The sequence below is a fragment of the Passer montanus genome, unplaced genomic scaffold, assembly GCF_014805655.1.
Source record: "Passer montanus isolate IOZ18808 unplaced genomic scaffold, ASM1480565v1 scaffold2, whole genome shotgun sequence".
Taxonomy (NCBI): domain Eukaryota; kingdom Metazoa; phylum Chordata; class Aves; order Passeriformes; family Passeridae; genus Passer; species Passer montanus.
In genome coordinates, this window is record NW_024366591.1 from 3,991,454 (window position 1) to 4,103,482 (window position 112,029).

At 42.6% G+C, this 112,029-nt stretch overlaps 5 protein-coding genes across 13 annotated transcripts; 1 reads left to right on the plus strand and 4 right to left on the minus strand.

Annotated features, from left to right (window-relative positions):
* Positions 1–15,057: 15,057 nt before the first annotated feature.
* On the minus strand, positions 15,058–20,775 carry LOC120501245. Its single transcript, XM_039707205.1, has 5 exons — positions 19,935–20,775; positions 17,871–17,922; positions 16,308–16,485; positions 15,793–15,963; positions 15,058–15,663 (listed from the first exon to the last, which is right to left on the minus strand). Exons 1-5 carry the CDS (start codon positions 20,146–20,148, stop codon positions 15,631–15,633), a joined length of 648 nt encoding a protein of 215 aa, XP_039563139.1. The 5' UTR covers positions 20,149–20,775; the 3' UTR covers positions 15,058–15,630.
* LOC120501243 (L-lactate dehydrogenase A chain) lies at positions 18,813–26,070 on the plus strand. Of its 2 annotated transcripts, none has more exons than XM_039707201.1 (8): positions 18,813–19,256; positions 20,782–20,913; positions 21,658–21,775; positions 22,503–22,676; positions 23,450–23,623; positions 24,417–24,534; positions 24,953–25,076; positions 25,251–26,070. In XM_039707201.1, the coding sequence occupies exons 1-8, from the start codon at positions 18,828–18,830 to the stop codon at positions 25,413–25,415; spliced, it is 1,434 nt and encodes a 477-aa protein (XP_039563135.1). In that variant the 5' UTR covers positions 18,813–18,827; the 3' UTR covers positions 25,416–26,070. The 2 variants fall into 2 exon arrangements, with proteins under 2 accessions (XP_039563135.1, XP_039563136.1); XM_039707202.1 differs by having other exon boundaries at positions 19,238–19,260.
* Positions 26,071–26,475: 405 nt separating this feature from the next.
* Positions 26,476–45,680, minus strand: TSG101 (tumor susceptibility 101). 2 transcript variants are annotated; one of them, XM_039707204.1, is made up of 10 exons: positions 45,557–45,680; positions 42,204–42,288; positions 39,721–39,786; positions 38,981–39,144; positions 37,514–37,640; positions 35,137–35,203; positions 33,427–33,518; positions 28,574–28,776; positions 27,403–27,642; positions 26,476–26,808 (listed from the first exon to the last, which is right to left on the minus strand). In XM_039707204.1, exons 1-10 carry the CDS (start codon positions 45,596–45,598, stop codon positions 26,719–26,721), a joined length of 1,176 nt encoding a protein of 391 aa, XP_039563138.1. In that variant the 5' UTR covers positions 45,599–45,680; the 3' UTR covers positions 26,476–26,718. The 2 variants fall into 2 exon arrangements, with proteins under 2 accessions (XP_039563138.1, XP_039563137.1); XM_039707203.1 differs by having other exon boundaries at positions 33,427–33,521.
* A 265-nt stretch (positions 45,681–45,945) lies between these two features.
* UEVLD (UEV and lactate/malate dehyrogenase domains) lies at positions 45,946–58,520 on the minus strand. 6 transcript variants are annotated; one of them, XM_039707197.1, is made up of 12 exons: positions 58,383–58,520; positions 56,667–56,751; positions 55,972–56,034; positions 55,089–55,252; positions 54,107–54,242; positions 53,555–53,676; positions 52,805–52,910; positions 50,944–51,114; positions 50,023–50,196; positions 49,651–49,735; positions 48,899–49,022; positions 45,946–47,592 (listed from the first exon to the last, which is right to left on the minus strand). In XM_039707197.1, exons 1-12 carry the CDS (start codon positions 58,422–58,424, stop codon positions 47,428–47,430), a joined length of 1,437 nt encoding a protein of 478 aa, XP_039563131.1. In that variant the 5' UTR covers positions 58,425–58,520; the 3' UTR covers positions 45,946–47,427. The 6 variants fall into 6 exon arrangements, with proteins under 6 accessions (XP_039563131.1, XP_039563130.1, XP_039563129.1 ...); XM_039707196.1 differs by having other exon boundaries at positions 55,089–55,255; XM_039707195.1 differs by lacking the exon at positions 58,383–58,520 and adding an exon at positions 58,085–58,366.
* On the minus strand, positions 55,999–81,386 carry SPTY2D1 (SPT2 chromatin protein domain containing 1). 2 transcript variants are annotated; one of them, XR_005627245.1, is made up of 8 exons: positions 81,238–81,386; positions 72,470–72,584; positions 69,406–71,034; positions 68,462–68,621; positions 68,256–68,333; positions 66,959–67,065; positions 56,667–56,751; positions 55,999–56,034 (listed from the first exon to the last, which is right to left on the minus strand). XR_005627245.1 is itself a non-coding variant. In XM_039707193.1 (6 exons), the coding sequence occupies exons 1-6, from the start codon at positions 81,295–81,297 to the stop codon at positions 66,969–66,971; spliced, it is 2,139 nt and encodes a 712-aa protein (XP_039563127.1). In that variant the 5' UTR covers positions 81,298–81,386; the 3' UTR covers positions 63,481–66,968. The 2 variants fall into 2 exon arrangements, 1 of the variants encoding a protein (XP_039563127.1); XM_039707193.1 differs by lacking the exons at positions 55,999–56,034; positions 56,667–56,751 and having other exon boundaries at positions 63,481–67,065.
* Positions 81,387–112,029: the final 30,643 nt, after the last annotated feature.

Sequence of the window (112,029 nt, forward strand, 5' to 3'; positions counted from 1 at the left end):
TCACAGGCTAGCCCTCAAGGCTGTCATCTGCAGCTTCCTAATGTGGCAAATATCTCACCAGGGCCCTGTTGTGCCTTCCCAGATGGCTGAGTTTCTCTACCACTCTGCTTAAGATGCTTTTTTTAAAGCTACAACTATTTTCCCTTACTTTTGTTGAAAGTACATCCTTAAAACTGCTAGGAGGTGATATGAGCTAGAAAGCTTTCGTTATCCTTACCCATACTCCTAAGGAACAGCTGCTTTTATCCAGAAAATCACTTTAATAAACAGGGAAGGTAACAATGAGAAAAGCTTAAGATCCAGTTTTCCATTATCCATCCGGTTTCCCTTTCTTAAGGGCTTGCTGCCCAACCACCCCTGTGGCTTATGAGCCTTTGTATTGGAAGAGTTTTAGTATGAGCCATGATATTCTCTACTTGTTTCCGTGCTCTGTGTTGCCCTGCAGCAAGCACTGGAGCTCAGTCCAAATGGGACACAGCAAGTTTTTGAATAGCAATCAGACATCACTGGTGGTCTAACAGTGATCCTCAATAAACCCAGTGATACATGTTCCCACAGCAGAGCTCAAAAGCCTGGGGAGCCATGAAATTACCTAAGCCAATCTCACACATGTTTTTCAGGCTACTGCATTTTCTCTCAGCACATCATCTCCCCAAAAGATAGCCAAGCCCTTGTCTGTCTGCTGACAGCAAGGGAGTTTGTTAACATCCTAGATGGAAAGTGCTGTGTGGGGCTTTTTTGGGGTGGAAGAGACCAGACCCAGAGGTGCAAGATGCAGCCAGCACAGCTGACCTGGCTGAAGGAACCAGAGGCCACAAATGAGAGCCCAGCCCTGGGCAGTGAGCACCCCACAGACCCCAGGTACCCTCAGTGAGGGAGCTCTGTACACTTGCACCCTGCCCCCCCCCAGCCCACACTCTGCCAGTTCTCCTTTGTGCTGCTCTCCAGGCAGCTTTGGGCTCGCAGCCGGGTGGCAGAGTGCCACCACAGTGATGGGAAAAGTGCCTTCAGGAATGCAGCTGAGGCTGGGGCTCCTTGCTGGCACTTACGCATGCTCTCAGCTGCTGTGTTTTCCCCCACGAACATTTCCATCCCCTCCAAAACCTGACAGCCCTCTGGTCTTCCTCTCCCACATACCTTTCTTTGTGGAAAAGCAAACTACTGCAGTAGTTCAGGTGTCAGTGTATCTCCAAGGAAAAAAATGTCCTGGACTTAGAACCTATCCTTCATGCTTGCTAAGATCTTGTTGCTTTATTATCTCACTTATAGCCCTCACAAACCATAAGTTAAACATGAATCTGCTGAAGGCAGTTTCCCCCCAGATACCCATAAACCTGAACAGTTTTGCTTTCTAGAGCATCACCTTCCACACAAGCCCTACTCCATCCTCTTCCACTCTACACAGGCACATGCTGACACACCATCACTTTATCAGAATTTCTGCACCCAGGAGAAGCAGCCCCAAGCACTGCTGACATCCCCACTTCCCTGCACCACCCTCCTCAAGTGAGCTCCTGCCATGTGTGCTCACCCAGACCCCATCACCTCTTTGGCACATGCTGTCTCCACACTTGGACACCATAGCGAAAGCACCTCACAGCCTGGGAATCCCAAATCCCTTCTGTGTAACCTCCCCAGGACTTGGCTTCCAACACAATCTGTGTGCACCCACAGCTCTGCACTTCATTCCCTAAACCCTAAGCTTTGTCTGCATCGTCTCAACAGGACCCTGACTGCAAGTTACAGAGAAAAGAGGGAAGCATTGGAGCATACCCAAGCTAAAACTTCTGCTAAAAAGACAAGACACAAGAATTTTGGGAATTGGTCAGAGTGACCAGACTTTCTGGGCAGAGTCTGCCTCTCTCCAGGTGCTGCACATGGGAGTGTTGGCCTCAGGAGGGACGTCCAGCCTGTTACATGAACCACAGCGGCATGCTGGCATCCTCCCTGACCTCACCTGCAGCCTCTCCACCTGCAGCTGATGGGCTGATCCAGATAAAACAGCATTGACAGGAACTCTGACATACAGCATGTCCCATGATCGGAACTGACAACTCCATCAGCCCCACAACAGCCACTTCCCTGTAAGCACTCCCCCCATTTCTACCTTTGCCCAAGTGCAGATAGTATGTTAAGGAAATAAACGCAGAGTTGTAAAGCCACGTGGTTCCTAAGTGACAATCCCGGAGCCTGGGCACGGCTCTGGTCACGAGCTGATCACGAAGGGAACCAGCAGCAGCGAGGGACTCGAGCAAGGCTGGCATCAACGCTCTGCCAGGTGTGACTCAGCAGGACAAAGACTGCTGGGCCACAAGCAGGCAGCAGGGATCTCTGCTGGGAAGCACCAGCCACCCTGTTCTGCAAAACCAGGCCACACGAAGCACATCACTGTGCAAAATGCTTCAGCGTGGCATGGCACCAGGGGAGACATCTCTCTGTGCAGAGAAGTTATGTCACCAGAACCAGAATGTTTCCTTCCACCCTGCGGCCCTGCAGAGCTCAGGAAATTGCACACTCACAGTCCTTCTGCCTCCCTCACCCTTCAGGCAAAGTTCCCAAACTGGTTTGTGCTCTTTTACAGCAGGCAGTGGAATGTTTCTTTAGGGATCTCAGTCTTGGATGAGGATCCTGGGTGCTGCAGCAATGGAGCAGCCTTTCTCCATGGCTTGTCACTCCCCTGGGCACAGCTCCTCACCTTGCCTTAACAAAAGCAAACACACAACAGCTCAAAGACAAACACAGGGGTTACCATTAGGTTTTGTGATTACCATTCTCAGGTGATAACCACTCCTTTACGTTGAGCAAGCACCAACACTCCACTGTGGCAAACCAGAACCAGTGTCAGAGCTGTGACCCAGTCCTTAAGTGTGGTCCTATTCAGCTAAAGTATTCAGGATCTCTAACCAGGGATTTAAGATTAATTTTTCCCCAGGGAGGCAGGAAATCCCTCCTCATCATACTCCCTCCCAGGAGTATGCCACAAATTCTAGACTTCACAAGACTGGCAACCCTTTTAGTTCTAAAAAAGGGGATGATCCCAGATCTCAGCCAGGCCCAGGCATTCCCATCTGGAAAGCAGAGATTGCCAGCAGTTTCATCGGTGCTGATCACTCTGTGATGAGAGAAGACTGATGAGGGCAGCTTTGAGCCTCATTCTCCAGCCCTACCACTGACAAGCTGACTCTGTGCCACACACCTTCATATCGAAGCACATGAGGGGGCAGTAAAGAAATCAACCCCCAAAAAGCAGTGTTCATTCCCTTACCAGCTCCAAATTCAGTGGTGCCAGCCATTGTCAGCCCTTGCTCAGATAAGTATCGTGTCCCCTGGGTGGGGACATCTCATTCTCACTCCCAGGGAAACGGCTGCTTTGTATCCTCTCTGCTCCCCTCCTCACCCATGGCACATGGCTGGCAGAGCCTGGCCTTGATCCCTAAACCCCCACACCTGCAGCCTGGTTTCTGAGGCCACAGACATGTTCTGAACCCCTCCCTGAGAGCTCCCTGTCATGCCCAAGCTGGATGAGAGCTGGGACAAAGCATTGCTAACTCCAGACTCCATATCTGGAGACACAGAAGAAAGAGCAAGTGTTCCTGGCACCTGAGATGAAAGCAGAGGTGCCCTAAAGGCACAGCCCAGTCTCTATGGGGGGCAGTGACTGTTTCAGTACCCTTGGAGACCAGCTAGAAGAAATCTCTCCGTGTGGAGAGCTGCTTCTGGGGAAGTAACACCCCACCACAGCATCCTAGTGCAAATCAGCCCTTGTGCCCTGCAGCTTTGCCCTGTACCCACACAGAGAATGCCACAGGCCTGTGGAGCTCTGTCCTACATTCAGAAATAGCAGATTCCTAGGGAGACAGCAGGGAAGGGTGAGCAATGCTGACCTGGCACCCAGTCCCTGCCTGGGTGCAGCTGGAGCTGTCGCAGACACTCACAACCACAGCCCCCACTCCTGGGGGTGTGTGTGCAGTGGGACACAGAAAAGCACCTTCTGCAGCCTCTTATCACTTTGGATTTGGCTCAGTGCTCTCCTCCAGACACAGCTGGCATCAGGCAGCCAGAACCAGGTATCTGCCAGCAGGCATGAGGACTCTACCTCGTCCTTTTGCTCCAAGAGATCTTTGTCCACAGAAGGGTTCAATGTGTCAGTGTCAACAGCCGTAAACTGTGCCCAGGAGACCCTGTGCTGGAAGAAATGTCAGACAGAGAATGGCTGGTTTTCTGCCAGCTTGGTTCACTCCATGGCTAATCTGCATCTCCTGAGAAAGGAGCAGTATCATGATTCATGTCTAGAATGGCCCAGTGCTTTTTCCACCAGAGGAAAACCCACAGACATGAGTGAGAAAAAGCTCAGAAAGACAAGCAGAAAGCAGTTTTGTTTCTCCCTAGTCAGACTCCTGGTTAATCCTACAGGGCACAGCACAGCCCTGCCCAGAACCCCTCCATTCCAACGCTGACATTTCATTCCCTGTGAGAACGCCTCTCCCTCGCAGCCCTGACTCACAGCCGTGCCTTCCCTTTATGCAACACAGCTCCATTTCCTGCACAGCCGGCGATGCCCGGTGCCAGCAGGAGCCACGGGTGCCAGCTACAGCCAGCCTGCGAGGGAGGCACCCCTCCTGCCCCGGCACCTGCGCTGCTGCCTCAGCTCACTGCATTATTTCAGTATTACTGCCCCCCACACATCACCCCCATCTCCTTTTAAGTGATAAATATCGAGCTCTCCACAATCAGAATCTGATGCTATAATTAGACAGCCCTACAGCACACATTGCTGTGTTACACAACACAGCTCGGAGCTCCTGGGCACCGACTGCATTTGCATTTTAGTCACATCACAGACAAACTCTTAAAGGAAAATCTCCCGAGTGGCTGTGGTTACTGAGCTTTGGTTCAGATGACAAGGCAATCTGAGAGCAGACTTCCCTGGTCTAAAACTAAACCAGAGGTGAACTCCAGTCAGCAGCGGGTGTCAGTCCACAGGACAAGACTGGAATTTGCCAGAAGTAAAACCTCCAGCACACATACAAAGAGGATGTCAGGTCCTTACTATCAACTGTTTGCTCAATATCCAGCCCCCTTTATGGCACACAGGTTGTTAATGCAGACAGAGCTGCTCTCAGTTCCATGCAAATCTCACTGCTGCTTGACCAACAAATAGCTTTGATTCACTTAAAGGTTAATCTCAAAAGCCAGGCTCCAAACTCCAAGGCTTCACAGCTCTATCACATTTCTGTTTTCCCCGCAGCAGCAGGGCAAATTCCTGCCCAAACTTTTTCCTACAGCTGCACCAGGAAGCACTGGTCTAGCTGCACTAACTCACACTAATAAATCAGATAAGTAGTGAATGTTACTCACTTTCAGCTGACTGACACGGTGATAGCTCTGTCATTTTAAAGGGCTGGGTGAGCTGCCCTGCTGCAGCAGTGTGTGCCTTGCAGGAGCAACACACATCCTGGTGCAGCATGAGCCATATGGCATCTCCAGAGAGCAGTGCTGTGAGCCAGAGCCCCAGGCTCTGTCTGCAGCTTCCCCACCTATCTGCTACAATTTATAAGCAAGTACTTGTGCATCTAACTCAGATGCAGCAGGATTAAAATTCTTCCTGGAACTTTAAAAATCCAACCCTGTGCCATCCCTGCTGACACTGCCTGGCAGGAGGGGAGCTGGGCAGCACAGGGCCCAAACCTTGGCAGCTGCACACACAGCCTGTACAGCTGCTTTGGAGTCTGCATCTGCCAAACAACTGCATGAGGGAAACAACTGATCAGGGACAACATTTAGGATCTGTCATTTCCCAAGGTCACCATCAGCTGTTAAGAATGTTTATGTAATCAAAAAGTCAGTAGCAGTGGTGAAAGCCCTTCAGCTGACCCTAGTCAGCATCAAACTTTCTAAAGAAAAGACCATTACCTAATTCAACCTAAAAGACCATTCTCCCAAACCCAAGTTTCCTGCATCATCTGCAAGATGCGATCTAAATAATTCAAAATTTCACTGGATCTAGGTCACAGATGGAGGTTTGTTTTTCAGCAAGATGTCCCAGAGGAATTGGCTATTTTGTTTAAATTGTTCCTGACTTCCAACACTATATGTAAGGACACTTAGAAGCAGACTGAGTGGATGAGAAGTAGAGAGGATACTGACAAGGGCTAATTTCAGCTCATGAAAGCTGGGCTTTTCTCACTCTAAAGGAAGATAAAACCATGGATTGCATCAGAGTTGTGCCCGTGGCTGCTGAGGGTCCACAGGTTAATTGCAAGAGATGTGCAAACATTCTCAGGTCAAACAAACTTGTCTTCTGTGTGCAAGGGTCCACACACACATCTCCAAGAGTCTCCAAATGACAGTGGTTGAAAACCCATCTAAGGAGAAGAGAAACCAATTTCAGCTCTTCCCGAGGAAGTATCCATGGAATGACTTTTCTGGCTGATTGTGGAAGGAGCCCTGGTGGAAGTGCCACAACTACATGACCAAAAAGCATCACCCAGGCCAGCCCTCAGGCTCTTTTTAGTGCATACAGTTTACAGAAGGATTGCAAAGGCAAATCTTCAACCCTGGAGTACTTTTTCCATCTGTGGAAACACTACATCAAGCAGTCCAGAGTCCAGTGGCTGACCTTAGTTTTGGGTATGTTGGTTTTTTCCTCCCCATTACTCGCACGTAATAATAGCGAGTTACATAAAGTCAGGAAATGGGACCAGCACAAAGTTCAAACTAATTTTCATATTAAAGGCCTTGCACAACTATTTTTACAGCAGGTCTTTAATGACATCTTTAGTCCAGTTACAAGGTTGAGATTACAGGCATTTGCAGGTAACTTGGGCAGGCTAGCAATACTTTCTTGGAAACATGTTTTATTTTTTATATTCCTTTGTCAGAAGGAGATAGCAGTGATTAATTTCACAGAAACTAGATGTTATATCCTCCCTCAAAAGGGCAGAAATCACAGGAAAAGAAACTTGTTTCCACTTGACACAGAGTTTTTCAAATCTGCTGTATCCCAGGCAAGCTTTAGAAGTACAATTATAAATACTAGAAATACAACAAACTAATACATTGGCCAATATTAAGCATCTACCAACTTGATCACACACCCACATTCAAAATTTTATATGAAATAAAGAGCTTATCGCTCTGCTTGAGGTTTCCAGACAGATTAATTCAATCTGGGGACAATAAACTTCAGAGAAACTGTGCCACAGCTTAAAAAGGCTGTATTTAAAGGAAGTACTGTCCAGACATGAAGCATCCCATTTCCAAGAACCTGATCTCTGCAGGATACATGAAACTGCACATAAGAACTGAGATGTTAATATAGGTTACATTTTAAAATCCTAACATTCTATTCCACACTCTCCAAATCCCATGTGATGTGTTCAGCAGAACAGCATGACAATGATGAGAAATTTTAGATTAAAATAATTCTATTTTTATTGGCTGAGAAGCTCCAGCCCTATGGATCTTGTGAAGAACTCCGTGGATCACATTGATCCCCTGCTATTGTATCAATGTTCCTAAAGATTTATATCTATTTTTTTAGTGCCCTGACTTTAATAGATGTTTTGCACCTGTACTTTCTGCAAAATCAGACCTTCAATGCATTAGATACCTAGAGTTTTAAGTGGTTAAAAACTTCACCGTTTGGAAACAGAAATGAGTATAGCCACAGCCCCTATCAAACTCACCATCAGCAAGATAATGCTTTCTTCATCTCTAAACTTCCTATTTCTTTCTCTCCTAAAACCAGATCATACGAGCAGAGCTTTGAACTTTGGAGAGTTGATTTTTCTTTTTGTTAAACCTATTTCACAACCTCCACTACTTGCACAGCTCTCTTAAGCAATTACCTTGTGATTTGATTGGTGTGCACACCACGAACTATGTATTTGTAATACACTGCTCCCTGGGACGTGCCGCCACATCCATGGGCTGCAGCAGAAATCAGACAATGGGGCCACTGTTCCAGCCCTGCCTCCTGGCTCACCCTCTCAGTGCAGGTTTTTTCCTCTCTGCTTCCTTGCAGGGCCACCAGGGCTGAGCCACTGCTGCAGCTTCCCCTACAGCTCTGCTTTCTGGAGTCCTGGGACTTGGTGAACAAACAAACAGTTTTTCACTTATAAAAAAGATTACTGGAAACAGAAATTCAGGTTTTAGAAGACAGAAAGGCAATTAGAAGCACACCAGATGGTAAATTCTGATTGTTTTAAGGAAGTAAAGTAATTCTGGGAGCCCAGTGGGGGAGGTAGGGGAGAAAAGGAGATTTAGGTACATATTTGTGCAACTGACAGCCTTTTACCTGACAGTATCAAAGAGGAGTAGAAAAAGCCTACAACATTACAGCTCTTGGGATCATGCTGTACTCAGCCAGTTCCAGCACAGCCTCCCGGTGTTTGGGTGAGCCTGCAGCCTGCCACGCCTCGCCCATCCTCCCCCTGCCTGCGCAGCTCCCGGAGCCGGCCAGCCCCGCAGCCCTGGCAATGCCAACCATCTGCTCCAGACCCTCCCACGCCCAGGCTGCCCAGGCAGGCTCCTGCCCGCTGCCGATCCACCCAAAGCCGCTCACGCCGGATCGGCACTTTCCCCTCGCTGCTCCTGCGGGCCGGGGATGCCGCGGGCCCGGGGCGGTGAGACCTGCAGCACCGAGCCCCAAATTCCCCACAGGGCTGGAAAAGGATGCACAGAGGATGCCGAAGCACAGCAAAACCATCAGAGCTGGCTGCTCCCGCAGCAATGTGCGACCAGCCCACGGCCATTGAGGCACCAAGACAGCCCAGCACAGCTTCCAGAGGCACTGCCCCACGGCAACAAGGCTGCTGGGATCCCCACACGGCTTGAAGGCACCTGTGTCCCTGGCACAGCTCAGGGCTGCTCTGCCTTCCCTTCAGCACAGCCCTCTGCTGCCAGGGAATGGTTTCTGGAGGTTCAATTCCTGCCTGTCTTCATTCTTGCAGTCTGTGGCTACCCAGCTGGCGCTGCTCTGTGCTGGGGAACATGTGGAATCATGAGAACATGTTACAGCTCCAGGATTTATTGGCTCAGGTTTGCATCTGCCAATGTTTATGCTTTGGGAAGAACAAAGGTGTTTGTTTTCACCTGGTTTAGAGCTACAGAAACGTTTCTGATACATGCTGTGAACAAGGAGAGGTGCTAAAATCCTCCTCTAATAATCCATGTCTCTCAAAGAAACAATGCACCGTGATCCAAGCAAAGAAGCCAGCACACAAAACTGAGGAAAAATCATGCTATGAAAAGTGAGTGTCCATAAAGGAGACAGAGGAGTCCTATAACTTCATCCCAAGGAAGGGATAACTCCACTGGGGCACATTCTTGTGGGGTTTCTCTCACAAGGTTTTGGAGGACACAGCCTCCTTTTATCCTGGACTCCCAGCTGCCTATTGCCCTCTTTCTTCCCCCACTGGCTCAGGCACTAGGAAGGCATGGCCTTCCCAAACTGCCTGCCACATATCCCACCTTGAACCTGCCATTTTCCCTCAAAAATCAGAAACTCAGGCTGGTGCAGACTTATTTGTCTATTTCAGGAGTCTGTCTGTAACAAAGGCTTCGAGTTGGTAGAGACAATAAACCTCATTTCAAAGACATTAACACCCATACCCTCACCCATTGAACTGTTTGTAAAGACATTAGCACACGTTTTCTTATCAAAATTGAATTAGGCAATGTTTGTGTGCCTTGGCACTTCCTGGCACAAGTGAAATGCAGACATGGTCTGACACTCAGTTGATCCTGAGCCAGGACCAGAGGGTTACATATAAACTCCCTGAAGCTTTGACATTTGGTCTAGAAAGGCTTGGCTTTGAGCTTTTGGATAAATTCACATCAAGACACAGAATGCACATACAGGCCTGCAGCTCTACCTCCTTCTGAATTATCTGCTACAATCCCAAAATCACTCAAGTCACTGCATGTAATTCTTCCATCAGGATTTACCTGGTTCTCCTAAGGCTAACCAGACCCAGGCTTCAGAATAAGCAATTTTGCACATTCTTGGAACAGTTTCAGCTGCAAGCTTTGGGTTTTGACACTGGGCACAGAAGAGCTTTGGATCACAGTCTCCCAGTCAGGAGAGCAGATAAGAGCATTTCTGAGACACAAACCCATATAGAGAACCGCCATCATCATAGCACACTCACAGCTAAACTCCAGGACTCCCAGACCAAGAGGAAACTTAGATTCACTAAGAGAGGTCAGCAGTGCCCACTGTGTCCATGCTGCCTCCCAGCTTATCACAGCTGCTTTTTACTTTGGTGGGTCCATCTGTGCTATTTTCTTGTGGCTTGCAGCCACATGCCCGAGGGGATGAGTGCAGCCAGAATGAGAGGCTGTGTGACAGCCCAGAAGCATGCAGCACACTCTGCCTCCCCAGGATTAACCACCTGCACTTCAGGCTAAGGGCAGGCAGCCCGAGCTCCACAGGAACATCAGCTACTCCCCCCAGGGGCATCAGCTCCCCCCTCCCAGCTGAAACAGTGGGTGGGTGCTGGGGAAGGGAGCTGTTGGCCACAGAGACCACCAGTGCCTCCAGGTTGAACATGGGCAGACAGGTTCCCCTTTGCTGTCCTTTGGCACATGGCCTGGGGGATGAGACCATGCATGTCAGCAAGTGTGACAGGGCACACAGACATGCCACAGCCTGAAGGCATCCTGCTGGGAGCTTGGGAACCCTGTCAGAGTGAGGCTTCCATTTCTGAAGCATTCTCTACCCACTCTTGCTTCCTACAAGCCCTTCTCCTCCTTCCCTTCCTCCATTTGTAGCAGCACTGCATTCTGCATGGTCCCCAGGAGAAATAGGGCAAACATAACCTGATTAACCAGGAGGATTTGGGCAGGAAGGAGGGGGAGGAGATTAACACACAGAGCACGACAGAGCCTTTCCCTCTCACATTAGCCCTTGCCTATTCAATAATTAATGCGCTCTGCGGTGACTCCGACTTTAGGATTTGCTATGAAAGCTTCTCGTAAACTCTGTCTCAGCATGCAGACATCAGACCAAAGAGAACACTCAGCCTGACAAGCTGAAATTTCTTCCAGGCTCAGGCAGAAGCTTAAAACCACTTGGATGTGAGCCTATGGCTCAATTTTAAAACATAAGGATCCCTCTTGCTGCTGTTTACCCATGGAAGAAACCGAACCCAACCTTTATTTGGCCACTCTGTCCCTGAAACATGGTTTAGAAGTTAATGCAGGCTTTCTCCATCTCATGTACAAAAACTCCAAGGCTGGCAGTGCTCCATGAACATAGAACATCAGAATAGGCTTGGAGGGCAGCCAGAGCCTGTGTGATATATTCCTATCTTCTTTCCATACCTTCTTTCTTGCTTGCTTTCCTTAAGGCATATAGATGTTTCAGGATGGAAAAGTAAAGCCACCCACACGGAGAAAAGATGCCTTCCCTGACCTTCCAAGGAGCTATTTTTGGCTGCTCTTATATGCCTAAGAACTCTTAGAGGCGTCATGCACCGAACTAACTGCCCCTCAGTAACTTCTGCCTAGGAGATATGAAACATTGCAGAGATTATTTTTAAAAAATTTAATTCTCTCCATAATCTAACACTCTAATGACTCCAAATCTCCAGATGCTGTTTGCAAACGAGCACATTTTAAAAGGAACTGCAAGTCTAAGCTTATTACCCAAAGAACACACGCTGAACATCACACCTAAACATACAAACAGAACACTAAAGACATATCCTTAATCCAGAATTTTCCAAAATTTACTGAGTACCACAGCCTTTAACTGACTTCACGTTTTAAGTCCAAACCTCGAAAAGAAGCTCCAAAAGTTTCAGATTGAAACAGATTTCTTTTCAAAATATGTACCCCTCAAAGAATTAATGAGATTCAAAATGGAGGAACACTGGGTTAGCAGCCAAAGACACACACAGAATGATACTCCATATAATGAAAGCAACAGTCCTGGCTCCATGTGCCAGAGCACATGAATACACCACATCACACCCCAGCAGTCAGAAACCTGGCCTCTGGTCTGCCCTGTGTCTCTCAAATTCTAATGCTGATATTTTTGCAAACTGGCACTGCCCAGACTGCAAACATTTCAGTCCAGAGGCCAAGAGGGAAGCGATGGGTGAGCCCCACTGGGAAGCAGCTGCCCAAGGCTCCTCATGAGGCAGGGAGGTAATGCTGACCCAGGGGACTGCACAGCCCTGCTGCCACTCCAGACACTGTTTGCCCTCACAGAGAGAGCAAAAGATAAAGCATGCAGGTATCTTTTCCATTCTGAACACAGCATTAAATATCACACAAACACACAGGATGCATAAAGCAGAAATGCTGTACAACTAGCAAAAAGGATGTGGAGAACATACGGGAAGACAACTGTTCAGGAGACCCAGCCTCCAGAAATCCAGCTCTGTGCACACACACAAAAGAACACATAGTACTGTCTCCCAGATCTCACATTTTCATCACATGGCACCTTTTAAAGGGCTCCTGAACTGAGATACTGCCTCCTAAGACCAGAACTGCATAAGGTTTAGTGATACAACTAATTTTGCATAGAGCCATGAGAAAAACAACACAGGGTTGAGGTAGTCAGTGAGAAATGCTTGTAACTTGCACTTAAGACACAAGCATATTGCTCCTCTTACTATAGGGCCCAACTTAGAGAACTACAAGGCTCTGTAAGTACCAGGATTTCCCCCCACAGGAGATAAAAGTCATGCTTCCTCTCTCCCCCACTTTGGTAATATTCTCCTCCTTAAACAAGGCTCACCACAGTTTGCAAAACAATGAGGTCGTGCCCTGCAAATGTTTGCTAAACATTTGTGCAATTTCATCCAAATACAGGCACAGAGGGAACACAAGTCAGAAATGCCACACTTAGCACAGCATTGTGAAAACTATTCATTGGCAGTCCATAGGCAAGCAGCAATCTTTCATTTTCTATTTAAAACTTGAGTATAAATAAAACCCCTGAATTAATCAATGGAGATAAGGGTTGGGGTATTTGTGTAATATTCTTGGAAAACACAGCATGCCAAGTCAAGAGCCATATTTGGCAATTGTTCTGCTTTACTTTCACTCCCCTGGTTCATTCTGCCTCTTTGGCTGATGAGCTCTTTCTGCTGTGTGCCTTTCCAGTGCCTGTGCTGCAAACCTGTGCTCCCAACAGAGATGTTCAGCTTGGTGCCTGCTTGAAGGGTATTAATGACCTCACTACAGCTGCATAATCAAGCTGGGTCAAAAGACCATTGCCCTATAGCAATTGAGGCTGCACCTCTCTCTCCCCAACTTCATTTTTCCTTGGAATCACTGCCATAGTTCAGACCTTTGATACTGAATACATGGTACAACATACCATGTTTCAATTAAGAAACACAGGCACTTAAAATTAAAAAGGTGTGGAAGGAAATTTGGACTACAAAGCAACTCCTTCCTGGAAAGGATAAAAAAATCACTCTTCCCTTCCTGAGCAGCCACACTTTGAACATATATATGACAACAGGGCTCTGCTGGCAGCACACAGGATATAAATGGCATTTAAAACTCTGCCTGGTAACCTCTCAGGACAGTACCCTTGTGTCACAGTCATGTCTTTTGCCAAGGGCTCTGTATTCACCTATAGAGCTGCAAACAGCCACCAACATCACCAAACCAAATACTTAAAAGAATACCTTGTACAGAGACAGTGAAGCCATTTTTCCCCTCCAAGAAGAGCAGAAGAGTTGAGGTCTGCAACACAAGCCAACATCATCCCTCAGGCCTGCTACCCTTGGGCTCAGCCAGCCCAGCTGCAGCTCTTTAAGGAGCCTTAGGGGTGGCCCAAGTGTGAAAATGAAATCACCTGGCTGCCTATCTCCATTCTATTGCTGCATCTGTTGAACTGCAAGTTAAACTTCATCTTCCTCCTCCAAAGGAGGGATAATCATTTATTATATAGTCATCTGTAGGTCCCTCTGGGTGTCTGTAATGTTGAGAAGTGCTCTCAGCTTCCTGCAGTGGTTGGTATGGCCCAGCAATTTCTTCCCCATAGGATGCTGACTTTCCAGCAATGTAACTTGGAATTCTGATTCACAGAAAGGAAAGTTTGGACACAGTGATTTTTGGCTGGGAGAGAATGCACAATCTGCTATTACACAGAGAATCAACCAGATATATAAAGTCTGAAATGCTGGAAAAGTGTCTCCATCCAAAAGGGAGATAGCATTGTGTAGTTAAGTGCATGTCACTTATCAGAGCATCCCATTTCCTGCAGTTCCTAAGTAAATGAGTAAGATTCCAGAGTTGCATCAAGGGAATGGGTTTGGCTTGGAATCCTGCACTGTGACTCATGCTTTCATGAATAAATTCATTTCCTTAGAGAAACAAGACAAAATCACGTGTTCCACTTAGTCCAGCTACCTAGAGTGTTGATTTAGGAAGACATTGGGAAAAAATACAGTTTTGTCTAGCTTTATATTGAATGCATAATCCACTGCAGCTGTACTTGCAAACATAACAACCTTTTAAGGGGGAGAGAAAAACTGGTGTAACTTGGAAGTTCTGGGTATTGAAAGATGTCAGCTAGCAAGTAGTTTGCAATCAAACCAGACAACTGACAAAAAAACATTGTGGAAGTCTGGGTGTTCCAGAAATTGACTCTTACTTACACAGCTCTCCATATTTATTCCCCTCCTGCACATTTAAAAATAGGTTGCAGACACACAGACCCGTAAACACCAGGAAATGAGAATTGCATCAGCTAGGCCCTCCCCTTCCCCACAATGACAGTGCAAAGAAAAGGGGCGTGAAGCAGCAAAAGCCCTGGATCTCTGTAACACCAGCATCCTCAGACGTGCATGGAAGCAGCCAAGGAGAGGCACCCAGAGGTGTATGGATCGTGGCTAATCAGTTCTGTGCAGAGATACTTGTTAGTGCAAGCCAGGATGAAACTCATATTTCAGGATGAAACTCATCTTTCAGCTTTTAGTTTTCTTAGGAGATCAATTCAAACGGTTTGATGTGGCTATACCAACCAAACTGGAGCAACACAAAACGTGGATTTTTATGGAGCATGAACCAGCTCCCTGTATCTTACCCTGGTAAGTATTTCAAAAGAATAATGAAAGAAATCTGGCTGTTAAAACTTTTGGTGTCAAGTTCCACTTTGGAGTCTGGACATGTCTGGTTCAGGAAAATACCATCCATCAATTTCATGCTGCTTTATAAAGCTGAAATGTTTCATAATTAACAAATCTCTGCAGTACCACCATCAGGTTGGTAGATAAAACACATTTTACAAAGGAGAAATGAAGCCATTAAAGCTGGAGGAAATTGTTCAGGTCTCAGAATAAATCAAAGGGAAAGACAGGACAGGAACATGATGTAGCTATGGGTAGTGCCAGGTTCCCTCACACACTGACACCATGTGAAAGCAGAGCCCTTGATGATGTCAGAGCAAAGGCAGGACTGATCATAAATGGAATAGACCCTGGGATTTTTAAGGGCAAATTAAACCTCATGTCTTAGGTAGAAATGCCACTGACCTTTGCAGGGCTGGTCAGCATCCCCAGGAGCTTTGGGTTGCTGATAACCTCCCAGCTGAGCTGTAGGTCACTCAGCAAACCTGCAGGTCCTGGCTTGGTGTCCCTGTTCAGCCCTGCAGCACCATCAGATTTGACTCAGTCTGTCATGAGCCAGGACCTGGGCAAATAGAGAGAGCCAAAATTAAATGTCACCATGTAAAACTTCTTGTATACTAGCAAAATTGAGAGAAATTTATTAACATTTTGTGTTTTACTGAAAATTGCAAAATGTACACATCAGACCCACCTTGTATAACTGTCTCTGGACTTTATTTTTGTGACAATAGTCTAATGGTATCTCATAGTTTGAAGGCATATATGTTGTTGAATAAGAATGTGATATTTGTTTCCATCTGTTATCACTCAGCTCCTGATCAAATGCCACCTGGGGCCAGTGGAAAGACTCTGCTTCTAAGTCCTAAAATAAAAATATTAGTGTTTCTACATTCAGCAACTTCTATTGCTTTATTATTCATGTTTAATCTGTGAAAACTAATAGGAAAAGGAGGGCAAGCAAGCTGAGGAAGGGTCAAGCTTCCCTGGAGAATCTGTCACATTTCTGGCATTCCCATCACTCTATCAACACCACCTCCTGCTACCACAATAAAAAGCAGCAGTGGAGAAAGAACAGGAAGAACAAAACTACTTATGCACACATGTAAGATAAGTCAACCCATCCCTACAATCAACCACTTACAGGAAATCAAAACAGAGCTGGCCTCCATCTTCCAAGTGCAAGAAAAATGCCTGTAAGTTGCTCACCCCATTCTGTTTGTGCAGTTCTGAGCCTTCTCTCATTGAAGCTCTCTGAGGCAGAAAATCAGTGTCAATCATGCCAGATGACTGCTTTCCTCCTGAGCATCTACTGCTGATAATAAGATCACAAAGGCCACATAAAAGGAAAAATTTGTCCATCGCAGCTGCCCTCTCAGTTCTGTAACTGAGATAAGTTAAAAGGTGAATGAGCACTGGCATATTAAAAGCTGACTCTATTTTTTAATTAAAAAAGGGTTCTAATCTGCTTATCATCATCACTGAGGACACACTGGGACCAGGATGGTCTTGAAACATCCCAGCTGGTTTTCTCTGGCCTGCTCTACTAAAAGTAGGACCCCTGGTATCTGAATAGGCACCAGAGAGATAAGAACAACCTGATGCCCTATAGAAAACAGCACTTCATTGTTGGTTCTGTTCTCAGTAACAAGCAGCACAAACACAAGTGAAGGCAAGTGAAGATGTTACAGGAACTTACACCCTGAAAACCACGTCCAAGTTCATTTTGTCTGAGCCACAGGCTAAGAAGATTCTTACAATACCAATAGTGTTCTCTTACGAGCTTTGGTCTCACTGTGAGTAGTAGAATACCACCTACTTTACATTAGTTACCAATTTTAAAATGCTTATTAATCTTTTCAGCCAGTATTGTCATAGAAGCTTCCTAATCTTGCATTTAACCTCTTTAAAAGTAAAAGTTTTTATAGGCCAAAATATTTCTTATTGGTCAAAATTCCTGTCAAATGTTCATTTTCTGTCCTGCCAGATGTCTGTAACTCAAACCTGGATGAGATGTTCAGTCCCATTCATATAGAGCCACTATAAATACAGATTCCTGGGATGCAGAATTAAACTTCCTAATCCATCCTTGAGGCTTCTGACAGAACAAGATGCTCAGTGAACCCAGAATAATGCAGAATGACAGAACAATGTCTCCTTTTCACCCTGCATTCATGTGGCTTTGGGCAAGCTCAGCATCTACCCACACTTCCCTTCATTAGTGACCAGCTTTCTCTGGCATGGCTCATCCCACAGGCACTGCTCCTTCCTCCAGCAGCAGCAAGAACAAAGGTATATTTAACCTCCCTTGCTGGAAGTGCTGGTCTTTATAATAAGCAGAATTTTGTATTTTTCTGTCTTGTTTCATGCAAGAAACGACAGAAAAATATGCCAATTCTATGTTTCAAGATGTTTTCTCCCCAGTATTTTTTGTTTCTGTTATTTGCCAATGGGCTGTCAGATAATGGTGAGGCTTTGGGTTTCCATTGCTGTCAGATCACCCCAGCAGAAGGGAATTGTCACTGGGATGGTGTGTGACCAGGCATGCCACAGCAAGATAAGGACCTCAAAAGGAACTCAAGCACATCCTAGGAGCTGAGGACAGATATGGCCAAAAATCAGTTAGAGTCAGAAACCCAAAAGGAAAGCACAGTCAAAGATTGTAAAGGTACCACAACTACAATAAATAATAAAAAAAAATATTACAGTAAAAACAAGAATGAGAAAATAAAGGTAACACAGCTACTCACACAAGATTAAATTAATACTTACCTGATTTTTAGTAAAGATGAACATGATAATCCATGGGGTAAAGACAGGATGTCTGAGAGAAGAAGGAGAAAGCAGAAGTGGGTAAAAGATACTAAATGAACACGACTCACAGATGGTGAGCAAAAGTCACTGAGTTTGCTGTTTTCCAGCTGGAGGAGCCAGGCATTCTCAATTCCAGAGCCCTGACGTGCACAAATCCAAAAGATTTTAAGTAAATTTGCCTACTTGAAGGCATTACCAGAGGACCAGAGAACAGCAAGTTCTAAGAAGTAAGCCACGGTGGAAGCAGTTTGGGCCTGTGATTTTGATGTCTGTGAAGTTCTTCAGAAAAACTTACAAAGGAGAATCTAACTAAAACCATCTTAGTCAATGAATAACAAAGGGATAAAAGGCAGCGTGGATTTACTAAAATCCAGTTTTGTAGGATGACCCACAAAATAGTATAGTATAAAATTGAAACTTCAGGCATTCAGGAAATAAACTTTTAAAAATTTGGTTTTGCTTTTTGTTGGGAGTCTGAGCAAGAAATAAGTGAATGGAAGGAGGACTTGGCTTTCCTAAGCAGCCGCAGGGTGACAGCATGGTGTGACTGAAACGGACCAGTGTGAGTCCAGTCATGGAATTTCCACTGGCTTCAGGAAAACATTAGTGTTGTGTTTGAGGCATTGCTGTCGGACACTCCATGCAGCAGCCCCTTTCAGGAAAAAAAGCATTTAAAAAGCATTTAAATTGAGAGTGTGCCGCAGAACACACATCCCAATGACCAGGGAACCGCTTGCAGGACCGTGAAGGGCTCAAAAGGTTTGGTTTATATAACCTAGCACAACAAATGAGTGGGAATTGGATACGTAACTACACGGAAAGGGGAAGTAAACAAAAACCCACAAATATCTATTGATTTAAATGGAAATTAGAAACTGGTTTTCTGCCACCCGAGAAGAGGCCCCATCCGGAACCATGGCCATAAACCCCGGAGGAGGAGGCCGGGGCCGGGACTGCCCGGGCGGGAAACAAAGGCAGGAATGCCTTGAATTCCCACAAACCCTGCAGAGCCGGAGCGTTTGCTTTCACTCATCGCGGCTAACAGCGGAGAGAGTGAGATGTCCCCGGACGAGGGCCCTCAGACGAGCCCTGAGGGCACGCATAGCTGAGCTCCTCAGCCCCGCCCCAGCTCCCTGCGCTCGCCGCCCTCCGCCCTCCGCTCCATCTCCTTCCCGCTGCTCCTTCCCCCTCCTCCCTCTCCGTCTCTCCACCCCGACGTGTCGGCGGGCACGTCCCCGCGGCCGCAGCCCGCCCGCCTCACGTCAGCCGCCCGGGCCGTATTTAAGGCCGCGGCCGCCGCCTCCCCCGCCCGCCGTCACAGCCGCGCTCGGAGGAGGACGCTCGGTAGGTGCGATCGCCGCGGCGGGCGGGATGGCTGCGGGGGCCGGGGCTGCAGGGACAGGGGGATGCGAGAAGGGGGATCGCAGGCGGTGCTGGTCCCGCAGGCGGTGCTGGTCCCGCAGACCTCCGGGGGCACGCGGTGGAGCAGGCGGGACAGATGGACAAAGTCCGCTCCTGCTCCGCTGAGTCCCCCCGGCCGTGGTGGAATCTGCGCAGCGCTGGGCTCGAGTCCAGCCGCGGTGATTTCCACTCACAACCCCCCCATCGTCCCCTCTCTCCTGCCCTTGAGCCTCCATGGATTAACTTCCTTCCCGTAATCGCTGCGTGCGGCCCCGGGGAGTGATCCTGCAGAGAGACTTGAGGATGGGCTTAAGGCTGCATTTCAAATGTAGATCGGTGGACCACCTACCACTCCCCCAACTTGTTTCTTTGAGGGGTATAGCACTCTTAAAGGGTAAAAAAAAATTAAGTGTAACAGACGTGCTTGAGTGGGTGGCTGTGATCAGCCTCGAAATGACTGTAGTGCAAAGGGAGGACTTGGCACGTGGAGAGTGCTCTGCATGGCCACGCTTCAGGAGCCTCCTGCGCGGCAAGACTGACGTAGCTGGGTTGATTTTCCCTAAATATGGGCCCTGCTGGCTTCCTGGCCCTCCCCTCAGCCCCAATATTTGCAGTCCTTACCTGCTGCTCTGCTTGGCTTCTCGTGCTCTGAACGAGTCGCTGCGTGTTCAGAGTCGTGCGGTGTCTGTACTTGCATCCGTCTGTGCTGCTGCTCCTGCCCTGGGCTCTGCAGGCTGCTCCCAGTGCAGCTGCCAGAGCAGCACCATTTCCTGGGAAAGCGTGGTGGTGGTGGCTTCCACGCGGACATGGGGATGAAGGCACAATCCTTTGTCATCGTAGTGCCATTTCGGCACCCCCTTGGCTCTCAGAGCCCAACTAACCAGGATGCTCTGCAGCTGAAATGTGCGGGTGGGAGAGACGGTAACACCAGACTCCAGCCATCTTAATTCAAAACTCTGCAGTTTCACTTCAGAACAAATTCAAGAAGTTGACGTGGAGGCTCATGCTGTGCTAAAAAAGGGTTTGCCTAAGTGTTGCACAGCTTGAGCTCTGGAAAGGCTTCAGGGCACAGAATACCAGTTTTTCAGGGTGAGAGAACAGAGACTGCCAGACTGTGCTGTGCTTAGAAGTACTAAAATGGCTTCCTGTACCCAAGTGTAATATGGATGGTCATTTAGAACGTTCTGCTGCTGCTGCTGGAGTGCCACCAGCTATGTAATATAATCAATGGCTTTCAGGCTGTATTTGAAGCAAAGCTAGGTTGAGCTTGAACAGAGGATTGTCATCAGCAATTCAGTTTTGCAATAATTTTTTGGCATACAGACAGTATTGCCAGACATTTTATTCATGTGTTTTGTATCCATTTTCTTATCATCCTGGAAGAAAGTCTATCTTGCTGGATACAATTATTCTGGTGTCAGTAAAAGCTCCAAAGCTTGGAGAAATGATCTGTTTTCTTTCCTTTCAGCACTGCACCATGTCTCTCAAGGATCAGCTCATCCACACTGTCCACAAACAGGAAAGCCATGCCGAAAATAAGATCAGCGTGGTTGGAGTGGGTGCAGTGGGAATGGCCTGTGCCATCAGCATCCTCATGAAGGTAAGTGGAAGGGAGGGAGCAGCAGAAGAAACTGAGACCTAAAAGAGGGGCAAAAAAAATTAAGTCACCCTTATTAGATGAACTTTTGGTTATACAATCCTTTTTTGGGCCTGAAATGAAGCAACAGTCTTCAAGCTATTGACAGAGAACAAATAGCTGCAGTTCTTGTAAATGAACTTTGTCTCAAGATCAGGCAGAATGTCCTTTATGTATCTTTTTAAGAACTGCATTTACCTTTGTGGGACTTGCAGACTCGCTTCTAAGTGGGAATTCTCTTAACACTTCACTTCTTCACAAAAAGATTGTGAACTGAGGATTTATTTTGTCTTGAGCAATCAAATGGAATAATTCTTTGCAGTATGGTCTGGAAAAAATTAGTCCTTGACACTCTGAATGACTTGTCTTCTGCCTTCAGTTATACTGAAAATGCTATGGTTAACATCAGGCTTGCTTTTCTTGACTGTCAAATAGGTTGCATATGAATCACTATTAAATTATTCTTTGTTAGTGTCCTGTTTAATTGTACTACTATTTCATGCAGAATGTGGTTGTGAAAAGTATAAAGAGAGCTCAATGAAGTGGATATCCCAGGGGACTAATTTAAGGACTTTGGGAAGACTTGAAGTGTTAGAGATGAGCAAAATTATTTAAGTAGCCTTTGAAATAATTGCAACTTCATGTTTGAAAACCGGGGTCTTTGCTGAAAGAGGCAGCAAACTCACCATTACTCTTGGTCTCTTGTAGGACTTGGCTGATGAACTCGCCCTTGTTGATGTCGTGGAGGACAAGCTCAGAGGAGAGATGCTGGATCTCCAGCATGGCAGCCTCTTCCTTAAAACTCCAAAGATTGTCTCTGGCAAAGGCAAGTAGCTGTCTCTCATGTGCTCATGATTTCCAAATAGAGGTAGCCACTTCAGGTCTCACACTGGACAGCCAAGTCTAGCACTTAGCCTGACACCCTAATTGTTGGAGGGGAGAGCTCATGGATATAGTTCTCAGCTGACATTTTTAAATATGCCTTCTCCTGGCCAGTCCAGCTAGGAATTTTCTCTTAGGGTTCACTACTCAGTACAGAAAGATGGATTTCTTAAGTACTTGTGCATCTTAGAGAACTTTTATTTCACAACCGATTAACCCCTGAACTCATTACTGCTTAATTCTGATAACTTTTAGTGGCAGCCTTGAGTAGGGCAAAGGCTTAACCAGCTCATACCTTAATTGCAGCTCCTACAGGTAGTAGGTTATGAGGGCAGCGCCTTTTTCCTCTTCTACACAGCACTTACCCTGAATGCTATCCCAGCAGCTATCCCTAGTCCCATTTGTGCCTGAGAAGCAGGGAATATCACTGCCTGCAGCTGGGTGTTACGATATCAACATGCCTCCATGTTGTCACAATGCTGTGGCAAGAGCCACTGTCTTAAAATGAAATTCCATTTTCTAAAGAGGCAAAGTCTAGGGTAATAATTACCAGGAAATTGCTACACCCTCCAACTTGAGAATTTGAGATCCCAGTACAGAAAGGAAGCGAGAACTCCTGTTCTGAACCGTGTGTAGTAGAGATTATGTTTGACACAGCCTTTTGTCTGCAGATTACAGTGTGACTGCACACTCCAAGCTGGTCATTGTCACTGCTGGTGCCCGGCAGCAGGAAGGAGAGAGCCGCCTTAACTTGGTCCAGCGCAACGTGAATATCTTCAAATTCATCATTCCCAACGTCGTTAAATACAGCCCTGACTGCAAGCTGCTTATTGTCTCAAACCCAGGTTTGTCTTGTGTTGCCATAAGAGGATTTGGCTTAGAGAATAGTCTTTCTTCAGTAAGGTGGCATTAGTGCACAGGCTTTTAGAAAATACTTGTGCTGGGGAAGAGAAGGCTCCAGGGAGACCCTGGAGAACCTTCCGGTACCTAAAGGGGCCTAAAAGAGAGGTGGACTTTTTACAAGGGCATGTAGTGATAGGCCATGGGGCAACTGCTTTAACTGAAAGAGGTAGATGAAGCTTAGCTCTAAGGAAGAAATTATTATGAAGGTGGTGAGACACTGCAGCAGGTGGCCCAGGGAAGTTCTGGATGCCACATTCCTGGAAAGGGTCATGGCCACGTTGGATGGAGCTTTGAGCAACCTGGTGTAGTGGAAGGTGTCCCTGCCCATGGCAGCGGGTTGGAATGAAATGATCCTTAAGGTTCCTTTCAACCCAAACCATTCTATGGTATCTGTATAGCAATAAATGTAATCTTCCCTTTCCAGGCTCTGCAATTTGGTCTTCTGAGAAATAAACTGGGGTTTTCAGACTGAGTGATCTTGAGCACACTAGGGTCACTGATTATTGCATGCATAGCATAAAGGCAAAGCTCAGAGACTGTTCAAAATAGTCATTATGTTCTATACAACAGTCACTATGTTAGCCCACTGCAGTGTCTGGCCATGGGCACTGCTTTGTGCTCTGTTCCATGCAGCTAGCACGATAAATGTAAGGTACCATCTTCATTATCAGTCTGCTCATGAGTGGCATTTGTTATGCCCCTGTTCTCTTCACAGTGGATATTTTGACCTACGTGGCCTGGAAGATCAGTGGCTTCCCCAAAAACCGTGTCATTGGGAGCGGCTGCAATCTGGACTCTGCCCGTTTCCGGCACCTCATGGGAGAAAGGCTGGGCATCCACCCACTGAGCTGCCACGGATGGATCGTGGGAGAGCACGGAGACTCCAGTGGTAAGGGAGAAATCAGGCTGACTGCTACACAGCTTTGTCTGCCAGGAACACCCTGAAAAGTTACAGCAAAACATTGCTGCAAAACCTTTGCACTGCAGCACTTTAAAAATGCAAGTTCTGATTTAAGTCATTTACTGCACAGAGTAACCCTAGATGATCTATATTTGACCGGAATGACTGTGCTTGGAAAAGGTCATTACTGTAACCTGAGCTGGCTAAACATTTCTAGGCTAGATTGTTCACGTAACTCCCAAAAAAACCCAAACTGAAGCAGCAGGAGGATAAAGTTCTCTGCAAGGCCCTTGCAAAGATCTGCACCAGACCTACTGGCAGCCACTCAGTTGCCATTCCTGGCATCTCTCAATCACTGTATATAGGAATTGCAGAGGCAAGTCTGGAGGACAGGAGAAAGCACTTTTTCCTTATTTAACCTGTACTTTTCCAGCCAGCACCAGAGCAGTGCTGTCTGCTTCCTGACACCCACCAGAATGCACCTGGAATTAATTCTTACTTGGGAAAACTTTGCAAAATGACTGTCATTTTAGTTCATGTTGCTCAGGTATTTCATGTTAACAAAGGTGTATTCAAACCTTTTGACATTGTGTATAAATGTTGATGTGCTCCTAGGTTCTCGGGCTTCAATTTAGGCTGGCCTTATAGGTCATACTATATTTAAAATCATAAGTAAATTGTAAGTGATGTGTTGCAGATTAATCCAGTTAGATCTCATGTTAACTATTAATTGGAGAAGGACTGAGTATTGTGAGATAATTAATCTATGTGCAACTCTCAGTGCCTGTCTGGAGCGGAGTGAACGTTGCTGGCGTCTCTCTGAAGGCTCTTCATCCAGACTTGGGAAGTGACGCAGACAAGGAACACTGGAAGGATGTCCATAAGCAGGTCGTGGACAGGTAAATACTGGCTTGGCTTTTTTCTAAATTTCAACACAAGAACAAATCATGAGGAGCTGAAAAATCTCTGTTCTGCAGTACCCAGATCTAGAGTACCTCAGTAGCCCCAAATGTTAGGATGCAAACATAATGGAACACGAAATAATATTTTAACAAGTAATGTAGTTAAGTTTTTATGATTAGTAAACTGTATATTGGGGAAGAGCTTAAACTTCTAGGCTTCCAGTATAATTGTGGGGACTAGTGTAAAATGCAAATAGAATTATTCACTGCTGAGTTCATTTTGGTCCTGCCAGAAAATCATTCAAGCTTCTGATGCCTCCAAATTGATCCAGAGACCTCCAAAAGCCTTTCTGATAAACTTGAAGCAGTTCAGCTGATGGCACTTGTTCTTTAATGAGTGTCTGTGTCTCTGCAGTGCCTATGAGGTGATCAAACTGAAGGGGTACACGTCCTGGGCTATTGGCCTTTCTGTGGGAGACCTGGCTGAAAGTATTATGAAGAATTTGAGAAGAGTGCACCCCATCTCTACCATTGTTAAGGTGAGCAGCCCCTTCTCCCTAATTTTTGTCCTACTGAGAATTAAGTATGTCTGGAATTCTGAAAAAACAGCAACTGCTTTCCAGTTTAATTTCAATTAAATTTGGTTTCCTGATAGGATAGTCTATGAAATATACAGCCTAATTCCAGCCTAACAATCCTTCTGTACCTTTCAGGGCTTGCATGGAATAAAAGAAGACGTCTTCCTAAGTGTTCCTTGTGTACTGGGCAGTAATGGCATCACTGATGTAGTAAAGATGATCCTAAAACCTGAGGAAGAGGACAAATTAAGGAAGAGTGCAGACACACTGTGGGCAATCCAGAAGGAACTACAGTTTTAAACCTGCCCAAGCAGTTTTCGGGTCTTAGCAGTTTAACGGGTTTAGTGGTTTGTCTTACGTTGCACTTTCCAAGTAAGTCAAATCTTGCAATGTATTATCTCAACTAGAACACACAAAAAGCTCAAATCTGAACAATGGAGTTTCCTGAAGATAGCATTAGGAAACTAATCTAGGGTTTTCCCGTTCACAGACACCCCTGTTCTTAGCCAGAGCTAGATTACCTAGTCAGTCTTGTTCAGTGAAGTGGTATGACAAATCCAGCATTCAAAGCAGCACTGCCTAAAAAAACCTTTGCCTTTTCCTCATCTTGTTTCATGTTGGTTCAAGGAATAAGGAGTAATTGCTACACAATGTGAAACCAAAGACATTTCTTGAAGTTAAAGGATTGTCAAGCCAATTGACCAACCTTCTCTGCCAGCTGAATCGCTTAAATATTTCACTGTTGATAGGTCCAAGTGTATTTTCCTAACACTGCTTTGGAATTTTTGTGGGTATTTTTTTCTTAGAGAACCTTATTTTTGTGTACTATATCAGTCTAGTTGTAAGTTCTGTCTCCAGAGCATGTTTAAAAAATGTTAAGGTTTCTATGTGCAACAAGACAGTGACTGTCCAACTGTAGTACCAACTACAACACCAAATAAACCACAAACTGTTATTTCTGTCTCTTTGTTTTTCTTAATAGGCCTTTGTCTCCACATGCAGTGGAGACTACTACTTCCAACTTTCACCCACCTAAATCAATTCTATTCTTCAAGTCACACTAACTCAAACATCACCTGTGTAATCATGTTATGTGTGTGGAAGTCCCACCCAGGTTTTTAAAATGAACTCCAACCTCTTCAGAGCCAGCAGGACCATGAAAAGCCTCAAGGCAAAGGCTCAGTCTTAAGCTACGCTGGTTATGGTGCTGAGACCAAGAACCTTTTGAGTTTTCAGTTTTCACTGGTCATAATAAATGTGATTTTCTCCAGCGTGGCATAACATCTTCCAAATCTCACAAGTAAAAGCATGGTTAAGCTGACACTGCATATTTGAAAAGAAGGCACATCATACACAGCTCTGTAGAGGAAGAAAATATGCAACGAGTTTTATTCAGCGTTAAGTCCACCAGCACAAAGATTACAGGAGATAGAAAGTGCATTAATAAAAGCTAGTTTTTACCAAAAAGAAAATATATTATTGATTCAAAATATCTTACACTTGGATGATGTAATAACTTACTCTGGGCACCTACTGATTAAGAGAAAGATCAAGAGAATGGCTGCTTCACAAGGAAACCTAACTTCCCAACTAGTCTGGGAATTCAGTAGAGATCACTGAGTCCAGCAGTCTTCCTTGCTTTCTGCATCAATGCCCTCAGCTGGAACTGCTTGCGAGACAGGAGACGTACATGCTGCAGAAACAAAAACAGCAGCTGGCTATTGTAAAGTTCTGATAAAAACTGAAAATTGCCATACAAATGTACTCTGTGACCCAAATGGGATGTCAGTTTTTCGGAAACACTAAATTCATTATTCAACTAAATGGCATTTTCTTGCCTTAAAATGACTGGCAGGTGGTTACCAAATGCAATCACTACAGTCTATTTGTTTCTATTTTTAATGATTAACTAATTTATTGATTTATAATATTAATAATTAATTATTAACTCCACACGTATTTTTATCAAAGTAATAATACAAACTCCATAAGGTGCAATCAGACTAATGCACTTCCCATGGGGCAGAGAATGGTTCTTCTAACAGCAGATAAACAGAACAAGGTCTACACAAGAAGAAAACAACGTGACTTTGTATCTATAATATTTTCAGAATTGGTCTTTAAATTCTGAAATCACTTTCTAAAACTTATGCTTGAATGTATAAATATTCCTGTTCCTACAGGATCCTCTTCTGTGAGGAGATCATGAACATGAGTAAGCCAAACCAAAGAGTCCAAAGTAAACACATTTAAAATGCACATTTTAAAAATATCCCAAGAAACCTACCTTTAAAAAGACATCTAAATCTATCACTCCACGTCTCAGTGCTTCCCCAAGGTAGAAGATAGTGTCTTCAATTGCATTTTCCTCTGCATATAAGTTCAGGATCTGCTTGTAAAGTGGTGCTGTAGGAATTATAACTTCATCTATGTCATTATTTTCTGACTGACTTTCCATTTTCTCTAAGGCAGAACTGAGCTCCTCATCCTTCTTTTTGAGAAGTTCAATGTTCTTGTCAACTTCAGCCTAAAAACAATTAAGATGTTTGTTTATCTTCTTGTGATACAGTTGTCTAGATGAAAGATTTTTAGACATACCAGTTCATTCTGTACTTCTCTGCTTATCTTTACTATGATTTTTACAGAACAAAGAATTACCAATCTGTAGATTTCAGATTATTTTAAAGAAGTCACATCTGCTTTAGATAATCCATTACCCATCTATAACTGTAGAGAAAGCATGCCAACACTCCAAGTATTTCTGAGTTGCCACATTAGGAAAAATAACCATTTACACTAGCTAAAGATAGCAAAAGGAAAGCCAAAGTAATTATTTTCTTTAGAATGCAGTATTCCCCAGTTCTCTAGTCCAATTAGTAACTTCTAATAATTTTTTAAACCACATCTGAACACTGAGCTGGTTTCAGAAACTGTTCATCAATCCCAAAATCTTACTCCTGAACAGCAGTGCAAGGAGCAGATGGACTAAGCAGAAGATGCCTTAATGAAAAACTGCAGGAATTTCTGAGCATACTCTGAGTAGGAGAGACTACTGGGAAAGAAGTTACACAAGGCGGCTGTACCAAAATCAGGGTTTTCTGAGACACTGACATGTTCTCCAGTACTGGTGTTGCACATTATTATCTAGAAACTGAGATGCAAATATGAAATAATCTCACACCACTAACATCTTTCACAGGAAGAATGGGGGAAAATAACACTGTTCCTCTACTACTGAGCAATGACATTTGTAAGACACATGCAGGACACTGCATCTCATGGTCACTGCTATTTCTGACTTGCTTCAGTCTGAGCACAAGCCCCCAGCTGCAAAAGAGAGAAAGCACAATGCGCTGGAAGATTTGTTATTTCTATCACACTTAATAATTAATGAATTACAAGCTTCTGTTCACTACTAGGAATACTCAGGTGGGGAGCAGTGGCTCCTCTCAGCTTACCACTTCCTGATCCAGGCGAGTCACCATCTCTTCCAGTTTCTGGTGCCCCTTCTTCAGGTCCTCCTCTGTGCGTTTCAAGGCGTTGAGCTCGGCCTGTGCGCGATCCATCTCCTCCTTCATCCGCCACCTCAGCTTGTCACTGACGGCCGAGATGAGGGAAGCGCGGATGGTGTCCTCGCTGATGGTGCCATCTCTGCTGGGTCCTGCACAGGACGTTTCACAAGCTTAACATTAATGCTGGGCTGCACTACAAAGCCAGCTGGAATAGCAAGTGGCCAAGCTGCTCTATGTACTTCAGCAGTGTGGGACATTAAAATAAGCTGCTCTCCATAATAATTTCCAGAAGCAGCAAAGAGACCACTGTGAGATGACATACACTAGGATGGACACAAGTGAATTTAAGAGCATGCATCCATTCATCCACTTCACCATTCCCATATCCACAATCCTTTTTTATTTTAAAAATGAGGTGGCCATTTCCTCTGAAGTCCATAAGTGTTACTAGTGCAAGACCTTTTAATGAAAAACAAGAGTTACGGGCAGGATGTATTCAACCACAATTAATGTAACAGCTGGCTTGAGACAAGGCATTTACCTACTGCAGGTATTAGTTTGGGGTTTGTTGGTTTGGTTTTTTGGGGTTTTTTTGAATTGCCTAGCCTGGTAAGAAAATTTTGAACTAGGAAAGACAAAGGGAGAGTTATAGACACCACCCATGCAGCTCAAGTGGGGATACTCCCAGGAAGGGCATGCAGCCCAGGTTCTCATGGGGAACCACCCTGACACCTGCTGGAGGGACAACACAGCCAGGAACACACAATCCAGGAGACTCCTGGAAAGCACTGACAATAACTTTCTGATACAGATGCAGCCAATGAGGAAGGACGTGCTGCTGGACCTTGCAGAACTAACAAGGAACGTCTGGTTGGAGATGCGAAGGTTGAGGCAGCCTTGGCTACAGTGCCCGTGAGATCATGGAGCTCTGCATCCCACAAGTAGGAAGCAGGGCAATGAATAAGATTGCAACCCTGGGCTTCATAAGAGCTAACTTTGGCCTCTTCACAGACCTTCTTGGAAGAATTCCATGGGAATTCACCATAGAGGGAAGAGGGGTCCAAGAGAGCAGGCAAATATCCAAGGATCACTTCCTCCAGGCTCAGTACATCTCTATGGGCAAGTGAGCAGAAGGGGCAGGAGACCTGAATAAGCTTTTGAAAATCAGCCTTTCAAGGATAATTTCAAGAGTCTGTCACTAACACACTTTTAAATAGAAAGGCAAGTACTTTGTGTCTGTCACAAGAAGTGCAATATGTCTCCAGACCAGGAAACTCGGAGTGCTCTAGCAAATCTGAAGTGGCTACTGGTGATATTTATCTCAAACCACTTCAATTATTCTGTGGGAAAAACTGGAGGGTCACAGTTTCCCCAGGCTTGTGCCTCACACCTTCTAGGTCAGTGAAATTTCAACAACATTGGATTGTAACAACACAGCAAGAATTACAGCAGCTTTTGTGCCTAAACTTCACAACACCTATGAATGAAAAGCAGAGAGGTTTGAAGCTCTATAACTGCAAGGAAAATAAGCAAGAAGAATTTTTACCAGAGTATCTTTTTATCCAGAGACACAGCTATCAAAACCCTGAAGCTGTTACAGCATTATGCACATCACATTTTCCAGTGCCCTAGATTTCAAAAAACAATAAAATGAAAAAGTACTTATCACTGCTCACATGATTATTGTATAATTGAATACTTTAAAAAATTTTTTTTACTTCTGCTATCAAAATAAGACTGCATAAAATTGTATCTCTTCCCTATGTTTTTTACTCTGTTCCAGTCCACAAAACCTACACCAAGCCACATGGGTGGAAAAAATAAAGCTATGCAAATGAATGACAGTAACTATAAAAAAAAAGCCCATCATGCTTACTAATCCACCAAAGCCCTCTAAAATACAGAAAATATAAATTTTGATCATTACTAATGTGAGCACTTTGCATACATATAAGTTGTGGCAGAATATATGTACTTTAAAAAAACCAAGCAAATTACAAAAAAAAAAAAAAAGATTGAATTATTAAACAACTGGTGCAAATACAGCCTTAAGAAAATATGCATGTCCCAATGTTTTATCTGATTTACAGTTCTGGCTTTAAAAAATCACCCTATTGCCAGTCAACAAGATAATTTGCAAAATCTGATTAACTTTTACAGCCAGCAACAGAAGTGGTCAAATAGCACCATATAAGACACAAACCCAGGAATCCACCACTGGTGCTTCTTATGAAAAGGATAGAAGAACAAGAGCACTTTCTACACTGAGAAGTAAATCTCAAACCAAGTCGGTCAAACTATCTAGGATAGAATTTATTCTCTGTATAGGACTTCCTGATTAAGGCAGACAATTGCTCCCAATCAAAAAGGTCTGATTTCCCTTCAAAAAACAGCATTAGCATGACTTTAGTTACAGTTTACTTTACATAATGAATTATACTCTAACACAAAGTCAGAATCAGCCAGAACCAGTAAAACTTATATTTACTTTCTTTTCCCGTGACATCCCTCACTCTGGGAGTTTCTATGCAAGGCTCACTTTAACAGTAAAGTAGGACAGAGGAAAAAAAATATAAAACCACAATACACCTAACAAAATAAAAATTCACACAGAAATGCCACCAAATAGGGAAGAGGTCTTTGAACATAAAAAGCATAATTTTAATACAGCTCAATCAATGTATCTTCTTACAGAGCATGTACCCATAGCATCTTCTGTTACTTCCATAATTAGCCCAGCTTGGAGAAGATTTCATGGCACATGGTCATTAAATCAACAGAACTCTGAAACCTTTAACCTTTACTAGGCAGAGTCTGGTTTCAGAAGTGACCTTACAGAATCATCAAACCAGTAACTGCATCAGAAAAGTAATTAATGGCAGATAACTGAACAGAAAGAAAAAGCCTAAAGGACTATTTGAAAAACCAGTGATTGTGAAAAACTTGAGCTACTTTACATGAACATTTTCATTCAACTCAAACTAGGTTTGAACTATGTCCACTATAGGAAACACCACCACCCACACAAAACTCTGATGTTCTAACAACTGATGTGCTCCTAAATAAACTATCACAATAAACCACAGCCAAACAAACAAACTGTACAGAAAATAAACATTTTCAGTTCAAAATAAAAACTGGACTGTAAAAAACACCCAACAAAACAAACACAACAAACCTCATATTTTAAGTGCAGTGGATGATCAAAGAGATGTATTTGCATTTCATCTGGCACAAGAGATAAGCCATGTAAACCAGGTGTAGGGCTTTTACCTAGCTGCAGCAAACCAGTCAGTGTAATGTTAAACTGTCACTATGAAACCTGCCATTACAACATTACAGCATGGTATCACAGATGATCTAACTCAGGACTGGAAGAGTCTTCCATTTTTGCCAGATACTGCACCTCTATTCATCTTCAGTGGGCTTGAAAAGGAGGGAAAAAAACCTAAATAGAATATATTTCTATTTTAACACTATGCTACATAAAAGCAAAACTGGATTTGTTTGAGAAAGACACTCCAGAAAGCCAAGTTTGCCTAGAAAGGTTATCAGCTCCCTACACAAGAGCCAGTGGAGACCATTACTTCTCCAGGACACAATTCTCCACAACACCAAGCACTGTTTGAGGTACTTGAGTGGGACAGCAGCTTCCTTGCACTGTGCATGGCAGACTCACATCACCTCAGGGTGGAGGGGACCACTGAAGCAGCCAGGAACTTTCAGAAAATACTTTCTTAATTGAAAAGGCTGAAAGAACTTGAACACAAAGGACAGGATCAGGCACAAGAAAAAGACAACATACAACTTACTGCTGCTTTCAAATTCTGTAGTAACAGAACTCCTCAGATATTTTAGTAAGAGTAAAGTAGAAGCATCTCTCTTCCCTTGCCTTGTCCCCATGTATGTGAAGAAAAATCACAAAATACACACAGTTCTGGAAAGAAAAGACATTCTATGACTCTAACCCAGGCCATTCCATAAATAACTGAGTTCACACATCAGATGAAGAACCTACAGATGCATTTCTAAATTAGGGGGCTCAAGAGTCTACAACAGATTGCTAATGAACAAGGTCACAACAGAATCTACATCCTCACCATATAACCGTGCCAAAAGGAATATCAGCCAGCTGGAAAGGTACTGCACCAGCTTCCCACTTAACTAGGTGACATCTATCACTGGTTCCCAGTCTTCTACACATACACTGAAAGCGAGGGGCAGGGTGGAAAGCAAGGGCCACAGAGCAGCAGACTGGGAAAAGACACAGGTCAACACCCTAAATGCTGATGCTGCAGGGAACAAAGGAGGAAGTGACAAGTAGAGATCAACAAGAAGCAACAGGGAAGAGGCTGGAGAAGAAACTCACTAAAAATGAAGCTCATTCCAAAGTGCTACTTTAGAAAGGTACTATTTTGGGAGGAAAGAAAGTATAAATAGAGTCCATTAGATGTTTAAATGATGACAAAGGTATTTTTCTAAATCATGAACAGAGCAATGCAGACAATCAAAAGTCACCTACAATTAAAAGGCAAGGAAAACCCCATGTAGTTACATGCAGTGCTCTTCAAAATATTCACAAAACATACACAATGCATTGCATAAACCCAGGAATTCATTGAATTCCTGAATAAAGCTGAATAAAATGTACTTTTCTTCCTTTGAGTAAATTTTAATTAAAGATCAATGCTCTGGAAGTTCAGAGTAAGAACAACATGTTCTTTTTTCCATTTTATTTCTTTACATATCAGTTACAGAGAGAAGCTTTACTTCAGAGAAGCCCTTTCCAAGGTACTCACCAACAGTGGTGACAGGAGGCTGAGAAGGGTAGTACTGCACACCAGTGGTTGCTGGAAAGGGAACACCACCTGGGTAAGGATAGTTTGGGAAGCTGCTTTGACAAAGAAAAACATGCTAATGTTATGCAACTATTAGTAAAATACCATCCACCTAGAGTATCTTTATTGCCACCATGTTAAACATTCATTTACATAATAAAAATGTTAAAATTGCAGGCATTTTTGCTGTTCACATTAACATCTTTCACAACTGGTATTTCTGGTATTAAGGTACCATGTTATCTGAAACCCTATCCAGTTATTGCCTGGTCAACATTTGGATAACAAATCCTCCTGAACCTCTTCGTTTTGCTATATGAAATCACACAGGTATCAAAAAAAATATCCTAGCTACAAACTCCCAAAAAACAATTTCAAATTAATAATTTTCACTATGAGAACAGTTAAAAAGATGACTAAAGATGACTGATTAACTGCTTTATGTAAACCTAAAAATGTAAAATGCAAAATATGATTGCAAGGTGAAACCTACTCCCCCAGAAATTCTCAGTCCTGCTCTGATGGATAAAGAAAGCAAAAGTGTTCATTTGCTCACTGAAGCAATTATGAGATGACATGTGACAGTCTACAACACCTTTCTAAAATACATTTGCTGTCAACTAAAATAAGGACACAAATTAGTCAGTACTAGACTGAGAAACACCTGCATGCAGCAGAGTATTAACTATAGTAATAATTAAAGTGGCCACAAACCCCCTGCAAAATATAAAATAAGCATGTTCTGTCTCTCTTCAGCTAACTGCAAATTTAACAGTTCTTAAAACCTTCCTATTAATTAACAAATTATATATTTTAGAAACAGTTCTTCTATTACTTTTGTACAAACATTAAGAATACTTTAAACAAACATATTTAGGAGGAAATAACATGCTGTAAGAACGTTTAAAAATCCTAACTTTTCTCCTTTTAAAACATAACACTCCCCCCACTCCCAATCCTCAGAGGTTTTTACATTTTAAATATCCTTTTAAAATAAAAATGCTCCATATTACACCAAAATTGCATATGCTCCTAACACAAAATCAGGACATAAGGATATTAATAAAAAAACCCAATGAGTTATGATGTAAAAAACAGAAATACACACTAGGAGGCAGTAGTCAATATCTCACTATTTACTAACACAGATCTGCAAGTCTTCTGGAAATGCTTTATTCCTCACTATTATATAGAAAAAATCCTGGTTAATATTAATAAAAAGCTTTTGAAGTAACTTTGTGTTCTTCAAATTCCCTTAGATTATGTTAAATCCACATTTACACTGGAGTCAAGGCTTGTATTAATCCAGCAAAGTTTTTTTCAATTTTTGAGATGCTAATAAAATCTTGACTTTTAGGGGTACATTTCTTTCCATGGAATGTAAAATATAAATATATAAAAATACATGAGTGAAGAAAGATAACAGCTGGGAGTTAGGTGATTTTAAAATCAATTTATCACACCCATATATGTTTTATTTGAAGCAACTAAGCAAGCTAGACCTTCCTCCAATTTTGACTACTGACAAGAATTCAGCCCTCACTTTTAACAAACCCAGCTAACATGAATACTTATACAACAAATACACCACAAGAAAATACAATTATTATTAGACACTATTCAGTGAAATTCTCTACCAGGAAAATGATGATAGTTTAAAGAGGCTCTTACCTTGGGTTTGGAGTGCTTGATGCTGGATAGGGAGATATTCCACCTGGAATTCCTGGCACATAGGAAGCTAAATAAAAGAAGAATTTTGTGTATGTTTACATTTCAGAAATTAAAACCCTCAATATAAAGAATTTTTTCCTCATATATAAAAATAACCCTATTGCTATATTGATTTTTTTTCTTAATCATTACTTTAAACTAATTACTACATGGATAAAAATAGGTATTGATTTTAAAATGCAGAACAAATAGGTGTACTAAGAAAAAAGAAGAAAAAAAAAAAAAAGCATCTGCAGCTGGGGTACTCAGGAAAAAAAACCCAAAACATGGTATGACCCACCTGAAGAGTGTCTCCATTTTTTATGTAAAAATGTAAAAAAACCCTTTCTAGCCAATGATGTCTACTCACTAAATAACAAGTGTATAATTTAAGTACCTTCAGAGTAGTTGATTAGCTGTTTAATGATCCAACCATGTCCTTATTTAGTAATTTCTGCTGTTTAGAAGTTTTATTTAATTTTTTAAATAATTAAAAAATTTAAAATTACTTAAAAATAATAATGTCTAAATAGTCTTAGCAAGTTTAAGATTTCTCTTGAAAAGCTGACAAAATTATGTTTTGGACATACTTTTCCCACATTTCTAGCAATTTTAGGAATACTTCATCAAACAACTTTTTGATTTTTCTTGAAAAGCTGACAAAATTATGTTTTGGACATACTTTTCCCACATTTCTAGCAATTTTAGGAATACTTCATCAACAACTTTTTTTTTTAGAGCTATTAAGAGTGGATCTATTTCCACTCTTCAATGCTTTCAAATGATGTAAAATTTTTGTCAAAGGACTTTATTTCTTCTTAAACAATGTACAGATGTATCAATGTAAACAATAATGTGAAGAAACCCAAACCCTAAATGGCTGTAAAATAAGGGAAGTCTGATTACACTAGTAGAACTAAGTAGCTATTAATAATTTCTAAACCCTGAAACATTTTAAAACCCTAGAATTACTTCAGCTATGAACTAATTCATACCACTTCAGCTCAATTCAATTGAAAATAGTAATTCAAAGCACTTCAGCTTGGAGTGACTACAAGAGCAATCAAATGTGGTTCATTGCAGGTTTGTCCTTAAGGCACAAGTCACAGCCCCTGCTAAACCCAGACTTATACTGACCCCCACTGTTCCTGGAAAATCAGGACAATCCAGTCCTCTGGTGCTCTCACAAGCAGGGTAGCCACAGACAAGCTGAAAACACCTGCCTCTAGTCAATTATTCCTAATGGTCCCATTTATGTTTGCTACCCATTTTCTCACAGGTTCAGAGCCTAACACCTTGCTAAAAATGGGTTCTGCTGGAAATGGCAATGAATAGCACTTCAGCTTTTCAAATGTAACACTGTGAACAAGTAATAGCCATATTTCAATACCAAATGGACACAGCCTTAAAAATCTGGCAAAAATAAATAACCCCAAATACAGCTACTGTACCATTCAATTCATGTTATGAATTTACTGTTATAACCTTATTAAATAAACAATCTCCAGCTGAACTGCTCCCTCTTCCCTACTGCCCCAGTCTTTGACTTTAGGTCTATGCTACTGTTTTTTGGCCTTTTCCCACCTAATACAGAGTCTCCTCCTGGAAGAATTTCTAGGATTTTCTGTTTCCCACTACTTTTTTTTTCCACCTGCCTATCCCCATCTTAAAATAAGATGCCTGCAGAGGTTTAAATAAATAAATGATTTAAAACGTCTTGAGGATTTTTGCAAGAAAATAAGAATGGGTACCAAGTCAGAACATCAACAGAGAATAAAACAATCACAAGGCATGTTGTTTTTTTTTTTTTTAATATTCAGCCAGCAATTTTAAAAAAAGAAGAAAACCAACCACACAAGCAGGAGTGTGGGCATATGAAACAAGCTGTAGGCATGCTTATGCTTATGAAATCAATGGTTGCAGGACACTTAAAAGATGGGCTTGTATTATTAGAATGAAAAAAACTGAGATACAAAGCTATTTGAATAACCACTTTGTAAGTCTGTCTTGGAATGTTGACAGGACACTGGTTGTTCTGAGGGTGTTTGAGTGTGTTCTGGGTTTTGCGGTGTGTTATAACACAAATTTGATTTTTCCCCTCTAAAATCCAAAGGCTCTCATGAATTCTTAGACTCACAGAACCTTTTTAGTTGGAAAAGACCTCTAAGATCATTGAGTCCAACAAGGTAAAGTGAAGTAAATTCACAGCCCAGGTGAATTCATTAGTCAGAAATACAAAAAGTAAAATGCATTATTTGTGGGCAAACTGTGCAGGGCAACAATCCCTTTGAAATGCTGACATGATTGTTTGCAGAAATCAGCAGTGAGGAGCACTTACTGGTTGGTGGGCCTGTTGCCTGGTAAGGAGGGTAGCTGGAGGAAGCAGTAGGCCGAGAAAACACTGGAGGTTCCTCTCCAAACACAACAATCATGACCTGGATCAGCTCCAACAAGTCTGACTGGGGCTGGGAGGGAAAGTAAATCGCAAGTTGGTCATTTTGCTAACAGAGAGTTAGACTGTAGAAACAATAGGATGCCATTCCATCAGCTCTCAAAAGCATTCCTTTTATTTGTGGGTTTAAATGTTCTTAAAATGTGTACCTCTCATGTATATATGAATGTGCACAATTAACTTCCTTTCTGGATTCTATTACACATACCAAACCCAGTCAGCCGGTACTCAAAACCATACAGCAAAACACACCCAGAATGAACCAGGTAATACATGGCTCCATATCAACTGCAGGACAATAAATGACTGGGTATAAATGTCCAATTATGAACTATAATAATATTAAAAAAAATTAAATCCACCCCCCAACATGAAAAATATACACATCCCCAAGTTTTTTTAGACAGTTCAATTTCACACATCACAGCTTTTGCTCTGATTCAGAATGTCTCAACAGAAAAAAATATCCCAACCCACTACGGAGTGGCACAAACCTCCTTTGAATACAGTTAAACCAGGCCTCTCTGTTTACAACTACTTAATATAGGCATGATTTCATTTTGCCTAAATAAGAACAAGCATCATGAGTGCAGCACCAGATTAAATACCCCAATTCAGAGTTTACTTAGCTCTATAATCCACTTACTTATTTTACCAACCTCTCAAACTGAAAGAATTCTGTATCAGCTGTAACTTAGATGATCCTCTTGCTTTGTGCAACACCTGACCTGAGCAGTCTTTTTCCACCATTACTATGCTAGCACTGAACAACCACCCAGCCGTAGAAAATGCATTCCTGGTAATAAATTTTTACAGAACCATGCATCTTGTATCATTTTTCTAATCCTGTCAACACAGTTTAGTTTCTTTACAAGTCCATGTTTTGGCCAAATCTGCTATGAGGCCTGCACTGCTCAATGCCTCTATTTACTGATAAAGCAAATATATCCATATATAGGAGGCTCCAGGAATATCTGCATAAAGAAGCCCAAGACCTTGTAAAAGTCCATTTTAGTCACAGAGATGTTTTAATTATATTTATAATTTCCTTTTTGTAAATATTCTTATCTCACAAATCTTCACATCACTCTCTTGCCAGGGGAGAGGACACCTTGTGCTGCACTGTTTAATTAGACAGGCTGTAACTGAAGATGCAATTAATTACATTAAATAACCAGAACACAGAATGCAACATCCTGAACTTTAAGGCATTCCAAAAAACAAAACAGTTCATTTAATTTTCAAAATTATTTAAGATCTCTAAGAAAGACTATGGTTTTTATTAAAAATGATACAACTTTCTTGAGGAATGCAGAATGAGCAGTTTGAGAACTTCAAGTTCCCTGTACTTACATATTTCCACTCATGCAGGTAGGGAAGGTATATCTTTCCATTTGCATCAACATGCTTCCCAGTTTTTATTGTCATAGAGCTAGTGGGTTTAACAAAACAAATTGGGGGGTTGAAAGGGTAGGTGTCCAGCAGCCACAAGCAAATTGGGATATTATATGTGTTACCTAGAAAAGATATTTTGAAAGATTTTAGAAGTTATTTCAATTCTTCAACTGCCCTCCTGTATTAAGATTCATAAAAAACTTCTAAACCCAGTAAACTCAACTGTACAAAGTTAGAAGTTGGACCCAAAATCTACTAACATTCAATAAATAGGTAACACTAATGCCACAAACTCCACATCTTTCAGAACAATTTAACTTTGATTTACAATCATCACTCACCACTAACACACAATCTTATTTGTTCTATAATGCAACATTTTAAGTCTCAAATTATCATTAGCTGCAGCAATAAATGGTTTGCAACCCTCATTCAACTGACAAGCCTGAAAAAACATGCCATGCTGAAAGAAAAAAGATGTTACAAAGTTGTAAATGACTGAGGAAGCAATGCTCAGCATTCAAATGTTATCCTGCAGCAAAAAGGAGAGCAATTTCTTTAAAATATCTTACTTTGGACAAGTAAAGGATTTCAAGAGGAGAGTGATCACTGAAGCAGTGAAGCTGGACCAGGACAAATCCAAATTTTTCACGCAATTTGGGAAAATAATGGGGATGATAATAATAATACATGCATACCTCTGTAAGGCACAGGAATGGTTCCACTGAGGCTCATCAACTCTCTGGATGAACCATCATTAAAAACTGAAAGAGAACAAACACTATTTTTAAAACAAATACATTGGATACGTTAATCTCAGTTCAGGTTATTCCTCACCTATTTATTAGCACATGTTTTCACAAGTTACACACATATAAACTCAGCCTGAAAGGTTCAACTCTTGCACACTTATGGATTAGCACATGACTGTCCACAGTGAGGTAACTCCTTATGAATAACACCAATTCTGAGAAATGAATGACTAATCATTGTCAAACTACCTTCTCTACAAATAAAAGTGTTTCCTCATTCAGTGACCAAGTGAAATGATGGAACCTTGCAAACTGCAAGTAATGCAAACTGCTGCAAAGATAACCTGAACTCAACCTTGATTTAAAAAAAAACAACTCTCATCTGAGGTTTAAAAAAGAATTCCTTATGCTTTCTTCAAATCAGCTCAGCAAGAATACTGAAAATTCCTAGGCCACAGGCATTTATTACAAAATCAGTAAAGGTAATTTAACCAAACAGTAACACTGAAGGGGAAGAAAAAGTGCTTGACTCTGACAAATATTAATCACAAACTGCACAAGAACTCTGACCTAAATTTACTGAGTTGTTGTATTTAGTTTCCTCATACATCTAATCCAATACATTATTCTTGGCTGAATGAACCAGCTTCTGTTGAGGAAGCTTTTATCTTCTTAATTCCTACTGAAAGTTTCTAGCCATTTGAATTTCATAATTCAAATGTAGGTTACTGTGCACAGTTATTGTGGTGCTGATATTCTGCAAAGGCAGGTAGAACATGCTGGGATGTCAGTGGGGATATGTATTTCATTATTAATATGAACTAGAAAACTGTCTTATCAGCAAAATAATTGTTGGATTATACTCTTCTCTGACTTAGAGATGGGGCAACTGAGAGGCATTTAAAAAAATTTTATTCCATTTTTAGTCTCATGTGAAAGGTGAGACAATACAGATGTTATAATTTACACCATCACAATTAGAAGCTAACTATTTTCTAATTGCAATACATTATAACCATTTTTTAGCCTATCAGCTTTTGCCACACCATGCTGTAAATGTCTTAAAGCCAATCCTCTAAAATTCCCCTCGTGGGTCCTACTACAATGAATCTCTCTCAGTTCTATTTCTCTGAAGTATCTAATCTTATTTGCAAGGCCATCCTTTGAAACTTGTTTCTAGTTCCATGGCATTTCTAAGTCAGCAGTTCTTATCTCAAAGTCTGCATACAGATGCATACTATGTGAACCTTCTGTCAGGCTTTGAGAATTCTCTGCAAATCCATTGCCCACATTTCCCCTTCCCTCTTGAATGGAAAAAACTTTTTTGATGTCTTTGTTCATTGTTTGTCGTGTACAGTGAGGTACACAAGAATTCTCTACAAATCCCTTTCCCACATGTAATCACTTTCTTGCAGCTGATGTCACTGCTGCAAATAATATCAATTATCTGTAAGTGATTCTGTGCTTAGCCTCTTCCAGGCAGCTTAAAGAGCTTTAGGGAACACAAATGGCTACAGCTCAAGGATATCTGGAATTGTGATCACCATCTTATGCAAACTTGTGCAGCTATTCCAGCCACAGTCCTTTCACTCCTGCTTTGTTTCTCCAGTCACTGCATGAATTTTCATTTCTGTGACAGCTGCTGGCTTGCAGCTACTCAAGTTAAAATTAATTCATCGTCCATGTCTCTTCTTAACATTTCTCAATCCAGATACACAACTTAAAAAGCAGAAGTTAAATTTTTTTGATGATGTATTAGTAATATAAATTAGAATCATAAAAGAATCCTACATGTAACAGTTAAAAAAGGTGACCATAAGCCTCCTCTAAGAAGGCTGACCTCAGCATCTACACTGACTCACTGTATGCTGTGAAACCCTAGATATCATCTTCCTTTAACACAGTTAAACTTAAATTAACCTAGATACTTTAAAACAGCTAACAAACAGTGATTATTTTTGATAATTTACATTACAAAACTCTAATGCCAATTTTATGTATACTTAACTCTGATTTCTTCATACTCTTAAGGACTACCACAATGATTTTAAATGAAGCATTTCTTCATTGATTTACAGTTCTTCCTACTCAGAATTTTAAAAATGTCTTTATATGGCAGCAAAGCTGAATTTGTAAGATAGCAGCAATCTCAGGACACCAATGATGACATCAGTGAGTGATTAACTAAAAGTTAAGCTGTGAAAAACGTGACACTTTTTGGCACGTTAGATAGTTATTTTCCAAAGTAACCTTACTATATTACTGAGTCTGTGCTTCTAAAGGAGTGTTGATGTCACTGTTGAGACAAAAAAGAGAAACCCAAATTATGTTTTCTGGTGTTAATCTTCTTTTTCCCCCCACAAAAACTACCAAAGACATCTAACACATCAACAATTCTCCAACAAAAATCTTCTCATGCACAGACTAACCATATGAATCCATGACAGGTTTGAGGTCCTTGTACTGAGTAATAACACTGGTTGTCTCCTGTATGGTTAGGTCTCTATACTTATACTGAAAAACAAAAGAGAAAGAAATTACTTCAGAAGCTAAATTTTTTGTATAATTTAATTCCATTTTTTATTTTACCCAACAGACAGCATTTATGAGAGTTTACATCTATACATGGACATTCTTCCCCACTCTCAGTTTGGAATAATGATTTATCTGTCCATATTACTAAAAGGACCACTGCCTATATTATTAATTGAACTTTAACAAGATGTTAAGTCTTAACAAGGGTGTAAGCATCAATTGATTTGGCAAAGAGCTGTTGCATTTTCTTTCATGTTCTACCACAACCAAGTGTATCTCAGAAATATGCGTGAACCTTCAAAAAAAAAAGTAATCTCCAAATAAATATGGCGATGATTTGAACATTCCTAATAAACAGCTCTCTAAGATATGAACCACACAGATCTATTTCATAGCACTTTTCCAAGCAACACCATATCTATGCTAATCATTGACTGGCATTTAAATGTGTTGTCAGCTACAAAGCAGACATATCAAGGCATACTATTACCAGCAATAATACTGGTTTTACTCCTTTTATCAGGAGCAGGGAGTAACAGCACAGATGCCCTGTCAACCACAGAGACACCACTACAGAATTCACCAGTCTCAGAGCCATAAGCCACAGACAGCAAAGAGGCTCCTGGGAAACAGAGTTGGTTCACCACACAGTGCAGCCCTCTAGCCTTGTTGTCATTTCTCCTGATAATTACTATTAAAAAGAAAAGCCAGCAATGTGGTCCCTTGACATTTTTTTTTATTCTAATACAATTTTAAAAAATTGCAATCAGTTGTCTTAAGGAACACAGCCAGCAACCTTTCACTGAACCATAGTAGGAAGACAAAGGGCCCATCACAATGAAATGTCAGACATCCAAAGCACGCAAATGTTAACAACATCTAAACAAATTAATTCAGACATTATCCAAGAGCAAACTGTGGTGCCACAGCTAAAGGTCACCTTGGCCCTGACAAACACTCTTGAGTTGTGAAGCTCCTGTCACCTTCAGAGACTGACAAGGATGCTCCTCCTGGGCATGACAACTTGGATTTGCTGAGCAGAGATGAAGCCACCATGCCACTTCCCACAATGTCACCTCAGCCTAGAGGAAGCACCAGCACCTCGGGTGATGCTGTGACTGCTCTTCCTCAAATGACCAAGGACAAAACAGCCACATGGTCTGTGGAACAGAAGGCAACCCCTCCAGCAGGAATTCCTGTGTACACAGGGAAGCACCAGCAGAGGTCAATCAGCCCCTGGATGCTGTTTTGGTGGGAGGGCTGCAGCAGAGCATCTCCTTTGTAAAACTGGTGCAGGACTGGGAGTGTGCAGGAGGGCTTGAAAGAGAGACAACTTAGTTAATATTTGAATACATTCCTCCCTCACTCCCCAGCACCTGGCAGAAGCAGGAACAGGCACTGCCTGGACATGGAGGAATTTCCATGTACACCAGCCAGAGACTGGCAGCACACACCCATGCCACTGCAGGTGTCACTACAGGACAAATGACAGCTGGTCACCAGCGACTTTTAAGAAGCAGAGCCTTCTCATAGGAACAAACCTTATGGTCCAGGATGGAGCCTCAACAAGATTGGCATAATCACTATTAAAAAAGAGAGCAGGATTCCACTAACAGACGCTCCAAAAAAGCACAAGGATCATAGAATGGTTTGGGGTGGAAACAACCTCAAAGATCATCTTGTCCCAAGCCCAAGGAAGAAAACCTTCCACTAAGCCAGGCTGCTCAGAGCCCCATCCAGCTCTGGGTGGACACTGCCAGGGATGGGGCATCCACAGCTTCTCTGGGCAACCTGTGCCAGGGCCTCACCATCCCTACAGCAAAGAGGTAAGCAGAGTCAGGCTTTACTTCCACTTCTGGCACAAGAATCTCAGCTTAGTTGAGTCAAGAACTGATAAAACAATGCCTGCCTGCTCAGCAGGGACACTGTGAATCTGGTACATGATGGGGCTGATGAACCACAAATTTGGTTATCAGGGGTGCTTTCAAAGAGGCACAACACCTGAACATTAAGCAAGCATTTTCATATCCCTATTAAAACACAGAAAGATAATATTCTTACAAACTGTTTTTACACTGAGAAATGATTACTTAGTAGAGAGACAGCTGTATGATTCCAGCTACTGCCACAAGCAAAATTAAATGTTAATTTCAGCTGTTAATTTCTGTACTTAGATTGATTTCCAATAAATGTCAAAATCTATTTGGAAAATATAAGATCCTAGTGATTTCTACAAAGGTAACTAAAATTGATTAATTTGAATTCTTAATTTCTAGACTCCTTTTTCCTCCTCCATTCTCAGACTGCAAATGCATTCCCCTCATTTTACATACCAGGAAACAGATCACAGAAAGATGAAGTTTTTCAAGATCTGACAGCAGGTAAATACCTGAAGTTAAATTAACATTAGGTTTCCCCAAACTAGGCTCAAGCTTTTGTTATGTCATACACTGAACTATTCAATACATGAAATATTACTAAACTTCCCTCTCTAGAACAGAAAGTGTAACTATTTTTGAAAAATAAACATAATGAAATAGCATCTTCATTTTTCATCACCTACAGAAAGCCAGACAGGAGTATAAACTGAACAAATGTGGGGGAACAAGGACAATGGACTACCTTAAATTCTATTTCTTCTATGGCATTGCAGTAATTAACTTAGCAAAGACAGGTGTATACAAATACACACATGATGTCATTTGCTGACACTGACTAGGTATTCAAGACTCATTTTCAAGCTGATTAAAAAAATCTGCTTATGACTCCATGCAGGTGAATGTGCCTTTGGTTTTGATCAGATTCTCAGCTATTGCACTTCAGTTCAAAACGTCACACGTATGATTACACGCTGCCAAAAAAAAAAAATCCAAAATGCCCCCAACAAACCCGTGACTCTCCCTAAGTGCCAGCCGTAGGGGTTTCCATTCCAAGCTGCCGGACAAAGCCCAGCTCTCGGCGAGGAGTGGCACGCGTGGCTCTGCATGATTCACTCGTTAATAATTCGCCTTCCGTGAGACGTTCCCGTTTCCTTACGCAGGGGCGATAACCAAGCCCACCGCAGCCCGGCCAGCGATGCCGAGCTCGCCTTCCCCCGCTGTAAGCGGGGGGCACAAGCGCCGGTGCCTGGCACAGTCCCAGCCCAGCCCCGCAGCCGGGCACGACCATTTCAGGCTCGCCGAGCCGCTCCTCCCTTCCCGACACAACCCCCCGGCGCTGGGCCCCGCTGCCGGGGCCTCGCCCGTACCTTGGTGAGCATCTTCTTGAGCTGGCTCTCGGACACCGCCATGGCGGGCGCCCCTCGCTGCCGCCGCTCCCGGCCCGGCCCTACATCAACACAGGAAGCAGCCGCGCGCCCGCTTCCGGCGGCGGCGCCGCTGCCGCGCGTCACGGGGCGGGCCCCGAGCGGCGCCGGGCCCGGGAGCGCGGCTGGTGCCACCACCGAGCAAGGGCACGCACGCGACACATCGGACTGAGGCACAGAACACGCCTGTAGGGGCTGGCGGCATTTTAAGGTTAAAATTGTTACATAAACACCAAGCTAAGTAAACAGCAGCTTGAGTATTCGCATGAAGAGAAATGCTCAACAGATGAGAAGCACCACCATGAAAAACAATGTAAAACCTTAAATTCATATTTTTTTTTTTTTACAAAGTAAGTGAAGAAAACCAAACCCCAAAGTGCAGCTTTTAAAAAATATAGCAGCAAAGTTGGTTACCTGCAGCCATCACTAATTTTGCCCCATTATTTACCACTATAGAGAAAGACATTTGGGTATTAAAAAAAAAAAAGGTCTGAATTATTGAAGGTTTTTTTCTTCTATGTTTAATCCAGATCTGAGATCAGCATACACTCAGAACTCTCTGCGTGTCTGGCTCTTTGTGAGATGGAACTGGAAGGCACAAAGGATCAGATCTTTTGCTCTGCCATAGATCCTACTTTTCCTCAGAACAAATTTCCAACAATATTTGGAAAATTTCCAACCAGCCGCCTCTCAAAGTGTAAACACAGAATGACATTCCTGAGCTGCACACAGCAGGAGTGGAGCCCAAGTCCCCTGTGCCTGCCATGTGATGCTGAGGTATAATCAATCAGGAGTAACACAGTCTTGTGCCAGTAGTAAATCCAGAGGTTAGAACCCAAAAATCCCCTTGATCTACAAAACCATCTGTTTTTTACCTACAAATCCACATCCTGCTTTTCCATCACATCCCTGGCCTCCAGGAAGGAGGGTACAGGTTCTGTTGCCTTCTCCTGAGGCTGATGTAAAGCTCCCAGCCAGCTTTGGTTTGACGTCTGAATGTGCAGATACTCCTGTGCCGTTTAACTGCTGGATTTTATCTTTTATCTTTATTTGAAGCCCAGCTCCTGCTCCTCCCGTTCAGGAAGAGCCCCTGTTCCAGTGCTGCCCGTGTGTAGTGAGAACTGCAGGTGCTTCAGTGCTCTGAATATCCTCATGAAATAAAAGCAAGCAGGTCATGATTGGAGTATTTCAGACATGATAAAGTGTGAACAGAAATCCATAGCCAATAGTTCAGGTTTGAAGGATACTGTGAACACCACGTTCCCCTTAGTAAATAGCAAAATACCAGGAGTCCATTGACATAAGAGCATCGACAGCCATGGAAGATGGAGCTGTGGAATTGCATCCCCAGTGCCTGTGGAGCTGCAGTGTGACTGTACCCTAAACAAGCCTCAGATACAGCATTTGAAAGCTGTGAGGAAAGGTTCAAGTGGGCTCTGCATGCTGGAGTTTCTGCAGAGCTGGGTAAGCCCCTCTCTTTTGCCTTGTAAAGAGGTGCAAAAAGCTAAGAATAACCCAGGAATCAGGCTATAACTGGCAGCCAAAACCCACAGGCAAGTGGCACCTGAATTTAGGTAAAACATTCTTGCGTGTTACCTGCCTCATTTTGGCTACCAAAAGTGCACTTGTCGAAGAAAATATTGCCATACAGTGTGGTATTAAATTATTTAAACCTAAACTGAGAAAGCACTTTTGGAAAGTAAAGGAACAAAGCTTCCTGCTTTCTACAGAAATCCCTATATACAAAGCAACCTCTTCTGCCTTGCAGATCTCCAGCTTCAGTGAGCAGGCACAGAGGCTTCCCTTGGGCTTCCTTACAGTTTCAGCTGCTGCTGCAGGTCATGAATTGAGCCTGCACTGCTCTGCAGTTTCTCTTGCACCAGTGGGTCTTCCTCCAGTCTGACCATTTCAATCACTCCACTGGCTCCAAGAACACACGGGAGACTTAAGAACACTTCACTGTTTATATTGCAGCACCCCTGAAACAAGACACAAAGAACACTGTCACATACAGTTACTTATTTCTGCTGCAACTACACAAAAGTGTACAATTACACAAAATTACTTGATTATTTTAATTAAGCAGGGATATTCCAACATATGGCATGTTTGGATAGGTCAAATTCTATTAATTTTAGATACTGTGCAGTGAGTTACTGTATAGAAATGGTAAAATATTACCATGAAGATAAAAATTTGTGAACCAGGCCACAATTGGGGGATTTTTCCAAAATAGATAGATGTCTATAATGCAGACAAAGTTTCTACCACTAAACACCAATTCTTTGCTAGAACAAGCAGGGACACTTCATAGTACAGTATCAGTTCTTTTAGGACTGAACAAAGTAAATTAAATAATGCAGCCTAAGAACGGTGGAAAATGTCTCAAATATTGATCCCATACAGATTCTGCAGAAGAATTTATCAAACTTGTATCCCTATAATTCAAGTTTACATTGTAGATTGTGTTTATTTTTGTAATCTGGGACATTTTCCATTCTGTAGATACTTTAAGAGACTTGTGATTCCTCTGTATCTATATTTAGTTCAGGAATGATTAAAAACTTCACTTGAAACATAATGATTTAATTAGGTATGTGCTTGCACTCAATAAAATAAGCAGCCAGCTGAACTTCCCTGTACAGGAACAAGCAAATTGTCCTTCTGAAGGCTCTAAACTAAAGCGACAAATAAATGTTTCTACATGGGTTTTCTCATCATATGGAATGACCTAATGCTTTAGTGAAGCTTCTTAGAGAAACTTCAAACAAAATTCAGTCTACAATTTTAAATTAACTATTGCTTCATAATCTTTTCCTCTTAAGGAAAGTACTAAGTAGTAAAAAAGCAGCTGTTTCAAACTTAATCAAATAAAATGCTGGCAGAAAATGCATTTTGCACTTTCAGAAAAGATACAAAACTCTTTTGGCTCCTAAAAAAGCCTACATTTAATACTAAGTACTCTGGAACTACAATTCACTTTTTATTTGCCAAACCCAGCCATTCTAGGGGTGCTGGGCAGCAACCTTAAATGTATTTTCTCTTTGGACTTGTATTTTTATGAGAATAATCCAGTTTTACTATTGCTTTCAGGTTAAAACAGTATGTGATTTTTGCTCATTTTTGGACTTGAACTGAGAGCTGTTATTGGAAGAAAGTAATGGCAGCAGCACTACTTCAGAACACTGAGATGTCTGTGCTGCTAGAATTAATGGACATATCTGCATATCTGGTATAAATAATATAATTACAGTGCCAACCAAAAGGTATTAATAACACATTTACCTTTGCCAGAGTGGATACAGAATGAACCTTTCTTTTATCTTTCAGAATGCTGTCAGCCAAATCAGCAACTGAGAGCCCAACAGACCAAGATCTCTGACCTTTTCCCTTCAGGACTTCCATAGCTCTACACATAAACCAGGAAAAGAAGAAAAACGTGATGCTGAGATTGTAATTATTTTTGTTTTGGTTTTTATGTAAAACCCAAAATACAGGTTTAAGTGTACCTTATCAGGTAAAGTGTACTATAAAAATATGATTGTCTGTGTTGGAAAACAACACAATATAATAAAAATTTGTTGAAAATAATTTCTTTACAATAATTTTTCTCTATACTTGTAACAATTATCTTTTCTGTCAAGAGGTGTAACTGATAATTAAGTCAGTTAAATTCATCCAGACTGGTGCTTGACTTGGAAGAAAATGCTTCCAACACAACCTCTGAGAAAAGTGGGCCAGAAGTCTTGTCCAGTATTTGTTTTAAATACACAATCAAACAGCTCTGATATTCTGCTGTATATTGTGGTCTCTTTACATTGCCACAGGCACAATGTCAGTAAGAACTTCAGAAAAACAGTGGCCATATACAGATCCATAAAAGTGAATGACAACTTGACCTACAATTTCCTATAAATTCAATGTATGAACATTTTAGAGGAAGCTTCCCCCACTTCATAAAGAGCTGAAGAACATGTAAACACCAAGTGCCTAAACATGAAGGAAAAAAAATATAAAAAGGGTTATAATGGTGCTACCTGTTAGCCACCTTTTCCCTTGAGTTACGAGCAGCCATTGCTTCTGTTTGATTTGCAGCTACATTACAGCTGGTCCATGATGGTACTAAAGAGAAACAACCAAAAAAAAAAAGCATTTGAGGTTGTTGTTTGTTTTGGTTTTTTTTGTTATTTCCTGTGACAAATGGCAAATTCTTTTGCTGCTACTCCAGGTCTACAGATTTGGCACCCCACAACTGCATTACTTAAAGCCATTATTATGAGAATTTACCACTCTTCTTATTGCTTTTCTCATTATCTTCATTACTTTTCTCAATTATTCATTCATTATTCAGTTACTCAGGCACTGCCAGGACATTACATGCTCATGCTCATAAAAAAGCATTACTTTACCTTTGTCTTCCCCTTGTTCACCAATAACCCAGGCATCTTTTGCCAGCACCTCTGCTTTCAAAAGGTTGGTCAGAATGTACCGAAATCTCTCTGAATCGAGGTTGGCACCAACTCCAATTACTCTGCTTTTGGGAAATGAGCTCAGCTTCCACGACACAAATGTCATTACTTCAACTAAATGTCAAAGAAAAAATAATGTTGTCAATGAAGGACCACTCAAAATTCAACTCAACTGCAACTTTTGAATCATCATTATGAAAAACTCTGGACTTATTTACTTTAGAAAAGGCATAAGCATGTAAGAACACATTGGTAGTTTATTTCAACCTAAAACACAAAGTTGAGTGGGGAAGAAGTGAAAAAATAAGAACAATAATGGTAAGAGAGTAGGAAGAGCTGTCTTCAATGCATTACAGGACAGAGGCTTACACTTCTTTCCTTTTCCTAAGCTTTTGTTTTGTCTTAGTTCACAGTACCACTGGCCTGGAAATTTAAACCTTCCACCAAAATCTAGCTGCAATATTTACTATTAATGCTATACTTTGTATCTGAGTAGCCTGTGTGATTATATGGCACATAACCCACATGGATCTATCCTTCCTGCAAGGAGAAATGTGCACATAAAACTCACAACTGACAAGACAACAGCCAATGGATGCTAATGATGTAGACACAGGTTGAAACTATGCACAGAAACATACAGAAATACATACCTGTTAACCAAAACAAAGTACATTATTTTCTTTTATCTTGTAACAGTAAAGAAAAAACAGTGTCCTGCTCAAAGCTGAAAAGGAAAACATCTTTCAGAGTAGCAAGAATTTGTGACTGACCAGGTGTATTCAGCAGTAACATATTGTTAAAACAGGCAAGAGAAGCAGCCAGGTGAGGGGCAGAAGCTTATGCAAAGTACCAGCATACCTGGATGAGAAGCAACAAGGAGAATGGCATTCTGACTGTAGTGGGACACTGCTGGAATAATTCCTCTGAACAAATCCACATTGCTTTGTATGACATCAAGGTAAGTCTGAGCATTACCCAGAGAATTAACTGTAAGCACCACTACTTTGGAATCAGCTGAAGCAGAAAAATCTGAAAATAGAAAGAAATTAAATTTTGAAATTTATGTCATTCTACTGAGTTTTGGATGCAAAACCAAGAGCTGTTCTAAAGGCTGAACTACAGCATCCAGCTTAATTAGGGATTCTTTGCCTCCTGTCTCCCTCCTATCCCCCAGTGTGCAATTTAGGGCACTTCCACAGCACCCATAAAACACAGCTCTCCCACAGAGCTACTTTCCTGTTTTATAGGTGTCAAACAAAAAAGGTAGACTACAATTTGTCCAAGGTTACAGAGCAGAGACCAGAAGACATCTAGACAGCTTTGACAGATAAACTTTTCCAAGTTTTCTTGTCAAGAAAGAAAAAAAAAAACAGTGAAAAGGCTCCTTAACTTTTATTCCAACTGTTAAAGAAGGGGAAAGATTTACTCCTTTATCTGAGGCTTCTTCTATAATTTTTGATCTTATACCTTAATATAAGGGCATGTAGACAACTATGAAAAGCACTCCAAAAGTCTCTTTATTAACTCAAATAAAAGACAAATTATACTTATTAGCCCAAAGAAACACACAACCACACTTGCTGCAGGAATTTATAAGTCAAAGCTGCCTTGAGCAGGTATCTCTGAATATCTGAGTGCCACACAGGTGATCAGCCTGGACAGAGAAAGAGGATGATTTGTCTGTTGCACCACTTTTGGAACCAGCTGAAGCCAAAGCAGAGGTCTAATGCACTGACAAATTAAAACCATACTAAGCAGGATATAATTAATACTAGCTTGCCCCAAAATTAGATATAAACATACTAAAATAGCAGGTGACAGTGTACCAGCATTTTGCAGTATTGTAACACTACCAAGCTTCTTGTACCACAGCTAAATGCAAACATACAGCAGGCAACCAGAGAGGCACAAACAGATCTGTGGTGCAGTTGCACAACCAGGGTTCAGGCAAAAAGGTGTGCTAGCAGTAAAACCTGCAAGATAAGATCAAAGAATGTACAGCAGGCAATGCCAGGTGCAGAATAAGCCACAAAGATGCTTGGTGGAACCAGAACTAGTCCCTGTCCCCAAAGTAAGATAAATGAAAAGAGAAGCATAAGAAAACCCCTCATTTAATCTTGCAAAGGGTGCAAGGAACATGGGAACATGACACATAAGCAAGGAAGAATGTTACTCAATTCATCTCCAGCTTTCCCTGTGGAAAAACTTCTCATGGCCTCAACCTCTGCAACCATCAAAGGCTATAACTAATCACTAATTAAAGAGACATGGCACTGACTCTGTTGATTTGTATGCTCACAGCTGACTGAGGACAAAGTTATTAAGAACTCATTGTTTGAGTATGCAGTGATAGAGATCAAGGACTCACTATGGGCCATGTGCATGTTTAATGAACATCCAGCTAGAAAAGCAGCACTTGGAAGCACACCTTTATTTGTCAGCCTTTTGAACACTGCTTTCACAGCCTTCACTAATTCCTATGCAAATATTTTCCCCCTTCCCTCCCTCCCTCTGCCCATGACAAAAAGTTCTAGCTTGGCTTCTCTGTATTTCTGCATGAGTCCAATTTCAGCATTAGCTTCTTACCTGCAAGTATAGACTTTTGAAAAAAGACAGCCTATGTGCCACTGTATCTCCCCAGGTGTCCTGCTCTTGTTAAAATGAGCACAAGCACACACAGTGTAGCACCCACTCCTGTTCCAGCAAAAACATCTCATACCTTTGCTGATCTCCACATCTGGCACAGCAAAAATCTCCAAATCCATGGTCCCTCCTTTTGCTGCACCTTCAGAAAGGTCCAAAAGAACCACCTTGTCTGCAATATCCTGTATGAATAAAAATAATACAGATCAATAATAAACCAAAACAAAACTTGTCCATGTGGGAGTGAGGAATAAAAACCAAAATTCCTCCCATTTCATTGTTTGCTGTACTGTGTACAAATCAAACAAAATTATTGGTCAAAATTACAGCCAAATTACAAGGAAAAGGACTTAGTTTTGTGAGGTTTTTGTTTGTTTTGTAATGTGTTTTTTCCAGTTAGACTTCCTAAAATATCTCTAGGAAGTCAAAAATTACTGTTACTGTTGCTAAAAACTACTGTTAAAAAATACTGTTACTGTTGTATCTAACACACAGCTGAGATGAAGTACAGCCCATCTACAGTCCATCCTTTTCCAGGGAACTAGGAGATCCCAGCTGGAAGAGGCTACTGCTGAGACAAGAATCCTTCAGGGATTTTCAAAGTAAGTGAATTCAATACTCAACCCTGTGAATTAAAAATGCTGACTGAGAAACCAGGGCAGCAAACTAACACCTCTGCATGTCCCTGAGTTAACTGAAGAGACAAATGACCTATGCAGTGACAGTTGTTAAAACTGAGGAGATATTCCTTAGTGTCAGATATTAAGAACTAGATTGGAATCCTCTTTCTTAAACAGGCCTCTTGCTATTTTTAATCATTATGTACCTTTGCTGCAACTGCTAGTACACATGCAATGCCAAGATCTCCAGCTCCAACAACAGTAATTTTGTTAAAACATCCTTCATTTCTGCTTCCAGTTTTACTCCTCGATTTCATGTCAGTCTCTCCTGCAATTAAAAGAAAACCACAAACTTGGGTGCTGGTCCACACTGTACCAATACAAGTATTGCTGCTTCCTAAAGGATCATGGTTGTGCCAGAGTTCAATCAAGTTACATGGACTTTTTCAAAACAGCAGTCAAGACTGACCACAGAAAATCCATCACAACTTGCAAGGCGTAAAACAAATATTCCTCTCTAGACAGGAATGGTTTTTTTCACTAAGTAGAAATACACAAGTGTGACAACAGCAAGAAGTTAAACACTAATACCACAAAACCAGCACTCCCTTTGCTGCTGTTACAGGTGTGCATACAGACCATGGTCATAAAATTTGTAAAATATAAACCATGTAGGTTTCTTTGTGACATCAAGTAATGACAATAAATGAATATATTTTATAAAAACATTAGAAATGAGTCCATGAAAACATCCCCACCTTCAGTAATCTTTGCAATATAGGAGAGAAGTTCTGATTGCCTGGCTGCATCAGAAGATGACAGTGAGTACAAAGGGAGTTCTTCCTCAAACTTTGCAATCATTTCCTTGATTAATCCAATGACAGTTGATTTAGGCTGAAATACAGCAGACAAACAGAAGACAAAACAGCTGAACAGCTATTTCATGTAGTGCTATCAGCTATGAACTGCCAGAGCCATACAAAATTTAATCAAATTGTAAGTACTGACACTCTTAACATTCACACAAACACCTAAGGGTAAGAAAACCATCACTTTGAGAAGATACTTTCCAAACAGGAGCATGAGGAATTTAACAAAAGGAATTTGAAAATCGAAATTACCAGTGCTAGGAGTTTTTGAAGGCATCCACTGAATATATGGAAGCCTTTGATATGGCCACATCCAGTATTATAAAAGGGACAAATCCTAGCTAAAGAGAAGTTACTTCAGTGTTCTTAGATGAGCTCAACTCTCCAGAGTTCTGGCATTTCAGTCCTCCTCCAGGTAAAACACACTGTGAAGTCAGCAGGAGTTCCCTTAGGAATTTCTGTATTAATAATGTAAAACACAGCCCATTCATTTACAAAAGCTGGCATTCACTGAATAACTTTTACTGGCCTGGCAGTCATATTTAAATGAGTAGTTTAATACAGTGCATAAAATCATTTAGCAACAGCACTGACTTCTGAATCTCTGTGCTGTTTCAGAGTTCTGCCAAAAGAGACATACCCAAAAGGCAGAAACTTACACTGAACTTTCCTGAGGGACACTCAGCTGGTCTCACTATTCACAGCAATAAAGCATCAGGAGGCTTACATTGCTTTGTGAAGAATCAGTCCCTTTTTTCATTAGAATTAATTCCAAGTGTCTTTGCAAGCCTCAAACTGCCTGAAAGCTCCAGATGATACCCTGCAGTATTCCCAAGAGCTTCCCTCCCCTGTCAGCCACGCCACCTCTTACATGGCTCCAGTTCTGCAGGTAGGGCAAATAAATCCTGCCCCGTGCATCCACGTGTTTCCCCACTGCAATGCCCATGTTTGCAGTCGGCTTCAGGAAGCAAATGGGGGGAGCAAAGGGATGAGAATCCAGGATCCACAGGCGAACAGGTATGTTATAGGAATTACCTGCTAAAATAAGAGCCATTATTAACTTCTGCACTGACAAGAGGCACTCAAAACCAGTCGTGTGTGATGTAATTCACACGTGGTGGTAACAAAGGAAAAAAGCCTGACAGAGCACTTCCAGATTCACACTGGAAAATATTTCTATTACTTAGGCTAATTAATAAAACCAGACCAACTTGAAATGCTACTTATTGTGCCTTTCTTAATATAAAGGTCTGTTGCTCATTTTGCTTCCCAGGGTCCTCTCTCAGCCACCGTGTCCCCTTTTCCCAGCAAAGAAAGGTTTCATGCACACATTTCATACCTATTTTATGACTTCACACCTAGTGCAAAAAAGCATCTATAAAGAGCTTTGCAGCAGACTTCAAATGCTTTAAGTTGAAAACAAAAACATTGCCTACAAGTTATTTTTGGACACTGACTATACAAGTGTAGGTCTTAGAGAGTTCACACAAGCTCCATTAGCATCAAAGAGCTTTCAACATGGTCTCAAACAACAGTAGCTTTTAAATAGTTAATTTACTTATTTAATTAATAGCACCTTATTTCAGCATCTGTGCACTTGTTTGTGCAGTAGAAGTGACTTCTGCCAATTCAAACAAAGTATTTTCTAGTCCCCTTTGGAGACACTGCACAGTGAACTCTTAAGAGGCAGCACCCAACACATTCTACATTTAGAGTGATAACTATTATGGTCAATTACATTTGATTTATCTTACCATATTTCACTGGAACAGTGCCACTAAAATTCAGGAGGTCCTTCTGGGATCCATCCTTGAAGGCTGAAATTAAAAATACAGTTAATAAGAAATAACTCCTTTCAAATCTAGCATAGCAATCCCATCCACAACTACAAATATACAACAGTGATTTTTCTTTAGAAATCAAATACACTGCTTCTGAAAGAACTAAGGCTAGAATATTACTAAGGCCACTCCCTACCTTTTAAAATATTTCCTCAATGAAATTTTAACAAAAATTGCATTGGTACAACCAAGCATATCATTAGACTGAAAACCCTTTGTCCTGGGTAATTCTGATGTTGTGGGAATTTCCAGTCAGGCTGATGGATTCTGGAAGGCACACTCTGTAACCTAAAGCCATCAAAATACTTTCAATACAATAATGAAATATGGGGGAAATGGTGTTACATATAAATAATTTAAAGTATCAATCTTCTATAATTACTGACAAGTTGAAGTAAGATGAAGTAAATGAGTTGCTAAGGTTTTTATATGTGTGCATGCTTGGAAGGGCATTCAGGAACAGCAACGTGGCATGAAAAATTTTACTGCAAGTCAACATAAAGACAGGAACATAACAGAAATATATTCACATTCTATTACACACAGTCTGCATTTGTGGCAAGTAAGAATCCCCACAAATAGTTCAGAGAAAGTGTATCACTTCTTACTGTACGTGTTCATGGAGAACATGAAATTGGGGTAGGTCTTGCTAACATCCTTCAGCTCTTCTATGGTCAGGTCTCTGAACTTGTACTGCAAAGAGGGAGACAAAGAGAAGGAAAAAAGTTTCACTTCAAAGGCTTCTGTAGAGAGATAGGGAAAAGGACACTATAGAAGGCAGAAACACAAGAAGGGGAAAGTAATAATTACTTTCATTATTATAAATAGTTTTGATGTGAAATAAATTATCAAAAAGAATTGATTACAGAAGCTTTGGAGCTATTGCAGGTCTGCTGTTGAAATTCCAATCATCACCCCTTATATACCATTTCTTTCCCCATGAGCAGAAGTTTACTAAAACTTAGTCTCCTCTGCACACATTAAAAAGAATACCAAAATTTGAACCTCTTAGGAAAGTAAGGTTATTTTCTTACTGACACAGTTAAACTCAGGTCCACCTGCACACATTTTAGAAGAGTTTACTAACATGTCACTTTCCACAAACATGTCAAATATGTAAGAAATTAGCCTCTAGGAATTTTTTTCATTTTTAAGCTGTTCTTGAGAGCTGAGAAAATTAATTGCTGCTGCTTCATTGAGATTGTGCCCAGTCAGTCCAATACCTGAACTTCCAAGAGATTTGCATCCTCCCACATCCCAAAGTTACAAATAATATTTTCCATTTCCTAGATTAGAGTCTCTGCTTCTCCTTTAGGAAACCTGGTGCTGTGTTTTTGGAAACCTTGCCTAAGCAAACAAAACTGCTGCCTGACAGTGCTTAGAGAGCTGCTCACTGCCCTGGAATAATTGACACAAACCAGGAGCTAAAATCGAATTTCTCTTCCGTCTGCTGCCCCAGCACCAATGTGACAGCAATGGGCATGGCACAGTTATTTTCTACTGTCTACAGGAAAACAGAGCTGCTGACAAAAAACACCTTTCAGTCAGCTTCTCCCCATCACTGGAGTCTGCAAAGTCATGCAGAAAAAAAATAAAAAGAATCCAACGTTCCCTAATTATGAATGTCTAACAACCTAGGGCATTTTTCAGAGGCGTTGATACCCTGGTTGTGAAACCAAAGTCATCTTTCCCCAGCTGGCCTCCTTCTACTCATAATACAAAACGAGGCATTCATATCAAGCAGTTTTTGTCCTCTTCTAAAGATCAGGATTTACGGGGTGACTCAGACACAGACCTTCCTCATTTCTCACCCAAAATTATCTGGCATGCCCGAAGCCTAGATACGCTCCCCTGTTTCCCACGAGGGAATTTAAATTAATCAGAGCGATGCTACAACAACGCGCCTGTGCTCCTAAGGCGGGGAGGCGCTAACGCGGGCAATGACACCAAAAAACCCAAAAACACACCAAAAAACCCCCAAAACAAACAAACAAACAAAAAAACCCCACAAAAAACCAAAACCCACCAAACAAAAAACAAAACAACCCCTCAAAACAAACAAACAAAAGTTATGGATTTCCGACGAGTGAAGAGTAAGGTTGCAGTCGTGAGGCACGGCGTGAACCAGACTGATGTAAATTGATGCGTGGCGCAACTTAAAGCTGGGCTGTGTTAGGACAGCGCAGACACCGGGATGCGACGGGACGGCACAGGACGGCCCGGCCCGGGAGTCCCTCGGCAGGCACCCCCAGCACGGCGCTGCCATCCCGGCTCGGCCGGGCCCGGCGCTCCCCTCAGCGCCCGCTCCCCCCGGCCCCGCGCACCTTGCCCAGCTGCCGGCGCAGCGCCTCCTCGGCCAGCGCCATGGCGGCGCGCGCCGCTTCCCGGCGGGCCCCGCGCCCGGCAGCGCCGCCCCTCAGGGAGGCGGGCTGGGCTCGGCCGGGAGCGCCTGGGGAGGCTCGGGGCTTTGCAGTACCCTTGTGAAGCGTCTGGGAGCGGGGAGGCTTATAAGCGCTTGGTGACCGTCTGGGCTGGGTGCTATTTCCAGCCGCCATGGTGTTGCGAAATGTGAAATGTGTCGAGATTGTCTTAAGCCAGGATCTTCTTTGATGCAAGATCATTGTATACTTTCAAGGCTAATTAGATGAAGAGGCAGCAGCCAGCGTCCAGTCAAGGACAGTCGTTGCAAACAAGCTTTAAGTTTACAGTAAATCAAGGTGTTGTTCATAGACTCACAAACTGTGGTGAGTTGGAAGAGACGCCCCAGGAGCATGGAGTCCAGCTCCTGGCCCTGCTCAGGACAGCCCAGGAGGCACACCCTGTGCCTGAGAGCAGTGTCCGAATGCTTCTGGAACTCTGGCAGGCTGGTGCTGTGGCCACTGCCCTGCAGAGCTGTTCCGTGCCCAACCACCCTCAGGGCGAAGAACCCTTTCCCGATACCCAACCTGAACCTCCCCTGACCACGGCATGCCATGTCCCCCACGCCTGTCACTGGTCACCACAGAACGACATCAGTCTCTGCCCCCTGCTTCCCCTCAGGAGGAAGCTGTAGACTGCAATGACATCTCCTCTCCACAAGCCAAGTGACCTCACCCACTTCTACAGCTTCCCCTCCAGGCCCTCCAACAGCCTTGTGACCACACACGGATTTTTAGGGATGTGGGGATTTCTTCCCTTTGTGTTGACAGTATCAAAACTGATTTGCAACTTTATGGAATTACATGTACGTAAATACAAACCTGACATGAATTTATTTCACTACATTAGTCTATTATTTTTTAAGCCGCCCTACAACATAGCAGAGAGACTGGAAAACTGCCTTTTGGAAAGTGGGCTGTGCAAGTCTGATGGCCAATTCAGTGGAAAACACAGCTGGACTTATCCAGCAAGGTTAATGATGACAAATGCCAGTTCTATCCCCTTAACTGACCAGAAAACTGACAGAACAGGACAGACCAAGCATGATAGTAGCATGTTTTTACAAGGAGCAAGATACTGAGCAAGCTCATACAATTTTTTTGCTCCCTCACTTGAGGCCACTGATACAAGGCCAGAAGCAGACAGTAACTAAGAGCACAGTTGTTGATACAGCCATAGCAGAAAATAATTAGGTTTAGAACAACCTCCATTAAGCTTCTCCATCATACATAATGCTTAATGCTACTGATTCTGCTTCTGTGCTGAAGTTGTGTGTGATGTAATGAAGAATGTTACAGCTTCAATGTTCAGTTTGGAAAGTAGCACAAGATCAGTCCTTCAGGAACTGGCATTGCAGATTCCAGCAAGTGCTACACATCATTTGCCCAGCAAGCATAGTACATCTTCAGTTAAACTGCTACAGAATGACCAGCATGAACATTTATCTAAACCTTTTAAGTGATAGTTTGAAAATAATTTTGTTTTACAAAGGTCCTAGCATAGACTCATGTTTGAGAATAAAACATTCCTTTTAAATCTTAAATCTCAAGCATCTAATTTTTTCTTATTATTTCACAGTAAAAACAACTGGGAAATAATAATAGTCTGATAGATATTTACAGTTATTACTAAGTTTGATGTTTGGAAACATTTTAAAAATCTGTGTTCATACATAACCAAAACAATCCTAGCAACCAGGGCAGTGACCACATCCCCATGGCAGTGACACACTGCTGCTGGTAGTAGTGTTTCTATTTAAGACTTACAAGTCACCCTTGACTAAGCTTGCACCCAAACTACAGATGCAAATTTCTTGGTACTCACTGTTCCAGCTCATTTCAATTCCAAGCTGGGTCTGTGCCCTCTGACTCAAAATCTTCTCTAAACATAATTTGCAATGAATAACTCTGTATTACATCAACAGAGTATTGCCAACTAATCTCTAGGTAATTAAACATCTTGCTAGCAGGCTAACACGCAGCCTTGCTACTCCATGTATCCTCTAGTAGTTCCTCTGCCCCCATCACTGGGAACACTCTTTTAAGTGAAGCCATAGAATTTTGCATGTATTCTCACCAAACAAGCTGTAGAAATTCTCTCAAACTGGGATTTATCAAGCAATACATCCAGCTCTTTTATTATTACAACTCCTCATTGCATAAAAGGTTACACTATGTATTAAAAACCAGCATTTTGCCAGCAGTACAGATCTTCCTGACTGAGATGTTTTATTTAAGATTTGGTAGAAAAGATGGTTAATGAAACAGAAAATAGACTGCAATTTCTCAAGTGCTAAGGGAGAGGGCAAAGCAAAATGATAGTCTTGGGGTGACATGGATCTTGTCTTGCAGCATAAAACTTTGGAATTTTATTCAGCTCTACACAAGAGGAAAATGACATTTCTACAGCCTCAAACTTTCATTCTTTAAGTACTAGTCTTATTATTCTGCTTGCCTGTGAACATCCTGTATCTGTACAGTTGCTAGCTAAGAGAAAAGTCAGGGGAAATTATTCTCAACAACAGGAAACTACTATCCAGGAAGCATTTTAAAGGATTTTCTCCAGTGGAGAAAATCATACAATGCTATGAGTTGTCTAAATTAACTTCAGAGTAATGGAATGGAAATTACAAGTTCAACTCGTAAATATTACATGCTAAGGGAAAAATTTGCACTTCTAAAATAGACTCAAGTGATCATCCCAGATACCAGAGACTGGGGAATAATTGCAGACCAACCACAGCACAACTGGCAGGAACAAGCTTCCCAATGAAACCCAAGCCACCTCCAGCCCTGGGAATATCATGACTAAGAGCATTATTTATCTCAATGCTCCCCTTTGTTCTGAACAACCAGCAAGTCACCCATGTGTATGATCTACACTGGGACCATTTTGTATGTCATAACAATCACTTCCAAAGCACCAACTAACCAACCAAGGCTGGATTTCAGCCAGCAGCTATGAGGTACATCAGCCCTCATTGCCAACTGTAAAAATAGTGAAGAGACTTTCCACAAAAGCGTTATATTGTGCTGCCAGCTTCAGCATCTCACACTGCTTGTAAACAGGGCTCCCCATAGCCCTGGGCCACGTCAGGCTCTGTGCACTGCCATTGCCACATTCCCTGTGTACACAGCTGGCAAACAGAAGCCAGGCTAATAAGGGGGTTGCTGGCTCCCTCCTTTTGGCTGGGGAAGAGGGTGGTAACAGCAGCACATCCCTCTGCCTGAACTCCCAGCATTCACCAGGACCAGGTGGGACCAGGTGCCTGTCTACATATCATTTACAGTCACATTTGACACTACTGTGGAGGTTTCAGAAACCCTTCCTGCACATTCTGTACAGATCAAGAACCAGATAAAGTGCCTCTCCTGAGAATTATTGCCTTATTGTGATAGGGAGCTGAGGACAGACCCACAACAAACATCATGCACCCTTAGTTGCATCATTCAAGGAAGCTACTTACCTCTCCTGAAGGAATTCACAAGAGGTTTCATACATGGAGAGGTGCATGTAAGGCACTCAAACAGCCTTTTGTACTCGATGTGTTCACAGGTATGTGTTCAGTTATTCCCATGCACTGCAAAACCTGGAACTCTACACTCAAATGTTTTTCAAATCAGAATCAAGCCAACTCCTTGAACCAAAAAAACCTACTGAAGCTCTTGATTCTTTAAATTGTTGATTGCCATCAACTTTCAGACAGAGTATGAGAGATGGCACCAGTTCAGAATGCTTGCCTATTCTTAAGCAAGGAATGTTGAGAAAGTTACATCCAGGATACAAAGAAATCATGAATTTGCCAGTGGAGGGACAAGGATGTAGGCAAAACCCAAGACTTCCATGAAGAACCAAAGAGAGGAGCCCTCAAAGCAAATTAGGCACCAGGTGGTATGGAAAACTAGAACTAACAATTGTGGACAGAGAAGTCAGAACTAAATTCATGGTATATATGATTACTTCAGGAATTACCTCTGTCCTTAATTTCATTCCACAGAGTATGGTAAGCATAGTATGCCCAGGCTTTTTAGATTACCAGGCTCATGGAAAAATAAATGTTTCCATATGCAATTCCAGGGGTAAGAAGAGGCTATCTATGAGATAAACAAATTGCAGTTCTGTCTTGTGGAACTGACATCTTATTCCAAATAAACTACAACTAAAAGCTGCCCTCAAACAAGGGAAACCTGTAATTACTTGTTTTTCCCCAGTCTGAATAAAACAATTTTGCTTCCAGAAGTAGCTGTATTGGATGGGTTGAGATAATGACTCAATGTAGAAGCACCCTCCATGTGAACAGAACACCTCTGCCTTGAAACAATGGCAGAGATTGACTGATCACAGCTATTAAGATACATTTAAAATCTCAATGGAATTCTATACAAGGTAGATCCAAAGAAGATATGATTTCATGCCTTCAAAACAAGGTAGTCATAGGACACATTAAATGCAGATTTGCAATATTTTAAAGACTGTTTTTTTAAGCACAAGTCTGCAAGCATTGCTTTTCCTCATAAAGGCAGGTGGGCTCACTGATGTGTATCCATTCATCCATTTGGCAGTGGGTCACAGCGTCAGCTCATCAGAGCTGTCATTTACTTCCACCATCAAAGCACAAAACCCTTCCAGAGGAGACAGCCATCAAGGGAGTTCAGACTCCTTACACAGGAATATGGAAACCCAGAAGGATGCTGCTTGTGAGCACTTCAAATGCAAAGGATCAAAGGCAATGGGCACACTCGGGTATATTATAATTGTAAATACATGTTCCTCCAAGTACATACCATGTACAGCCTAAACTGCAGGAGACACCAGGAACTTTCAGATCTTTTCTGAAGGGTTAAGTGACTCCATTACATTTTTCATACCTTCTTGTTGGCTGCATGAGAACCATTCTCCAAGAACATTCAGACTGACACCGCTATATGTGACAGCTCAGAGGAAACAGCAGAAAGTAATCCTGATAAATCTTTTATAAAAGTAAACCAATGAGAAATAGCAGTAAAACGTTTAATGCCTGTAATTTATTGTGTACATACTCTGCAAAATTTATATGCATTTGGTGTGTGCTAAAGTATACACTTCCTTGACAGCACCAGAGAGCAGGTAAGCTATGTACGAGTTTTTAACCTGATTTTGTCACATTGTGTAAAAAGACACTGTGCACACATGATATCCCCAAAGGAAAAAAAATCATTGGCTAAAACTAGAAGCACCCTTATTTACACACTAACACTTTAATATTGCATCACACCCACTCACCAAAATAAATAGAAGTACATTCACCACAATTTAAACACCAGTCTCTCCATATATTTATTTTCTGACAAGTTTTGGTCTCCAGAAATATGCTATATCTAGAAATATGTATCAGCTACTAGATTATGTTACAAAATGCAAAAAAAAAAATAGAAAATTAGTTTTCCTGGACAATATTTTGGGCTTTACACAAAAATAAATCCAGATTTCCATAGAGATCTCATATACTTCTTGAAAGATTTTTATTTTAAAGCACAGCACAGAGTTGCACACTAAGGCTTCCTGTGATATGCAAAACCCTGGCCTCCAAAAGACATTGCTGTAAAGTGAAATACAGCTCAAGTGTAAATACAAGACATTTTCAAAAAGTAGTCATCAATAGAAAGTGCCCTTCATTTGATTTAGCATTAGCAGTAAAGAAGTAGCTACCTTAATTGTGCAATCAAAGCCAGACCTGGAAGGGTTTTATGAAAAGTACGTCATTTCACACTCTCAAGTTTAAGGATATAGAATCTGAGATAGCAGAAACCAACCTTTTTATCCTCCTACATTCATTATTTTTTGACACAATTTAGTAAAAAGGCACATTGTCAAACAGTGAATTAAAAATCTAAAAACCAAACCAGAATTTCCTTAAATACAATTAAATTAGCTGAACATCCAATCCTGATAAACCAATGTAAGCATTCTTCCAGTTTTTCTTCACCTCAAATTCAGATGCACTTCGGAAGTACTGAAATACTGTCATTAGATGAATTCTATTAATCTGGCAAACAGTAAACAGGTTTTTGGATACAAGGTCAGGAATTTAAAAACTAGTTTAGTTCCTTCCTAGCTGACATACAAATATGCAACAAATATGCAAGCACATTAAAAGCCAAACATTTGTACAAAATAGGAAACCCATCAGCATTCCATGTCAATTATGAGAAAGTACTTCTTGACTGTAAAATTACAAATGTGTCCTTGAATAATTTTTCATATGAAATAGACAAAACTTAAGCAATGATCACTGTGTGAAGAAAGTTATACAGTGTCTTAGGGAGGCTAGCAGAGTACATTCCAGTCACCATCTAAATGACAAAGTGCTTTACAGATTAAGAAGTTTAACTGATCTTGCATGGTTAAATAATTGGAAAGTGGTGAAATAATCAGGTTTTACTGAACCTGTACTTGTCTGAAATGCAGATTTCTTTCCCAACTGAACCAATTCCAACTTAATATATTTCTTTTGTTTCATAAGAGATTTTTTTCTCCCCAACCAGGCAGGAAGTTGCTCACAGATGATATAGCTGTCTGGGTTGATGGACCTCGAGTCTTTTTCCAACTAAAAAGAATAAAAAAGTACAAACCCAGAACTTGATCATGGTCCCAAAGTCCACTGTCCTGAATGGGTAATTCTAGAAACCAGGAAATCTCCAACAGGAAATCTGAGATGGTCCCAATGCAGCAGAGAATATAACACACTTCTAGACAGTGAGGCTACATGGTCTCAAGTGTATACACTGAGAAACAGTTTTTGTTAGTTAACAGAGAAAGTCAGAACAACAATGGTATCCTCACCTGGGCTCCATGTTAGCCAATACTGAGATAGTCTAGAGAATCTGTACCAGTAACTTACATCAGTATTTTGCTGAGGCAGTGAAATGGTATACCATTGACAGAAAACATCTTAAAAAGGCAAAGCTGTTTTTTCTTACATTAAGAACCAGATGTTTAAACTTCAGCAGCTTCCAAGACTGTTCCTTACAGGTTGCTATCTGAACTGCTTCTTAGAAGCAGCACTGTTAAAGAGTAGCCCCAGTAGGAAAGGTTCCTTTGTTGTTTTTCCACAAAGTAATTTTTCCTTTTTCCCCACCCCCAACTGATGCCCAAAGCTCTCTACTTTTTAACCTATTCCTAGCATTAAAACATAATGGCCTGAAGCAGCTGAAGGCAGATGCTGCCAATGGAGTCCTGGAGCTCAAAGCAAAGCTGAGTAGTGACACTGGTGAGACTTGAAGGGCAACTTGGGGAAAACCAATAGATGCAACACCAGATTTGAGCTTAAGGTCTCTGCAACTCCTGTCGACTTACATGAATCCTGTGCTGATTGTAAACAAATTCAGTTACTGAAACAAACAGTCTTTAAATGCATAGTTAGAAATAATGTGCAAATATGGGCATTAAGGTAAGTAACTGAACTAAGTCTCCTGCTATACATATTATTTTAGGTTTTTGGCTTGCTGAAATCAATCACAAGTATTAACTAGTTAACATTATGTTAATACTGAAAAGCTGCAAATGCATTCTAACAGAACTTAATTCTGATGTTCTTTCTGAACAGTAAAACTAATTAGATAAATGAGTGCTTCACATTTTAAATAATTTAACCATCGGATGTTTAATGCAAGAAAAAACACAGTTTGTAAAGCAGCAGAAGCTGTTAAATAAATCTGAAAATTTACAGGGCAGGAGAAGAATTCCCAAGCATATGCTTGAGCCCAAAAGCACAGGTTACATACAAACACTAGAAATTTCTGTTTCCAGGGTGTGTGTTTCTCATACTGAATTAGACTGGCACTGGAATTCCAGACACAGCAAAAGCCAACATAATTTTTTGGCCATATCCATCACTGCACAGTTTGCAAACGACATGCACTTTTCTGTTTAGAAATAAAGAGGTTCAAATTATTTTATGGGTCCTCAAATCTAAAGATCTGCAGCACTTTATTGCCTTAAGCACCTGTGGGCTGTGGCTGAATTTACACCCAAGCTACTGCTGTACAGAAGATGACATTTTAACACTTTGAGGCTCAGGTTGGGAAACAGGGCAGGATATAGAGCAATCTCTCCAAGTCTCAAGAAATATCAGGGAACAAGAATGCTATTTCTTACTTTCAAGTGAATGCAAAATTGGTTTACTGGTACGTGGCCCACGCAGTTCCAAGTCAGTGCATAGCTAGTCAATATTTCTGCTGGCATCTTGAACTGGTTAAATCAATGGAAACATCTATTAATTTTATTCCATTTAATATGCATTAGTGCATTAATTTCTTCATAAAAAAACAACCCTGGCAAGTATTAAAAATAAATATCTTATTTAGGTCAAGCTAAAGCCTTGCTTTTCAGTACTTTAATCCCTTTAAATATTCTTTTGCCCTCTAACAAGCAAATGGAAACTGAAGTAGAATAAGAGATGTATGGAGGCAGAGGGGAGCAGAAACATGAACAAAGTGAACACCGTAAGTCAGTTAACGTGTCCTCAGCTTCTTGGACTGTCTCTTGCGTTTCAGTTCTTCTTCTTCCCGCCTCAGCTCTTCCAAGTCTTCCTGAACACCAAGTCTCAAGCTGCCAAACAAGATTAAATCCTTTACACTGCTACTCCAGACTTGATGTTTTACTTCTACACACCCGAAAAACAATGCTAAAAGTACTACAGCTGATATGAAGAATGTCATATCAGCTTTTCTTTAATTACAGAATGAATGCAGATTTAAGAAATCAACATTTTTTTAAAATCGTAAGATCAGAATCAAGTATTTCAAGGGAAAAAGATATTTAAAATTTCTGTCACAAAATAAAGATTACATAAAAAAGTTAATACATTTAATATACAAGGTCTTTTTTTCTCCCAAAAAGCAGCTACTGAAACATATCCACTGAAAAAGTAAAATTTAATTTAACTCAAGTTTCTCATCTCCACTTCCTTTATGCAACATGTGTAGTTAAAAAGCGAGTCAGGAATTCAACTCTGCAAAACCTCAGTCTAAGATGTTAACAGAGAGTTTAGTTAACAGCAATATCACTTTAAAGTTCCTTGTATTTCTCCTAATATAGCTTTCCAGACTATAGCTTTCCTTGGGCTGCAGATATTCCTCAGGAGCCAAGAAGAATAAAAACATTGACTTAAAACTTCAAAGATGCAAGCTTCTAATGTTCAAGGCACCTTCTGAATAGAAACTTCAGTAGAACCAAAGAATTTGGTGACTCCATGCATTCCAATATTAGCATTTTATATAGAAAACCCTTATAGCTTTCACAAACACTCATTTAAAAACAAAGAATCAGCTTATCTCATAAGAATTCTGCAAGCCCAAAGGCCAAAACCAACATGAAAATATCATCTTCATAATTTAAATCAGTGACTATACAAGCTTGTCAGCATACTTTTTATGCTTCTACAGAAACAGACACACACACATATAGATTAAAAAAAATACCATTTCCAGACCTCAAACTAGCAGAATATTGTAATGGTTGGGACCAAATAAAGAATTTGGAATTTGAAATGAAATGTATAATTTAAAATTATTTTTGAAATTAATTAGTTTTGGTTTTTATTAGTTCTTAACAAGCAAGGTTTGTGATAGATAAGGACATACACAACTTAGTTTATCCACCACCATCTTTTACTTAAGCTTTCTTACAAAAAATTGTAAGGCTTGCTGTTAAAAGCAGAGTTGATATTTGCTAGCTTAGCCCTATGACTTCAGCAAACAAACTTTGCAATTTGTATCCAAGTTGAAATCCATGCCTACCTCCTAGCTTCTTCTTTCTGTTGCTCTCTCCAGCTGCTCTCCATATAACGTAAGGCATAATCACTTTCATCTTTGTACCTGAAAATTAAATATCAGTTTGTAGCACATTAAAAAGTAGGGAATGAATTAATATCCCCTTCTTAGGAAGAATAATTACTTGTTCTACTGCTTGTTCTGCAGTATCTTAAAATTGTTACTTCTCTTACCTTTTCCGGTCATAGCCAAATATTTCCCGAATGTGTTTTGATATTTCTTCTTGAGGTTCCCCTTCATCTTCAATGAAGTCATCCATTTCAGAGTCATATTCATCATCATCATCATCATCTTCTATTTGTCTCTTGTAACTAATAGGTGGTCTTCCAAGACCTAAATGACAGGAGAGAATAAAATCATTAACTAATAACATGAACACAATTTTAATTTAACAGTACTTCTCCTTGCTATACCTTGGGCGTAGCCATTTCTGGGCTTCACGGTGGAAAACTTCTGCCTCAAGTTAACCAGCATTTCTTAGAAATTCAGCAAGAAAGAATACTTCCTGAGTTGTGCTAGAGAAGATTACCTATCAGGATCAGCAATGGCATCCTGAGGAAACCACTCAGCAGATATCTGTTCTTTGCTCAGGGCTTTCCAGGCACTTATTCACTACACTCCACACTGCTTGCTCCTGATCAGAAATGAATTTTTAGAACAGCTTGCCACTGATAAGATAAATCTGCCAAAACACTGAAATGTAAAACCTGTGAGTGATTTTTCATCTCGCCCTTCAAGCATCTGTTATTTAGGACACAACAAAGTTTTACAGACCAAATTTTAAGCAATGCTGGAAGGAAACCCTTCAGTTCTTTTCCTTCTAACAGCGTTCATATACCAGTATCCATCACAGGCTGCTTAGTTTTCTTTCATGTGATACTTCACACCCCCTGTATTTCAAAAATTACAAGCATAAGTAAAAATAAATAAAATAAATTAAAAGCTGCTATGTTTAATTTTGCTTCAATTAAACTGTTTTTCCCTGAGTTTCACTTGGGTTTTTTCCAATTCTTCTCCCCACTGGGGGACAGGGCATGCAAGCAGCTGCTCAGTACTTAGTTGCCCATTGGAGTTAAACCACAACAGTGAAAAAATGCTTTGTTCTATAAATACATACCTTGTGGATGAAGCACAGGTCTATGCCCTGGAAAAGGTCTCATTCCATTCATCTGTCCATTGCTAGGTCTTGTGACGAGGTTTTTAGAAGAAATGGTTTCTGACACGACAGTACACTTGGGTTTCACAGCTGTGCCCAGGCCGCTGCCTGGTCGCGCAGATCCTGCGCTTGTGCTGATGCCCGGCCTCCCTGGGCCAGTGCCCAAGCTGCTGCCTGGTCGCTTGGCTCCTGTGCTTGGACTGATTCCTGGCCTTCCTGGTCCTGTTCCCAGGCTGCTGCCTGGTCGCCCTGGTCCTATGTTTGTGCTGCTGCCCGGCCTTCCCGGTCCGGTGCCCAAGCTGCCGCCCGGTCGCTTCAGTCCCACGCCTGAGCTGCCTCCCGGTCGCCCAGGTCCCGTGCTCGAGCTGCCCGTCGGCCTTCCCGGTCCCACACCTGAGCCACCTCCCGGTCGCCCAGGTCCTGTGGCTGAGCTGCTGCCAGGCCTGCCAGGTCCTGTGCTGGAGTTGCTGCCAGGCCTGCCAGGTCCTGTGGCTGAACTGCTGCCAGGCCTGCCAGGTCCTGAGCTTACACCACTTCCTGGCCTTCCCGGTCCCACACCAGAACTGCTGCTTGATCGTCCCGGTCCTGCACTTGAACCACCACCGGGATGTCCAGGTCCTCCTTTCCCTAAGCTGCTGCCGGATCGTTTTGCATTGGAGTTGATTCCATGTTGAAGAGCTGCAGGTTTTCCTGGTTTTGCATGGTCAGACTTTTTCAGGCTGGATTCTTTCACAGAGGGCATTCTCTGAGCCCCATTGGCCGTGGGTTTTGAGGGTGGCACCTGAGAGCCTGAGCCAGACTTTCTAATACCATTGACAGGTACTTTATTATGACTGCTACCGGTAGAGCTTTTTAAGGAACCATTTTGTGAGGTTTTTTCCATTTGATCAAGTCTGGAAGAAGATGATGACCGTGGGTGTTTTTCAGTCAATGCTGGTGCTTTGGATTTCTTATCGATACTACCCATAGAAAGCGATAGACTGCTTTTAGATGTGGAATGTTTATCTACAGAGCTTTTATTTAGTTTTGTGTTTACAGATGGTTTTTGAGAAGACAGTTTTTTTGAAGAACTGGATATCCCTGTAGGCTTAATCTCCTTCTCACTTTTCTTATGCATTTCTACTTTTTTGTTTTTGCGTCCCAAAAACTCCCTCTCTCTCAATTCTTCTGCAGTTCTGGGCCTCTCTTCTACCTTTTTCACTGGTTTTATTTCCACTGGTTCATATTGTTTCTTTTCAGCAAGCCTCAAGAGCTCTGCAAAGTTCAGAGGTGCTGGTGCACTTTTGGGAGGTGCCTTTGGTTTCACTGCAGCTTTGGATGGTTTCTCTTCATATTCTTCTTGCTCATGCTCAGATTCCGTCTGACTGTATTCAAGTTGCTCAGTTTCATCTTCTGTTGCATACTCAGCCTCTGAGGCCTGAGCAACATTCTCACCAGACCTCCTCTTTTTAGGCTTCTCTTCAACAGGAACACCATTATAGCCATAAAAATTATCCTTTGTTCGTGAGGCCATAGCTCTTGCCTTTCTGTCATGTTTCAGTTCAATGCGCCTTGCCAAGAGCTGCTCTTTCTTCCTTTTTTCTTCCAGTGCTGCAAGAAAACCAGGAGAAAGTAATGCAAAAAGCACTACTTTTTATGTCAATATTTTCCAAACTAACAAACCACTTAGGACAGTAACTTCAGGCTATCTGGCTGATAGCTATCCAAAATAGACAAGAAAGTGACCCCAGGTCTGCCAACACCCTCCTGTGTCAGCTGCTCCAGCAAAGGCAAGCAATTGAGTGAAATGCTGCTCTAATAAAACCCACTAAGGTTTTCTGAGGGAAGCAGCTTTCCAGGATGCTATGAAAATTGTGGAGAACCTTTGTATAAGGAGGTACAGCAGTTATGGGATCTCTGTGTAGCGGAGGGAGTTCTGAGTCTGAGCAAAAGAATCTTGAGACTATACAGAACTTACAATCAAATGCTTAAGGGAAGTTGAGGAAGAGGAGAGAATAAGAGTATTGAGAGGATAATAACTGGAAAATAGCCAAAGGGTGTGTCTGTGTAGAGGGATATAAGGGAGACACAGAAGCAGCTGAATGCAGATAAACAAGCAGCTGGTCATTACACAAATGTGATAGAGCCCAGTGCCCTATCTCCACAGTCTGTCCTATATCTTTACTGTTCTGGCTTAGCTGTTTTCTGCATAAGTATGCTCTCTATCTTGTGTCTGTGACCTGCTGACAAGAGTCAGGATGAACTAGCTGGTGAATGAGACCTCTAAATACCAAATACCAGACAAACCAAGGAGTAGGGGCTAAATACCAAAAAGATTCAAAAAAAAAAATTCCTAGAAAATGAATCAGGCTACTCATATTTTGGGTGCCTATAAAGGTACCATTCCTTGTCTGTGTTATTCTATTGTCAAGGGCTGTGACAGCACAGAGTGTACCAGCATGCCCCATGTGGAATTTGTGCTTAGTCTTGCTTCTGGACCTGGCAGCAGGATTAAGGAGCAGTCATGACTGGCCCAGGAGAGGAAGAATAACCTGGGCCATCCAATCCATCAGATTTGGTTACCTTTAACAAAACATTAACATCAGAAGCAATGCAGCACTGGTTTATTCCATAGACTATTTAAAGAAAATATAAAAGTGGAGAAATCATGTCTCAGAGACTCTTTAAAATTCACTGTATTGAAACACTAGGGTAAGACAGAATAATGGCAATTCTTTCCATTTTTTACACAGATGAACTTTTCAAATCTAAACTAATGAAAGTTGAGATAGTTTTTTGCTCTTCACCTTAACTGCTTTCTCAATCTCCAGCCATAAATCCTAATGTAGCTGAAAAATGTTTTAACCCCTTAGGAAAGCAAGTAAACATCCCCAGCCCTTACTTAGCTCTAGCTTTCTCTCAGGATCAGGTCTATGCATAAATTTCTGAAACACATGTGCAGCTGTATTTGCAAGAAATTTGAATAAGGTGACAAATAGCAAAGAATAATTTAAAGTCTCCCCTAGGAGATATTTTGTACTTTTACCTTTTTTTCTCTTTTCTTCTTCTTGCCGTCTGAGAAATGCTTGCACTGCTGCAGACTCTACACCCTTGACTTTGGGAACTTTTTTGGGAGGACCAACAGCCAAACTGTACCTTTTCTGCAAAGAACAAAGAAATATGTCAGAAGAGTTTAAAAATGTAAAATATCAGTCTTTAAGACTGAGGAGTTGCATAACAGTCCTGTACTTGACTTAAGCACAGAGACGGTACAGAGTAAACAATGAATTCCCACTGAAACTGAGGGTTGTGCTGGATACATTTGACTCACAGTTGTACTTTCAGGCTGAGCAACCAGCCCCAAGTCCTCGGGAGAAACTTGCAAGCTAGAAAGTGCCTGGTCCAAGCGAGTAGATGTGTCTTGAAAAGTTTTTTTTCTTCATAACCATTAGAAGAGCAAGACGCACAGAGATGGTACAGAGTAAACAATGAATTCCCACTGAAACTGAGGGTTGTGCTGGATACATTTGACTCACAGTTGTACTTTCAGGCTGAGCAACCAGCCCCAAGTCCTCGGGAGAAACTTGCAAGCTAGAAAGTGCCTGGTCCAAGCGAGTAGATGTGTCTTGAAAAGTTTTTTTTTTTCTTCATAACCATCAGAAGAGCAAGATAATCAAAGTCCAGAACAAGATATCAGCACTAAGATAAGGACATTTATCTTGTCTATACCATTGGCCAGCAGCCAACTACTTCACCCTATAAATATTGCTATCAGGATGAGCCTGATTTGAGCTCTGCCTGAACTGCAGCTTAACTGGATGCCAGGTGACCCCTGAGCAGGGATGCCTCTCAGAGTTAGAAATTCCTTACCTGAAACTAAGAGATCCTTCCTTACCCAAGGTGGAAAGATTCCTTACTCATGACAGATCCTCAGTAGGTGACAGAGGATGTTGCATTAGTATTATCAAACATTACTAATCCATCCACCCCAAATTATTACAAACACTGTATGGACAATTCCATTATATATACACCACTGACCAAGCCTGAGACTAAGAATGGATCCAGCCACTCCAAACTGAGTTTAGAAAGCAAGGAGTCCACTCAGAACCTTGTGTCTCAACAGGACTGTGCTTCTTGCTCTTTGCATTACCAGTCCCTGAGAATTATTCTAAATGAACTCATAAATGAATGAATTTGAACTCAACCTTATTTTTTGTATGTTTCTTCCATTAATTAAATACTAAAATGAATCTTGCATTAAACTTATTAAACCTTGTCAAACCCCTGTTGAACTTTGTTAAATTCCAGTGAATTGTCAAATCATTATTTTATCTCAAAACACATTGCTGCCTATCTTTTGAGTGAGATACATTCACAAGGATACACCCACAATATGTGGATACATCCACAAAAGGGCTCACTCAGCTTTTGGAAGGAATGAACAGGAAACCAGAAGACAGGTAGGGAAACAAAATTAGTGAAATGAACTGGACTAATAAGAAATGCAATGGCTGCATTAGTAATGGAATAAAAGTATTTCAGTTCAGCCTTAGTCTCTGACCAAAAGCAAACTACAGCCCAAGCTGCCAGAGTCAATTCAATTCCAGACTGCAGGTTTACAGCTCCATTTTCACCTTGCTTGTAGACACTCATTGCAGTTTCAGGTTACCTAATTCACCAAAAATAGATAAATCAACTCAAAAAATTAAATTACTCCAAAAGCTGGAATGGACTTCACCAGCATAATAAATAGGCTGACGTAAAACTAACAATACTGATTTTGGTTCCTGCTGGCAGTCACCTTAAACACAATACTGCTGTACATCAAGGAGTTAGTGACCCACACACCAGCTGACCTGAAACTCTACTTATCACCTGAGATCAGTGTGACCTCAGCACTAACTGTGAGAGAATACACAGCCCCCACCTGGCACCTGGCAATTACAGCACTTGCACTTGGTGTAATTTGCCAGGAGAAGAGAAGGCTCCAGGGAGATCTTGTTGCAGCCTTTCAGTACTGAAAGGGAGCTTATAAGAAAGATGGGGACAGTTTTAAGCAGAGACAGTAGCAATAGGACAGGGGATATTGGTTTTAAACTAAAATAGGGTAGATTCTGACTAGAAGTTTGAGAGGAACAGTGAAACACTGGCTCAGATTGCCAGGAGAGGCTGTAGACACCCCCATCCCTGGAAACATTCAAGGTCAGGTTGGACAGGGCTCTGGGTGTCCTGATCTCTTTAAAGGTGCCCCTGCCCATTGCAGGGGAGTTGGACTAGATCACCATTAGTGGTTCCTAGTCTATGATTCTATATCTCGTTATATCCTGAGGTGAAGCTGCATGTTTTCATGTAACATCCTTTTCCTTGGCAGAGGAAATGATAAATTGTGCTATTAACTTCCCAGGACACCCTGCAAAAGCTCTAAAGCCTACAACACTGATTACATTCACCACAGACAGCATTTGCACAGCTTGCCATGCTTAAAAGTCTGTCCAGAGTTGTTCAACCTGGGGTTCTGGCAACTGAACAGACAAAGTTATCTATGCTACCCCCTTTTTGGCTTCTCTTATATCCAATAAAAGTTACTGAAACCAATGTTAGGTGCCCAAGTGCCTCTTACTGGGTTCTCTAACAACCACTTGCACTAGTGTGCTGCACCTGTTCAGACACTGCCTTTCAATCTTGGATTACTTTAATTACTAACATGCAAAGCCATAAATTAGCTTGAATGTACATGCACTAAGAAGCAAGCATTTCTAAGCTGCATCCAAAAGAAATCTGGTTTACTCCATTTGAACTGGAACAGACAGAGAGGCAAAGCAATCCACACATTATCAGTCAAAATCCTGTCAGAAACAGGTTGAAGCAAATTAGTACCTTAGAAATTATTTGCAGTACTTTGTAGCATGCTCATCTTAATATAATGATATCTCTGTAAATTATCTTACAAGGTTAAACATGTCATGTTTTGCCATTGGTAACCTAATTTGGCAAAGCTTCATTTAATTATTCCATTTCAACTGTGCCCTCAGTTTTGAAAATTCTGTTTTAAAAACTGTGTAGTACTCAAGCATCTTTTCCAGCCTAAATGATTTTGTGCCTAAGGAGCGCCTTTGGAAAATGCTACAGAGCAGCGACAAACGTAGACTGATCTATTCTGTTAGGAAACCTTATAAAGAATTAAAGTGATGGGGAAGCAGTTTTCAGGCTTTGTTTTGCTGCCCTGTGACCAACAGCAGGAGCAGGATTGTAAAGTAGATGGACAGACAAGCTTATTTCTGACTGCTGTTAACATGACAAATCATGCAAAATTTTATTTTAAATTACCAATCGGTAGCATTTCTAAATATTGACTAACAACTGAAAAATACAGCAAAACAATTCATAAATGAATACCCATTTTCTGTACTATTGCTGACACAAGCCTTGCTCACTTTCATTCAGTAACAGCATAAAACAACCTGCTGAACTGTAGTCTTTCTAAAAGCACTGAACCACACACTCATTCTGCAAACACTAATAAAGGGTTTTATATGCAGTGCAAATGAATATGCATCAGACTGCAGGTAAAGCAGGCCAAATAAGCCAGCACACGTCACTATACCATCCAAACAGCAGCTGCACTGTTCTGGCTTTTAATAACTATTACTGAGTTGGTTAAATCAACAGAGGAATAGAAATGTTTAGCCTTTAGGAAAGAGCAGGTCACGCTGTTCCCAGAACACTGCACTCCTCAAGCTGTAAACAGTGACTATCTGCTCTGAAGTCACTGACTTCCTTCAAAACGTGGCACATGATCCTGACAGAGTTGTAGCTACTTTGATGTCAGCATTCAAGTACCAAATCTTGGACTACAAAACAGAATTTATAAAATAATTGCAGACTTTCTGGCACCCAAATGAAGCCCCAAGGGGCCTAGACCAAATACCAGTGCCAGCCAGAAGTAGCAGTAGTAGTATTGCCTTTAACAATGGTCAATATTTACACAGGTGGCAATACAAGATCAATGCAAGTGATCAATTCTGCCAAACCCAATTCTCACGTAGAGCACCTGAGCAGCTCAGTTACTGAAATGGGCTTGCACATGCAGTGCAAAGACAATTCCTCTTGCGTTATCCACTGCAGGCAACTTGCAGGGGCTCCCACAGGCTGGGGAGATTTTTATTTGCTTGTTTTTCACTGGCATGTTACAACACTTTGCCTGTTCTTCACAGATAATTTCTTCCTTATCATCTTCCAAGACATGTAACTTTCTCCAATGGGAAGTCCTCATTTCCCCCCAAATATTCTTCAGGGTTGTCTTAAGTTGCAATGCAAGATGTAACCAGAACTATGTACTCTATCACCATCTGTTGAAACCAGTGTTCTTTATCTCTTCCACAACCCATCCTCCATCAGGGAGATATCTGCTGTAAATGGGCCGCTGAGCCTCACTGCATGAATGATAAAATTACATCAGCCCATTGTGAGATGCTCAGCCCAGGGGGAGGAACCAAGCATTCCTACCAGGATAAAAATGTGAGAATTGGTACACCAGGGGAGCATTTTCCTACTAAATTCTCAAAGGAAGACCAGGCCCATCTATACCACCACTGCACCTTCAAAGAAAAACTACATCCTTCTGTAGGATCATTGCTTCAACAGAACCACATCTGTCACTGCAGGAGGGCTGCAGCCACCATCTAATCAGACTGCTACCAACACCCTGACCCACAGGGTGTCAGGTTGTATTCTGACTCTGCCAGTGGTTTTTATATTACTGAATTTTTATTTTAATTTTCCTAGTAAATAATTGTTATTCCTATTCCCGTATCTTGGCCTAAGAGTCCCTTAATTTCAAAGTAATAATTCAGAGGGAGGGGGTTTACATTTTCCATTTCAAGAAAGGCTGCTGCCTTCCTCAGTAGACACCCATCTTTTTAAAATCAAGACAAGGGTATTATTTTCTGAGAACATCGGGAATGGTTCATCCACCACACACATCCTTGTTTGTGTCAATGCAAGTCCCTCAAAAGACAGCTTTCCACACTGTAAGTGGCCATTTGTGTTCACTGCCCAGGGGCCTCTGCCCTTCATTCTGAACTGGTATTTCCAAAGCTTCTGCTACAGTTTCAGCAGCTGACTCTGCAGTGAGACTGTCTTAGAACACACACATGGTGATTTCGCAACTGCTGCTTTCAATTCCTGGTTGTGACAAAGTAAATAGTACGTAACAAGCATGTTTAAATTTGCTTCATTTCAGGTTCGAACAACTCCTACCAAGAGAAAGATAAAACGCTCAGCTTATCCACTCACACTGTTCTCCTCTCCCAAAACCAATTCAACAGGTTCATACGTTTTATTCCTAAAAAAGCAAAAATTATTTTCTTCCAATTTTGCAACTGCTGCCACAACTGCCAAGCAGAACCCTTAGCTGAAAAAAAATTTGCAGATTTCTTCTATAAAAAGTCACTTCACACTGAAAAAAAAAACCCAAAACCAACCCATAATTTATGTTTTCCTTTCTGTAGTGGTATTGTGGTCCCTATTTTCATCTGCTTTAGCCAAAAAAAAAAAAAAAAAAAGACCATGGATAGGAAAAGCTGGAAATTTTACTAGTCAGCATTTAAACCTCGACAGTCTGGAGCTTCACTATCAGGACAGTCAAGCTGAGAGCAAAAGCCCTCCCCATCCCTGCCAACATTTCACATTGTGTATCTTGCAGTTCCCTCCTGTGGAGGCTGATGCAATCCAAATAATTTTAGCCCCGTTTTGAGGCCAGTTTTAAGCACACAATAAATGCACACACATCAATCGATGCGAGTCTGGTCCTACAGCATAATCTGCACTTCACAGCCATTCCCATTATTCCTCACGCTGGGCTTCTCTTGCCTGCGGGCAATCGCTCGATAATTTGTAGATTAGAATTCGATGGGCAGGCTCTGTAACTCAAGGTCCTCTGAACAAACTCCGGGATTCTGTTAGTGTTTCACTTCACAAACACTGAATTCCTCCTGGCTACTTGTATCGGTCAGCCTCGCTGGGGGTGGCTTTGTATCAGTCCAACTTACAGGGAGACCTCACAAGTGCTGACGTGGAGGAAGAGCTCTTTCAGTTTTGCGTGGCCTCTCTGTGGTTAAATTGTATCGCATTCTGTAAATTCTGTACACCAAAGTTTCACCCTCAGTCAAAAGGAATCGGGAGCAATATGAGATGCTTATACTGTCATTAATAATTTATTAGAAACTAAGGTGAAATAAAATAATGACTTGGTCCCAACTGTCCTCAGGGCTCTTTTTTTTTAAAGCTGCAATAAAATTTCATATTTTAAAGAATAGCTACAATAAAAAATATCTGAAAGTGCTTTGTCATGTCATGTGAAACACGTGGCATAACACAGTATACCAATTTCACCAAAAAGAGTGACACCATCTATTTAAACCTCCCCTAAAGTCAACATTAAATCTCCTGTTATCATGTCTAGTCAAAGCAAGACCACACTGACAATCTGATGAACTGCTAACACAGGTAACAAGGTACAGCAATGAAACCCCTAAGGAATATTAGATGATAAAACCCAGGGCTCTACTCAGCAACTGCTGTGCAGATGATTAGCAGCACATCATTAACAGCTTAGGCAGTAGTTCATATATGTTCTGTCTTATTTAGAAACAAAACCTCATGCAACTAACAAGGGCACCAAAAGGCTGATTTCAGCAATGTTCCTTTTGAATCCGGATTTCCATAGGGAGATGAACAAGCAGATTCATTTTTACAGGGACATGATGTAATATCTGCTTTATCCAGGCCTCTCTTTTACAATACAAGGCCACATGATTTCTTTGAGTTATGTTGAACTAAACACAACCTGTTATAGTGTGTATATATATTTATATATACTTTGAATGTACACTACTTGTTCATGTCACTGGTTTTCATTACAAAGGGCATGGATCATTTAGTTAGGTGCACTGTAAAGTTTAAAACAAACTTCTCAGAGAAATTCAGAGGACATGCTTGTTAATGCAGGAACTAACATTTCTGGAAACCTGGTAATTTTATATACCAGTAAATGTGTAATTAGTTCTAATGGCGTTTTTAATAAAAGTATTTAAAAATAATTATATTCTTCTTATATAAACACATTTAATATACTAGCTTTAACACAGTGGAGTTGTTTAGATGTCCAGTGATTGTAAAATCTCCATGGGCTCTCTTTTAAAGCCTAGCAGCTGCAAACAGCTTCGAGCAGTGCCAAGTTCAGCTCTGCTTTTGCTCAGAGACTGGGGCCAACTTCAGAGTTAAAAGCTGCACCACTAATGTGCTAAACCAAACTCTTTCAACTATGGATTCAATTGGACTCTCACTCCATGAGTTAATCAGGAATTAGCAAATCCCAACCCTGCCTTTACTAAAAAGAGTAGCTAAACCTTCATTCATTGCACAAGAAGTGGAATCCTCTCCCTCACCATCACAATAGAGATTATGGCAGATATTTTATCAATTAATCATAATGGATTAAAATTTGTGACAAAAAAAGTAGTGGTCACACAGTAAAGCTGCATGGGGAAACTGAGACTGTAAAGAGAAGCTTTAAGCTTCTAAAATAATAATTATAATAACACAGTAGCAACTTAGTGAAACTGCTTAAGACCAATCAAATGGGCATTTAAATATCCTAAATATTTCTGTATTTGTAATTTTATCATTTTTGTTATGCACCATATTCCCATGTAGGGTCAGCGACAAAATAAACATGCCTAAATATAAAGAAGTTGATTTTATAAGATATTAAACCCACAATGGAATCTGATTAATTTCACTTCTACCATATGGTCGGTACATACTATCAACTGGTCACGCTATTAGTGAACATTACCAAAGTTTTACTAATGGTACAGACACAGAGGCATTCACTAGTTCTGACACCATCAAAATGAAGACACTGTACACTTGAGAGTATGGGTTTTTTTCTAGTTTTCCCACAGTTTTTGCTAAAAACAACTACCCCTGCTTTACACTGGCTTTAAGCAAACTAATCACAGAAACAGAACTCTGGCAACTCTGTTGAAGAGCAAACAGCGTCTCCCTAGCTGACGTCTACTAAGGAGAAAACATGATTTATATTCACGCATGACTTATAATTTGTGTCCTCCCGGAGGAATGAAGCCCAGGATATGAATGTATGAACAGGCCACGTGCCCTTCCTGCTGCCAGACTTCATCCAGGCAAGTCAGTGGGCTCTTGCACACGGAATCCACATGTTACTGATAGCTCGAACTAAAACACAAACTGCTGAATGCAGCCCTCTGAACAATGTTGTTAACAATACACCAAAAGCCTGCCGCCAGCCCTCCCCACAGCGCTGTTACACCTCATTCCCTCGCGGCGCACACCGAGACCTCAGACAACGCAGCCCATTCACCCGAACTTGTCACTTTGTCTCCGACCCGCACTTGAGACGTGGCAGACTCGCGTTTTCAGGGCGAACAAAAGGACTGAGCCGGCTTTTGGGCACTGCCTGCCCCCGCCCCGCGGCTCCGCTGCCGGCAGGGATGTCGGCACTGCCGGGCCAGGAGGGCGAGCCCGCTCCCGGCCCGGGGGTGCCGGCACCTGTTGACAGAAGGGGCCTCGCTCGCCCCCTCCCCGCACACAGACGCTCTCCCAGCCCCCAGGAGCCAGCAGCCCCGGCCGGCGAAGCGAAAGGCCCGGCAGAGACAGCGGCGGGCGCTGCCCGGGCAGGGGCCGAGGCGGGAGGGGCTCCCGCGGCCGCGGGGCCCTCCCCGGGCCCGACCGACCGCCACCGCGCCCCCCGGCAGCCCCCGAGCTCACCGGCACCGCGTTCAGCCCCTGCTGCTCCGAGGCCATCACGAGAATGTTGTGGAAATCCATGGCCGGGCCGGAACACGGGGGGCTGCGGCAGCCGCCCCGCTCGCACTGCCCGCCGTCCCCCGCCCCTCGGCCCCGCTCGCTTCCGCCCGCTGCCGCCTACCCTTTATATAAGCTCGCCTGGCGCCGGCGTCACTTCCCCTGTGGCGGAGCCTCGCCACGGGAAACGGGGCTGGACGAGGGGCGGGAGCGGCGAGATGCGGCTCGGGAGCCCCGCGGCACGGCGGGGCCCGGAGCGGCGGCGGGGGCGGCCTTATGAGACCCCCGGGCAGCCCCCGGCACGGCGGGGCCCGGAGCGGCGGGGGGGGCGGCCTTATGAGCCCCCCGGGCAGCCCCCGCCCGGCCCGGCCCCGCCCGGCGCTTCTCGCCGCCCCCCGCCCACAGCCGGCCCCGGGGCCGCGGATTGCCTCGGCTGCGCCCCCGGAACGCCTCAGAGAGAGGCTGAGTGACGGGACAAGGAGTGATGGCCTCAAACTGACGGGGAGTAGGCTTAGATTAGGTGTCGCGAAGAAGTTCTTTGCTGTGAGGGTGGTGAGGCACCGGGACCGCTTGCCCAGAGAAGTTGTGGGTTCCCCATCCCGGGAAGTGGTCACGGAGTGGTTGGATGGGGTTTGACACAACCTGCTCGAGTGAAAGGTGTCCCTGCCCGCAACAGGGAGGTCAGAATTAGATGGTCTTTAAGGTTCCTTCTAACCCAATCCATTCTATGATTCTGTAATTACCACCCCCAACCTCGGCATGGGGATGTGTCAATAAAACATCAAAAACTTGTACTTTCTTCTTTTTTTCCAATAGCAACTCTTCATTTTTTTTTCAGTGACAGTGAGAATTGTGGTGGTTTGAAAGGAAAAAGCCTTTGGGGGCAATGGCCAGCAGCTCCAAGCACACCCTGACACCTGCCCCTGTCCCTCCTGCATTCCCAGCTGCCAGCTTGTCCCTGAGTGGACACCAGCTAGGCAGAAATCCTGTAACAAAGGAAGAATATGGATTAAGTTTCCTCAGCAATCTTTCTTGGCTTGTCAAGGCTTCAGAGTTGGTGCTTGACTTGTAAGTGTGTCACAGTTGCTTCAGCAGTGCTCTCCCAGCTGCAGGAATACTGCTGGATAAACAGGGCACCCAGGAGCAATGCTGACCAGCAGAGTGGCCAAACAAAATGCTCTGTGCGTGTGTATGTTTAAATATTTTTCTAAGTCTGACAAACCAGAAAATTGTGCAAGAACACCAGCTGACTGAAGATTTCCCTTGCATTGATTGCTAGGTCATTTCCTGGATCTGTTATCTGAGATCCATCTGGCAAAAATTCCTCTATTCACACTGCTTCTCCTAGAAACATGGGCACTGAAAGAAAGCTTTTTTCTCTTCATTTAAACCTTCTTTAGCATAAATTCTTTAACACTGCTAGTACTTGACAACTTTCACTCTCAGTTCCTCCAGTTCCTTCCTGCCTTTTCCAGTTTCCCATTGCCTCTCCAGTGCCCTCGCTTTTTTGTTGCATCTGATATTCCCTTCTGGGCATAGTTACAAGTCACATTGCAGCCTGGTGTAAAGATGCCCAGTGAGGCCTTAGCTGATGGGAGGGACAGAGCAATTTATCTGAGCCAGGCACTGCACCAGTTAATTTGCAGGGCCTTTGTAGTTCTTGAGCACAGGAGATCCAAATTGTTCCTTTAATGCTTGCTCTGGTGTCTCTGCATGGCATCAGTCCGTGCAGGGTGGACAGTCCTCCTGACCTACCACTGCTTTTTCTTGGGACAGTCCTGATTCAACCCCTTATCCTGTAAGAACTTAATCCCTCTCTCTTTTCCCCTTTTTATTCTCATCTCCATTTACTGACGTTTTACTTCTGACTCAGACCTGATCACCTCTTCTGGTTCCTGCCCTCTTTGTATTATGATTTTCTTATTTTAAGACTTTCTAGTGTGGCTCTCTTCACGGGAAGTTAGTGCTTCATCAATTTTCGTCCCATTTTTGGCATTGTGTTTCCCTCTGTGCTACTCTATAAGGTTGTGATGCTATTTTCTGGCAGTCTTATCTGCTACCTCATCACTGCTGTGGTGCTTTCATCAGAATTTCCCTGCTCCAGCTTGAATTTCTGGTATCTCCACTGTGCCCTTCCTTGAGAGGCTTTTAGTATGACTCAGGTTCCTGTGTGACAGCAGTACTGACAGAGCAATGATTGCTCTTTGACTTTTGTGCGTGCTCTCTTTGGTCCACGTTAGAGTTGGCAGGAACACTTGGCTAAATGCAGACTTCATTCTGCTGACTGTGATCCTCCAGATGAGTGGAGGAAAAATCTCTCCCTGCATTACAAGAGGAGCTACAAGCAGGCCAGGGAATGGCATTGCAGCTGCAGTCTGTTGCATGTCACTCTTTGGAAACCCCTAGCCACAGCTGTTGGCTTTTCCTGTAAATGACAATAGTGTGACATCACATCCCTCAGCAGAGGGGATTTACCTCCGTGTTTCTCCAGTGGGAGGAACAATAGCACTGTGTAAATGTGTGCTGTGTGCATTTTATGGGGCAGTAGCAAGCCATGCTGAGCTGTGCTGGGATTCCCAGACTGCCCCTGTGGTATTTAAACCCAGCTCTAGCACAAGTTACAAGTCAGCACAGTGCCTTGATGTGGCCCAGCCTCTTCTTCTGGCAGACATCCTGCAACAAATGGGAACCTCCGTGCTGCGTGTGCCTGCACCTCTGTCCTCCACTCGCTTCCCAAATTATCTTCACTCTTCACAATCTCTGCACACGTTTACAATGTGATGAACTGATCCGGACTAGGCTTGCCAGGACTCCCAAGCCCAGCTAGTTAGCATCAAGGGAAGAAACAACTTTGTGCCTCGAAGGAAAACTGACGTTTCTATAAAATACAAATCAGGATAGAAAGTGCTTCTTTCCCATTTTGTAACTCTCTGTTCTGTCTGATTCTGTGCATGTTTGACATCACCCTAGCTTTGAAAGAATTGCAAAATTGAGAATTTAAGCCTACATCTTCCAGAAAACCAATACAAAGCCTCTCAGATCTCCCTTCTCAAACCTCTGATTTGTGCTGCTGAAAAAGTTCAGACAATTTGTTCTTTTTGTGTGTTCATTTTTTAAGCAAGAACTTGGATATGTTTTATTTTTCTTAAATACCTTCACTTTTGGACATTACTTGTGACTAGAACTGTTTAGAAAAGACTTAGACAATATTAGACCATATTCCACCAGAAAGTGTCTGCAAGTTTTTAATTAGCTGTGCTCAACAATAGCTCAGCCCCAGCCATGCACACTTCAGGCATGTGACTAATCCTATTAACTTGAATTGAAGTGTATTAAAGTGTTTAAAGGATTAGAATCTTAAATACAGGCTATCTACAGAGGTCAAATATCAAAGGCTGTTGAGAGCCTGAGTTTTAGCATTTTCTGAATGAGTGAATGAGTAATATTTGTGTGAGGTCTCCTTTCCCCTTTTCACGCAGCATTCTTTCTGCTGTAGAGTTAAATGGGTGTTTCAATATGGCATTTATTAACTAGGCTGAATCATCCTGATGTCCAACAGTCAGGTCTCCAGATTATCAGCTGGTTAGACATTAGCAGAGCTGCCATATATGCTCTAAAGAAGTTTAGGACTTGGAGAACATGGAGTTGAACAAATCAAGTTTGCATAGCGTAGTGCCAGCCTACTTTATGGCTACTTCTGATTTGAATTATTAACCACTAAGACTTTTTCCTTAGCATATATTAAACAGAAATGGAAAGGAAGAGCCTTGGGATGATAATTAGCTGGTCTTGACAGTGTATGACTTAGACATCTAACTTAGATGTGTAAATTATGGTCTTTGGCTCCAAACAGGAATATCGGAAAAACAGGGACAGAAATTGCCTGCTTCCTCCCACCCAAAAAGCAGGATCAATTGCATTAGGTAATTTCTGACAGACACTTGTTCAATTTTCATTTGAAACCCAGAAACCAAGGCTGGCATTCCCTATATTATTCTCTCATTCTTTTTTCATCTACACCTTGAGAAAGGGGTTTCTTACATCTAACCCAGATCTCTGTTGCTCACCGAGCCTTTACAGCTGATGAGAAGACTTTATTGTCCTCTTCCTTAGGCATAAGCACACATATTTAGGGCCCTCCTACTGTGTCTCCCCTTTCTCTGGGATAAACCACTCCAATTCCTCCAATGCTTCCTCATAAAACCTCGAACTCTCTATCCCAAGCAGAACACAATACCCCGACTGAAGGTTTTCTAGCCCCAAGCATGACAGTAGAATGCCTTCATTTGCCTGGCAAACAATATTCCTTTTTATGTAGCTCCCAGTGCTATTTGCCCTTTTTGTGGTGGCATGGCTGGTTCCTGTTGGGTTTGTGATCCATGCTAACCACCATGACAGGTTACACAGTGATGCTATCAGACCACTAAGTCCACAGCCTGCATTTCTGATGTTGGTAGTTCTGCAGACAGTGAAAGCACATCCTTTGAATGATTTCCTTTCCCCCTACTGTAATTTGCCAAGCGTGTTGAGATCCTAGCCCTGTCCTCTAACACTTCCTGCCCCTCCCAGCCAGTGGCAACAACTAAATAATTATTAAATAATTAAATGGCAACAACGTTGTTTGCTCTGCCATTTAATTATTTAATAAAAATAGCAGGTTTGTGCTACTCCTGCAGAATTCTGCTTGTGTGTCCAGCCAAGTTAGCAACATAGTAATTTTAAATATTTCAGTCCAGTTTGCAGCCAGTTCTGTACTCATCCATTTGTGTTTTTCTGGACTTGTTTGTGAGATGGATGGCCATGTGAGAGAGTCCTTCTAAAACCAAGAGCTGGAAATGAGCCTGCTTGACATAATTTATTCTAGGCAAAATAAACATAGAAATTTCTTTTCTAGGTACTTAAATGTGTCAGTGGAGGCAGAGGTTTAACTCCAGCACCTCATTATTTAATGACTCATCAGGTCACAAAACAGGTACAGCTTCTTAACACAGGAATGCAAGCTAGAGAGAACTTGAATTCCTGTGCACGTGATCAAAAATTGTTTTCATCTAAAATATATGTATTTCAAAACCAGAACCATCACAAAATATCACTTTTACATTGCTGTGCACTGGGGACAGAAACAAACTGTCAACAAACTTCCCTAGTAATGAAAAGTGATTTCAAGTAACTTTCTTGGGTTCTTCTAGGACAATTTTCAGCTTCATGCTTTAAACAAAGGCAATGAAACTTTTTAGTCCAGGGATAAGTGTGAACAAACAGGTTGCACCCCACCAAGCAGTTGCCTGTGTCACACTGTGACTGCCTGTGAGCACTCAGCATACCCCAAGGATAAATGGTGTCATGAGAGTGAAGAAACAAGCCCTGTGGACCACCCATCAAATCAGGACTCTACTAATGAAAATACTGACTTCTTCATCATCAAAAAATCCCCACATGAACAAAAAAAAGTAGATCTGGCAGAAAGTGAGGATTATGATACTGAGTAACACCAGCTGGTGAAATAGCTTTATTTGCAAAGCATTCTCCCAATCAGAGAAGAAAGAAGATTAAGAAAGGGTAAAATACCAAACCAAAACAACCACCACCACCAAAACCCCCCAAAACAACAAAACAAAACAAAACAAAACAAACAAAAACCCCCCAAACCAAAAGCAAAAAAACCCCAAACCAACCAACCAACCAAAAAAAAAAAAAAACAAAAAAAACCCAACACCCAAAAAACCCCTCACAATAACAAAAACGCCAAAACCCCAAATCAATTAACTGCTTAACTTATTCAATATTTAAGTTAACAAAAGTATCTTTAAAGTGCCTATTGTAAAAAATCCCAAAAGATAAGTGTATGGGAAATTGACAAAAATAACCCCTCTGTAATATGTGTTCATGATGTTGTATGAGAATTAACTCCTTTCCAAAGATGCTAAAAAGAAGGCAATGGAAAAAAAAATCACCATTGCAGAAAAGTGGAAAAACACTGAAAAGCAGGCATGTGCCCAGATATTACAGAGTTAATAAGAAAGCAAACAACACATGTAAGAGACTGCAGAGCAGCAAGGGCTTTCCTCTGTGACAGGATGAGGCTGATTTTGGCTTACGGGAGAAACATGAGGCATCGGGAAGAGCATCCCAGATGCGAACAGGACTGAGCCAGCGGCCTCAGTTCCCAAGCCGTTTCCAACAGGTGCATCCTTCAGAGCGGGCAAGCGCTCTGCCCTGGAAACTGCCCTGAACCCATCGCCCTGTCTGCGCTGCATCCGAGCTCCCGGCTCACAGAGCAGCTGCAGGGGAATCTCTGAGAAATGGGTGTCGCGGGCGCACGGAAAGCCACAGTCAGCGCCGCTGGCTGTCACACACCCAGACAGAGCCGTGCGTACAGGCTGGCCGTGCAGTGCTTCGGCAAGGTGTCCCCTCTGTGCCCGTCTCACGTGGCAGCCAGCACTGCCATAAGGATGCGCTGCCGGCTGCTCATCCACACGCCAGCTCATAGAAGCGGCAGAGGAATAAACCGGAGATCAGAACTGAAGCCAAGGCTGGGAGTGACGCAGTTGCAGCGGGAAACGAAGGCTCCGTCCCGCGGGAGGGCACGGGCGGCTCCGGCCCCTCCTCGGCGCTCCCTGGCCGGGCTGGGGACAGCAGGTGGCGGTCGCGTCCTTGGCACGGCCAAACTGCGCCGGGATGCTGCACAAAGGCGTGTTCACAGCAGCATCTGTGACCCTCTGCTGGTGCCAGCCGTGGCTGTTCACGGTGGCCGCTCCGCAGCCACTTCCGAAGAGCGCTGAAAGGCTCCGCAGAGCCCTCCCCCGCAGCATTCCAGGAGGAGAGCTTCCCACAGAACGCTGCTGAGAGACAAGTAAACAACAAAAAGAGCATCTCAAAGGTTTATCTATTTTATTCGAAGCTCTTCATAATCATACGTGCCTGCAAAGCTGAGAAATGTGTTTGCCACATGCAGTTGCAGATTGTTGTGGCATGTGAAGCAGATCAAGTGGATGGCACATTTTCTCATATTGCTTGGAAGCCAAAATATCTTCTTTTCAAATGCACAGAGAATTATTTGGATTTATTTCCCAAATGAGAGCCTCATTTAAGGATCTACTTCATTTTTGGGGAAGGGCTATGTCATTTCTGAAAGTTAGGCTTCTAGACATTTTTACAGATCTCTGCTATATTACACATGTAAATAAAAATATAGAAAGCTGCCAAATGAAAACAACCTATAACGAGGTGTTTCTTGAAATTGTGTTAACCTACTTATTGCATCTCTCTTCATCTCATCCTCTCCCTGCCTTGAAGAAACTCATGCCCTCATCACCAAATACCCCACCCTCCAAGACTGACAAATCTGATCTCCTTCATGTATTATAAAGGAAAGAGCTCCAGAATCAAGGGCACAAAAACCCTTTCACCTCCACTGGAAATCAGTGTTATCCTGAGTGTTTTCTTTGGTCATATTCATCAACAGTAGATAGAAGGGGAAGTCCATTTTATTTTAATGTGATTTCACAACTAACTTTCTCTCATAAAGTTTCTTCTCCTTCTTTCACATGTATGAGAATGGAGATGATTGCAGCCATGCAACCTCCGTGGTGCAAGTCAGAAACAGAAAGACGTGCAAACACTTTGGAAAGGAGATATGATCAAATGAAATGAAATTGAAAATAACTGAAAAAACCCAGAAAAATGGGACATTTAGTGACTACAAGAAAATGGACCGGGATTACATGAGGTGCAATGCCAAGGATCAAAAGATGCCAAAACTAGGCTCTCTGATGCTGCAAAAGCAGGGGGAAAATCAAGGAGGAAGACACAGCATTGAGGGGAAGATATGAGTGAGATGGCATGGATACTTTAAAAAAAAATCTTGGCCAAAGTAAAAGCCATCAAAAGGCATGGGATGCCATGAAGTGCAGGGACAGGGACCAAAGCTTGCCAAAATTGATCCCCATTTCTTCACTGAAGTCCTGGAAACAAAAAAGAAGGAATTACAAACACTCTGGAAAGGAGATATGATCCTTTCATATCTCCTTTTTTCCTTCAATTGCATTTCCATATTGCAAAGGAAATGCAATTGAAGGGAAAAAAAAAGAAAATTGGGAAATTTAGTGACTACAAGAAAATGGATCAGGATTATATGAGGTGCAGTGCAAAGGGCCAAAACATGCCAAAACTAAGCTTAGAGATGATGATTATATGAGGTGCAGTGCAAAGGGCCAAAACACGCCAAAACTAAGCTTAGAGATGATGCAAAAGCAGGGGGAAAAATCAAGGAGGAAGACACAACTTTGAGGGATAGATATGAGAGATATGGCATGGATACTGAAAAAAGAAAAATTAAGAAATCGTGGCCATGAAGTGCTGGGACATGGACAGAAGCTTGCTCAAAGTGACCCCCAGTGAAATTGTAAGATTTCGTTTCCCTTCCCGAAAGGAAATAATACTTCCTTTTCATTTCCTTAATTTGCCAAGGCAGTCCCAGCACAGGCAGTGTCTTCAATTACTGTGTCCAGCTCCTGAACTTGGCACACCAACCTTCATACTGATAACAGGGTCCACCAACTCTCCCAAACCAGTCCAGCTAATGAATCAGGGCCAGGAGGCCCCCAGGAGTAGCAGGATAACCAGTGACAAGGCTTGACACAAAGCTCCATGGTCCACTCAGGAGATGGAGCTGAGGGCAAACCTGTGGCACAAGTCAGGGGTTCACCTGGGAGCCATGGCTAGACACATGCTAGCTCCAGGATGGATGTAGGAGTCAGGACTGGGAAAAAAACTGCCTCCAGCATAAGTCTACAATCCACCCAGGAGGCAGCTCTTGGTTTTCCATCCTCTGGTGCCTTCAGAAGCTCCACATGCCATTCCTTTGCTCCTTCATGGGTTTCCTAAGGATTTCACACTTTTACACCGCCATTCACACCCCATTCGTACCGAGCTAATGTTTTCATGTCGAATCCCTATGGCTGTAGTGCCAAGCCAGAGGATTCTTTACCTGGCCAGGTTGTAAATAATTCAGTGCAAACTGCTTCAGTCCTGATCAGGAAGGTCACCAAAAGCTGGTGCAGACTGAAAGCAGCAGTGTAAGATGCTACCTGTGGGAAGCAGATTTTAGCAAACAGGCTGCTGCCTCCTACGTGAGCTCTGTGTTTTGAGTGTAGCCCCCATATTGAGCACTTCACAGCAGCATAATCTCACACACAATCTTCTCAGCAAGGTTCTCTGCAGGCCTGAGCTGTATTTACCATGCAGTTAGCATAGTCACACATCGAGAGTGTTATATTTGAACCAATAAAATAGATTCCTGATTATCATCTCCTGGTAAGTCGACTTTGTGCAGTGTGCTGAGTCTCAGTGCAGGGATTGTGAACTTGGAAATAAAGAACATAAGGTCATTTGAAGCAAAATAGGTTCAGTTAAGCAAATACAAGGGTATTTTCATTCCAATACACTCTCAGCAAATGATTTGGTTTCATAAATTTAAGCTTTTATGCATTTTCTTGTTAGCTAAACTTATTTAACCTCTATTCTGCAGATATATGTCAGATTTTCTAGAAGGAGGTTGTAATTTGTGGAGCATATTGTATAATTTGGTATAACTTTGAGAAATAAAAACATGTGGCATTGTAATTAATGATATTATAATTTCTGACTGTCCTTCAAAAAACCTATCTTATTAACAGTGCTACATTGAAATAGACCACCATTTTATCCCTGGCACAAAAGTATAAGGGAAAAGCAATCCATTTTGTCAGAGCATACCTTGGTAAATCTAATTCCATTCCACTAAATGAACAGTGCAAAGAGGATTGGAACTTACCAGGAAGCACTGAACGAAAGGTCAGATTTCTAGCAAGCATAAATCAACATTCTTGCATGGCTTAAGCAGATTTGTGCCCATATATACTAGTCAAGAATCTGGCTCATTAACGACTGGATGAATTACAAATAGAGCATCAAGCAGGAGTTTGAGTCTTAACACCTATTTCCTTGACTTGTTAGCTTAAATCAGATTCTAAATATTCTGAAGACTTTTTGTTCACTGTAGCTGAGGAGCAAGCTAGTGTGGAATTTGGTTAAATTCCCTCTCTTGAAAGCCATCTTTTCAAGCAAGGTCTCTGCAGTGCTTCTAAACAGCTTGAGCACAATGAAATATTGCCAGCTTTTTCAATCCACACATTTCAGATTTTGAAATGTAGCCTTTAGGACAACTTAAACAACACAAAATCAGTTGACTGACTGCCCAAGGTTGCCATGATTGGTGATGCTCAGCGGGAGATGATTTGGTGTTGCAGACTCACTCCCTTTTGAAGCTCTCTGCTCCAGGTAGTGCTCTGTGAATGTTTAAAGAGCTGCAGCACACAGGAATTGAGCAGAGGAGGAGTACAGGGAGGAGCAAGCCCATGCCAGGATTTGTGCAGAATTGCAGGAGACTGAAAAATCATCTCAGAGGGTTTACATTCGACATGGCTGTGCCAAGCTTTTCTTGGATAAGGCATCCCACAAGAATTTCTGGATGGCCTAAGCCAGCACAGCTGCTGGGAGAAGAAACCTCTGCTCAGCCTGTATCTCTGGCTTATTTTTACTGGCATCAGGATTTGTAGAATTGCACAATAAAGCTGACCAGGAACCATCCAGCTGGAAACAAACCTAACAACAAGTTCGTTCCCCCGAGGCCACGGCTTTCAGCAGTGCAGCCAGACTTGTTCATTGAACTCTGCTCTCCCAGTGGGCTGCAGAAGGAGGTTAAGGTCACTGCTTTGCAGAAGGACACCTACCTGCCATCTTCACTGTCAGGCAGGCTCAAGTGCAGCTGGGACAATGCATTCCAGGCCTGGCAGACTTCCTTGGCCCTCAGTAGGGTGTGAGGGAGGAGGGAGAGGGACACGCAAGAGAGAAACCTGGACCACAGGGAATGTCTCTGCTGATCAGACATAGAGGAGATCACTGAGCACTTCACCTTTGGGATCTTTGCCAGGCCCCAGCAAAGTCAGACTTGGTTTGCAAAACCCAAAATCCACTCACAGATTTTTCTTCCCCAAGGTATCAACTGATGAATAATGAATGCTTTTATGCTGTGCCATTCTCTCAATTTCCGTTGTTGTTACTAAAGTTGCCTGACTTAGACAGGCTTTGTTCTGTCACCTTGGTGTCTGTAGCCAGATCCTCTAGGAAAGTCAAACTCCTGGATATCATTCACTGCCACAGGAAGTGAAAAATCACAGTGTTTACTGCATATTGCTAAAAGTGAAGAAAACCTCTGAAAAGAAACACCATTATTGATCAAAAAGGTAATTTTTAACTCAGAAAAGTGCTTTGAAAGTGCATTTGAAAGAACATGCATATTTAGGAGCAGAATAGCCTAGCTGCAAGACTGTGCTATTTTATCTCAAAAACTTCAAGGCAGCTCTGTGGCTTGAAGGGAAACTGTGTGGAGAAGCAGCAGCCACTGGAACCAGCTGTGTTGATAAGCAAGTAGGAACTCCCCCATGGCATCCCTTGCCCACCTGATCTTTTACATGAATGAAAGAGCAGAGGCCACTTCCAGATGTAAAATCCCTCTTTCCCACACCATAGGAGTTTTAGTCTTCATGTGTGTCTTTGCTAAATGCTCTTACTAATGCTGTTCCACTTGTATAAATTCCCTGGCGTTTTCAGTTCAGTTAGTTAAATAAACCATAGTTTCCTGCCTGAAATGTCAACTATTGTGGCCCAGGGTTCCCCAAGGGTCTTGCTGCCTTTAGATCAGCTGCTTCACAATCTGAGCACATTCACCTCCTCCTTTAAAGCATTTTCTCTCCTTGCTGTTAACATGAGGACTTCCCCCACACAGGAAATCCAAGTTTTAAAAGTAAAGATAATAGAGAAGTCATTCTCTTCAGCATCAAAGGGATTACAGGAAGCAGTGTAACTATGGCACTGAATTGTAGATCCAGCAAGATCCAGTTCATGTCACTCAAAAGAGACATCCTTTGGGATGAAGGGGGCATTTCAAATGACTGAGGGACATTGCAAAGTTATGAGTCAAGATTTGTACTCCCTCTCGGAAGTTGGAAGCCTCCAGCATGTTACGTCATCTGTTTTGGCCTGTATTCCCAGGCTGCCTCCCTATACAGGTTTTTGGACTTCTGCTTTTTGGTAAACAACCCCAAAACCTTCTGAAGATCTTTGGACTTTCCTCTAGAGGTGAGGAGGTCAGGGCTCCTTTATCAGGCAAACTGCTGACCCAACAACAACAAGGTGCAAAGAGCTGCAGATTTTGAAGCTGTAGCTACAATTTTAACTCTTTCCTGAGAACTAGCATGCTAAAGGTGGGGATGCATACCCTCCTTCCTGGTAAGGAACAGCCAGGGTAACTGTCTCTCCTATTCATTGCAAATACTACTCAGCACTCAAATAAATAAATGCAGCTTTCTACCAAAGTTCTTCTGAAGCTGCTGAGCAGTGGAGCAAAGGAACTGATACCTTTTGGGTCGAGTGCTAGAGAAATGCAGTGTCTGACACAGACTTTTCACTCTCAAAGCAGCTCCCAGTGTGGTTGTTCAGTAGCTCAGAGCTCAGCCAGGCTGCAGGTGCCCTCTCTCCCCAGCTCTGTTTGGATCCACACAACCTGAGCTTGGGAGCAAAGGCCACAGAGCTGCTGTTTTGAAATATGATACAGGCAGCAGCATTAATCCAAACACTGATGGTGGTTCTTACATAATGCAATAGTCATGCTGCATGCCAGAAGCAACAATACCTCCTTCTTACAAAGGAGAATGAGTGACTCTTTGACATATTTCCAAATGCTCACATACATGAGGATTCCAGGCAATGGCTATCCTATGGAGGGGTCTGCAAAGTGCTTGGGTACAAAGCTGGGCAGCTCCCCATCCACCTGTGGTGTAGGATAAAAAGGTCTCACCTTCAGAGAAATCACCAGGCCTGGGTGTTGCCAGAATGGCCCCTGCCTGCTCCTCACCCCCAGGTCCTTTCTTGAATGGGCTCACAACATGTTCAGAATTAAAGGTCATATCCCAAGGTCCTTAGTGAGGCAAAGCTGTGTGTTTCACAACCTAGACCACCCTGGGTAACCGGTTTGTAGTGAGAGACCTCCCCAAGTTCTGCAGAGTTACCTGAACAATACCTGACTGAAATCCTGTCAAAAAGACGACCTTCCTGATGCCTGCTCAGTATAAACTCTTGTCACAAAGTTTTCCCAAAGTCCACACAAAAGAGCAAGCCATTGGATCTTCTAATTTATGCTTTTTGAATCTAAACCAGTGAGAAGCTCCTGATGTGCAGAGCAGAAGATCCTCACTGGGCTGGGGAGCTCTCGGGGCCTGGCCATGCCTTCTCCTGCACTGCTCAGGGGTAGAGAGCTGTTGCTCTTTCTTTGCTGGTTTGTAGAAGAATGCAGTTTTCTCTACCTCACCCTAGTTGTCTTCAATTTTATGTCACCTCCTGGCAGTTGTGAGCTGCTGTGATACTAAAGAAAACATATTACAGTAATAGCATCAACTTTCTTTCCAAGCTTGAGTATTAAAGAAGGTTTCCTGCTTCTTGAATCTTCCATGTCAAAAAACTCCCACCAAAACACACTGAGAAGCCTTATCACTTTTGCTTGTTGAGAAAAAGATTTGAGGTCTTACACTGCTGTATAAATGAACATTATAGAATATAAACTTGGTACTAGTTCTACTGGCATTCAAATTCAAGCCTGTATCACGTGGGAGACATGGCTTGAGAAGTACCTGTAAGTACTTAGGGAAAATTATTTTTACTTGGAATAAAATGAAAATTTTACCACCTGGCTTTGTGACAGAGAAATTTGTTTTTAGGACTAAAACTGTGGTATGGACTTGCTATTGTCATCTCATTTGATACCTTGAGAGGCTGATCTGGAACAGAGACTAGACAGAGCTAAATGGACAAAATAGCTATTTATTGAAAGGCCTTAAAAGGATACACCTTGGGCAGCATAAGAGCCTGGCCAGGGCTACACCCAGGCTGAATCCAAGATGCATCCAAAATTCTTATAAGTTTTGGTTCATCTACATATGGGGTTCAATGGTGCAATTACAGCTCCAGGTAATGAAGTCTCATCCCCCTGGCTTGCCCCATCTTTTTTAGTTTGTGCTTTTTGGGTGATGGTTGTCCTTGATTGTCTAGCTGGAAGGGATTGTTTTGTTTAACTACCCTGTGAAGAGAACCTACTAACACCTAATATGAAGTTTCAGAGTTATATACCAGGCAGCAGAGAATCTGAAAAACATAAAAGCTAAAACCCAAGGCATCACATTAATCTTTTTTACCTGAAATTTGGGGAAGAAAATCACTTACAATTCAGCTGGGCTATGTTCAAGCATTTGCTGAAAATGCCTGGGGAAAATTCACAACTCTGACATTTAATGAGCACAGCTGATGGCTCTAAGAAGTTTGACTGGCTGCCAAATTGATATGTCTGTGTATCCCAATAGTGGCTGTTGTATCTCATTTGTTTTTCTTTTTTTTCCTCTGATCTCTGTTAATTGATTTTTAGTCAGTTTGTTTGGCAATCGTGCTGAAGCACTGCAAAGTGGACACAAGATAGGAGCAATGCTAAGCAACCAGATGTAAAAAGACTGGAGCAACAAGAAAGCATATTTGTTTTTCACTGTTTAAACACAATTTACCATCTGGGAAACTGTCTTACAGGATATACTGCAGTTCCATTAAACTAATCCAGAGCACAAACACATCGCCCAATGTGATCTTGCAAACACACCTCCTGCAAATACTCCTACATGCAGGAAGTGATACAGCAGGAATGGATTAGGTGACAGTCACTGGAGACACAGATGGGAACGAAGGACTGTCTAAGGGGACTGGAACATTATGGGACATAGATGATTTCTAGGTAGAGCTACATTTCCCCATGTGTAAGGGATCTCCATCTGCCTGTCAGCAGCTGCTCTGAGACCCTGTGGTATAACTGGAGCACTGGCAGACCCAGGTCAGAGCTGCATGAAGTGAGAGAAGGGAAAAGTGCCAGAAAAGAGGTGCTGAAGAGAGGCCTATGGCTGATCACCTGGAGTATTGCAAAAATGCCAAATTTGTGCCATAAGCACAAAATTGGAGACCCTAAATACAAAATTAGGAACAGGCAGCAAAAAACCCTAAAGCCCTGATGGATAATGACAGATACTTGCTCATAATGGAGTTGCAGAGCCTGGCTCGTCTCTGCTCTACTGTTGAGCTGTCAGAGTTCTGCCTGGTTGGACTGCCCCCAGTGATGAGGAAGATGGAAGCTGTCAGAGAGCAAGGAAACACAGGCTACCTTCTGCACTGCTGTTGGTTTTACTGATGAAGCTACTTGGACAAGTAACTTTAGCTCAACATCACTTGAAAAAACTCAGAGAAGATCATTAATGGCAGAGGTCTCTGCTGCATCCCCTTCCTACTGTGTGGCATCCTTCCGGCCTGTAAAGGTTGCTTTTCTTTGCCAAATCCAAACCTTTTATGCTTTTTGTATGAAAGCTTCTCCTTCTCCTGGTCTGAGAAAAAGAATGTGCCAAGCAGAACAACCCTTCCTCGGTGGCTGCTCTCCTGCCTCTTCCAGGCCTCCTCTTCAGCTCAGTTATCCAGAGGAGAGCAAGGAGGGAGTCAGGAAAACCCTGTCCCTGTCCCTGCCAGCCCAACTGGAAAGGTCTCTGGCTGTTCACTGAGCTGCTCCCAGGGCAGTGCCCTCTGCTCAGGGTGCCCATTGCAGACCCCACCTGGAGGTCCCCTGACCCAGCAAGGTGGACAAACCCTGTGCAACAGAGCCCTGGGTACAAGGGCTTAGGTGAGCTTACTTCCACCATCACTGAGTTAATAGATTTTCTCCAGTGCTGTTTTATACTTGATCATCAGAAAATTTTCAGGATAAAAATGGCTATTTCCCCACTCTTGGAAAGGAGAGAATCTTTACTTTTCTTTGTAGGATTTATTTCTAGGCTTGTGAATTTGCAAGAAAAAAAATCGATCAAAATCGCATCGTTCTGATTCCCGTCACATCCTTTTTGTTCTCTTCCCTCTTGACTTTCCAGGCTGCTATTTTAATAACTGTTTGCAGTGAAATCAATGCCATGCCATGCTGAAAAGGCTGAAATCATAGCTTTCCTGAGGGAAAATATTTCCCCACACATCCCTATGGGACAGATCAGAGTTCAGCCATGTGTCCAGCAGCTCGGGATGATTCTTTGAGATGCTTAATCTTGTCTCCTTCCCCATGTTGCTCTGGACATGGTAATTCACAACCACAGCAGGCTTCCATGCCTCCAAATACAGGAATGTGATGAAGTACAGGGGCTTCAAAGAGCTGAGGTACAGGGGAATGTGGTGGTTAAAGGCTGCTTTGTGTTTTACATTTCTGTGGTCTATTTTTAGCAGCTGTGGTTGCTGTGTATCACAACCCTAAGTCACCTCTGAACTTCGAGTCACAAATATGAAACTGAAAAACAAATTAATTGGATACACAGACTGGCCAGAAAGGAATCCTCTCTCAATATTTATGGACCAAATAAACATAAACAACTGTAAAAATGTCATTCTGTTCTCTGTGGCTAAACACAGGCCTCCTCTGCTGCTGATCCTTTGGCTGTACAGTGAAATGTCCCAGCATCTGTGCTGTGAGTAGTTGGTGCTGGGACTCTGAGTCAGCCACACAAAAATGTTATGGCTGTTACAAAGTGCTAGGGCTGACTGCCAGGCTTAGCACATCTTTTATGCTTGAACCCTTTTTTCACTGAAATCATTGTTATGTCAGTGTACCTGTGCTGAAATTAGTTGCTTGAGCGTAGCTGCTCCTGATTTGCATCAGTGGAAGTCAGAAGAACATCAGTCCACTTGTGCTCTGTTTTCTTGGCCAGTATGAAAGAGAGTCAACAAAAACCAACACACCTCTCTAGCTGGTGAAGAAATGCAGTATCTCATTGTATCTGTTCCTTTTGTTCTTTGCTGTCTGTGCATGCAGAGAGGCTTTTTCCCACATTTGCTATTTGATTCCATGTTTTCTCATGCCCAGTCTGTCTGACAGCCTTTACTTTTCAGTTACTCTTTTAAAAAATTGCTCCAATCCCTCTCTTTTGTCATCTCAGAGAAAAAGCACAACTGCATTATTGTACTGAGTGAATGCATTTTCTCATACATGTAGCTGAATGGGAGATTATTTAAATATCTTAAATACTCTCCTAATTGGAATAATGACGTGCTAGGAATGGGAGTGAGAGGAGGATTTATATTCAGGCTCCTGAATTTTAGTGAATGAGTAATCAACACTCCATTACTTCCTACAAGGTTAAACAATTTTTTTAAAGCAAATGGTTACTGTAAAACATCCTTTGACTGCACTAAAACAAACAAATGGAAACCCAAATATGTGTATTCCTGGTGGACTTTAGATCATATGAGAGCTTTGTGGATCCCTTGGCAAAGGAGAAAGAGACTTGGAATGCTGTTGGCTGATGTCTCAGGGCTGCCCACCAGCCTCTGCTCTGTGCTTGCCCCATTGATCCTGTCACTCCTCACTTTGTGCTATGCCGGTGCTGGTGTCAACACCCACGCTCCAAAGCCAATGCTCTGAGCCAGATCTGGGGGCAATTTGGGTTAAAAAGTAACCCAGCAGAGTATGTTTGTTTGCTTGTCTGTGTGTGTGACTGTTTGAAAGGCTCCATTTCCCCATGTGATTCATGGAAAGGCTGTACCAAAGTCTGTGCTGGCAGGAGGGCAGGCAGGAGCAAGGGGAAAATGGAGCAAGCCCAGGACCTGGGGAGGAAAATATCTGACTGGTGTTGCTGCCAAATGTTGTATCTTCTGGAGTCACTGCCTTAGACCACAGCAGTTGCATTGGTGCCTGTAGCCTGTACTTTAGCAAGGCTGGCCTGTCTTTACAGCTTTGCTTATTCTAATCAACAGGTTGGTCATTTTCTTGGTCAGTTTATTGCTGTAAAGTCAATTATATGCAGTTGCTCAGAAGTCAGTGTGTAGTGGTCCAATGTAATCTATTTTAGATATGAAATCTAATTTTCCTGTCATCCTGCATATTCACAATAATTACAAAACACTCATAATCATTTACCTAGAAGAGCCTTTAAGCAGTTCTAAGTGATTAAGCATTGTTGCCACTACAGTCTTTTGCATCCTCCAGTTCTATGCTTTTCTTTTAATTGTTTCTTTCCTGCCAATTGTTTCTGCAGTTAATTTCATTTGGCTTGATCTGAAACCCATGGAGGTGAATGCACAGTCTATCATTAACTTGAACAGGCTGGTGATCAGTCCTGCTGCAAATGCTTTAATAGGCACAGGTCAAGGACTTGAAATGCAGAACACCTGTTTTACTCTGTGTTCCTACTGCTATTTCAGCTTGCTCCATCAGGCATTTATGCAGAAATGCAAACTCTCCTATACACAACACTGGGAAGCAGAGGTCTACACTACATTTATTACAGCAATACTTAGAAATGCCAACCACAGCACAGGTTGCCCTGTGCCTCACTCAAGCACCCAGCAAGAGACAGATGGAGAGAGGCAAACAGACAGTTTGTGGCAGAACTGAGATTTAAAACCAAGTAACATGAACTGCAAGTTCAGTATCTGTTCTCCCGGCTCCCAGTTATGCCTCTTGTTTTGCTGAGGCACAACAGCACATGCACCTGTGCTCCCAGTTATGCCTCTTGTTTTGCTGAGGCACACCAGCACATGCACCTGTGCAGTATTCTCTAATCCTGTCTGCTTGATAAAGACACAGGATGCAGAATACTAATCCAAAAGGAAGGGCTGACTCTGGAGTGTTTCTATCAACCCCGGTGCTGTTTGCTTGCACAGCAGTAATGATGGACTCTGCCACAGACAGCATGAATGAGTCTTTCCAGTATCTCCCTGATAAGAGATCATGTGCACATGTATCACAGAGCTCAAAGTTTCCTAATTCTTTTGCCACTCCAATTTTCAGCATTATCAGGCACACTGCAATACCCAGCCTTGGAGGAGGCTTGAGCTGAAGGGATGTTTGCTGTCCAGTCTACCCAATCCTGCTTGAAAGCAGCCATTTGTGACCAAGGGAGTAAAAACATGAAAATTCCAGCTCAACTGGAAGCGAATCCTTGTTCCCACTAATTACTCAAAACAAAGCATGAGCATTAGTGCACTGTCTGCTGGAACACATACCATGCTCTCATATTATGGGAGTTAACTACAAAGTTATTTAATTGCTAAAAGAGTTGTATTTTTTTCACGGCAGCATCATGAACACACATGAGTTATCATGAGGTGAAAAACAGACACTCAGCAGCAGACCCTGAAGTCAGCAGTTCTGGACAGACATCTGAGCTGATCTCAGCAGAACCACATTGTCATCTTCTGACTGTTTCCACCTCCTGAAAACAAATGAATGTTAACCCTCCAGAACTTTCAAAAACTAACAGCTTTTTTAAAAAAACCCCTCTATTTTTAGAAATTAGGATATCTCAAATCTCTTCTCTAACTTTCTTAAACATTTGTAATTCACCCATTGATCTAAATGTAGATTCAGTTATTCATGCTGGATTTATTGTGCATTATGCTCTGGCCACTTGCTGACTCCCTTTAGAGGCTGCATGAACTCTGGTGACAGAGAGAGCCTTCCTCTGTGCCAAACAGGAAAAATTTAAAACTGTTTATCTGATATGACAGTATTGATAATAGCACAGGGGAGCACTTTGGACTTCTCCTAAAGGGTAGGATGATCTCCATTATCTTCTGTTTGCATTTGGTTTTGCTCCACGGAAGAGAGATTAGGAGACAGCCATCTTAGCACCATGTTTAGCAAGAATATAGGAGATGATAACTGCAAGGACACATTATTTACTTGATCAATAAGAGTGACTTTGGAATGCAGTCTAACTTGCTTTCTGAGTAATTGTATTAGACTTCAGTTCCCAAATGCTGCCTAAGTTTCAACTGCCAAAATAGGGATTTTTAAATTACTTGCCTCCTCCAGCTGGTTAGTAATACGGACAGAAATTTGTAGGCACCATCCAGATCTTCCTTTGTAAAATAATTTTCCTTCTTTTGATAAAAATCTTCAATAGTCTCAATAAAAATCCCAGTATAACCACCTCTGTCTTGCAGAATGTGAGGCACAGGATGAGCAGAAGGATGGTGGAGATCACACAGATTGTGCAAGGTACAATTGTTGTATTTTTTCCCAAAATGAAAAGTGCTTGCTGAAAAGCAATCATCTAGTAAGGCAGTCAGTCACCCCAAGAAGGGAGCCACCAGTAACCAGATTTTTATGTTTCTCAGAGCCTGAAATTGTTTTCCAAAGACATCAGTTAATGTCAGTTTTGCTTACTTCTGATCTTGTTTCTAATGTTCCTCAGTATTTCGCCCACAGACAAATGTTCGAAGCTTGGCCATTTTTAAGGAACAGCTGGAAAAAATCCCAAATGACTTAAAAATATTTCCATACTTCCAAGAACAAAAACTAATGATTGAATTACCTCAAGTAATTCAATCGCCAAGTTCCTAGAACAGAGTCTTTACAGGGCAAACATGACCTTGCTGTCCTTCCTCTGCCTGCTGCTGTGGGAGCGTGAGGTGGGTTGGGATGCAGCCCAACAGCCTGGTCCCAGCCTGGTGCTACCACACTGCTGCTCAGCCTAAAACCTCTTCTTGCCTTCTCTCTCTGCTCTTGACACCTGTGCTAAAGCCCTGGTGCAGGTGGAAAGGAAGGTGCCAGAACCAGCATCTCCCCTTCCCATCAGGGCACTCATGCCCTCTATTTGCAGCACTCGTCCTTCCTGTGCAGATGTGGGAGCCACAAACCAGAAAGTGCTTTGAAGTCTAATGGCTTGGTAGCACAGTGAAATGTTAAAAAGACCACTAAGTCTCAGGGGAAAATCCTTGTCTTTGAGGCTGCTATCACAGGTATTTATGGTAAAGAAATGCTGGTCTGAATTCAAGGCTATGCCTTCCAGATTGGCAGCTCAAAACAGGTAAAGCGCAGGGGCAGCGTGGCTGACCCAGGAGCTCCTCCCAAGCTTATCCACTGCAGCACCCAGGACATTCACAGACAGAGAAAAATGCTATTCCAGATAAGGGGGAAATGCTAATACGTATCCTAAGCACCTCTCCAGGCTCTCCTTTCCTGGTGTGGTGGCATACTGGTGGTGTCTGAAATGAATCAAACATGGATCCTGCCTCACTTCTCTTTTCTGAACATCCTTCTGGTCAGAATGGATGGGTCATGTCTGTCTGGGTCAGCCCAGGGGGCTGGATGGGTGCATGTCTGTCTGCCCTCACCTGCCACCATGCAGTTCTGGCTGGGTGAGATGGCAGTCAGCACGCTGGGAGCAGGAGCTCCCAGGCTAGGGCATGGTGTGACCAGCAGTGCTGGACTGCACTGCTGCCAAAGTGCTCAGGGCCTGGCAGCCCAGGAGAGGAGAAAACCCCAGGGGAAAGAAAGCAAAACAGAGCAAAAATAACTGCAAGTGGAAGGGGGGTGCAAAGGCTCCCTCACACGGGCTGGCAGCTTCTGGCTCATGCCTTCATCCAAGGGCACTGGGGCTCACTAGGTCCTTTCCACCACTGATTTTGCCCTCTCCAGCAGCCCCTGGCTGTGTCATGTCAGGTTCCTGCCTGCCATGGAGACAGTGTGTTGGTCTTGGACAAGGGACAGCCTCTGACATTTGGGCTGAGGGTCGTCCATGTGCTCCAGAGCATGGTCTACACCATAATTCTGCACATGAGCAGGCACCCCTCATTGCAATGGCACCTTCCCATGTTGACTCATGGCATTCCCTGGGCTTCTTGTAGGCTCCTAGCAGAGCTGGGGGATCCATGGCAAGATGCTGACACAGCAAGTGGGAAGGAATGGTGGAAAGGCTTGAGAGATGCAAGGAACCCAGCACAGCCACGTGATAACAGACTAGCAGTAAATTTGTTGGAAAAATCAGGTCCAGCTGCTTGCTTCTACTGGTTTTACTGGGTCAGATCTGGATGCTGTTGTAACATTCTGCTCCTCCATTTCCTTGTCTTAAAGAAAGTTTTGTTTTGTTTCAGAACCAGAAAAGGGAATGGGGTTTGGGTGCTGAAATTTCAGAAAGAAGGAAAAACTGTGCCTTGTCTTTCCAGTTCTTTGTAATTACCTGGCTTTCTGGGTCTTCCCTGGGGGACTCTCCACTTCCTTCTGCCAATTGTATACAGAAATTATTTACTCTGATTCATATCCTGGACCCTGGCACCTGCTAATTAGGTGTCCATAAGGGCTGCAAGTGGGTATGTCCCATGCAGGGCTTCCAGAACTTATCCCAGAAATGTAGTTAAGTGAGGATTTCCTTTAGTGCCAAAATTCACCCAAAAACCTCTCTCCTTCATTTCTCTACCTCAGGCTACTCATTGCCCTGCTCTTGGACTACTCCAAGCTCCCCCAAGCTTTTCTTTTTAGTACAGCAGAGCTCACAGAGACTTGCATGGACACAGTCATGAAATCAAGGAAAGAAGCAGGAACAGCAAAGAGATGAGTGTCTGCCCTCACCGAGTCTCTGCAAAGGACTTTCAGGTTCCAGTGATGTCTCCTGGGCTCCTCTATCTAAGCTTTGGCGAGACCCTAGACAAAGAAATTTAGGGAATGTCTCTTAGGTGTTTAATGCTCTCAGAAGAACCTGTCTGAGCCATACATAATTTTATTGCACACCCTGTGGCTGTCCCCAGTGGGCCATGTAATGCAGGGGGTGGGGGGATCAGACCAGTCTGTGTTACTTTGACACTGGTTTTTGTTCTTCTCAAGTTACTTCCTGCTGACTTAACAGCTCTCGTGATTGCTGCCTGTATCTGTGGAAAAACCAGCTGCTGATTCAGCTGTGGCTCTCTCAGGAAGAGGAACCTGAGTTTGAGTTTTGAGGAGGCAGGCCAGCATCCAGGAGCCTTTGCCTGTTCCCAGGGGAACCCCAGAGCCAGGAATGAAAACGAAGCACAAGTTTTGGTTTCAATTCGCTTTTTAAAACTAGTGCCTTTTCAAAAACCAGTTTCCATAGTGACAGGGAACTGTAGCACCATTGTGAAGGTCCAAAAAGCCCTGGCCGAGTATTAGCCAGAAATTCAGCAGTGTGACCAGCTCCTGAGCAGCCTTCCCCAGCCCCTGCTGTGCTCTGCTTCAAACACCTTCCTGCTCACCAGCCACACTTTTAGCCGCCTGTGGGCTGTGCTACTCCTGAGAACTAGAGCTTAATCACAGGTAAAATTATGTTTGTCCAAAAAAGGAATAGACTTTGGCTGCATTTAGCCCTTTCATATAAAGGAAAAAGCTAGATTTGAAGACAGCTTTCACCCATTGTTTCCTTTTGCAGAATGGTGCAGAAATGTGCTCACAATCATCCATTGAGTCAGCAGAGGTGCTCAGCTGGAAGCCCAGGTCCTATTTAATTCTTATTTATTAGAACATGCTGTCTCTCACCTTCCCTTTTGCTATCTGTCTGTGGGGGTACTTACTTATATCACTGGGGTACTTACTTATATCCATGCTATAATCCAGACCTGCAAAAGGGCCTAGGAACTCTGACACAGTCACACTGCTGTCCTGGTCCCCACCACAACATACAAGAAGCCTGCCAGAGAGAACATCCTCCCTGCTGGGCTCAGTGCCAGGTGGTGGAGGTGATGGACACCACCACTTCCTCACGGAGCTCCTCTGCCCTCATCCTTCCTTATCTGCTGGATTACATTGCAGTCTGTAGTATGCAAGGAAATACAACCACAGCACTCTTACAAGTGAAGTCTCAGGTAAAGTTACCTCTCCAGTGGTTGTGTTACCGGTGGATGATGCGAGTTAAGTGTGTGTGGAAGGCAGAGAAAAGTGTAGTTCTGCTATTTGTACAAACCTTAATGCCTTTCCTCAGGAATAACTGGCACTGTGGAGGACTGCTTCAGTGAGGGTGTATGTGGCCTGTGTCCCACCCAGAGTTCAGAGCCAGCCTGCCGGGCAGGGTGAAGATGCCTGCCCAAGGGACACAGGGATGTAACAGCCTCAGCAGGAACCTCTGTGCACGCGGCAATTCTAAAACAGAACCTGGGCACTAAAGGCAGGGCACCAGCCTGACTCAAAGCATGCACCAGACACCTCCTCCCTTTATCCCCTATTATCCCTTTCAGTTTTATGATAAACTATCATTTGTCTCAAACATTTGACAATCATTTTTCTCTTCCTACTCCTCCTATTTTTTCCTGCGTATCCATGCGACACTTTTGGAGTTGAGATCACACGCAAGAAAACAGAATGAAAATGGCAACTAACATAGCTTTTGTGAGAGAAGAATGTTTTGTATGTTGCTTCCAATGCCTTCATTGGAAATGGCATACCCAAACAAGAATTTGTCCTTCTGGTGCAAGACCTTAACTCAGATGAAAAAGGCCAAGTTCTGCAGGAAAGAAAATATAAAGAGAGGCATACTTGGACCAGTTTTTATGCCAGTATTTTCCATGTGAGGGGAGATGCACCAAGCAAAAGGTTTGTCTATGCTAAGGCTGCCATTGGATCCCCAGAAGAGGCCAAGAGGCCAGACATATTTGATTTGTATTTCCCAGCTTCCAGCAACCAGCAGCTCAGGGAATTCATCAGACAGAGGTGAAACCATGTCTATATTGCCAGGACAAGCTGAATAAAAATAAGAACTATGTATGTCTTGAAAATTCACCATCAGGATTCACCAAAACTTGAGGAGTGCACCACTCTGACTGTCTTGTGATTGCTAGTGAAGGCACTGTTTTAGGGAGGTACTTCCTGCAGAATACAAATTTTTCCCTTGTTTCCTCGAGACCTTCAAGTGACCCCACTAAATTGCTAAAATTCCATTAAAAAGTGGCTGCTGGGAACATATGCAATAAATAGCTGCTAAGATCAATGGCAGTCTTACTGATTTAAAATCAATTTATTGCTGACAGTGCTGGCAGTGTTTTCCTCTGGGAAATGTAACAGTGATTTGCTTTAAACAAACTGTAAAAAACTGTATCTGAACTGATTAGTGACTCAGACTCATTTTAGAGTAACCCAGAAAATGCCTATTGCCCACAGACAAGACTTGGAAGTGATCAGTGACTTTGGATACTGCCATTTACAGTGGGACACTGGAAAGCATCCTGGAACAGAGAAGAACAACTGAAAATGTCCTCTGAAAATTAGATGCTTAGGGTACCTAGACCATGGTCTGAAAGCCACCAGCCACTTTTGAAAACATGACACGAACAGCATTAAGTTACTATGGCTCTAATGACCACCACCCACCCTTTCCAGGCCAATTCCTTGTTCCCCTCCCAGCTTCTGGCTGGCCTTCATCCCACGTGACACCATGCATTCATGACAGAAATAAGCCCACCAGAACCTAAAGTGCCACCACAAATTGGTCTCATCCACCAGCAAGCAGCTTTGAGCTGAGTTGGGATCCTCTCCCTCTTTTTCCTTAAAGCCTCTCTCCCACCGTGAGTAGTTTTTTCTCAGAGGCTCAGCTAGATTGCTCTAATAAAAATAGACATGAAAGCATTTGCCCTACCTACATTCTGTTTTGTAACCTAACCATTTAATTGCATCATGCTTTTTCCTACAAATCATCTGATGATTATTCCCAGGACAAGCCTTTACCTCTTTTCCTGCATGTTTTAATACTTCAGCTATTACCACATCCTGCTTGTAGATATCAATAAATCACGAGGGGATTGGTCACTAGATAAATCAGAGCTCTTTTTGATGGGTTTCTAACCTGGGAAATAGGACACCTGAGTGAGAAACAGAAACTGTAACCGCATCAGAACTCTGCAGTCCATGCCTACAGACTGCCCAAAAGGGACAGGCAAGGACAGAGGGCAGGGTGTTTGCCCTATATATGAAAAAAATAGACTGAATGCACTGAACTGTCTTTGAAAACAAGTGATCAAGTTGTTGATGGCTTATAAGTAAAATCTAGGGGCAAGCCAACAAAGGAAAACTCAAGTTTGGTCTTCCTGCAGAGCACCAGAGCATTGGGAAGCTGTTGATGAACATTTCTTACAGTGACTACAGGAAACACGGTGCTCCCATGCTCTCATCCTGCTGGGGCACTCCTTGATATCTCTTGAAAAAGCAGCACAGTAAGCTGTAAGCAATCCAGGAGACTCCTGGAGGGTGTTGAGGATGATTTCTTAATCCAGGTGACAAACAGCTTGATCAGAGGAGAAACATTACCAGTCCTGTTGCTTATCAGTAGGGATGAACTATTGGAGATGACAAAATTGGTGATAGCTCAGACTGCAACCATCCTGCCCTGGTGGAATTCAGTCTTGAACACCTGTCCTGTGAGGAAAGGCTGAGAGAGTTGGGGTTCTTTACCCTGGAGAAGAGAAGGCTTCAAGGAGACCTTATTGCTGTCCTTTAGTTTATAAGAAATACGGAGAAAGACTTTTTACTGAGATCTGTAGTGATAAGAGAAAGGGCAATGGTTGTAAACCAAAAGTGGGTGAATTTAAATTGAATATACAGAGGATTTTAAAAATTATTAGAATGGCTATAAGAAGTTGTGGATGCCCCATGATGGAAGTGTTTGAAGTCAGGAAAGATGGGGCTTTGAGCAACCTCATGTAGTGGAAAGTTCCCTTCCCAGAGCAGGGGCTTTGGGCTGGATGGTCTTTAAAGGTCCCTCCTAACCCAAGTCATTCTATGGTTCTATGATAAACTGTAAACATTTTAGATTTTGTGATTTACTTCCATGATGAATGGAATTTCTTTTTTAAATGGGGACTATTTTTCCTTCTCTGTTAATGTTTTTTTGTAAGATTATAATGTTTGATTATAAGATTACACTTGTTTTGATGGTGGTTAGGATATAAACCAATAAAAACAAGGAAAATCCCATAATGGACCTCCACTCTGGATCCTCCTTACCTATACACATGCTCATCTCCAGAAATACTAACTTTTCCATAAACATGGATAAACACATAGCATTTATAAAGCCCAAACAACAAAGTGGCTTTATGCCTGAAAAGAAAACTTTCAAATACATATCATATAAATAGATGACATGATGCCTTTCTGGTTCAGTAAATAGCCAGAAAAAGTGCTCTCAGGAGACATGAATTTGTAGTGTCCCCCTTTATTTCACTGAGAGGTTAATTCTGCTGTCTAAATTTAATACTTTGTTGTCAGTATGGAAATTGCAATCACAAGGGAAGCAATTGCACTTTCTGCATTTCTTTAGGGATCGGGAAATAAATCTGTACAGAAAGAAAAAAGCCCAATATCTCCTCATGTGCAGAAGGGAGCACCAAGTTACCTGACATGAAAAGCATTGGAAAATTGTGCAATGGCCAGTACACAAACCACCAACAAGCCTAGACAAGCTGGATATGACAAAATAGAAAGCCAAACTGGATGTATCCTGCAGACACTGCTGCCCCTGGAACTGAGATGCTGTGCTTGGAGCAGCCAGCAAGAAAATGGCTCAGGAGTATCTCACAGAGATGAATTCAAATAAAACTTTTCCAGCCCTCAATTGTACACTTGTTTCTGGTTCTTGAGTAGTTTAATTCCTAGTCACTTTTGTGTTAATAGTAAATCTGAAAGTGCAAAACAAAGCATGTGGCTCTATGACCCACTGGCAGAGCCCATTCCATCAGACCCCTCACCTGCATGTGAGAAACTTTTTACAGCTTTTTCAGCCATTGATGGAGGTAGGACAACCTCCTCCCTGTGTAATAAACAGATTTCTCTTGCTGTCTTTCCCTCACCCTGCACACCACAAAAATGGCTCAGCAGAAGTATTTTCAAGCACAAACATGCACAGAAGGACTTCATGCTTTGTGTTGTTATGCCTAATGGCTCAGCAGAAGTATTTTCAAGCACAAACATGCACAGGACTTCATGCTTTGTGTTGTTATGCCCAACCCCCATAAATTTATGCTCATGTAATTACTGCTCTCTGTTTGCCTACTGATAGCAAGTTAAAAATACCACACACACCCCAAATTAGAACTGGTTGCTATTTTTTGTTAAATTCCTGCAGTTGATATAGAAGAAAATGTTGTGATGGACCACATGAGATCCCTCTTGCCTGCACTAGTCAGGACAGAAGACTGCCACACAACCAACAGAAAAACCCCACCAAAAGCATGGCATGCATATACCTAGACAAATTTGACTGTGTCATGATGGCATCAATCCTGTATCCCTTTTCCCTTCTTCATCTGATGCTTGGTGCTTCTACAGTGGGAATGGATTTGAGCTGAAATCTTTTCTATCAGAGCCTGCATTTAAATGCAATGTAAAATCTTTTTGCAATATCCAGATTCCTAGTTTATATTCCAAGTACTCCTAACTTAGACTAAACATAAAATATTTCTGTTATTTAAATAAAATGCAAAATGATATGCAAGCCATTTCTGTTCCATCCAAATTCCTAATTTATACTCTGAGGTGTCTCTCACTTACATGGACCTACTTACCATTGTGAAACATTTATTTTTGAAGTCTTTGAAATAACATAAAATTAATCTAATATTAAATAAACACCAACAAATTTCCAACTTATATTCAGTTTGTAAAATCTTTGTCATTTGAGCCATCTCTTCATTACATACAAGTATCATATTTGCTATTTAAGCTTCTGAGTCCATTTTTAAAAGCTTTGTGGAAGGAACTGTCTGGAAATCCCATAAGGTCAATCTCTTCCCGAGCAAAACTAATGAGAATGAGTTTCCCAGTGCCTGTTTGAGGTGGGGAAGTCAGGACATGCACACAGTTTCCCTTTCACTTCTGATAGGCTTCTCTGAGAAAATAACATTACACGAAAACCCACCCTGAGCTGTTAATGCATTTTGAATTTTGCATCAATAACACAGAGAAATAGCTTGTTTGTGAGACCAGGCAAAGCTTTAGCTGGCAGCCACTGGAGACAGAAACTGCATTAGAAAAAAAAACAACCCTAATCTAAAGCTGCATTCTTGTCAATATCCTCTCACACTTTTGCAGCAGCAGAGACAATACCAAATGCAATCATGCCCCTGCCCACTGCACAGACCTGGATCAGCACAGAGAGGCTGGGATAAACAGATGAACACTTGGCTAAGGACCAAGGAGCAGATTTTTCTTTTTTTTTTTTTTAGATATTGAAAAGCCAAGACAAAATCAAAGTCCCAGAAGGATTTCCAAAAGTGATTAGGAGCCCAAGTTCTGTGAGTCCATTGGTCTTTCTGAAAATCCTGTATAGTAGCAAATGAACCGCATCATTGAACATCAAAATACCTCTGTGCTCATGCTGCTTCTGCTAGGGACCTTGATTTCAGAAGGGTAAAGGTTAGAAATTTCTTCCCCTCTAGTTCACCCACCTTCCCCCAAAATGGGAAAGCTTATCCTCTCCTTGCTTAATGAAATTGTTACTGCCCTATGAACTATTTTAACTGAAATTGTAAGATCAGCACACAATCCCCTGGCTGTGGCCACCCAGATCTTTGCTTTACAGAGAACAATTTGCTTTCAGTTGTGGTTTACCAAGACAGATTTCACTGCAATGCCTCTCTGATCTGACAGTGCAGAATTGCAGGGTCTTTTTTTTGGGCAGAGATCTCTCTTGGATTGGTAAGTGACGCAAAGGTTGCAGAGTCCATCCTGGTGCTTTCAGACGGTGGTGGGCCAAATATTGCCCTCTCTACTTGCACATCTCTATTGACAGGAATAGTCTGCCCACGTGGAACCTTGGGACTGCTGTTCATACACATTTTGTCCTCGGAAATGTGATACCAATCTATTGCACAAAGACTGCAAAAGAATGGCACTGTTTTTTTTCTTTTTGCTTTTAGAAGATAGTGTTCCCTCAGTGTGATAGATACCGAGCATGACTTTTGCTCGGGCTGCAAATAGCAAATTACTTAATCATCAACTATTAAGTACCTGTTTGTTTTGTCATGAAGTGAAACTTGCGAGCAAGATCATATTACACGTAAAGTGGCTTCTTGCATCCTAAATACTAATCCTCAAGTAAAAACAAATTAAAGTTAGTCCCAGGGTCACTTTATTAAGTCTGAGCTGATGCATCCCACTATCTCGTATCCCACATTAAATGTTCTTTGCCTTGTCTTTGTGCCAACACCAACATTTGCAGCCTCTGAATGACCTTGGCAGAAGGATGGGGATGGGGATGGGGATGTAAGCTGGGAGGGACCCAGTCCTGGGAGGGCACAGGAGCCATTACCAGCCACGGGCAGCAGGAACAGGGCTGCAAGGTACAGCGAGCCCTGCAAGGGGGAGAGGTTTGCTAAGGATCTGTGGTCTTAAGATGGAGATGATGGGAAAGGTAAAGAAGGCAATTGTGAAACGGGAGAAGCCCCTGAAAAGGAAAAAGCACAGAAACATAGGGTAGTGGAGAGTCAAGGTGGAGGAGAAAGAGTGAAACTCCGCAGGGGACTGTGCAAGAAACAGCGATGTGAAAGGAAGGGCAGGAGCAGGAGCGGCAGGTGGGAAGCCAGAGGAAGGGAAGGGAGGAGAGAGGCCGTGGCTGGGTTGTGCGGGCACAGGCAGGGGACCAGGTGTGTGGAGCGGGAGCCGAGGCGGGATGGGCCTGGGAAGAGCGAGGGCTGCAGGGTGCGCTGGTACGGCCGGAGCCAGCTGAGCGCGGGAGCGAAGGACGCGGTCCCGGAACGCGCGCCCGGCCCGGGGCTACCGGGGAGCGGGCGCTGGGCCGGCCCTGCTCCCCTGGGCCGCCGGGGAACCCGCCCGCTGCGGCCGCCCCCGGGGAGGGGCAGCGGCACGGCCCGGCCTCCGCC

Excerpts from the sequence above, each read along its gene's own strand:
- LOC120501245 (XM_039707205.1), bottom strand. The coding sequence starts at position 20,148 with ATGACAAAGGATTGTGCCTTCATCCCCATGTCCGCGTGGAAGCCACCA. Across the intron at positions 15,964-16,307 it reads AACTGCACAAACAGAATGGG|GACTTAGAAGCAGAGTCTTT; the intron begins GTGAGCAACTTA and ends TTTTTATTTTAG. Across the intron at positions 15,664-15,792 it reads TCCAGAGACAGTTATACAAG|GTCCTGGCTCATGACAGACT; the intron begins GTGGGTCTGATG and ends CTATTTGCCCAG.
- TSG101 (XM_039707203.1), bottom strand. The coding sequence starts at position 45,598 with ATGGCGGTGTCCGAGAGCCAGCTCAAGAAGATGCTCACCAAG. Across the intron at positions 28,777-33,426 it reads GCCTCCTGTCACCACTGTTG|GACCCAGCAGAGATGGCACC; the intron begins GTGAGTACCTTG and ends CGTCCTGTGCAG. Across the intron at positions 26,809-27,402 it reads ATTTAGATGTCTTTTTAAAG|CATGTACGTCTCCTGTCTCG; the intron begins GTAGGTTTCTTG and ends TTGTTTCTGCAG.
- LOC120501243 (XM_039707201.1), top strand. The coding sequence starts at position 18,828 with ATGGCCATAAACCCCGGAGGAGGAGGCCGGGGCCGGGACTGCCCGGGC. Across the intron at positions 21,776-22,502 it reads AAAGATTGTCTCTGGCAAAG|ATTACAGTGTGACTGCACAC; the intron begins GCAAGTAGCTGT and ends TTTTGTCTGCAG. Across the intron at positions 25,077-25,250 it reads CCATCTCTACCATTGTTAAG|GGCTTGCATGGAATAAAAGA; the intron begins GTGAGCAGCCCC and ends TGTACCTTTCAG.
- SPTY2D1 (XM_039707193.1), bottom strand. The coding sequence starts at position 81,297 with ATGGATTTCCACAACATTCTCGTGATGGCCTCGGAGCAGCAGGGGCTG. Across the intron at positions 71,035-72,469 it reads AGAAGAAAAGAGAAAAAAAG|CACTGGAAGAAAAAAGGAAG; the intron begins GTAAAAGTACAA and ends GTTTTCTTGCAG. Across the intron at positions 68,334-68,461 it reads TTTGGCTATGACCGGAAAAG|GTACAAAGATGAAAGTGATT; the intron begins GTAAGAGAAGTA and ends TTTAATTTTCAG.
- UEVLD (XM_039707194.1), bottom strand. The coding sequence starts at position 58,324 with ATGGCAGCGCCGTGCTGGGGGTGCCTGCCGAGGGACTCCCGGGCCGGG. Across the intron at positions 49,023-49,650 it reads AGGGAAAAGGTGGCTAACAG|AGCTATGGAAGTCCTGAAGG; the intron begins GTAGCACCATTA and ends GTTTATGTGTAG. Across the intron at positions 47,593-48,898 it reads CTGTATCCACTCTGGCAAAG|GGGTGCTGCAATATAAACAG; the intron begins GTAAATGTGTTA and ends GTCTTGTTTCAG.